Source organism: Hemicordylus capensis, chromosome 2 (genome assembly GCF_027244095.1).
Source record: "Hemicordylus capensis ecotype Gifberg chromosome 2, rHemCap1.1.pri, whole genome shotgun sequence".
Classification (NCBI taxonomy): Eukaryota; Metazoa; Chordata; class Lepidosauria; order Squamata; family Cordylidae; genus Hemicordylus; species Hemicordylus capensis.
The window spans coordinates 233,232,145-233,349,451 of record NC_069658.1 but is presented as its reverse complement, the minus strand read 5'-3'; the positions used below and the strand labels follow the sequence as shown (position 1 = coordinate 233,349,451).

The window sequence follows — 117,307 nt, the reverse complement described above, 5'->3', positions numbered from 1 at the left end:
ATTACATTTATTTAATTAAGTAAATATTGACTTCCCGCTTACCTATCTGCGCAGTTCATATCAACTATATATTACAATTCAAAACACAGATACTCCACATTACTACTCGATTTTACCCAACCCAACCTGCTGTTATTACTATATTTCAAACCCTGTTGAAAAGTCCATATTAGAAAAATAGTTCTTTAAGTAAAGTAAAAATGGATCCCAGTCTTCTTTGGAATATTCCAAATTTTCATCCCTTATAAGTGCTGTAAGCTTTGCCATCTCAGCATATTCCAAAATTTTTATCAACCAATCTTCTTTTGAGAGCATTTTAGTGTCTTTCCATTTCTGCGCATATACTATCCTAGCCGCCGTGGTTAATCTTAAATTTTTTCTGTTAAAACTCTCCTTGGGTTATTCCCAGTCAGTCATATGTTCTCAGGATAAGATGCAGAGTCCAAGCTTGGACACAGAGTCCTGGTCCCCCTTTGATTTGCCTCCTCTGCTCACCTCATCTACACATTGCCGTCCCAATCTGACACCAGGCTCCCAACGGCATCCACTATTGGCCCTCTTTTCAGAGGCCCTCTTTCCTCCCGTATTCTTTGGGATATGCTGGAAACAGAAGCAGAGTTCTTGAAGACTTTAATCCCTTCATAGTTAACATTTAAACGCTTCAGTGGCTCCCTGCAGGCCGCCAATCTGCCTTTCACAGGTATATTATTACAAAGAGCATGATAAGCAAGGAAAACAACTGAACACGCTGACCTTCTCCACTTAAAGTTCAGGAGCAAGAAGCTCCTGAGAGCCTCCAACAAAATCAGCAGTGCTTCACTTCTGTGACAGACAGCAATACAATAGATTTTGCACAGCACACCCTGGAAACAGAGTCAGGAACCAGTTTCCACAATGGAGGGGAGAAGGGAATGGGGTCCCCCAGGGATCTGTACTGGAACCACCAGTGCTTTTTAATTTAATCCTGAATTATCTGGATGACACTAAACGATTTAGGGCGGTAGAACTCTTGTATCCGAACAGAGAGGTTCTTTTCTGAGTCAGTAGCCAAACACTTCACCAGCCGAGAAGGATGTAAAAGGCTTTATTTTGCTCTATAGTAGCAAAGGTCTTGGATAGCTCACGCTCAAGTCCAAGACCCCGTTCATTTACAAGCATGACATATGTATAACCTAGAAGATGATACGTAGGTACTGCCCCTTTTCCTTTGTCTGGACTTTCTGTAAATTTCCAGCTAACTTCTGTGCATGTACTTTAAAGTGAATACCTCATCACCTTCTTATCTAGTCTCTCCTGGCCCTCCTTGGCACAGAAAAGCAACTCCTTATAAGGAACTGCCTAGGCCCCCCTTACACAGACAGAATATATCAAAGGTAACATGTCTTTGGTCTGGTTCAGGCCTACACCAGAATCCAAAAGAGATTGTGAGGAGCTTCAAAAGGATCTCCAAACTGAGGGAGTGGAGTGGGCAACAAAATGGCAAATGCAGTTGAATTTAAGCAAATGCAAAAGGATGCACATTGGGGCAAAAAACCCTACTGAGTGACCAGGAGAAGGATCTTGGAGTTGTGGTGGACAGACAGCTCACTGCAAGTGCCAACTCAGTGTGCATCAGCTGTGAAAGGCACATTGCATGCTAGGGATCCTTGGGAAAGGGGCTGAAAATAAAACTGCTAATATTATGCCCAGGGGTGTCGGGGGCTTGTCCAGGGCTGGAGGACAAAGTCCTCTGGTGGCTCCTCAGATATCACCATCGCATATTAGATGCAGCAGCAGTCTGCCCCACCTCCACCCCTTCAGCCCACCTCCACCCCCTCAGCAGGAGAGGGGGGGAAGGGGAAATGGCAATGGGGAGGCTCGACCTTGTGGGTTCCTTTTGAAGGGGATGGGAAAGGCCAGGGAGGGACAGAAAAGGTTGGCCCCCAGCTCACACCATGGAAAGGTTTAAAGAGCTCACCAAAGCGAAGTGGGTCGAGAGGAGAGCTGGGAAAGTGCGTGTGAGAGACTGTGGAGCAAAGACAGTGCCCAAGTATCCCAGCAGCAGCAACTGGGCAGAAATGAGAAGTCCGCTTTGGAAAGTGGCACTGAGGAGATGTAAGAAACAAGAGAGAGAAAGGGGAGGAGTGTTTACTTTGTGTTGACTTTTCTCTCCCTCCCCCCACCCTGCCCATTAGAGGAAGAAGGCGGGCTGCGGTGCTGGGCTTGAGTTTTCTTCTGCCAGCCCAGAACACTGAGCAAAAAGGTTGGTCAACAGTGGGGGGACGGGAGGCTTGAAAAAGTGCAGGCTCTGAGCAGGTGCTTGGGGTTCTGGTGACCCCCTGCAACCTATACATCAGCACCGCCTTCTTCATCAGTTTTAATGGCAGGCTATACCGCTCCCCTTCCCCAAACACCTTTACGAACTCTCTGTTTGTTTACACATATTATATTATATTATATTATATTATATTATATTATATTATATTTCTCATAAACGTACCCGTTGCTAATTCCATGCATGGCAGCTCTTACAAGAGTTCGGAGAGCTGCCGGATAGGGACGGGGACGGGAGGGGGAAAAGAAAATGGTGATGGTAGGGAGTTAACGGCAGCAGAAAACGACAGCACCAGTGAAGGGCGGGCCAGAGAGAAGGCAAGGGCAGCGGGTGGGTGGGGAGGAAGTGGTGGTGGGTGGGGAAATGACGACTCCAGCGGGTGCGGGCTGCCGTCCGGGAGAACTAGAGGTGTAGATGCTCTCAGCTCAGCCCAGCTAATATAAAATATAGAATAGAATAGAATAGAATAGAATAGAATAGAATAGAATAGAATAGAATAGAATAGAATAGAATATTCAATAAATTATTGAATAATATAATCCAATGAAGAATTAAATTCTTCATCAGATTTTCAGGCAGCTTGTCATTTAGTGAGACTCATATCTTATTGAGATGCGGCCAACCCAAGTCCAGATTTTCCCACTGGATCAGGGTTTCCCAGGCTAGGAAATCATATCCCCTTTCTAAATGCAATGGATCCTCTGACCACCTCCTCTGCAACAAGCCCAGCACCCCTATTACTGCTGTATCCCACTGCCTAGATGGCTCTTAAGTTGCATTTCAGAAAACAAAAGCTTGCATTGTGGTGAAGTCTGTATGCGCCCATGAGCCATGCAGCCTGGTCTCAGCTAACAACAAAGCTAGACTAGCACCAAAGTAGCATGTTGGAAACAGCAACCTGGAGTTCCTCTCCTCGCCTAACAATCCCCTTTAGCTGGCTGGTTGGTTTGTTCCTAGGGAATAATTTGCAAATTTTACATCAGGGAGTTATCCAGACATGGCTTTATGCCACGGGGTATCCGAGGAGCGAATCTACTTCGCAACAGATTCAAGGCAGCTTAATTCAGGGGATTATATGGACCATTCACATAACCGTTGGCTCCTCCCTGCATTCCCACTCCTTGCTCTGGGTTTTTTCCCCAACCAATGACATCTCAGAAGGAGGCGAGGGACACTTCCCTTCATTATAATTTGACTGCTCCGTCTGCCCTCTGCAGGGGTGGTGGGCCAATTAAGATGGTCCGCCCCCAGAGGCTTATGGATCTGCTTGGATTCCAGACGGCCCTCGGGGAGTTTCCAGTGTCCAGAGCTGGTGACCCTGTCAAGGCCTTGGTTGATCTCTGGAATGGGGAGATGGCCCGGGCTGTTGACACGGTTGCTCCTAAACGCCCTCTCCGGCTTGGTGGAGCCCATTCTGCTCCTTGGTTTTCCTCGGAGCTTAGGGCAATGAAGCAACTCAGGCAACGGCTGGAATGACGCTGGAGGAAGAGTCATCACGAATCCGACCGAACACGGGCTAGAGCCCATTTTAGGGACTACTCCGTGGCGGTGGGGGCGGCGAAGAAATGCTTTTTCTCCGCCTCCATTGCGTCTGCTCAGTGCAGACAAACAGAGCTGTTTCCTGTGGTGAAAACCTTGCTCCACACATCCCCCCAGACAATGGAGGAGGAGTCATCTACAGCTCTTTGTGATCGGTTTGCCTGTCGCTTTGCAGATAAAGTCGCTTGCATCCATGCTGACCTGGACTCCAGAGTTTTGGCAATTCCAGCAGACGTGCCTCTGGTACCATCTGGTCCCGTTGTGTTGGATTCTTTTCACTTGGTGCGGCCTGAGGATGTGGACAAGATCCTGGGCAGTGTGCGGGCGACTTCGTGCGCTCTTGACCCTTGCCCTTCATGGCTAATAAAAGCTGCCAGGGAGGGGACAGGCGGATGGTTGGAGGTGATCATTAATGCTTCATTAAGGGAGGGCGGGATGCCATCGTGCCTCAAGGAGGCGGTGGTAAGACCACTATTAAAAAAGCCCTCCCTTGATCCCTCCAACTTGGACAACTATAGACCTGTATCTAACCTTCCCTTTTGGGGCAAAGTGATAGAGCGTGTGGTGGCGTCCCAGCTGCAGAGGGTCTTGGATGATACGGATTCCACCCCGGGTATGGGACTGAGACTGCCTTGGTCACTCTAGTGGATGACCTACGCCGGGAACCAGACAGGGGAAGTGTGTCCCTGTTGGTTCTGCTGGACCTCTCAGCAGCGTTCGATACCATCGACCATGGTATCCTTCTGGACCGCCTCTTGAGTATGGGAATCGGAGGCACTGCGTTGCAGTGGTTCCAGTCCTTTCTTGGAGGGAGGGTCCAGAAGGTGGTGCTGGGGGACTACTGCTTGGCCCAGTGGCCGTTGGCCTGTGGGGTCCCGCAGGGATCTGTCTTGTCCCCCATGCTGTTTAACATCTACATGAAGCCGCTGGGAGAGGTCACCCGGGGATTTGGACTGAGTTGTCAGCAAGTTGCAGATGATACTCAGCTCTATCTCTTCTTGTCATCTGATCCTAGGGAGGCGGTGCATGTCCTGAATCGGGGGCTGGAGGCCGTGATGGGTTGGATGTGGGCTAACAAACTGAAATTGAATCCGGATAAGACGGAGGTACTGTTGGTCAGTAGGAGAGCCAGTCGGGATGAGGAGATTTTACCGGTTCTGGATGGGGTTGCACTCCCCTTGAAGGAGCAAGTACGCAGCTTGGGGGTACTACTGGACCCGGCTCTGCTTTTAGAAGCTCAGGTAGAGGCGGTGGCCAGGGGTGCCTTTGCACGGCTTCGGCTGGTGCGCCAGCTGCATCCCTTTCTCGAGAAGGCAGATCTGGCCGCGGTTACCCACGCCTTAGTCACGTCGCGGCTGGATTACTGTAACACGCTCTACGTGGGGCTGCCCTTGAAGAATATCCAGAAACTGCAGCTAGTGCAAAACGCGGCAGCGAGGGTTTTATCCGGAGCTGCCCGTTGGGAACATATCACCCCCATTTTGAAAGAGCTGCACTGGCTGCCGGTTCGTTTCCGGGTCCAATTCAAGGTGCTGGTTTTGACCTTTAAAGCCCTACACGGTTTGGGCCCGGGGTATTTGAGGGACTGCCTGCTCCCAAGGGTTGCTGCCCGCTTGATGAGGACATCTGAGGGGGCCCTGCTCCAGGTGCCGACAATGAGGGAGGCCCGGCTGTCGTGCACTCGGCACAGGGCCTTCTCTGTTGCTGCTCCTAGACTCTGGAATGCTCTCCCAGTGGCCATTGGTTCCTCAGACTCCATCACGGCTTTTAGAAAGCTTTTAAAGACTTGGCTTTTTACCCAGGCTTTTACATAATCGTTTTTACTGCTGCTTCTATGTGTTTTTATCTGTTGTCTTGTTTTTATGCTTGTTTTATATGTTTTTAGCTTGATGTTTTTATTCCTTGATGTTTTTATTGCTTTTTATTGTGTGTTTTAATTTTTGTAAACCGCCTTGGGGTTTTCTTTTAACGAAAGGCGGTATAGAAATGTAAAAATAAATAAATAAATAAATAAATATAAATTATTACTTATTAAAAATTAGTTTGACAGTCAGCCCGGCATTCTGCAAAATTGACTAGACAAAACAATAGAACGCTTAACTGGAGCCTGGAAGAGCTGACCTGGCAACCCTGCTGTAGTTTTTGCAAACCAGCCTTCTGAACACCATCACCTTTCAGAGCAGCAGGCATAGAAAGCAGGGTGGATCCCTGCTATCTTCCCTGCTTGGCAGGTTCCTCTGCCCGCAAGGTGTGCCTATGGCAGCCAGGAAGACACAGGAAGAAAGGAGCCAGGCTAAAAAGCTGCACCCTGGAGAACCAGACATTGCTCAAGCCTGCCTGGCGCAGTCAACAGCCTGGTAGACCCCACAGGCAATCCCCTTTTCACAAAGCAGAGATGGGGAGTGGGGACATGAAAGGCATTTTGAAAATCTGCTCAGAGGCTGCCTCTCCTCCGTCCTTCCTACCTGTAGTTTGGTGGCGCTCCTCGACCCCTTTTCCTTGACCGGCCTTAACTGGCCATTCGTTCCTCGGACTCCATCACAGCTTTTAGAAAGCTTTTAAAGACTTGGCTTTTTACCCAGGCTTTTACATAATTGTTTTTTACTGCTGCTTTTATGTGTTTTTATCTGTTGTCTGTTTTTATGCTTGTTTTTAGCCTGATGTTTTTACTGCTTTTTATTGTATGTTTATTCTCGGCTTCAAGCGGCGCCGGGCCAGAAGGCAGGCTCGTCGCCGCTCTGCACTAGTCCTCGGCGGGCGATCCACCGCGCCACCGCTCGGCCCGCTACTAGTACAGGCCATTGCCAACGCCACGGGCGACCCGCCGCCACCTGGCCCGCCACCGGCAAATCGCCGCCGCACGCCCGCCGCCACACTTAGCAGGCGGGGCGGGGGGGCGGAAGCCACTTTTTGCCGCCCCCCACGTGACCCGCCGGAATGGCGCCGGGGGCACATGCCCCCCCCGCCCCCCCCATCGTTACGCCTCTGGGGTAAATCCAGCTGATATGTGGACTCGCACCCTCCATTCTGGAGGAGAGTCAAACCAACAGCCATGTGTGTAAAAGCTCCAAGTGGCTACAGGCCACCTCCAGCCTCAGAGGCGAGATGCCTGTAAATACCAGTTGCAGGGGAGCAACAGCAGGAGAAAGGGCATGCACATACCTCTTGCTTATGGGCTCCTCAGAGGCATCTGGTGGGCCACTGTATGAAACAGGATGCTGGACTAGATAGGCCTTGGGCCTGATCCAGCAGGGCTGTTCTTATGGGAGCACGCGGTGCTTGGCAGTCCTGGAGAACTCTTTAATGAGATTTGCCAGGATTGTGGGAACGCAGCCCAAGGAAACATTACAGAAGAAATGCCTCCATCGTGCTGGCAGGCCCGTACATGGAGGGGCTGGAGCATCAACATCTCCTGAGGGAAATAAGAAAGAGGAATTTCAAAACCTGACATTCGAAGAGGGGTTTTAGGGAGGAATGCCGCAAGTGCCAAGAGAGTCCTAAGCAGTCACGCTTCTTCCTTCCTCCTAGCCTCAGATCACATCCGTGGAGTCTAGCTAAAGAAGGAGGAAAGCAGCACACTCAAGGGTGATAACAGCCTACCCCAGTGCTATAGAATCTCCTCTCTCTTTTCCTGAGACACAAAACGAGAGTCTCAGGAGAGAGAGGGAGGCCAAGGTGGTAATCTTTCATAGAGCCTCCACAAGGCCCCCAACATATTTGGCAGGGTGTAGTAAGAGGGTCCCAAGACTAGACTTTCCTCTGGGCCCTGGCTGGTTACCTATCTGGAGCCCTGCATGAAAATAAGTTGCAGATGACAACACCACGTGCCCCCTCCCCAGAATATCTTTTCTGTTCCCCTTTGATTTGATTTTAACATTCCACCTGAGGAACAGTTCCGCATAACTGGAAAGCCCGCAGGCAGCATTTGCTTGGTTCTAATAAAGGCATTTTATTGACCGTGTGAATTTTGTTATTATTAACAGATTCAGTGATCTGTATTTTGAAGTGGCCTCTGCATAACACCACTGCTGTGGATCATTAGGTGGTGCCATCATTTTCCAATTTAGAGAGGAAAAGGCTTGATTGATTGACTCAGGAGACCCGAGTTCAAATCCCCATTCAGCCATGATACTTGCTGGGTGACTCTGGGTCAGTCACTTCTCTTTCAGCCTAACCTACTTCACAGGGTTGTTGTGAAAGAGAAACTCAAGTATGTAGTGCACCGCTCTGGGCTCCTTGGAATAAGAGTGGGATACAAATGTAATAATAATAATAATAATAATAATAATAATAATAATAATAATAATAGCCTATTCCTAACATGGTTTAGTGGGAGGCAAATGCAACAGATTTCCATGGGCCTGTTTCTAGCCAGGCTAATGAATATAGGACCAATTTGCATGAAGGCAAATGCTCATGGCTGGACTGGTATGGACAATACTTTGCCCAGTTAGACCACCCCACCTGCTCTGCATGTATGTACAGTTTTTGCATATTTATTTATTTAATATATTTCTGTACCGCCCAAAACTTGCGAACATCTCTGGGCAGCTTACAATTAAAATCATTTAAACATTAAATCAATGTAGAGATCATCATATCAGCCACTGTAGAATGATCATGTAGAGATCATTCACACAGTCAAAAACTGTGTTCTACTTGGGTTTGGGAGCTGTGTGTGATCCCAATTTTTGGTTGTGTGGAAGCAAGGTAAGAGGAAAACCAGGGTAGAAGTGATTGTATGGAAGCAAAGTAGGAGGAACAGCTACCCAGGTTTCCCTGGTAGAAAATGGGAGCACACACAACCCCCAAACCCAGGTAGAACACAGTTTTTAATTGTGTGAATGACCTCATTCTGTTTTTTGTGTTCTTCTTGGTCAATGTCATAGTTAAGAATGATCAACGTCTAGAAACGTGAATTTTAAACTGCTACCTGCCCTCCTCTAAAGTAAACAGGAATGGATTAATTAAAGGCCAGTTTTTCAGCAATGCCGTTGGTAGGTGGTTCACGAGTTATCCCACATCTGCCATCTTGAATTGGGGTGGCTGACATCATCATTAAATATACCATTGAGGTTTCCCTGTGTGGCACCACAACTGTACCGAATTTGGTTCAAATTTGTAGGGTCCAGGCATTACAAAGTTGTTAAGGGAGAAGATACACACAGCTGCCATCACAAAATATGCCATTGAGTTGTCCCTATGTAGCACTACAACTGTACTGGATTTGGTCCAAATCTGTCCAGACATTAGCCCAATTCAGACATTATGCTGTATGAGTGTGCAGATCTCTTTACACTCATGTATGTGTTTGTGTGAATGACTGCAACACCTGCATTCATTTTAAAAGTGAATCTGGATATAGGCCCTACAAATGCATGGTAAGATAGAAATGCACCTGCATTCAACAAAACATGTGAATGACTATACCTGTGTACAGATCTGTACCTGTGTACACTTGTACAAGTGTTGAACATAATGTGTGAATGGGCCTATTGTGAAGTTGCTAGGGGCGCATGTGCACACATACATGCACACACACACACAGAGAAATGTGATTCCCTAAGATTACTTTCCTACTGAGGAAAGGAGGTTAAAAAATCAAATTGCTGAAATTCATCAGAAATTGTATGGTTTTATATGGTGCATATTCAGAAGTATCCATGCATTTGAAGTTTTCCAAATATTTTTCTGGTTTCCCCCCCTCTTTTTGGTCAATTTCACTTTAAAAGAAACAAAACATCAAACTTCTGGAGTGGAAACCTCAATTTTAAGCTGCCACCTGCCTTTCTCTTAGTGAACAGGACCTGATACATTCAAGGCCAGTTTACCATTCAGGCATAAGGAAGATGTTTCAGATTAAAGTGCTGAGGAAGAATTGCAAGCAGCTTGTGCATAAACATGACAGAATCAGCGTCTAGAACCACCAACTGCTTAAGTTCAATTGCATTATATGGAATCTGCAATATTCACCAGTCGAACTGGGTAGAGAAACTTGCTAGTGCCACTTGAAAAAGCAGCTGCAGTAACCATTAAAGAATGTCCATGATGGTGTGTTCAGCAGGACATGACTTGTCTGCAGCAGCCCATCCTAGACTGCTGAACGCTCCATGGGTGTTTCCACAGATGAAGAAATAGTGTTTTTTTTAATGTAAATTATTTTCGCTTATCACTTACCCCTTCCTATCCAGATGACGTGCTTCCTAGATGATGTTTCACAGCGCCATCTGCTGGCCATCTGCTGCCAATCCATTATGAGAATCAGCCCTTTTGGGATCACCTTAAAAGTGCTTTTAATGTAGTCTGAAAGGAGTTTTGTTCTCATCATGGAGAGCTAACAGATGACACTGAGAAGTACATGATCTGCACCGAGAGTGGATGAGCAAAAAGAGCTTCCATTTTCAAATGGAAGGTTTCTCCATCTGGAAACACCCCACCACGGGCATTCTATAACTGTCACTGCTGCTCCTGACCGTTGCCTTTCAGACAGCATCAGAGCAACTGAAACAGGCACAAGCTGAAAGGCTGTGCACATTATATTTCTGTTTGTTAATCAACAAGAATTATATGTAAGTATGACTACTTATATAGTCATACTATAGGCAGGGGTGAAGAAATGTTGACTCAGTTGATCAGCCAGACAAAACATTTCGCTCGTCAAGTTCCGTTGGTGCATTGCTCAGCAGGACTGTTTTCACTCGTCAGGCATCATTTTCCACTCATCACAGACTAGTAGACTAGTGGATTGCTGCAGCCCTCTTTATAGGGACAGAGCAACAGAAACCAGAGGGACATGATGGAGGGCTGAACAGGGACAGTTGCAAGGAAGCCCAGAGCCCAGGCCCCGGTGAGCTCTCCAGAGAAGTTTGGATTTCTGAAGCAAACAGGTAATCATGGAAGTGGGGGCTTCATTCCTAAACCCTCCAGACACAAAGCGTGTCCCCTCACCCTGCAAGCAAATATGTCCCCTCCCATTGACTCTGCTAGAAACATCACAGCTCCTCCACCACAGACAGCACCTTCCGGCTGAGTGAGTGGATAACATACAAGTTTGCATGAGGGGGGATATTTTAAAACAAAAGAGAAAAGGAAGTTAAGTGGTCAAGGATGAAGAAAGATGTCCCTGTGGCAAACTCAGTGGTAAAGCAGGAAGCTGGCGAGGTTACTGGCAGCACACTTGATGGCTGTAAACATGCCTGATGATGGTGCCAATGTGTGGATGCATCTTTTGTTCATCTGTCCCACCCCACATGCGAAAAACATGAGCACATGTTGGAATGGGCCAGGTTAGGTGATGCTTTGCCTGGCTGGCCTGCTCCACATGAGAAAGATGTGCACACTCCTATACATGAGTGTGCATGTCTCCACACTAGTGGGCTGCTGCTCAAATGGGGGTGGGCAGGGTTCATGCACTTAAAATAGTATTTGGAGGAATGTGTGAAGGGGAGCCATGTGGAGGAGCCCCCTCCCCATCGAGGAATGTAGCACTGGGGGATGTGTGTGTGCACGTCGGTGTGGCATGGCCATTTGGACTCCATGGAGCAGGCCAGGCAGGCAAAATATGTCACCAGCACCCCATTCTAAATTGTCATTGTGGAAATGATATTGACAGACACAGGGCATGTCAAACAATAGAATTTCAGAACAATGGGCCATGTGTGTAGATCTGGGCCATCTGCTGTCCAGCAAAGGGATTTTGAGACTGGAGAATACAATATATTCAACCACTAAGGTTCTGCTATGCTAGGTATTCAACCACTACGCAATGCTACACAATTAATTTCTATTGAGTCTGTGCCTAGTGCATCCCCCCTAAAATTACTTTCCAGGTTTGCTAATATCTTGATATTAGCAAACCTGGAAATTAATTTTAGGGGGATGCACTAGGTTCTGATTTATATCCTGATTTCCTTTGGCATCTGTTCTCTGCCTTACAAGCCCCCCCCCCCCGCCCCACCCCAGCACCTTTTTGGCATTCATGAAAAGTAGTCTGATGAGATCACCTTGCTGTCCGTGTGCGTGTCCAGTCCGGGCTGTTGCAGGTCGTTCCAGACCATTTGGGGCAGTGAAGTGGTTAATAGTGTAGGGGAAGAATAGCAGTTCAGTCCCCAAACAGCAGAACAAAACCAGTTTGGTGAGAAAGCAGCAAAGCAAGAGGTCTTGAGACAGTTCTTTAGTACTGAAGAACTACACAGATTTATTTAAAGAAAAGGTTACAAACAAATGAGGGAAAGCCTGCAGCTTAATTTCAGCTGTAGCTCATGACTGAAGAGGGAGACCAAAACAAGCAGCCATCTCTGGAGAGACAAAATGGAGACTAACACTGGAAGAACAAAGAGGGGAGGAGTCCAGCACTTTTATCCGTGACCCCCAAACCCCCTCTTCCACCACCATGGTCACTGTGAGACATTGCAGCTGAGAGCTGATGCTTCCAGGGTCCTAGCTCCAACAAACAGAAGGCAATAATAGAAATATTTCAGTCCTGAAATCCTGTTCTTTGGTATCTGCTGCACATCCCACTGTTTGGGGGTTGCAGTTTGAGAGTAAGGGGGCCATTCTGGGACATAGTAAGATGTTTTGCCATGTTGGTCCATTTTTGACAGTGAAGGGGTTAATTTTTTAAAAAACACAAATATTTGTATACCGCTTTTCAACAAAAGTTTCCAAAGCAGTTTACATAGAGAAATATCAAACAAACAAATAAGACAGCTCACTGTCCCAAAAGGGCTCACAATCTAAAAAGAAACATAAGATAGACGCCAGCAACAGTCACTGGAGGTACTGTGCTGGGGGAGGATAGGGCCAGTTACTCTCCCCCTGCTAAATAAAGGGAATCACCATGTTAAAAGGTGCCTCTTTGTCAAGTTAGCAGGGATAACAGTGCACTATTGCAATAAGAGTACAGTAAGAGTGCATTATCCCTGCTAACTTGGCAGAGGCACCTTTTAAAGTGGGGATTCTCTTTATTTAGCAGGGGGAGAGTAACTGGCCCTATCCACCCCCAGCACAGCATCCCTCCAGGGGCTGATGCTGGTGGCTATCTTATGTTTCTTTTGAGATTGTGAGCCCTTTTGGGGACAGGAAGCCATCTTATTTATTTATTTATTTATTTATTTATTTATTTATTTATTTATTCTCTGTGTAAAGAGAAATGTGGAGTCAGCATGGTATAGTGGCTAGAGCGCCAGACTAGGACGGGGAGACCCAGGTTCAAATCCCCATTCAGCCATGAAACTAGCTGGGTGACTCTGGGCCAGTCACTTCTCTCTCAGCCTAACCTACTTCACAGGGTTGTTGTGAGGAGAAACCTAAGTATGTAGTACACCGTTCTGGGCTCCTTGGAGGAAGAGCGGGATATAAAATGTAAAAATAAAAGAAATAAAAATAAATAAACTGCCCTGAGCCATTTTTGGAAGGGCGGTATAGAAATCGAATAAATAAAATTTATTGGGAATATTTCAATGCTAAAATACTGTTCTCCAGTGTCTCCAGCACATTCCACAGTTTGGGGGATGCAGTTAGACAGTTTGTAGGGTGGGGTGGGGGGATTTCAGGCTGCATTGCATCACAATTCCTTTGTGATGCTTAACATTCCTGCTTAACATTCCTGGCTAAGATAGGTGGGGCTCCAGCTACTCTGAACACATCAAGACCCAAGGCCAAGCCCCTGGGTCAGATGCAGCAGGAGACCCCATCACAAGCATTTGAAAGGGCAATCAGGGAGATCAACCTTGAAGGAGAGGAGAGGTACAAATCCTTACACTACCTGGAATATATAATCCTGCAACTCCCTACTTTAGGTCAGATGGGGTATAGTCAGAGTGGAGAATCAACAGGTTTGTAAACCTGACAAAGCTGTTTGATCCAACAGAGGTTTCTTCCTGCCTCCTGAAAGATGATGCCTCTTTCGAACCATGCTTTTAGAAGCACTGGACTTTTAACTTTGGAAACTCTGAACGCTCAATCCAAACCAAACTAGAATAATTCAATGCCTTCTAAGAATGAATGCCAAACGAAAATAATAACCTATAGTATAGCTATAAAGCCTATGCGCGTGATCTATAGGAAACATGCTACAACGTTATTCGAGAACTAGGTGACCCCTTCATGTGCCTACACATGAGTAACATACAGAATAATGCAAAATAAAATCACTTTGAATCAAGAGAAATGAAGGCACCCTGCCATTTCAAAACAAATAATGTACATAATAAAATGGAAATGCAGGGCATATAATACACATCAGTGCAAGGTTAAAATCATAATGGGGGACATGATGAAGGAAGGAAACTTAAGGGGGAAAGAAGACAGAGAATGCCTTTTTCTTCTTCAACCCTGCCGCCTATTAAGATCATCTGGGGAGGTCCGGTTACGGTTGCCAGTGGCTCGGTTGATGGCAACTTGAAACCGGGCCTTTTCTAGGGTTGCCCCAGGACTTTGGAACACAGTTCCTAACACAATTAGAGCCTCCCCTTCCCTGGATGTATTTAAGAAGGACCTAGAAACATACCAGTTTAGTTAGACTTTTAGTTTATAGTTTTAAAGCTTCAAGTTTTAGAGTTTAAATCTGTATTTTAAACTGTTTTAATTATGTTAATGTTTTAATGGTTGCTTTTAGCTTGTGAACTGCCCAGGGACTTCCATATGGGGCAGTATAAAAATGTGTCAAACCAACAAACATCATCACTGGTTATGAATCCATTAGATTAAAAGGGGTGTAGCCAACCAATGTGGCTTGAGTCCCATAGAGTGGGATCCCACAACAGAATCCTTCACTACGGCAGTTAAATGAATGAGAATTCACGTTGTCTGCAACACTACCCTCCAGTAGCAGGGAGTTCCCCAGATTTCACTTATTTGGAGAATTAAGAGTCTGTATTCCAGAAAAGCTACTTGTAACAGAAGTTCAGAGTTCCTGGACATGTGCAGAGTTCCATCTTAAAGGTGGAGTTCACCATGCTGTCTACAAGGTAGCAAGAGCAGGAGAGAGGGCATGCCCTCACCTTTTGCCTTTGGGTTTCTCAGAGGCATCTTGTAGGCCTCTGTGGGAAACAGGATACTGGACTAGATAGGCCTTGGGCCTGATCCAGCAGGACTATGTTCTTAAGGGCAGCTGCTCAAAGGGACAGCATCTACAGAAAAGTGAAGATGCTTGAAACACGGCCGTCTGGCATTTCAGTGGCTCTTATAATTCTGGAATACATTGTCTGGGGGTTCATGCCTCTATTCCTTCACCTGGACGGCATGCAAGTCCTTTGGCCATTTTACTGGCCAAGACATCTCGACATACAGGTGAAACTCGGAAAATTAGAATATCATGCAAAAGTCCATTAATTTCAGTAATGCAAATTAAAAGGTGAAACTGATATATGAGACAGACGCATTACATGCAAAGCGAGATAAGTCAAGCCTTAATTTGTTATAATTGTGATGATCATGGCGTACAGCTCATGAAAACCCCAAATCCACATTCTCAGAAAATTAGAATATTACATGGAATCAAGAAGACAAGGATTGTAGAATAGAACAATATCGGACCTCTGAAAAGTATAAGCATGCATATGTATTCAGTACTTGGTTTGGGCCCCTTTTGCAGCAATTACTGCCTCAATGTGGCGTGGCATGGATGCTATCAGCCTGTGGCACTGATGAGGTATTATGGAAGACCAGGATGCTTCATTAGCAGCCTTCAGCAATTCTGCATTGTTTGGTCTCATGTCTCTCATCCTTCTCTTGGCAATGCCCCATAGATTCTCTATGGGGTCAGGTCAGGCGAGTTTGCTGGCCAATCAAGCACAGTACACTGTATACTTTTCAGAGGTCCGATATTGTTCTATTCTACAATCCTTGTCTTCTTGGTTCCATGTAATATTCTAATTTTCTGGGATTGTGGATTTGGGGTTTTCATGAGCTGTACGCCATGATCATCACAATTATAACAAATTAAGGCTTGACTTATCTCGCTTTGCATGTAATGCGTCTGTCTCATATATCAGTTTCACCTTTTAATTTGCATTACTGAAATTAATGGACTTTAATTAATGGATATTCTAATTTTCCGAGTTTCACCTGTATGCAGGGATGTTAAAATGTAGAGAGGCGCACACACACCCCGCCGCCACCTTGAATAGAAAGAGAACATCTGGAGGCTTCAGGGGCAACTGTGGTGGGGGTGGGGGTGTTCCCACAAGCCTAGGGCAACTGGGGAGCGCTTCTCTTGAGTTCCTCCTAATTGCACTGCAAGCCAAAGGGATGTGATTGGTGGCCTGGAGCTCGGACACAATTCCCTGCCGGACTCAAGGCATGGCTGGTTTCCTAGGTCGACCCCAGCAAGGTCTGCTGTATCTGGAAGAGAGAGAGGAAAGGGAGGAGGGCCCCAGTGACAGAGACAGCCATGCCCCCCCCCAGCAACGCTCCCCAGCAACACCCCCCAAGACTGGCCCCAGCACTGACCACCAGCCCCAGCCTCCAGCTGCAGAGCCCACCCAAGCCCTGAGCAGAGCACCAAGCAGAGAGAGATAAAGGTGGGAGGAAGGGGAGAGGGGGAGGAGGGACACAGCAGCACTCCCCCTTAGCAGTGCCAGCCATGCTCCCCAGCAATGATCCCCAGCAACGCCTCCCAACTAGGGTTGCCAACATTTCATTGCCAGAATGAGGGACACAAGTCCCAGAACTAGGGACAAAGGTTTGTGGGGGCCGGCTGGCTAGGGGGGGCGGGGAGGTGTATGGAGTGGTAATCAAGATCCCAAGTATCATTCTTATTTTAAAAAATTTTTAAAAAGAGCCCGAGTATCATTGATGTATATGTAATTGAATCATATGCTATTGCGTAAATGAGGGACAAATGCTGTCCCTATAGGGCAGGGATTCTCAACCTTGGGTCCACAGATGTTGTTGGACTTCAACTCCCATAATCCCCAACCAAAAGCCATTGAGGCTGAGGATTATGGGAGCTGAAGTCCAATAACAGCTGGGGACCCAAGGTTGAGAATCCCTGCTATAGGGACCAACATTTCATCCCTGAAATGAGAGACGTCCAAGCGTAAAGAGGAACAGTTGGCAACCCTACTCCTAACGCTGGCTCCAACAGCGCCCACTAGCCCCACTCCCCAGCCTCAGAGCCCACCCAAGCTCCGAAAAGAGCCCTCAGCAGAAAGAGGTAAAGCTGGAGGAGGGAAAAGGGGAGAGAGAGAGGAGGGGAGAGAGAGAGGGGAGAAGGGACCCATGCCCCCCAACAGAGGTGTCAGTCACACCCCCAGCAATGGCTTCCAAAACTGGTCCCAGCCTTGCCCCAGCCCTGCCCCCCAGCAGTGCCTCTCAGCAGCAACGCCAGCCAACATTGGTCCCAGCCCCCAACATTCTAACCCGGGGGGGGTGGAGACCATAGATGATTGGCAGCTCACCTTTGCCAGTCTAAGATTTGCCCATTGGCGCGTTCAGCTCCAGAGCCTAACCCTAACAGGCTCTCCTTCCCTCCCTCCACTCTCACCCTCTTAAATTGGCCCACTTCCCACACAGCACTGTTCTCATCCGAATCGACATCCGGTGGCTGTCCAATCTGTACCAACCGGTCGACTGTGAGGGGTACCGCAGGGCCTGTCCCCTCACGGAGGATAGACGGCTGTGCCTGTTTGACCAGCTAGAGAGTCGGGGGGTGACCCCGCTGCCTGCTGAGAAGGACCTAGCCCACGGAGGTCCTGGTGGCAGTCGGGAGGTGAAAGCTAGCTCTTCGCCTCCGAAGGGCCCCCACGATGACCGAAACTGGCAGGAAGAGCGATGCGGATGGAACAAACTCCCACATGGGGATTTTTGCCCCTCTCCCCACTCTTGCTCTCTGCTCATCAAGACCCAAAACCCAGTTCTCAGGATTCGATCTGATTCCTGTGCAGGTAAGCCTCCCCTCAGCCAGCACCCCATAGCCAAAAAAAAGACCAACGCCCCACTCCAACACAGCATTCTAATGCTAAATCTCACTCTAAACCTCAAGTTAAACTCAGCACCCCGTTGCGAAACCTAATCCAGCTCCCCTAGCCTTGCCATGTCCCCCAGAATTTAGGGTAGCCCCCGGATTTTGGCTCCTCCACCCGGCTGCTAAATTCCACCCGGATTTACACTAATTTCAAATGTGCTGCCCAGATTATCTGGATTTTACTCTGGATCCGATCATATGGGAGGGCAGAGAAGGAAGGGAAGGTATACAAATCTGTCAAACAAATAAAATGCAAATTAGTCACGGCATAATTTGCATAATATGCCCTGATTTGGGAAGCTTGAACATAACACTCCTAAGCTCCCCAGAACCCTCAAATCCAGCTCCCCAGAACCTTCCTTAGGTAGGATCAGCTGTTTACCATTAGCAGAGAGCCTGCCTGGCCTGGCCTGGCCTCTGGCTCCCAGCTCTGAAGAACAACAAACTACCGACTCTAACCTGACCCTGACAGTTATGCTGAGTGGTGGGAGCATTGGGGAGGGTGTCTACAATCTCTGTGCTTAGACTTTTCCAGGTGTCCGGAAGGGAGTGGTCAGAAGTGGAGGGCGCAGGTCTCTTCCGGACTCCTCGAGGTTTTTCTTTTCCTGAGAGAACAGCTTCTTGTTGTTCTCTCAGGTTTTGCTTTTCGCCTTGTGGGACTGCACGCAAAAAAAGCAAAAGACACTGGCGGCTGGCGCTCCTGGTTTCCGGGACGGGGTTCGAATCCCTGCTGTGTCCTTGCTTGCTTGCTTCCAGTGCAGCTGGAGTATCCTTCCTCTCCTTTTCAGTGCTCTTCTGCCTACGTACCTGTGTCAGGTAAAGGGTTGAAGGTGGGGGGCCAGCCGGTGTTCTCTGGAGCAGGGCTTCCCTGAGGTTGTGGACTACAGCTCCCATCATCCTCAGCTGCAATGGCCTTTGGCTGGGGATGATGGGAGAAGAAAACTCATTCCGCAAACAGATGAAAAAAATTAGACAGAACACCGCACACTCTTTCCAGTCCTGGTAAAAAAGATAGCATTTAAAATCTGCCCCCCTCCACTTTTTGATTATTGTGTCCAGGAATTTTCCCCAACGAATATGGCAACCTTATTCCTGTGCTATAATTGTGCTATGTTCTTATCAGGTCTATTAATAGTCTAGTGGCTATAGGCCTCAGAGGCAGGATGCGTCTCAATACCAGTTGTAGGGGAGAAACAGCAAGAGAGGGGGCATGCCCTCACCTCTTGCCTGCAGGCTTCCCAGAGGAGGCATCTGGTGGGCCACTGTGGGAAACAGGATGCTAAACTAGATAGACCTTAGATCTGATCCAGCAACAGAGGCGTATCTAGGGGAAATAGCGCCTAGGGCAAACATTGAAATTGCGCCCCCTATCCAAACATCTGACACCCATCTTTCAGATAACTTTACCATAATATCAGCAGAAAAATACAAGTCTGAAGGTCACATACAAGTCACATATCTGAATATTTGTACAGTGACTTATTATATATATGTATATATATATATATAAAAACCTAAAGGGGGGTCTGCAAAAGTTCCCCCTGCCCCCTGCTGGCCTCTAGGGCCTCACAGGGACCATTTAAGCATGTGTGGTGGCCATTTTTTAAAATATTTTTTTTTTCAAAAAATTGCAGCTGAAAACAAAATGGCCACCACGAATGCTCAAATGGCCTCTGTGAGGCCTGGTATGGCCTAGGGCCTCACAGAGGCCACTTGAGCATGTGCAGTGGCCATTTTGTTTTCAGCAGCCTTTTAAAAAAATAATTAATTTTAAGAAATGGCGCCCCCCTTCAAGTGGCGCCCAGGGCATGTGCCCTGCCTGCCCCACCCTAGATACACCCCTGTCCAGCAAGGCTTTTGCGTTCTCAGGCCAAGCTAACATGTTTTCTTGTTTCCGGCTGTGTCTCTGTGCCTAGCTAGCAGGAAAGCAGGTATGCGGAGAATCCTTTACATATAAAACCCATCCCTTCAGCAACAGAGGTGAGATTAACCCTTTGCTTTCTGCCTTGGGAATAATTCTGCCAACTCCCAACAGAATTCAGAGATTGACCAAGGGTGGCAGGAAACTCATTAAGAGAAGGCAGGCAGCAAAGGAGTCCAATCTTCAGAGTGCTGAGGATGGGGTGATGGACTTCTGGGTTCTGCAGGCAGGCTGCTTGGGTAAATTAGCTGTGCTGGGGGCTGTGGGGCTCACTGATTAGAATTCATAAGCGAAGGGAGTAAACGGGGTCCAGGAGTTGTCAGTAAGACCTCTCCATTCACCTCACTGCCTTTGCTTGGGCATTAGGAGCGGGGTGGGGGGGTGGGTGGGTAGTTGTAATGGGACTTACTTCCAGGTAAGTGAATAAAGATTGCACCCTTTGTCCCCCACCCCCCAGAAAAGGTTCTGTGGCTGCCCAAGCAACAGCAGAATCGAATTGCCTCCAAGCATGAGGAGGGATGGAGGATAGCTGATCTTGTGGTAGTAAGCATAGATTGCCTCTTTTCTCAAGCAGGGTCCACCCTACTTTGCATCTGCATGGGAGACTGAATGGGTGAGCACTGTGAGATATTCCCCTTAGGGGGATGGGGCCCGTCTGCATGCTTACATGCAGAAGGTTCCAAGTTCCCTCCCTAGAAGCATCTCCAAGTCAGGGCTGAAAGGGACTCCTGTCTGCAACCTTGGAGAAGCTGCTCCCAGTCTGTGTAGACCAGGCCTTCTCAACTTTGCCCCGCCCAGCTCTTTTTGGATTACAACTTCCATAATCCCCAGCCACTGTGGCCAATAGCCAGGGATTATGGGAGTGTAGCCATCAGACAGGGGTGTAGCTATAATTGATCTGATGGGTTCAAAGAACCCAAAGCCCCCCAGCTCCAGAGGGTCCCTCAGCTCCACACCCTCCTATTTTCTTCATTATCTCCCTCACTTCAAGGGTCCGCAAGGGAGCGGGGAAAACACAACCCCCCTCTCCCCTAGCTACACTCCTGGCTAGATGGACCAATGGTCTGACTGATTCGGTATAAAGCAGCTTCCTAGATTCATTATTACTGCAGATAAACTAAGGTGAGAAATTTTTGAAGAATTGTTCTAAACCTTCCCCCCCCCGCCCATACAATGTTTTTACAGCAGCCAGAATTCTTTCCTCTTATCTAAAAGAAGAAACTGCAATTTAATAGTTTTAACATTTTAAATTTTAATTGTAATGTTTTGATCATTTTATCTGTTTTTATTGTGTTGTAAACCGCCCAGAGACTTGCATTTTGGGCGGTATATTTATTTATTTATTTTTATTTTATTTTTACATTTTATATCCCGCTCTTCCTCCAAGGAGCTCAAAGCAGTGTACTACATACTTAGATTTCTCCTCACAACAACCCTGTCAAGTAGGTTAGGCAGGCTGAGAGAGAAGTGACTGGCCCAGAGTCACCCAGCTAGTATCATGGCTGAATGGAGATTTGAACTCGGGTCTCCCCGGTCCTAGTCCAGCACTCTAGCCATTACACAGCACTATCTTATATGACACACATAAATGTGTTAGCTAAATAAATAAACAAACAAACAAATCCAAAATAGTGCATTGTGATTATTAAGTGCATTTTGATCACTATGTTGGGGCTTCATCAGTTGCCCTGGCTCACAGCCCACACCCAGGGGGCCCAATTCAAAGTACTGGTTTTCATCTTCAAAGTCCTAAACAGCTTGGGACCAAGTTACCTGAAAGGGTGCCTTGTCCCATATGCCCCTATCAGGACCTTAAGATCCTCTACAGAGGACCTGCTCCAAGTGCCTCCACCAAATGAGGTGGGAGGGGTGGCAACTAGAGAGAGGACCTTTTCAGCAATAGCACTCCATTTAACCTTCCCAGTGATGTTTACCCACACCTGGTGCCATCATTATCTTGTTTTAGATGCCAAGTGAAGACCTTTTTGTTCACCCAGGCTTTTAAAATGTTTTAAAATGCTTTTGTCTTATTTTTAGTTGTATGTTATAAGGGTCTTTGTCTTTGTTTGCTTTAATGTGTTTTAATTGTAATTTTTATTTTGCTACTGTTTTGTGAGCTGCCCTGAATTTGATATGTGGCAGCTGGTGCAGCGGAGAAATACTTGACTAACAAGCAGAAGGTTGCCGGTTCAAATCCCCGCTAGTACTATATCGGGCAGCACAGCAGTGATATAGGAAGATGCTGAAAGGCATCATAGGAACATAGGAAACTGCCATATACTGAGTCAGACCATTGGTCTATCTAGCTCAGTATTGTCTTCACAGACTGGCAGTGGCTTCTCCAAGGTTGTAGGCAGGAATCTCTCTCAGCCCTATCTTGGAGAGGATGAGACAGTAAATCTCTTCTGGAAAAGTTTGTATGGTTATGTGCAAAAAGGCAAGTGTATCTCTTCTAAACAGCAATGGGACAAATTATGGAAATAGACGTTGGACGTAACCCCCCACCCCCACCCCCACCCCCAGTTACCTGATGTGCCTTGTAATCCCCCATCCCCGAGTTCCAGTACTGCCTGCATATACTTCATAACCTTGTGGGTTTCCAAATCCTTGTGTGTAAATCTTTGTAGATATATCATGTACAAACAACCACTTTGTATATAATTGTGCTTTGGCAACGTACTGTATGCTTTGGTAGTTTGTTGGTTCAATAAAAAAATCTTGTCCTATTTAAAAATAAAAAAATCTTGTCCTATCTTGGAGAAGCCAGGAAGGGAACTTGGAACCTTCTGCTCTACCCAGAGCAGCTCCATCCCCTGAGAGGAATATATCACAGTGCTCACACATCAAGTCTCCCATTCAGATGCAACCAGGGCAGACCCTGCTTAGCTATGGGGACAAGTCATGCTTGCTACTACAAGACCAGCTCTCTCTTCTCTCATCTCACACAGCGCAGGAGGAGGCAAAAGTAACCCCCTCCTGTATTCTACCAAAGAAAACCACAGGGCTTTGTGGGCGCCAGGAGTCGAACTCGATTTAATGGCACACTTTACCTTTACCCACGGCTTTTGGAAAGTCTTGGTCAGAGGCGGATCTACTATTATATGGCCACATGCAATGAACAAGAAGCGGTGAGGATCCTGTGGGGGGTGGGCTGCCAGGGAGTGCCATATGATGATGATGATGATGATGATGATGATGATGATGATGACGACATTTATAACCCGCTCTTCCTCCAAGAAGCCCAGAGTGGTGTTCTACATCCTTAAGTTTCGCTTTCACAACAACCCTGTGAAGTAGGCTAGGCTGAGAGAGAAGTGAGTGGCCCAGAGTCACCCAGCAAGTATCATGGCTGAATGGGGATTTGAACTCGGGTCTCCCCAGCCCTAGTCCCACACTCCAACCACTACACCACGCTGGCTGATTTGATGCCTCTGCCGCTGACCCACACCCCTATTTTATTTATCTATCTGTTTTTACATTCATATCCTGCTGTTCCTCTAAGGGGCCCAGACCAATGTATATGGTTATGTTTATCCCCATAACAACCCTGTGAGTTAGGTTAGTCTGAAAGAGAAGCGACTGGCTCAGGATCACCCAGTGAGTTTCATGGCTGAATGGGGATTTGAACTCGGGTCTCCCCAGTCCGACACCAAGACTCTGACCACTACACCACACTGGACCTCCCTTCCCTTCTGCTGTGGCCTCTGTGGCCCCACTAGCCGCCACAGCCTGCAAAGGGAAGCCAGACAGCCGTGGCACCTTATGATGATGTCACTGCCTGGTGCCTGTACACCATGTTGCCACCAGCTTGCTTCCTTTTGCTGGTCATGGCAGCTGCAGTGGTTAGTGGACCTGCGGAGACCAGCAGTGTTGGGTGAGCAGGAGTAGTTACAGCAGGGGCACTGGGGTGGTGGCCTGCCAGAAAATCTGGACATGGGCCACCGCCAATGTTGCTACACCACTGGTCTTGGTAGATTCTGACTGGGGCCTCATCTCATCTCACTCAAATCCCTTGCCATTTTAAGATTCCACTGGGAATCTTAAGGATTTCAACATAGGAAGTTGCCATATACTGGGCCAGAGACCACTGGTCCATCTAGCTCAGTATTGACTGCACAGACTGGCAGCAGGTTCTCCGGGATTGGAGGCAGGAGTCTCTCTCTTCTGCATGCAAGCAGGCAGGTGCTCTTCCCAGAGTGGCCCCATCCCCTCGGGGAATATCTTACAGTGCTCACATGTAGTCTCCCGTTCAAATGAAAACCAGGGCAGGCCCTGCTTAGCAAAGGGGGGACAATTCATACTTGCTGCCACAAGACCAGCTCTCCTCACAAGTCTTGTGGAGATGGACCCCTCCTCTGTGCTCACAAGGGTTCAGCTGCATATGTAGGGTTGCCATATTCAAGAAGCTTCCCAATCCCAAATCCGGGTGGCCTAATGTGCATATTATGCAAATTATGCAGAAACTAATTTACATTCTATTTGTTTGTTTGTCTGTCAGTTTTGTATACTTTCCCCTCCTCTGCCCTCCCATGTGATTGGATCCAGAGTAAAATCCAGGCAGCGCATTTGAAAATCCGTGTGGAATTTAACAGCCAGGTGGAGGAGCCAAAATCCGGGGGGGGGGGACATGGCAACCCTATGCATATGGCCCGGGAGCCCAGGATCCATGAGTGCGCTTGGCTAACATTTCATAACTTGGGAGCTGATTCAATATAGCCTTTAACATTTTCAAAATTTGCAAGGATCAGGTTTCTTTTTGGGGGTGGGACTGGCTTGTCTCCCATCAGGGGCATGGGGCAAGGCAACATTTGGTGTCTTGCCTCAGGCACCTGAATGCCTTAGGCTGCCCCAGCATTTTGTCAGTTCTTTGATTTCTCCTTCTCCCTTCCAGATCAGTGATCTTGGCTTGAAGAGCTGAGACTTCTGTTGACAGCTTTTGAATTTCCCACTCGTGTTGCCTCCCCTGTTTACATTAGCTGCACCTCTAGTCTCCGCCCCTGTCTTAGCAGCCTTACAGGGCACCCCATGGAGTCTCTCTGTTCTCCTCTCATAGCTCTTTGGCCCCCTTTAATCTCTCCCATTGTTTTTGCCACAAAGTACTTAGGAACATGAGTACAGCCCAGCTGGATCAGGCCCAAGGCCTATAGTCCAGCATCCTGCTTCACACAGTGGCCCACCAGATGCCTCTGGGAAGCCCACAGTCAAAGGGTGAGGGCATGCCCCCCACTCTTGCTGTTTCTCCCCTACAACTGGTATTGAGAAGCATCATGCCTCTGAGGCCTATAGCCACTAGACTATTAATAGACCTGATAAGAGAGCCAGCGTGGTGTAGTGGTTAGAGTGCTGGACTAGGACCGGAGAGACCGGAGTTCAAATCCCCATTCAGCCATAAAACTAGCTGGATGACTCTGAGCCAGTCACTTCTCTCTCAGCCTAACCTACTTCACAGGGTTGTTGTGAAAGAGAAACTCAAGTATGTAGTACACCGCTCTGGGCTCCTTGGAGGAAGAGTGGGATATAAATGTAAAAATAATAATAATAATAATAATAAGAAGAAGAAGAACATAGCTCAATAATAGCACAGGAATAAGGTTGCGACATTAGTTGGGGAAAATTCCTGGACACAATAATCAAAAAGCGGAGGAGGGCAGATTTTAAACGCTATCTTTTTACCAGGATTGGAAAGAGTGCTTGACCGCAGTGTTCTGTCTAATTCTTTTCATCTGCTGTGTGCAGAATGAGTTTTGTTCTGGGTGGATTTACTGAGCCATAAATAGCCAACATACCAGTCAGCAGCACTTGCCCGTGCCAGAGAAATAGTAAGCATCAAGCATTAACAGCATGTAGCAACAGTGTCTGGAAAGAAGCACCAGGAAAACTGGTATCACTCCCCTAAAATTCATAGGAACATTGGAAGCTGCCTTATACCGAGTCAGACCACTGGTCCATCTAGCTCTGTCTTATAGTGTTCACATGTCGTTTTGGGTGTTGTTGTTTTTTACTTTTTATATTTTCTATCCCGTTCTTCCAAGGAGCCCAGAGCAATGTACTACATACTTACGTTTCTCCTCACAACAACCCTGTGAAGTAGGTTAGGCTGAGAGAGAAGTGACTGGCCCAGAGTTACCCAGCTAGTATCATGGCTGAATGGGGATTTGAACTCAGGTCTCCCCGGTTCTAGTCCAGCACTCTAACTATTACACCACGCTGGCTTCCCATTCCAATGCAAACCAGGGCATACCCTGCTTAGCAAAGGGGACAATTCATGCTTGTTACCACAAGACCAGCCACCTTAAGTGGCGCAGCGGGGAAATGCTTGACTAACAAGAAGGTTGCCGGTTCGATTCCCAGCTGGTATGTTTCCCAGACTATGTTTCCCAGACTATGGGAAACACCTATATCGGGCAGCAGTGATATAGAAAGATGCTGAAAGGCATTGTCTCATACTGCATGGGAGGAGGCAATGGTAAACCCTTCCTGTATTCTACCAAAGAAAACCACAGGGCTCTGTGGGCACCAGGAGTCGAAATTGACTTAATGGCACACTTTTCCTTTACCACAAGACCAGCTCTCCTCCCTGGACATTGATGACACTTTTCCTGTATCCTGGACAGGACATCTGATTTCTGGACTGTCCAGGCCAATCCTAGACATGTGGCAGCTCTACATGGGATGGGAGTCTCCTTCCTCTGTCTTGTCAGCCAACACCTGATAAGTGTTGGCTGCATGGGAAGGCCTCTTCACAGGTATGACAGACACAATTCTGGAATGATTGACAAACATGAACTAAAGCAAGCACTAACAGGTTTTGGGTATCAACTGTCTGACCAGTTCTAGATATCCTTATTCAGAAGTTTGACAGACAAAGAAGAGGATAAGTGGCTTTTGATGACTTTATTCAGTGGTCTGTTGTAATAATCTTAGCTGAAGAGGCTTTTGCAGATCAGCAAGTTGTTCTTATCTTTTCCTTTTGTCCTTTTCCTTAAGGTCCCCAGATGACTCAGGCTAGAACGATTCTAGGTATCCATTTCCAAGGATTTGTTTTGCTGAGGTAGAGATTTTGAAGCAGGCCCTTAGGGGTGAGGCAGCTGCAGAACTCAAGCAGGCACCCCCCCTCCTGCCCCCATCCTGCTGGAAATCCCAGTATAAGGCAGTCATTAGTTGATATGTTCTTCTCCCAGGAACTAGGAAGGAACAGCTATTAGGTCAAACCACTTTATCAGGTATGCAAACATACTGGGTCCTCTCTGAAAGGACTCATCTTATCAAATGTCATGCCTTAATCCATTCTCTCCAGATATACCCAAACTTTCTGTATTCAAGGGAGGAGAGCTGGTCTTGTGGTGACTGATTGTTTGATTAAGTGCCATCATCAAGTCTGTGTCAACTCCTAGCGACCACATAGATAGATTCTTTCCAGGATGATCTGTATTCAACTTGGCCTTTAAGGTCTTGCAGTGGTGCATTCATTGCTGTTGTAATCGAGTCCATCCACCTTGCTGCTGGTCGTTCTCTTCTTCTCTTTCCTTCAGCATTTCCCAGCATTATAGACTTCTCAAGGGAGCTGGATCTTTGCATAATGTGTCCAAAATATGATAGTTTGAGCTTGGTCATTTGTGCCTTGAGTGAAAATTCATTCATTCATTCATTTATTTCTATACTGTTCTTCCAAAAATGGCTCAGAGAAATAACAAATAAATAAGATGGATGGATCCCTGTCCCCAAAGGGCTCACATCTAAAAAAGAAACAAGATAGACACCAGCAACAGTCACTGGATGTACTGTGCTGGGGATGGATAGGGCCAGTTAGTAAGTAAGTAAAACTTTATTTCGGTCGTAGACCAGCAATACAACAATATTACAATAATAATAATGATAATGATAATAATAATAATAATAAGAAGAAGAAGATGATAATATAAAATCAGACTACATTTATACACATTTGGCATATTATATAACAATATTTGGCCACGATATGAATAACATCCGAATTAGGATTAGTGAGCAAATAGTTTAAATAAAAATCCTCTCCACGACCCGGAAAATTAATCAAAAGTGGGGCAATTTGTTGGTGTCTTATGTCTCTGTAATATTCACAATGCAGTAAAATGTGAGCAGTTGTTTCAACGTTACCATATCCACAAGGGCATAATCTTGATGCGTATGGTATACCCTGGAATCTCCCATGGAGCACAGCTGTTGGGAGAGCATTTACACGGGCAAGTGTTAGAGCTCGTCTAAATTTTGGAATTAAGACGCTACTTAAATATGTAGCAGGCTTGAGCTCTGTGCACTGACTACCTATGTAAATGCTACTCAGTAACTTTGCATGTTCCATCTGCAACTCCACGTCATGGATACGTTGCACAATTTCTCTTCTGGCCTGATCGAAAGATAGGGCCAGTTGCTCTCCCTCTGCTAAATAAAGAGAATCACCACGTTAGAAGGTGCCTCTTTGCCAAGTTAGCAGGGAAATCAAAATTCTGGTTTGATTTGTTCTATGATCCATTTGTTTGTTTTCCTGGCTGTCCATGGTATTCTCAAAAGTCTTTTCCAGCACCAAAGTTCAAAAGCGTCGATGCTTTTTCTATCTTGCTTCTTCAAAGTCCAGCTTTCGCATCCATAGAGTGTCATGGGAAAAACCATTCTCCAAACAATTCTTATCTTCGTAGGTGTGGACATGTCACGGCATCTAAATACCCTTTCCAAGGCCTTCATGGCAATCCTACCGAGTGCTAGTCTGGGGCATATTTCTTGACTGCTGGATCCTTTACTGCTGACAGTTGATCCTAAAAGGCAGAAGCTATACACCACTTGAATGTCTTCATTATCAGTTCTGAGGCTGGTTGCTGTACCCGTTGTCATTAGTTCTTCTTCTTTACATTTAGTTGTAGTCCTATTTTTTCACTGTGCTCCTTGACGTTCATTAATAGAGCTTGCAAATCATCCGCATTCTCAGCTATCAGAGTGGGGTCATCAGTGTAGTGCAGGTAGGTAGCAGGTATGAATTGTCCTCTTTGCTAAGCAGGGTATGCCCTGGTTTGCATTTGAATGGAGATATGTGTGAGCACTGTAAGATATTCCCCTCAGGGAATGGGGTCACTCTGGGAAGAGCATCTACATGCTTGCAGGCAGAAGATTCCAAACTTCCTCCCTGGCATCTCCAAGATAGGGCTGAAAGAGATTTCTGCCTGCAACCTTGGAAAAGCTGCTGCCAGTCTGGGTAGACATTACTGAGCTAGATGGAACAGTGGTCTGACTCAGTATACCGCAACTTTCTATGTAAGTCCAGTTCTTTTGCTCAGAACCATTAATGGCCAATCCATGGGTGGTTAGCATCACCTGAAAATCTTTCACACACTTTGTCTCTCATACACCACAATGTTAAGATTTTGCTATAATTAAGGTTAGTTTTGGGACAGATCAAATCAAATCATCATTATTTTGGTCATAGACCAGCATAAGGTACAAGACAAGAGATGAGTTGCAAGCAGTAAAAGGCTTAAAAGACTTAAAAGGCATTGAACAGCATAAAAGGCATCAGGGCTAAAACTACAAAATTATACTATTCTGAAAGTTATAAAACTGTAAAATCGTAAAAGCTGTGCAGACTGAGAAAACTGTATTATTTATAAAACAGTGAGGACTATAAAACTGTAGTAATATGGGACCATAAAACTGTAGGCTGTGAGAGTGCAAGGCTTTCATGTGGTGTGGTGTGCTATAAAGTTGGGCACAGTACTCAATCTTAGTAGGACCTGCTACCTGTCAACATCCAACAGAGTTTTTCGGACAGAAGGTTAAAGAAGATGGGGGGGTGTAATCTCATTGATCCAATGTGGGGAGGCAACAGTGACTGTTGCTGGTGTCTCTTATGTTTCTTTTTAGATTGTGAGTCCTTTGGGGACCGGGATCCATATTATTTATTTGTTACTTCGCTGTGTAAACCACCCTGAGCCATTTTTGGAAGGGTGGTATAGAAATTGAATAAGTGGTGGTGGTGGTTCTGAGTACCCCCTGAAGACCTTCAAGTACCCCTAGGGCTACTAGTACCCACTATTGGGAACCCCTGCAATAGATGTTATGCAGCAACAAACTGATTCCTATTGGTACAGCATATAACAGCTACTTTCAACATTTTCTAATTCTCTAATGTTCACACAGATGCAGAGGCTGCCAAATAGTCCATAAGAACATAAGAACAGCCCTGCTGGATCAGGCCCAAGGCCCATCTAGTCCAGCATCCTGTTTCACACAGTGGGCCACCAGATACCGCTGGAAGCCACAGGCAGGAGTTGAGGGCATACCCTCTCTCCTGCCATTACTCCCCTGCAAATGGTACTCAGAGACATCCTGCTTTTGAGGCTGGAGATGGCCTATAGCCCTCCGACTGGTAGCCATTGATAGACCTCTCCTCCATGAAGTCATCCAAACCCCTCTTAAAGCCATCCAGGCTGTTGACTGTCACCACATCCTGTGGCAGAGTTCCACAAGTGGATCACGCATTGTGTGAAAAAGTACTTCCGTTTGTTGGTCCTAGACCTCTTGGCAATCAATTTCATGGAGTGACCCCTTGTTCTAGTGTTGTGTGAGAGGGAAAGCTGTATCGGAAGGGCGGTATATAAATCTATTAAATAAATAAATAATAATAAATAAAAGAATTTCTCTCTCTCCAATTTCTCCAAACCATGCATGATTTTATAGACCTCTATCATGTCTCCCCGCAGTCTTCTTTTTTCTAAACTAAAAAGCCCCAGGTGTTATAGTCTTGCCTCATAAGAAAGGTGCTCTAGGCCCATGATCATCTTGGTTGCCCTCTTCTGTACCTTCTCCAGTTCAACAATGTCCTTTTTAAGATGTGGTGACCAGAACTGTACGCAGTACTCCAAGTGTGGTTGCACTATAGTTTTGTATAAGGGCATTATAATATTAGCCGTTTTATTTTTCAATCCCCTTTCTAATGATCCCTAGCATGGAATTTGCCTTTTTCACAGCTGCCGCACATTGAGTCGACACTTTCAACGAGCTGTCCACCACAACCCCAAGATCCCTCTCCTGGTCCGTCACTGACAGTTTGGATCCCATCAGCATATACTTGAATTTGGGGTTTTTCGTCCCACTTTACACTTGCTAACATTGAACTGCATTTGCCATTTTGTCGCCCACTCCCCCAGTTTGGAGAGATCCTTTTGGGGCTCCTCACAATCCATTTTGGATTTCACTACCCGGAAGAGTTTGGTATCATTTGCAAATTTGGCCACATCGCTGCTTACCCCTGCTTCTAGATCATTGATGAATAAATTAAAAAGCACCGGTCCCAGTACAGATCCCTGGGGGACCCCACTTCTTACTTCCCTCCATTGTGAATACTCTCCATTTATACCTACCCTCTGTTTCCTGTCTTTCAACCAGTTAGCAATCCACACATGTACCTGTCCCTTTATCCCATGACCGCAAAGTTTCCTCAGGAGTCTTTGATGAGGAACTTTGTCAAAAGCTTTTTGGAAGTCCAGGTATACTATGCCAGGTATACTATGTGCATTGACTCTGGATAGGCTTATGCTGATTCCCCAAATTCTCCATAAATAGTCTGAAAATATGTAGATCCAGTAAGAAGATCTTCAACATTCCGTTAATTCTGAGGTCAATATAGATGGGTTTTGAAAAGCGTATGTTGACACTGAGAAAAAATTGCATTAACACAGGATTCAGTGAAAAGGTATGTGTGTGGGGGTGGGGAATTAACACACACCCGCCCCCACCTGAGTCTTTAAAAGGCCATATTGGAAATAGAACAGTCTTAAAATTCTAAAATATTCTCAAGTATTTCTAACACATCCTACAGTTTTGGAGATCCACTTTGATTTTTAAGGGCCACCCCCTTCTCTTCCATCCTGGATTTTACACCGGTACATCCGGTAACTGGTCCCTGTTTTAAAAGAAGCAAACTTGGCCGGCGGCCGCCTCTTCCACCTTTGCTCCGCCTACTTTTAACCCACCTGAGTGATATTTGCCTGCAACCTCCCCACCGCATTTTTCTATTGGTCGAGTTTCCCCCCACAGCCAATCCGGAGTTTTCTTCGGCCGCTTCCCGCCTCCATCTGGTAGCATTAAGGGTGGTGACCAGACAGAGCGCACGGAGAGCCCCCCAATTCTAGATCGTCTTGCTCCGGCTACAGTGGGAATCCGCCTTCCTCAGGCTTCTCTGGTGAGTACCTGCAGGGGATCAATGCCCCTTGACCCGTTTGCAAAAAGTTGCAGATCTAACCTAAGACTGAGCATGGCAGCAGGGGACAGCTCTGCAGATGTGCGAGGAATCCGAAGCAGGTCAGCTAGATTAATTGCTGTGTGTATTTTTAGAGAGGGTGAAAGGGAGTGGGGGAAAGTTCGAAATCGCGGGGCCAGATTTCTCGATTAATGTCACGTGTGAAGCCCGTTACTCTGAATTTAGGAGTTTGGATGCAGCTCCCCGGAAAAGGGAGAAAGAATATCTTCTAAAGCAGCTGCCTCGTTTACCATAGATAGAAAAAAGGCAGAGGGACTCATCCCGGCGGGGTCTCTTCAGGAAGCTTATATTGGAAGCTGCTTTAAAAACTCTTAGGGCAGTAACGAGAAGTGTCCGAAACCACGGGATACATCCAAAATCCTTAGCTAGCTGTGAGTGGGTATCACTGTGTTCCCCACCCCCGCCGCCCCTCCACACATCCCAGGTGCAGATCCACCCGGCATTTGGGAAGTGCCCCCCCCCACTATCTGAAATCCACCCACCCACCAGACCTAATAGCCCATATCTTTAAGCCCCAAAACATATTTTTCTATCCCGAGAAATTTTTCTTCCCTCCACCAAATGTAACTGAGGATTTGTTTATTCGTTCATTGCTTTTCTGTGTAAACCCCTTTGAGGACTTCTGTTGCAAAGCAGTATATAAGTGCTCACAGCAGTAGCAGATTTGCTCCTTGAGATTTCAGCCTCTCTGCACCCCTTCCCTGGATGAGAAAGAGGGCAGGCGGAGATCAAGGTTTGTGGAACACAGGAAGCTGCCTTCTACGGAGTCCAATCATTGGTCCATCTAGCAGCAGCTTCTCCAAAGTTGCAGGCAGGAGTCTCAGCCCCATCTTGGAGATGCCAGGGAGAAGTTTTCTGCATGCAGGTATGCAGAACCACTTCCCAGAGTGGCCCCATCCCCTGAGGGGAATATCTTAGTGTGCTCACATATGTAGTCCCTCCTTCAAATGCAAACCAGGGCAGACCCTGCTTAGCAAATTCATGCTTGCTACCACACAACCAGCTCTCCTCTCTGCCTCAACTGCTGCTCCATTGCTGGTACTGTTATAATTATTAGAGTTACTACAAATATTCATATGCTGCTTCTAAAAAAAAAAAAAAAAGTTGCAGGATGCCTCTCTGAGTACCAGTTGCAGGGGAGTAAGAGCAGGAGAGAGGCCAGGCCCTCAGCTCCTGCCTGTGGCTTCCAGCGGCATCTGGTGGGCCACTGTGTGAAACAAGCGGCACTGTGTGAAACAAGCGGCTTCCAGCGGCATCTGGTGGGCCACTGTGTGAAACCACTGTCCTCCAAGCATCTTAGGTTTTTTCTTAAGGATAAGTTAGAACAGCACAATGGTATGAGAGTTATATCCAGGGATCTCTACAACACAGCAATGTGCATTTTCCTCCTTTGTGCACACACACTGTGTTGCCTAGAGCCTTTTGTTAAAGGTAAAATGGCTTCATTTGTTTCAGAACTCTGGTTCCATTATAAAGATCCAAATCTTAAATCTATTGTTTCCTTATCAAAGTGCCTGAGGGCATCCTCCCTCTCCAGGCTACTCACATACCTGCAAATCCTAACCCACTCACCTTTGCAAGTGACTCATTCACTTGTAAATCTCCCATGCTTGTCCCTCTCCCCTTAATCTTTCCTGATCTAAACAGGAGTGAAATCCTGTGGCTGTCTGTGCTCTAGGACTGCAAGGAGTTCAATGAGCTCTTGTGAGAACTCTGTCTTCACTCAGTGATATTTCTGGAGAAGAGGATTGCTGCCCCTGTTCTGTATCCAGGCACTAGGCAGGGGAACATAGGAAGCTGCCATATATCAAGTCGAACCATTGGTCCATCTAGCTGAGTATTGTCTACACCAGGCCTACTCAACTTCTACCCCCCCCAGCTGTTTTTGGACTACATCTCCCATAATCCCCAGCCACAGTGGCCAATAGCCAGGGACTATGGGAGTTGTAGGCCAGCATCTGCAGGAGGGCCAAAGTTGAACAGGCCTGATCTATACAGACTGGCAGCGGTTTCTCCAAGGTTGCAGGCAGGAGTCTCTAAGGGAGGGAACTTGGAACCTTCCGCATGCAAGCATACAGATGCTCTTCCCAGAGCGGCCCCATCCCCTCAGGGGAATATCTTATAAAGCTCTCACGTGTCTCCCATTCAAATGAAGACCAGGGCAGACCCTGCTTAGCAAAGGGGACAATTCGTGCTTGCTTCCACAAGACCAGCATGTGTGTCTCCAGATGTTGCTGGACTACATCACTCCCCCCCCCGCCAGCCATAATTTGTTGCCGCTGAGAATGATGGGAATTGTAGTTCAGCCACATCTGGAGAGCCACACGTTGCCTCCCCCTCCCTTGCCTAGGGCTTTGTGGAGAGTTAATATTTTATTTATCTGGACCTGTGCATTTTGTGTCTGGGTGCACATTAAACACACACACACACACATGCAGTTTACAGAGATAAAAGAAAAAATGGGTTCCCTGTCCCCCAAAGGGGTCACAGTTGAAGAAGACACCAGCAACAGACACTAGAGCAGGCATCCCCAAACTGCGGCCCTCCAGATGTTGCTGAACCACAACTCCCAGCATCCCTAGACACAATTTTTTGTGGCTGGGTATGCTGGAAGTTGTAGTTCAGCAACATCTGGAGGGCTGCAGTTTGGGGATGCCTGCACTAGAGAGCTGCTGTGATGGGAAGTTCTCTCCCTGCTAAATATAGGCTATTATTATTTTATTTTTATTATTTTACATTTTATATCCCGCTCTTCCTCCAAGGAGCCCAGAGCAGTGTACTACATACTTAGGTTTCTCCTCACAACAACCCTGTGAAGTAGGTTAGGCTGAGAGAGAAGCGACTGGCCCAGAGTCACCCAGCAAGTCTCATGGCTGAATGGGGATTTGAACTCGGGTCCCCCCGCCCCCCCCCCCCGGTCCTAGTCCAGCACTAACCACTACACCACGCTGGCCCAGTTAGCAGGGCTTGTCATGTTTCATACCAAGGAACTCTGATGCCAAAGAGAACTGCTAATGAACTGCTCTAATAAATACAGAGTTGAGTCTTTGTTCACCAACTTTACATCTTCAGAGGAAGGGAGGCCTTTTCTGTTTCATCCCATGGGTGATGTTTGGAAGTGACTGAAGTTCCCTGCACTGTTCGTAAGCTGACTGCATTGGTATGAAACGCCCCCTTTGGCATTTATTCAATTTATTTTTACATGTATATCCTGCTCTTCCTCCAGGGAGCCCAGAGCAGTATACATGGTTATGTTCATCCTCACATCACCCCTGTGAGGTAGGTTAGGCTGAGAGATCTGTGACTAGTCCAGAGTCACCCAGTGAGCTTCCTGGCTGAATGGGGATTCCCATTCCTAGTCCATCACTCAAGCCACTACACCATGCGGGCATCAATGTAATCCCTTTAACAGGAATTTCCATTGTTGTTGACTACAGCTCCCATAATCCCCAGCCAAAGACCATTGCACCTGGGAATGCTGGGAGTTGCAGTGAACAATATCTGGGAAATCCCTGTTAGAGGATACACTTACTGGCATGCAGTGCATGTGGAAGGGACCTAGGTGTCTTTATTGGCCAACAAGTTGAACCTGAGCCATTGGTGTGATGCAGCTGCTAATGCAACCTAAAATTGCAATTGTTTTGTTAACAGAAATATGGGGTCCAGATCACCAGAAGAGATTGTTCTGCACTGGCCAGTACTGTCTCCAGTTCTGGGGCCCCCATTTTTAAAAGTACCTATATAAACTGGAACAGATTGAGGAGGGCAACTGTGATAGTTAGGGGTCTGGAAACCAAGTCCTATGAAGCGCAGTTGAAGAAACTGGATTTCTTTAGCCTGGATAAGAGAAGATTGGGATATGATAGCCATCTCCTAAGGCAAGGGTTAGGAACATAGGAAGCTGCCATATACCCCCAGCACAGTACCTCCAGTGACTGTTGCTGGTGTCTGTCTTATGTTTCTTTTTAGATTGTGAGCCCTTTGGGGACAGGGAACCATCTTATTTATTGTTATTTCTCTGTGTAAACTGTCCTGAGCCATTTTTGGAAAGGCAGTCTAGAAATCAAATAAATATTATTATTATTATTATTATTATTATATACGGAGTCAGAACATTGGTCCATCTAGGTTAGTATTGTCTACATAGCCTGGCAATGAAATCGGTAGAACTGGAAAAGGTGCAGACGAGGGCAACCAAGATGATCAGGTGCCTGGAGCAGCTTCCTTATGAGGCAAGGCTACAACACCTGGGGCTCTTTACTTTGGAAAAGAGGCAACTAAGGTGAGACATGATCAAGGTGTATAAAATTATGCATGGAGTAGAGAGGGTAGACAGAAATTTTTCTCCCTCTCTCACAACTCTAGAGCCATGGGTCACCCCATGAAACTGCAGGTTGAGAAATTTAGGACCAAGAAGAAGTACTTTTTCACACAGCACATAATTAATCTTTGGAATGCTTTGCCATGGGATGTGGTGAGGGGCCACCAGCTTGGGTGGCTTTGAAAGGGACTTAGACAAATTCATGGTGGACAGGTCTATCAGTGGCTACTATTCTGGTGGCTGTGGGCCACCTCCAGCCTCGGAGGCGCGATGCTTCTGAATACCAGTTGCAGGGGAGCAACAGCAGGAGAGAGGGCATTCATGTGTCTCTTGTCTGTGGGCTCCTCAGAGGCGTCTGGTGGGCCACTGTGTGAAACAGAATGCTGGACTAGATGGGCCTTGGGCCTGACCCAGCAGGGCTGTTCTTATGTTCTGGCTTCTTCAAGGTTACAGGCAAGAGTCTCTCTCAGCCCTATTTTGGAGATGTGAGGGAGGGAATTTGGAACCTTCTGCATGCAAGCAGGCAGGCGCTCTTCCCAGAGCAGCCCCATCCCCTGAGGGGGAATATCTTAACAGTGGTCACACAGGGAGTCTCCCATTCAGTTGCAAACCAGGGCAGACCCTGCTCAGCAAAGGGGAAGATTCATGATTACTACCACAGGACCAGCTGTGTTCCCGCCCAGTTCTTCACATCATTCCTTCGGGCAGTCCTTCCATGAGAGTGAGTGGTTTGGTTGCCTCAGGCACGGGAGAGGCAAAGGAGGTACCCAGTGTCAGGCCCCCACCACTACCAGAGATGCCACCCCATGGGCCTCTCTGCTGCCCACTTCCTCCGTCCTTTTCCACCCCCACTGGGAGATGCTGCTCATTTCCCGCCTTTCACCCTGCTGGGTTTCAGCTCTTCTCTCCCCTCACACAACTGACCTACTGCTACTAGTAGTACAAATAGTTATATACTGCTTTTCAACAAAAGTTCTCAACGTGGTCTGCATAGGAAATGAATAATTAACAAATAAAAGAGTTCTCTGTCTCCAAAGGGGATCGCAAAAGAAACAGAAGTTAGATGGCCACAACAGCCTCTGGAGAGGTGATGGTGCTGGATAGGGACAATTGCTCTTCTCTTGCTAACTGTAAGAGAATCACCTCTTTAGAAGGTGCCTCTAGGCTCAGATGCTTGCTCTTTTCATGCTGGTTAAACACACACAGCTAGCTGGGAAAGGAGAAAAGGGGGATCACGTAAATCAGGGCTGCAATCTTTGGCCCTCCAGCTGTTGCTGGACTACAACTCCCATCTTCCCTTGCTATTGGCCACTGCGGCTGGGCATGATGTGAGCTGTAGTTCAGCCTTCCCCTGAATCTCTCTTCTGCTAACTGAGTAAAAAGGCACCTTTTTAAAAGTGGTGATTCTCTTTATTGAGCAGGGGGAGAGCCACTGGCCCTATCCATCCCCAGCACAGCATCCCTCCAGTGGCTGTTGCTGGTGTCACTCTTATATTTCTTTTTTAGATTGTGAGCCCTTTGGGGACAGGGAGCCATTTTACATATTTATAACTATGTAAACCACTTTGGGAACTTTTTATTTTGAAAAGCGGTATATAAATATTCACTGTATTCGCATTCGTATATGCCACCATCACACACATCTCAGTGTCCGCCTTCTACAAGAATGGGAACCATCCAGGGTTGGGTAGTATTTTTCCCTTTCCCTTTTCTTTTTTTAGTAGCACTTCAAAATTCTAATTTTTCTTTGTGCGGGGGGGGGCGAGGGGAGAAGTGGGGTGGGAGTGTAGCACTCCATTCTATGCCAAACAAATTCAACTTAAATGTTTCCTTCATTTTCTTTCATTTTTGTAGCATCCCTTGAGGGACGTACTTGCCCTGTCCCTTTTCTTGCATAGATCATCCTCCGAGGTGACTTCAGGAGTCTGTTCTACCCCTTGGACCTGACTGAAATGCATTTGAAAGAAGAACCCCTGCAGGGATGTATTTTCGGACTACACCAGATTGAAGTGGATTCTGATGAGTAATGCCTTTTCTCATTGTGGTTTCCTATTCCCCAAGGGGTAGTAAGGGGTAGTGGGTGCTCCCCCACAAACATTTCCTGCTCCCCCATCCACCGGACTAGACCTTTGCAGCAAGGTGTCAGTCATAGTATATTATGGTCCTATAGCTTGAATTAATTGTTTTCAAAGGAATCCGCTGTTTGAACCATTCCTGTTGTCTACTGCAGAAGATGTGGGAGCAGTCCATGCACCAGCCGGGTAGGTAGGAGACTCCCAATGGCGTTCCAGGAGCCAGCCCAGCCCCTTAGCTTCCTTTCTGGCCAGGAACCGGACTGGGTGAGACCATGTGTGCAAAGAGATGCAGGGTCATCGCCAGTGTTCCCTCTAAAGCTTACGCCCACAAGTTTTTTGATGTCTGCCCCGTTAATTTTAGATTCTGCTCAAGCTGAATCAGGAAGGCCCCACGCTGAATACATATGTGCAGACATACTGCCTTGGTACTGCCGTCCCAGAAGGAAACTCATTGTGTGCACAGAAGAAAACAATTAGAGGGAACCCTTGTAGATCTCAGCTGGCCTGGTACTGACCTTATCTCCACACCCCAGTCTTTCCTGCCTAATCCAAAAAGGCAGTAGATGTCGGATCCTACCTGCCTCTCCACACCCCATCACGCCAAGTGGCAAAGCTGGGAGCCTGAGGAGGAAGTCCTCCAGCATCCCACAATGCACTGTGTCAGGAGCGCAGTGCATTGTGGGATTCCCCCACAGCTAATGAAACAAACAACATAAACAAGCTGATTGGTTTATTTCGTTAAGAAAATGAGGATTAATTACTTTATGTCTATAAGGAACATAGGAAGCTGCCATATACTGAGTCAGACCATAGAGCCATCTAGCTCAGTCAGTATTGTCTTCACAGACTGGCAGCGGCTTCTCCAAGGTTGCAGGCAGGAATCGCTCTCAGCCCTATCTTGGAGATGCTGCCAGGGAGGGAACCTGAAACCTTCTGCTCTTTCCCAGAGCGGCTCCATCCCCTGAGGATCTTACAGTGCTCACACTTCTAGTCTCCCATTCAAATGCAACCAGGGTGGACCCTGCTTAGCTAAGGGGATAAGTCATGCTTGCTACCACAAGGCCAGCTAATGCATAGCAAAATTCTTCCACCACCAAACTGGTTTTTCTAGAGTCATCCCTGTATTCTCCTTTCCCATATAATTTTCCTTCCTTGGTCCTTGGTTCTCCTTCTTTGCCAAAACGGTATTTGAATATCATTTACATGGGCTGTTGTAATCAGTGACCTGATAATTTCTTGACCCTTGTCACAAAATAGGGATGCATAACCCATCCACAAGACGCAAGTTTTGGGTGATCTAGAAATATGTTGAATGAATGCATAAATAAATAAATAACACAGAGAAATAATATTTGATTCTAGGGACTGGAAGAAGGCACTGGAAAACTTCTTCGGGAACATGTAAGTATTGGCAAGGGATGGTGAGCAGGGTTGTCTGTGGGACTGGAAACTTTGACCTGCATTGTGGTTCTAATGCCTAGATTCTGGGGCACAGGAGCTTTGTAGTTCGCAACTAACTACAAATGAGTTTGCTCTTTGCCATAAAGCAGGCCTCCTCAGCTTCTGCCCTCCTGCAGATGTTGGCCTACAACGCCCATAATCCCTGAATATTGGCTACTGTGGCTGGGGATTATGGGAGTTATCGTCCAAAAACAGCTGGGGTAAGTTGAGCAGGCCTGCCGTAAAGGGAGATGCTTCAGGAAAATATTTCTTCACAAATTGCCATCAGTCATAAGAACATTAGAACAGCCCTGCTCGATCAGGCCTAAGGCCCATCTAGTCCAGCATCCTGTTTCACACAGTGGGCCACCAGATGCCACTGGAAGCCTACAGGCAGGAGTTGAGGGCATGCGTTCTCTCCTGCTGTTACTCCCCTGCAACTGGTACTCAGAGGCATCCTTCCTTTGAGGCTGGAGGTGGCCTATAGCCCTCCAGCTAGTAGCTGTTGATAGACCTCTCATCCATGAAGTTATCCAAACCCCTCTTAAAGCCATCTAGGTTGTTGGCTGTCACCACATCCTGTGGCAGAGCATTCCACAAGTTGATTATGCATTGTGTGAAAAAGTACCTCCGTTTGCTGGTCCTACATTTCCTGGCAATCAATTTCATGGGATGACCCCTGGTGCTAGTGTTATGGGTGAGGGAGACAAATTTCTCTCTATCCACTTTCTCCACACCATGCATGATTTTATAGACCTCTATCATGTCTCCCAGCAGCCAAAGAAACCCCAGGTGTTGTAGCCTTGTCTCATAAGCAAGGTGCTCTAGGCCGCTGATCATCTTGGTTGCCGCCTTCTGCACCTTTTCCAGTTCAACAATGTCCTTATTTAGATGTGATGACCAGAATTGTACACAGTACGCCAGGTGTGGCCGCACCTTAGTTTTGTATAAGGGCATTAGAATATTAGCCATTTTATTTTCAATCCCCTTCCTAATGATCCCTAGCATGGAATTGGCCTTTTTCACAGCTGCCACACATTGAGTCAACTCTTTCAACAAGCTGTCCACCATGACCCCAAAATCCCTCTCCTGGCCAGTTTCCGACAACTCAGATCCCATCAAGGTATACTTGAAGTTGGGGTATTTCATCCCAATGTGCAAGGAACATAGTAAGCAGCCGTATACTGAGTCAGACCATTGGTCTATCAAGCTCAGTATTGTCTTCACAGACTGGCAGCAGCTTCTCCAAGGCTGCAGGCAGGAATCTCTCAGCCCTATTTTGAAGATGCCAGGGATGGAACTTGGAACCTAGATGCTCTTCCCAGAGCGGCTCCATCCCCTAAGGGAATATTTTACAGTCCCAATGTGCGTCACTTTACACTTGCTAACATTGAATCACATTTGCCATTTTGTCGCCCACTCCCCCAGGTTGGAGAGATCCTTTTGGAGCTGTTCACAATCTGTTTTGGATTTCATGACCTGAAAGAGTTTGGTATCATCTGCAAATTTGGCCACCTCACTGCCTACCCTGCTTCTAGATAATTGAATAATAAATTAAAAAGCACCAGTCCCAGTACAGATCCCTGGGGGACCCCTCTTCTTTCTTCTCTCCATTATGAAATGTTCCCAGTGTTATTTCCAGACTGTGGAGGGGGAATGGGGGGTGGGATATCCCTCCCACCAACGCACCACTTCCCAGCATTCATACAATTATATCTTGCTCTGCCCTAGATTTTAGCCATAGGATCGTCAGGATGACTGTTTCTGCTTAGATCTGAGGTGTATTGTTGTCTCTCTGCCTGATACAGCTTTGCAAAGATAACTAGATAGCAGTATGTTTATAAGAGGATTTACCTATTTTGTTTCTGTAGGGAGGAAGACCTCGATTCTGATCCAGATTTAGATCCAGATATAGCAGAGATGCTGGATTATTGCCCTTTGGATTTTATGGATGACGAAAAGGATGGTGGAATTGATCTGGTATGTTATGTATTAAAAAGGACTATAGCTCAATGGTGCAGCATTTGCTTTATGTGCAGAGGGTCCCTAGGTTCAGTCCCTGGCAGCATCTTCAGCTGGGGCTGGGAAGGACCTCCCTGAAACCCCAGAAAGGAGCTGCCAGTCATAGTAGACAATGCCGAATTAGATGGACCAAGGTGGACATAGGAACATAGGAAGCTGCCATAGACTGAGTCAGACCATTGCCATCTAGCTCAGTATTGTCTTCACAGACTGGCAGCGGCTTCTCCAAGGTTGCAGGCAGGAATCTCTCTCATCCCTTTCTTAGAGATGTCAGGGAGGGAACTTGGAACCTTCTGCTCTTCCCAAAGTGGCGACTCCATCCCCTGAAGGGAGTATCTTACAGTGCTCACACTTCTAGTCTCCCATTCATATTCAACCAGGGTGGACCGTGCTTAGTTAAGGGGACAAGTCATGCTTGCTATTACTGGTCCAGGGACCCAGTATTGTCACATTGACTGGCAGAGGCTCTCTAAGGTTGCATGCTGGTCAGCAACAGAGAAGGCCAGTACCCAAGTAGCCACCAGACGATTCGGTGGCAACCATACCTGAACCTCCATGATGATGTAGATCATGTACAGGTGAAACTCGGAAAATTAGAATATCGTGCAAAAGTCCATTAATTTCAGTAATGCAAATTAAAAGGTGAAATTGATATATGAGACAGACGCATTACATGCAAAGCGAGATAAGTCAAGCCTTAATTTGTTATAATTGTGATGATCATGGCGTACAGCTCATGAAAACCCCAAATCCACAATCCCAGAAAATTAGAATATTACATGGAACCAAGAACAATATCGGACCTCTGAAAAGTATAAGCATGCATATGTATTCAGTACTTGGTTTGGGCCCCTTTTGCAGCAATTACTGCCTCAATGCGGCGTGGCATGGATGCTATCAGCCTGTGGCACTGATGAGGTGTTATGGAAGGCCAGGATGCTTCATTAGCGGCCTTCAGCAATTCTGCATTGTTTGGTCTCATGTCTCTCATCCTTCTCTTGGCAATGCCCCATAGATTCTCTATGGGGTCAGGTCAGGCGTATTTGCTGGCCAATCAAGCACAGTACACTGTATACACAGGCAGCTTCCTGTGTTCCTAGCACAGGTACTCAGGTTTCTAGATCTCAAGTTATGAAAGTTTAATGGGTTTGAATTGTGGGTGTTCCATTGGGGCTCCAGTAAGTGCTCATCCAGAGAGATATGTACCTCTTGGGCTCTTCTGATGTTGGCGCCACTCAGAAAAAGGTCCTGGACAGGCCTTCCTGCGATCCATGCTGACCCCTTCTGGCTGCAGGGCTATTGGTTGGCCAACACAAAGCCTAATGGGGGTAGGAAGCCATCTTGGGAGAGGATGCAACCAGCTATTTTAGGGAGGACCAGGCAGTGCAACGGAGGAGACTGAACTGGCAAGACCAGGAGCCTTGGCCCACTGGGGAGGAGCGAGTCTGAAGAGAGGGAGCCAGGGAGGAGAAGACTGAGAGTGCTGTAAACTCCCAGTCTCGGAGGCAAGATGCCTCTAAATACCAATTGCTGGAGAGCAACAGCAGGAGAGAGGGCATGCCCTCACCTTTTGCCTGCGGGCTTCTCAGAGGCATCTTGTGGGATACTGAAACAGGATGCTGGACTAGATGGGCCTTAGGCCTGTTCTTATGATCTCAGACCCTTGGGGATAGGTGACGGAAAGGGGACCCTATCCTGCTCTGGTAGCTGCCAGTTTCTTCTGGGGCAATAATCAGGTTGCCTCAGCCACCTGGCAATAGGCCAGGTCCTGGACCAATCGGGGGGATCCAGAGTTGAGTTGCAGCAGCAGAATGGAGTTTTGCTTCAGTAGCATCTGTGACCAAACCAAAGAGGGGATGACTTGGCCCCAGCCCTTCCAGGAGCAAGTGTTGTGTCTTCTTAAAGGCCTTGCCTGACTCTGCACTGGGTTGTGTTTCAGACAGAAGATCCTCAAAAGATTTATCTGACTCTGAGGACTTGATGGTCAGGGCTGTGTCTGGTCTTGGCAATGGTATGACTGCTGTTCTTCAGGTTCTTCCAGTCTGGGGGTTCCCAGTGACATGGGGTCACCAGATGTCTGGGTTGATGGTGTCTCTCAATCCAACTCTTCCCAGAATCTCCACCCCATCCCCTATTTAGCAGGCTGCAGGGTCTGGAGTCATTACAAATCCCAAGAGATTGATCAGAGTTCGGAATCTTACAAATAAATTGTAAGCTAGTAATAATCTGAGTCAACTGCTACTCCCCACCCCCAACAAAATATTCTAAAATCTAGTCTAATCCTAATATGTTCTACCTTTCAGTACCGCCATTTCCCGGAAGAAGACACCTGTCCAACCAAGCAGGAGCAAGGCATAATGTTCCTGCCTCGTATATATAAGGGAAACTGGCTTGTCCCAAAGATTGAACTTCCTAGCTTCCCACAGGTGTTAGAAGCAATAGACCGGCTCAACTTGCAAGACGACTCTCAGTAAACACTTGTTGAGAGAGGACAAACTGGGTCAAGAAATCTTGCTGTTGTCACTGACCTCTGTGCCCTCCATTCGGCCTTCTATAAAGCTGCCAAAATGACATTTAATAAAAGGAGTGTGCAAATGCAAATAGTGTGTACGCTTTGTGACTCCAGTGCAGAGGCGGCAACGCCCAATTTCCAAGAACCAGAGGGGCACTGATAGGTGCCCTGTGTGTGTGGTACTTGCTCCCTAAAAGGAAGAGAACATTGAAAACCCCTGATGATCCACCTGTGCTCATTCCAGTGCAATGCAAACTGATGGGAAGGGATGTAGCAGCATGGAAAGCAAAGTGCTTCAGCAGTCCTTTCAACAATACTATTATTATTATTATTTCATTTTATATCCCGCCCTTCCTCCAAGGAGCCCAGAGTGGTGTACTACATACTTGAGTTTCTCCTCACAACAACCCTGTGAAGTAGGTTAGGCTGAGAGAAATGTGACTGGCCCAGAGTCACCCAGCAAGTATCATGGCTGAATGGGGATTTGAACTCCGGTTCTAGTCCAGCACTCTCACCACTACACTACGCTACACCATGCACTTGGAGGGAGCTGCTTAGAACTATATACCTTCTGTGTCCTGTCCTACCTCATGGCATAAAGGGCACACAATGGCATGCCTCATCTGTTCTTCAGAGCCTGCCTTACCTATCTTTGGTGCTGGCATGTGGAGGGGGAGGTGAGGAGGCAACACACACACACATGTTCTGAGGGTGTTGTTTCAGGGAGCACAGGCTCTACCCTCAGGTACTGTCTTGAGGGGCAAAGAGCAGCCCAGCTGGATCAGGCCCAAGGCCTATCTAGTCCAGCATCCTGTTTCACACAGTGGCCCACCAGATGCCTCTAGGAAGCCCACAGGCAACAGTTGAGGGCATGCCCTCTCTCCAACTGTTGCTCCCCTGCAACTGGTACTCAGAGGCATCTTTTCCTACCTTAATTAAGGATCACATGAACTAGCCTAGAAAGTATTTCACAGAAAGGGTTTATTATTGGGATGGGGATGTTTAATAATTTTATTTCTATAGGATGTTGTATTTATAATTCTGTTTATATGATTCAGTGTGGTGTAGTGGTTAGAGTGCTGGACTAGGACCGGGGAGACCCGAGTTCAAATCCCCGTTCAGCCATGATACTAGCTGGGTGACTCTGGGCCAGTCACTTCTCTCTCAGCCTAACCTACTTCACAGGGTTGTTGTGAGGAGAAACTCAAGAATGTAGTACACCACTCTGGGCTCCTTGGAGGAAGAGCGGGATATAAAATGTAAAATAAAATAAATATATGAAGCAATTCTGAGGGGATTCAGAAGGCTGAGGCAGAAAGTTTTCCTAGCAGGATCCTGAGAGCAGCCTGGGTTAAGGCCTATTGACTTTTTAAATTTTTTTACATAATGTATTAAATTTTAACACAAAAGCAGCTTTTGATAGAAGAGCAAAATCCCAAATACCACCCCCCTCTGAGGGGCATAGATATCTGAGCATTCCCTATGCCCAGTTTTTAATGCAACTAAAATGAGTGCCACAGCGAATACAAACTTAGCTTGAAGGACCCTTATTACCCAGTGTAGTGATCAGCCACCCCTTAAAGAGTTAACCGGAAGTGAACCCTGTCCTGACTGACAGGCTGGTGAACTCCATGGCTCAGCCAATCAGCACACCAGGTGGGTGGGACCTAGAGAGCAGATGGGAGGAAGGAGAGTTTCTTTGTTAGAAGAAACTGGATGGGGGTGCAGAAGAACATATGTGGCCAGGGAGGATGGTTACAGGTCTTGGAAGATAGAGCTGCAGGGGCTTGAATTTTCAACCAGGGTTTGGTGAGTTCAAGAAAAGGAAGCCTGGGTTTTGGGAAGTTTAGTCTAAAGGAAAGTTTGTTTAGTCAGATTTTACATTAGACTTTGTTTCTTTGGTGTGTGCTTTGCATATCCCTGATATGGTTCTTATATTGTTTACCTGTAATGTGATTGTTTACCTGTAATGTAATGTGAGCCAGTGTGGTATAGAGGCTAGAGTGCTGGACTAGGACTGGGGAGACCCGAGTTCAAATCCCCATTCATCGATGAATCCCCATTCAGCTGGGTGACTGGGCCAGTCACTCTCTCTCAGCCTAACTTACTTCACAGGGTTGTTGTTTAAGGAGAAACCTAAGTATGTAGTACACTGCTCTGGGCTCCTTGGCGGAAGTGCGGGATATAAAATGTAAAATAAATAAATAAAATAAATAATTAGGGAACGCTAGCCTTCACCCATCCGGCCAGGGTGTTGTAAAAGACTCGGTAAACTTTTCAGCAACTACCGGTTTTCTCACCATGTGTAGGGTTGCACGTGGAGCATTTTTGTATACTTTTCCAATAGCAAAAGAGAAAGTTTTCCCTGGGATTCCACCCCAAGCCTAGGGGAGTTCAAGCTCTGTCATTAGGTGGGTGGTGGCAGCACCCTTTAGAACTTAACAAAAATTACAGGAAGGTTTTAGGAGAAGCCTGAGCCAGAAAGCTTAGCAAGGATGATTCAGCATTTTTCTTTCCCTCTGAGCTTGCTTTGAGACAAAGGCTTTAATTCGCTACACCCAGATTATATATGAGGAAGCCAATAACTAGTATTAAGATCTATGGATCAGCCCAAACAGGAGAGAGTGGTAAAGATCTGATTCCCAACACCATCCTGAAGGGATTTATTTGTGGGATATTTCTGGGAAGACAATCCTAAGTTTTGGACACTTGGTCTAAAGCAGATGATGTTATTATTATTTTACATTTTATATCCCACTCTTCCTCCAAGGAGCCCAGAGTGCTGTACTACATACTTGAGTTTCTCCTCACAACAACCCTGTGAAGTAGGTTAGGCTGAGAGAGAAGTGACTGGCCCAGAGTCACCCAGCTAGTATCATGGCTGAATGGGGATTTGAACTCAGGTCTCCCGGTCCTAGTCCAGCACTCTAACCACTACACCACGCTGGCACTTTTAAAAATGAAACATTATATTAGGCTTAAAAAAAAAAAAGAGGGGGCAGACAGACAAAGGCAAAGTCTGGCTATGTTGAAGCTACAGGAGAGACTGTAAAAGTGTTTACTCATGCATGGGGCAAAAGTCATCAACTTAAATTTGCAGTGTCCACACTTCCTAGAGCACATGTGAAATTGCAAGCACCTTAACTCTCCTCTTATAACAAACGTTTTTGTATAGTTGAGTTTTCTACAGAGTGGCAGTGGCTTCAGACAGAGAAATTTCTTTCCAACTGCCAGGACTTGAACCTGGGGCCATCTGCATGTAAATCTAACTCCCTACCTTTGGCTGCCCCCATTCCCTTGCTTGGGCTTTTGATCTCTCCATACCTGTACTTTGTGTGCACCTGATCCTTTGGAGGAATTACACATAGGGGTGGATGCGTGGGTCTGTGTGGAGGTGGGGGCATCCAAAGTTGGGTCGTGGGTTATTTTTTCTGTTTTTCTTATTATTTAACAATTTTAGTTACTGATTTTCAAACTGTGTTGATTGCTTTGAATTGGTGGTTTTTAAAATTTCTGAAAGTTATGTAAACCGCCTGGAGATGTTTCATATCTGGCGCTTTACAAATCAAATAAATAAATAAATAACCCGTTGCTTTTCCGCTAGAAAAGAGCAGAGCAGGAGGAAACGACTCTGGAAATTCACCTCTCCCTCCATCTTTTAGCTGCCTGTCTAGGAATCTGGAAGCTCTGCTCTCCCTTTAACCCTTAAGAGTGTCTGCCCCAGCAAGCGAAGAGGGAGATTTCGCCTCCTTTTCCTCTTCCCCTTGCTAAAGCCAGCGAGGAAACATTTGGTTTTTGAGGGATCCCTCTAGAGGCTGAAAGAGGGACCGCCCGAGGGGAAAGTGGATCCATCCTGGGGGCTCCCGAGTCCCTCCTGCTGCTGCCGCCGCCGCCGCCACACTTTCCTTCTGACTTGCATTGCCTTCCCTGGAAGCCAGGCCCCCACGGGCACTTTGCATACATTGGATGCTTGGAGCTGCTGCTGCTGCTGCTGCAGGTGAGAAATGCAGGAGGGGAGAGCGGCGGCAGCAAGCGATCCTTGATCCTCTGGGCTGGGGCGACGAGGGGAGAGCGGGCCCCTGCCCACGTGGGGGACACCCACGGCGTGGCCTCCCTCTTCCTGGCCATGCACGCTCAGACACTCGCGCCCCACCACTTCCTCCTTGCCCTCTCCGGGCTAGCACCTGGCACCACCGCCCGCTCCTCAGCCTAGCTATGGACAGGCCAGGGCATGGGCCTGGGGGAGCTTGCTTGGTCGCCTCCGCAGGGAATGGACGGGAGACCTCCGTGGACATGGAGGCGGGGGGGGCTGGGCTCTTATAGCCCCGCCCCTGCTGCCCGAGGCCCCTCCCTGCAAAGGAGAAAGATGAAAGCACGTGGTTGCGGCAGCCCGGGGGCGCTTTCTTGCGGGAGGGCGGGAATGGATTCTTCATGCAGAGGCAAAGACGGGTGGGCGGGCAGGCCACCCTTCCTGAGGGCTCCGGAGCGGCTGCATCCTCGGACTGCTCTGCTCTTCTCCCCGTTTGTTACCTCTTTCCTCCAGGGAGACTGCTAGGTTAGTCCCCGCCCGCCCCTTCTTCGCTAATTCCACTTTTGAAGCCTTCAAAGGAATTGAAAATTATATTCGTTTTTTGGAAACCATTAAGGACCAGAACAATCCGTGTTCCATATCATGGCTTGGTTTCGTTTGTCAGCCCTGTCAAGAAGAAAGCCCTGTCTTTCTTTTCAAATTTCCCTTCTGTTTTCAATCAGTTCTTGCAGTAGGCTTGCCATCTCATGAATGGGGTGGGGGCAGTTACTAATAGTATCTCACCCCACAGCCTTTCTTTGGGGGAGAAATAACTTGCTTGCCACACAGTTAAAAAAAACAAAATCCAGGATGGTGGGGTGGGGGGGGGGTCATCCTTTCAGGGGATTACCAAGCCCCCTCTCCAGTGTGGCCACCCTCCAGCCCTACATTGAATTCTGTTGCCTTCCCCTCCCCTTTGCACACAAAAGGGAAGGGAGGAAGCCTTGCAGAGTAACTTAAGAATACACAGCAGAGTTGGAGATAAAACAATTAGGTTTGTATTTATTTGCAAAAATAACAAAAGAATAATCTCCCGCCTAGGAGAAAACAGAGGTATTTCTTTACAGCTCAAACTGGTTGAAACAGTTGTGAGGATGGGCAAAGGACTGAATTCAAAAGTTCAACCAACCAGTCAGCAAACTAGACTCCTCCCCTTGGCCCAACCACACAAATACACATAGACATAAATACTATATAGAAAAGAGCACAGGGCAACGTATACAATGGAACTCACCTCTACCACCACCCCATTTTATATTTTTTTTTAACATTTATATCCGGCTCTTCCTCTGAGGAGCTCAAAGGTACATGGTTATTTTTATCCTCACAATAACCCTGTGAGGTAGGTTAGGCTGAAATCATGGTTGAAAAAAACAGAAATCATGGTTGAATGGGGATTTGAACTCGAGTCTTTCCGGTCCTAGTCCAGCACTCCTTCTCACTGTCTTTGCTCTCTAATTAGCAAGTCCTAATGCGACTCGCAAGATCTCATTGGTTGATTTCTTGGCAAGGGTTTTATGAGAGTGTCCGCTATCATTTCTTCTGATGCACAGTACTTCACATAAGCCAAGTTCTTTTCTTATAAGTTCCTCACAAAATGATATTTTGTGTAACTATGTTTGGTTCTATTGTGGATTTCTCACTCTGTGTAAGGAAAATACAACTTTGGTTCTTCTCATTCATTATGGCTGGCTTTGCTTCATCTATTTAAAAAGTCTTCAAGAAGCCTATGAAACCACACTTAGTGACACACTTGTACTACAGAAATGTATTCAGCCTCAGAGGAAAGAGCCACAATTGACTGTTTTCTGCTCATCCAAGTAATTATTCCTCCTCCAGAGAAGACGAATACATAGAATTCTCCATAGAAGAATGCATAGCTATCAGTTGATTTTCTGTCTTTTTTGTTTTCAGCCCAGTTTGCAGGTCCGTGGCAGCAATTGCAAATACAGGAGAGCCTTGTTATTCGCGGAATTGCGAATTGACATCTGTTTCCAGTATCCATGGACACTAATGGGTTAAAACTCTGATTCCTATGGGGCCCGAACGTGACCGTGGAGGTCACTTCCAGCCATCATTTTGTCTCTAGGAAGCCAGGAAGAGACAGGAGGAGCCATTTTGTGGTTCATTTCTTGGGGGGGGGGGATGGACCTTTCCTCACAATTTTTGTAGTTTGCGGGGGGGGGAGAATCCATCCTTTGGGGGGCATTCCTGAGCACACGGAGGACCAGTGGAGCATGCCAGAGTAAGTTCTGGCCCACTTGGGAACTGCTGAGGGATTTAAAAAACAGTTTCCCTCCATCCTGGAAACTAACCCCCCTTTCCCCATAGCCCTAATGCCTCGTTAGACCTAATGAACGGAACCCCCGCGAGTAGCGAAATTTTCTTGTATGCTGTTCCTTCGTAAGTATTGTTCAGTTATTTTCACTGAACTCCAGTCCTTTCGTTGGTGATTCCATCCTTCTACAGCACATAGCAAATGGGGCTACAATATCTGGTCTTGAGACGTTAAGTATGTCTCAGTTGCTTTCCAATTCCTATTCTGTATTTTTAATTATCCTCTAGAGGTTCACTGTCCTTTTACACAGGGCATAGTACTGTGCATTAGAAGAAATGATAGTGGACACTCTTATTTTATTTATTTATTTAGCACATTTTTATACCACCCTAACCCAAGGTCTCAGGGTTATTTATACATTTATATCCCGCTTTTTCCTCCGAGGAGCTCAGAGCGGTGTATATGGTTATGTTTATTCTCACAACAACCCTGTGAAGTAGATTAGGCTGAGAGATACATGACTGGCCCAGAGTCACCCAGTGAGTTTCATGGTTGAATGGGGATTCAAACTAGGGTCTTCCCGGTCCTAGTCCAGCACTCTAACCACTATGCTATGCTGGCTTTTATAAAACCCTTGCCAAGAAATCAATTTGGGATCTTGCAAGAAGCATTAGGACTTGTGGATTAGTGAACAAAGACAATGGGAAGGGAGGGAGGAAATGCTTCTTAGTAGGGTGCCCCCACAACCCACTGGGTAGACCCCTCCCTCATTACAGGATGACTGAAGGATCAACTCCCACTAAAGGGACTGGCCCTCCAGGCTGGTAAAGATTGCTGCCACCACCTACTCTCCTTTATGGTAGAGTCCTTTCTCCCCCTCCCCTTGGCTATCCTGGGCTGGGTAGAGTAGGAGACCCAGGCCACCCACCATCCAATTGAAATCAATAAAGGATTCTCACAGGGCAGGAGCAATTGGTGACCCCTAGGCTCCAAGGCTTGTTGACATGGTACTAGGGAGCTTCCCTCCCCTTCCTCACAGAGCATTCCAAACCACTCTTCTAAAGTAGAGCTTTTTAATTCCTTTTATGACGCACTTGATTTGCTGAGAAAAACAGAAGAGTTGGCAATAGGAGAAACAAATCAGTTTGCGAAGGCTATTGCCCAGTTGGAAGTAGTCCAGAACAATTTCCTAAGGAAGAAAGTCTCTAAGAACAGTTCCTGGTGAAATCTTGTTATTTACACTACATGGGTGGGAATCAATGAACTAAACTTCTCCCTGCCTCCGGTGGGGAGATTTAGTTCTTGGAGCAGAGAAAATAATAGAGATCAGCTCCTCGAATGGGATGCCAGTAGAAATGCTGTTGCGGTACAGCCATAAAAGTTCTAATTCTGGTACCACCATTATAAGAAATATAGAAGTTTCTCTGGTTAGTATTATCTGGTTAATATTACCAGTGTCTACTGAGGAAGGCTTTTACATCTTTTCATTTTCAGTCCTTGCCTTCAGCATATCTTGAAGGGAGATTTAGTAAACTCCCAGTAGAACAAAGAGCCAGCGTGGTGTAGTGTTTAGAGTTTTGGACTAGGACCGGGGAGACCTGAGTTCAAATCCCCATTCAGCCATGATACTAGCTGGGTGACTCTAGGCCAGTCACTTCTCTCTCAGCCTAATCTACTTCACAGGGTTGTTGTGAGGAGAAACTCAAGTATGTAGTACACTGCTCTGGGCTCCTTGGAGGAAGAGCGGGATATAAATGTAAAAATAATAATAACACAGCCTTCGTCCTTGTAGCTCTGGGCAAGTGCAGGACATCATCCACTACATCCTCTATTGCCCTATTTATGATGAGATCAGGGAATAAACATTGATGAGAGATAATCTTAAGGGGTCAGATGCAGAACGTTTGACTTACCTTCTTGAGGATGTGATTCCATACGTCAGCTGTCAAGTCACTATCTTTGCTATGCTTTCTTTTAAACTTAGAAAGAAATGTTTACGTTCTAAAATGTAGCACTGGTTTTAGCTCAACCTAACTGATAAAACTAATTGGTATGTTTATATTTCTTCTTTTATGTTATATTATATATGACCTGTGGTCACAACAATAAACGTATTACTTACTAAATCGGTTTGTAGGATACACAGGCACACTAGAAAGAAAAGGAAAACAACCTAAGGCAATGTCTGTCTGAGAACGTTTCCTACCACTGTGTAGGGATGTGCACGGAACCTGGTGGAGGAGGCTCAAAGGCAGGGGGGGTGCCACTTTAAGGGCAGGGGAGGGTTCACTTAACCCTCCCACCGCTTTTCCCCCTCTGGCGCTCTGGTTTTTCCACGTCCATGGGGTGGCAGCGTACCTCCCTGCTGCCCCATTGTCCAGAACGAAGCAGAAGTATCTGGCGCTCGGGTCACCCGCCGTTCAAACCAGTTCCGTGCACATCCCTACCACTGTGTTTTCTCAGATGGCAGTCCGTCCTTAAAGCATTTCTTACACTGCAGCTTTCTCAGTCCAGGCCTCCCAATGAGGACCTGGGAGAGAGCGTGTGATTCCAGCCTTTTCTGGCTCCTCTCTCTCTCTCTAGCTTCCAACAGACTGAACTACAAAACAGAAAGTAGCTCCAAATTTAACTGAGCTATTGTCCTCTCCTCCACAAAATAGAGGAGAAAACATCTTTCAAATTGGATTGGTCTCAGGTGGGACCTGGCTACCAGTCACAGGGTTCCTGTTGATTTCCAGGCCCCCATCACTTCCCAGCTACCAACTACAGTGAAGTTGAGAAATAAATGTATGTTGATTGGTGGTTCTCTCTGATTCACATAACTTTTTCCCCCTCTTTTTAAAGGTAAATTTAATTGCTTTTTTTTTTTTTTTTTTTTTTGAGAAAACCATAACTTGACAAAGAAAGACTGGCCATATGAGACTTAACTCCAACCATTAGATCTTCTGGGTACATTAGAAGTTTCACTGGAGCTCAAAGGGAAAAAATGGATTTTCAAAGCCCAATAAGAAATGGATCGGAGAAAGGAACAGAAAAAGACCTCCAAAGCATCCAGGCTAGGAGTGGCAAGGAATTCTGGGAAAGAATGGTGCAAAAGATCCATCAAGGAGACCCTACCAGCTCTGATGTTGAACACCAGAGACTCAGGCAGTTTCCGTACCAGGAGGCTGAAAGGCCCCGAGACATTTGCAGCAGACTCTACACCCTTTGCCATCAGTGGCTGAAGCCCGAAAAGCACACCAAAGCTCAGATGCTGGACCTGGTGATCCTGGAGCAGTTCCTGACTGTCCTGCCCCCAGAGATGGAGAGCTGGGTGAGAGAATGTGGAGTGGAGACCAGTTCCCAGGCAGTGGCCCTGGCAGAAGGTTTCCTCCTGAGCCAGGCAGAGGAGAAGAGGCAGGAGGTGAGCAGTAGGGACGTTTTATCCAGGTAGTCCCAGGGGGCTGACTACTTGCACGATAATGCCACCAGTTGCCAAGTAGGATCCTCCTGCAAGCAGAGCCAAAGTCCTTTTCCTCCCATTTGGCAGAAGTTCAGTGCTTACCATCAGCCGAGCTGCTGTACTATCGATGGAAACTGCAGAGAGAGCAAGGAATGCGTGCAGGAGCGACACCAGCTTCTCCTCTCCTGCCTCTTTCCTGGCTGGCATGCTTTACAAGAGAGTCTGGAATGCTCTCCTTTTTACTGCCAGGGCTGGATTCCTGTCCCAATCCACTGGTCCTCATGCACCTCCCTAAGCAAGCCAGGGCTGTGAGTGGTTGCAAGGAAGGAGACCCAAGTGCAAAGTTGTTGGGGACCACTGCCCCCTTGGCCACTGCCTGCCCAGTCCCCCTTCAGCCACTGCTGCTGGGAGGAGAGGGCCTCTGGCTCCACTCTCAGCAGGATCCTCTCCCTCTCAGGAAGTTCATCATCCCCTCCAAGTGTCTTGTGGTGCTGCCCCAAGGAGGGTTTTCTTGGCTTCTTGGGGCTCCTGCTATGGGATGCTCTCCAGAGATGCCAAACTGACGCTTGCTCTCATGTCTCTTTGGCATACAGGAAAAAACACCCCTTTTTATTTCCCCCAGCCCATTTAAAAGCATCAGCTGAGGATATTGTCCTTTAGCCCTCTACCTGAAGGACACTTTATCTTCTATTGCTTTATGTCTTCCTTCTTCTTAGTTTTCTATCATCTTTTTTCTTTTAATATCTTTGTAATGTCTGCCCTGAGGGGATTTGTACCAAAGTTGCATGATGTCAATATAAAACAAATAAATGCATCTATTCCCATTCTGAATCCCTCCTTTCTCCTCTTTTAGGCACTGGGTACGTTAGCCAAAGTGGCCACTGGTCCCCTGCAGGCAGAGAAGGCTCCATCAGACACCAGGCAGAGGCTGCTGTTCAGGGGGATCAAGCAGGAGGAAGAGGGGGATGGAGGAACCACCTCTCTGGGTAAGGATAATTGGGGTGTATTTCATCTTGGCCCTCTCCTGAAATCCTGGATTGCTTTTATGTTCCCTTTAAGCTTTAAACTTTTTGTGTAGAATACACTTTTCTCCAGCCTCATTTCCAGTGAGGAAATTACTGAAATTACTGTTTCCAGTAATTTCAGACTGTCACTCCAAAGTCCAAACCAAAACTTGGAAGTTTTCCAAAAAAACGCATTGTAGAGACAGATTGATTTCACTCCAGTCACCGAAATGCAAAATGCCTAAGAGCATGAAACGCATCTCCTTTCTTTCCCTCCCAGGCAGTGAAATGACCCTGGAGATTCCTTCTAGGCCTTCTCCTCTTGTTGGTGGAGTGGAAGGGGTTGCTGTGCAGTCACTGCAGGATCAGGTAGGAGAAGCATCATTGAAGGAAGCAGCAGGCCACACCTCTCTCTGGGCTGGAAACAATCTTTCTGTTTCCCTTTCCTTGGATCAAAGATATCCCCTTGGAAGACAAAAGTTACCACTGAAGAAACTTTGGAAGATCCTGCAGAGGAACATCCAGCCATTACTTTTCTGACAGTGGGGTTTACTGGGAGTTCAAAGTTTCCCCCCAAAACCAACACAAAAAGTAGATTTTTTTTACCCCGGATATAAATCAGGCTATACTCTGATTTGTAATGAAAAACTTAAATCATGTGAAGTTCTCCCTGATAGCTTTCAGGGTCTTTGGGGGTAAATTTTGCTGATATGTGAATGCTCACCTCCATTTCGGAGGAGATGCGAGCTAAGAGCCGGGTGTGAAAACCTTCCAGGTATAGAAACCGCTTTCTTCATCTTTCAGGGACCCGTGTCCTTTGAGGAGGTGGCTGTGTGTTTCTCCGAGGAGGAGTGGGCTCTGCTGGATCCTGGCCAAAGGGCTCTGCACAGGGAAGTCATGGAGGAGACTTCTGGGCATCTGGACTCGCTGGGTAAGGCTCTCTCTTTCCCTTAGCTGATGACTGTGGAAAACATGAATTGCTGCTATTGCAGGGCCGTGTGTTGTAAGGATGTCGTGGAAGATGTCAGGGGCAGGTCCAGGTCTCTTGGATATTCCCCTTAGTTAAAGGGGAAAAATGAGTCCCAACCTGAGCCATTACTGAAAATGGCAGTAAACCACTCCCACTCTCCTCTTCCTAATTGGCAGAAGTGCCAGCTCACTTCCACCTGTACCTGACAGCCCTGTTTCTGCTGCATTTGGTGGTGTCAGACAAGGTCCCAGAGGGAGCTTCCCTCCAGTTAGGGGTTCACTGGCCTGTAGTGGGGCTGAGAGATGCTTTTGGATTCCTCAGCTTGACTTCCTTCCTGGGACTATTTCAAAGCCAGGTGAGAAAAGATCATCCAATTCCTGGGAATAGACTGAGCCTTCTAGTCCCAGGCAGTCACCCCGGCTCTCCCGCTCCAGGCTCTGTTGCATATTGAAGGATAGGAGTTTAGAGATCTTTGCCACCTCTTCCTGGTCCTTGGTGTGGCTGTGATCAGGACAACAGTTTAGACAGGCTGACTTGGGCTCTCTGAAGATTTGTCTTAGTTAGAACTAGACTTTTATTTCTTTCCATTCCCAAACCTGACCACGTTTTTTGGTCAGAAGAAAGAGAAAGAGGACCTCCATTTGTTGAGGTCTCCAAGGAAGAAGAGAGATCAGCAGGTAGCTGGTTTGCTGTTTGCTGGGAAACATTCTCAGGAGCTTCAGGCAATGAGTTCCCCTGGCAAGCCTGTCTTCATCTCACCCCAGGAGTGGCTCCTCCTAAGGAGCTGGGGTCAGGGGCCCCAAAGGAGGTCCAGCTGCCTTTCCCTTCTTGGACCTCCGTTTACCCCTCTCTCTCCCATCCCGCCCCGCCCCGCCCTGGCATTAATGAGAGCCACATTGCCTGCAGACTGGCAATTGGTCAGGTAGAGCTGTGCAAACTGTTGAATCTTATGAATGGCCAGCCTGCAAGGCAGCACAGCTCTCATAAATGCTGTGGCAGGGCAGGATGGAGCTCTGAGAAGGAGAGGCGGTTCTTTCTCCCTTGGGGGTGCCCTTTAGGATGAGTCGCTCCTGTCTTGCATCCTTGAGACCTGTTGCAGGAGACAGCAAAAGAATCACTGCAGAGATTCTCCTAGTGAGGTAAGGGGGCAGGTTCAAATGAGGGGGGAAATGTATCCAAAGTGAAGGAAATGCCTATGCAGTACCACATCCTTTGGAGCATGTAGCTGGACTTAATACTAATCAACAGAGGCTGCTTAGTGCTTACCACATGGCAGGATTTGCCCCCGCCCCCGCCAAATCTCTGCCATTATACACTGCCATTAATTGGGCTTGTTTCCTCGATTGAGGCTTTGCTCCTCCCTCACCAAAATTTTCTTTTTATTTCTACAGGTAATCAGAGGAAGAACAGGAAAAAGGGGGAAGTGCCAAGAAGAAAAACTGAAGAAACAGAGGAGGAGACAGCAGCGTTTGAAATGACAGGCTTCTGTGCAATTCCAGTTGAAGATGAAGCTAGTAAAATTCCTCTAAGTGGAAACATCTTAACTAATAAACCACACCTTAGTGCACATCACACCATCCATATGAGAGTGAAAGCCTATCAATGCACAACGTGTGGAAACAGCTTCAGTGACCGGTCGAACCTTTATGAACACCAAAGAACCCACTCAGGAGAGAAACCATGCTTGGCGTGTGGTAAGAGCTTCAGTCACGGCAGTGCCCATGCTGTCCACCAGTGTGTCTGCAAACAAGAGTACAGACATGGCGGAAACGGCTTCAGTGCCACAGATAAGCTTGCTTCCCATCAAAGACGTCACACAGGAGAGAAATCCCATACATGCTCAGAGTGTGGAAAGAGCTTCAGTCGGAAGGGCAAGCTTTCTATCCATCAAAGAATCCACACAGGGGAGAAACCGTATACCTGTTCAGTGTGTGGGAAAAGGTTCAGAGATAGTTCAGCCCTTATAAAACATCATGTAATCCACACAGGGGAGAAACCGTATACGTGCTCAGAGTGTGGAAAGAGTTTCAGTCGGAAGGATATTCTTTTTGCCCATCAAAGAATCCACACAGGGGAGAAACCGTATGTGTGCTCAGAGTGTGGAAAGAATTTCAGGTACTACTCAAATCTTGCCTCCCATTGCAAAATCCACACAGGGGAGAAACCATCTAAATGCTAAGAGTACAGAAAGAGCTTCTTTCAGAGGAGAAATCTTAATTTTCACTGCTCAAATGAAGACATTCAGGATTATCTGCTTAATTATGTTTTAATGACTGACAGCCAGAGCCTTGGCTTCTTAGGATTACCCAGACAGCTCTCATGATGGTAATTGTCCCATCTGAAGGAAGGCGGGTGCACACGAGCTCCCTATGGAAGGAGAGCAGCCCTGGGATTTGGGCAGCAGGAGGAAGAGGCAACTGGTGTGGGGGGGGGTGCCAGCCAGGCCTGCCGGCAACCAACTGGAGGGAGGAGGCGGACCTGGGGGAGTGATGGGGGTGCGGGCACTGCCGTGAGCAGGGAAGCCACTCATGTTCTCTCCCCAAACTACACCCCTGAGCTACTATTAGGGGTAACCTTTTCCCCTCTTTTCACTACTACATCTTTTTTGTAGTCTAATTAGGGGCAGGTGACACATACCTGAACGACTTAGGTCTGGGTTACCTGAGCGAGTGCCTTTCTCCACAAGACCTCTACAAGATCCCCACCACTCATTAAGATCATCAAGAGGGGTCCGACTTCAGGTGCCACCAATTCATATGGTGGCGACCTGGCATCGGGGCCTCCTCTGTTGTCACTCGCTCCTAGGTTGTGGAACGTGTTCCTTCTGGATATAAGAGAATTATCTTCTTTGGGGACCTTTAGGAGCGCCTTAAAGACAGACACACACCCCTTATTTTTTTAGCCTGGCGCTTAATGATATCTCGTTTTAGTTTTAAATGTATGAATTTTAATCTGGTTTAAATGTTGTTGTTTTTTAATTTTAATTGTTTTGTTATATGTTTTTGATTTGAATGTCAACCGCCCTGAAGGGCACTTGGTGTAAGTCAGATGGATGAATGAATGCATTAATGACATACACTAGAGCAGGGGTGCACAACTCACACGTCCCAGTAGGCCAGGAAAGGGAAAAAAAGATTATGTATGGGGGGGCCCGAAATCAATTTTCAGTGCACTGAATATTGCAGTAACATTAATTTAAAAGATACATATTAAAGCAGTTACTAGTTAGTTGTAGGTCATTCCCTCCGTGCAGGGACCCACAGTTTTAACCAAGGATAGTGGCCAGAAAATAAGCCCTGCCCTTGCTCAGTTAGTGGGCACAAAATTTGGGGGCTCCTGCTGTTGCTGGTTACTTGGACCATCAAAAATGACCTTGCGGGCCAGATCTGACCCCCGGGCCTTATGTTGTACAGGGCTGCACTAGAGTGAGTGGCAGAAGAATTATTTTGCTCTTTCCTTAGTCACCTGTGCACCAGGGCATAAAGCAGATGTATCTTGTGCACAGACTTTACACATTCCTTATGCCTGGGCAAGCCCTAAGACCTCCCTGGTTTGTGCTGACAACCTGTTCAAAGACTATACAGAGAAGTACTGTGCAATTATTGACTGTGACAGAGTATGTAAATGCAGGGACAGAGATAAAGATAGGAGAGAAAATGATGTGACCAGCATCAAATATCTGCCCCGCCATCCACCCTACCAGCTTTGTCAGGTTCTCATTGATCTCATTCAAACAATGGCAGTGATTAGTTTTAGTGATGCTAGGCTAGCCAATATTCTAGTTTTGTTCTACTACTACATGGCCTTCATGTCTCAAAACAAAAGCCTATTAAATAGGGACGAGCCCGAAGCATTTTGGCACCTCTTTGGAGAGGCGCCAAAATGCTTCGGCTCCCTGGCGCTGAAACGTTTCGGCGCAGGGTTCCCTTAAGAGGAGGCAGGCAGGAGGCAACGCTCCTCTGCCCATCCTCCAAGCCCCCACCAGCCCGCTGCAGTGCTATTGCTACGGAAATACTTCCGTGCATCAGCAGCTTGTGCGCACGGCCCTCTAAAATGCTGCACCGTTGCGATGGGATGGGTCAGGTCCCTGGCATCCCTCGCATGGCATCGGCACATGCATCTATGCCATTTACATGCCGGGGACGTATCCCATTGCTGCGGCATTTTAGAGGGGCAAGTGGCACAAGCTGCTGCTTGCACGAAAGTCTTTCCGTAAAAATAATGCCACGGCAGGCCGGCAGGGGCTTGGAGGATTGGCAGGTAGGACCTGCCTGCTTCTTAAGGGAACCTCGTGCCGCCCTTGGATTGTTGCACCGAAGCAATTCGGTGCACATCCCTAATATTAAATATTTTACAACGTTAAGCTGAGTATTGGACTAGATGAACTCTTATAGACTCTGAATTTCTGAGTTCATATTACCTAACAATGCAGTGCTATACATGGCTATTCAGAAGTCTGAGTTTATTTTTATTTATGGACTGCCTGATAAGTGTGTCTTTCAGCAGTGTACATGATTCAAAATTCAACCACCACAAAAAAGGAGAAATTTAAACAACTTTTACAGAACCAAAACAATTTTAAAAATTAAATATTTTAATTAAAAAGCCTGAGAAAGCATGTGTATCTTAAGGAGACTTTTTAAAGATGGAGAAGCTCTTATTGCAATACACTCTCATGGAGTGTATTGCAAAGGACTAGGGCAGCTATAGAGAAGGCCCAGTCACCCCCAAATAAGCTGGTGACCACTGCAGCTGGACCACCCCCAGGGCTTTGGTACAATGGAACTTACTCCCAGCCTGGAAAATTTATATACGATTGCAGTCAAATTCAAAATGGTTATTTTGTTAATTTTTGTATTGTCTGATAATTATATTGAATTAAAAGTTGTATTGTCTGATAATGCCTGGAAAAAAATGTTCATTGTCTCTTCTTGCTGAGTAATGTTTAAGACGCATAGTAAGCATTCTTTTATTTTGACAACTCAAGTTGTGTGTTTAGAAGCATCTGTTCCCCATCAGTTACTTGGTTAAACTATCCTTGAACCTGTGAAATGGAAGAAAGAAAGGAAACTGTAAAATACTCTTCATTCTTAAAATGTTATGGTAACATATACTGTGTGTGTGATAAGAACATAAGAACAGCCCTGCTGGATCAGGCCAAAGGCCTACCCAGTCCAGCATCCCATTTCACACAGTGCCTCACCATATGCCTCTGAGAAGCCCACAGATAAGAGGTGAAGGCATGACCTCTTTCTTTCTGTTGCTGCCCTGCAACTGTTATTCAGAGGTGTAGTAATCAGCCTCCCCTCCCTCTAAAGCAGGCCTGCTCAACTTCGGCCCTCCTGCAGATGTTGGCTTACAATTCCCATAATACCTATTGGTCACTGTGGCTGGGGATTATGGGAGCTGTAGTCCAAAAACAGCTGGGGGGCCTAAGTTGAGCAGGCCTGCTCTAAAGAGTTAACAGGGAGTGAAACCTTGTCTCGACTGACAGGCTGGTGATCTCTGGGGCAGCCAATCAGTACACCAGGTGGGTGGGACCTAGTGGTTGCTGGGTATTCTGGGAACAAGAAGGGTGGTCTTTGTGGGAAAGAAGCGTGTGCAGAAAAGCTTAGTAAAGGGCAATGGAGTTTTGCACCATCATGGTTGAAGCCAGCATGGAGGTTTCTCTCATGGAATAACTGCAGGTCCTTAAAAGAAAGGATTGCAGGAAGCTTGATTTTCATCAGGAATTGGGTGAGCAAGAGAAAGGGAATTCAGCATAGGGAACAGTTTGTTTGGTCAGACTGTGCATTAAGAACTTATATTTCTTTATATGTGTGCTTTTGCATATTCCTGATACTGTTCTATTATTGTTTACCTGCAACATAATTGAAATAAACTAGTCTACACTCAACACACCTAGGGCATTGCAAAAGCCTCTGTAAGCATTTAAGCACGCATAAAAACAACCTATTTTTGTAACGAACTAAGTATTTTTATCTGTTTCTAAAAGCTGAGACAGCCTCAGACAGAACCAGTTTAGTAATTGAAAAAGTCTCTCTAACTCTGAGCCAGCGTGGTGTAGTTGTTAGAGTGCTGGACTAGGACCGGGAAGACCCGAGTTCAAATCCCCATTCAGCCATGAGACTAGCTGGGTGACTCTGGGCCAGTCACTTCTCTCTCAGCCTAACCTACTTCACAGGGTTGTTGTGAGGAGAAACTTAAGTATGTAGTACACTGCTCTGTGCTCCTTGAAGGAAAAGTGGGATATAAAATGTAAAAAACAAAAAACCATTTAAGCATTCTTAAATGCAACCTATTATTGAAGCTTGAGACAACCTATTTTTGTAGCCTTTTGAATAAAAGGTTTTTTTCCCAGTTTTTTTTTTTTTTTTACTTTTTACAAGCCTCTCAGGGGGTTTTTATCTCCGCAGGAGAAGGGGAATTTCTCTGGTGCAAACACGTCCTCAGGAGCTCAGCAGCTGTCAGTTATTCTCATCCCATGTAAGCTTACATGTGTGGAAGGGGGTTGTTTTGTATTTGCCCAATACCCAGTTACAGACGGACCTTGGGTTACAGCACCCAATCCACTGGTCTGGTTTTTTGCAAATTGTAGGGTGCTTGGTGGCAGCATTTTGCATCTACTAGTAATACAGAATAGTTTTATGAGAGGCCCACTCAGGCAGCTCAGCAGGAATGACTTGGCATTTTATTTCACGTGAGCTAGCTCAGACAAAGGCTTTAATCTGCTACAAGAGGCATCTTGTGTCTGAGGTTGGAGGTGGCCAATAGCCACTAGACTAATTGCCATTGATAAACCTGTCTTCCATGAATTTTTCTAAGCCCCTTTAAAAGCCATCTAAGCTAGTGGCCATCACCACATCCTGTGGTTGAGAATTCTATATATTAATTATGTTCTGTGTGAAAAAATGCTTTCTTTTGTCAGTCCTAAATTTCCTGGCCTTCAGTTGCATAGGATGACCCTGGTTCTAGTGTGAGAGAGGAAGAAAAAATTCTCTCTCTCCTCCATGCATAGTTTTATTCACCTCTATAATTTTCTCCCATAGTTGCCTCTTTTCCAAACTAAAAAGCCCCAGATGCTGTAGCATCTTGGTGGCCCTCTTCTACATGCTTTCCAGTACTATAATGACCTTCTTAACATTTGATGACCAGCACTCCAGATGTGGCACACAGTACTCCAAATGTGGCTGCACCAGAGATTTGTATATTGGCATTATATTATTAGCATTCATATTTTCTATCCCACTCCTAATGATCCTTAGCATAGAATTTGCCTTTTCTACAGCTAAGGCCCTCCAGCACGGGCGGGGGGACCCAGGGAGGGAGAGGAGGAGATGGGCGGCGGAAGACCAGAACCCAGTGGAAGAGCACCCAGGGCACAGGAAGGGACCCAGGAAGGCCAGCCGTGGCCCTCCTCAAGGACACAGGGGCAGGCGAGTGACTAGGGCTCCAGCGGTGAGAGCCAGGAAGAAGCCGGAGAAGGGAAGGAGCTGGGGAGGACGCGGGCTGGGAGGGAGGGAGGATGGAGCAGCGCCAGACAGATGCGAGGAGGAGCTAGAGGTGGTGGTGGTGGTCCAGGCAGGAAAGGAGGGCAGCAAAGAGAGAGGAGGAGCAGGAGGAAAGTAAGTGAGAATAGGAACAGCCAAGGAAATGCTAGGAGGAGTGCCCAGAGGACTGCTGCAAAGCAATTCAGTTTAATTGCACACTCCTCCTAGCAGGGCAGTGGCGGGTAGACACAAAGAGGCAGGGCGGCTGCGGGGTGGCGGCAGGAGCCCCCCCCCCCGGATATTTGGACACACACCCGGACTCAGGAGGCCATGGACCGGCACCCCAAGGTCTGGGGGTAAGAGCACCTCTGCATAAAGAGGCTGTTCACACACTCAACCAAGACTGGGCTAAGGTAGCCAATCCTGGCCTTGCCTGCGTGTGAACTGCCAGGAGTTGCGCGGCTTCAAGCAGTGGTGCGGCAGCAAACGCATTGCGGGAGCCCACTGCTTAGAGTTAAGGGCGCAAGGGCAACCCAGGCTAAGTGCTCTTGTGTCGATGCTGCTCGGGGTCAGTGCCCGGGTGGTCCCCACAATGCCCTGCACACTCAGGCTGTGCATTATGGGATTTCTGAACCTTCTTCCCCCTCTGCCCGCCAAGCCCTTCTCAGATCGTGAGAAAGAGATCATTGAGAAGCAAGTCTCAGAGGGTTGTGGTAGAAGGTTGTTTTCCTCATGAGGATCCTGAAAGGACCGATTGACTTTTTTAAAAAAAATGTTGAATGGCATTACATTCCTAATGCATTGTAACAAAACATGCAAAAGCAGCTTTTGAGAGAAGAAAAATATCCCAAATACTACCCCCCTCTGAGGGATATAGGTATTTGAGCATTTCCTGTGCCCAGTTATTTCAATGTACCTAAAATGAGTGCTACAGCAAATACAAGCTTAACTAGAAGCCCCCTTATTACCCAGGTTATATATGAGGTAGCCCATACTAGTAAAGAAAAGACAGAACAACTTCATCAAAGTCTATTGAAAAGCCTAAACGGGAGATAGCAGCAAAAATATGATCTCAACACCAGCCTGAAAGGGTTTATTGGTGGGATATTTCTGGAAGACAATCTTTAGTTTTGGACACTTGGTCTAAAGTAGATGTTGTACTTTTAAAAGATGAAGCCTCCTCGTATTTGTGTTTAAAGAAGAGAGGGAAACATGACGTCCTCAGCCCATTGTTGAGCGGAAGGGCAAAGACACTTTGCATAAGTTGAAGCTACACGAGAGACTGTACAAGTCTTCACTGCATGGGGCAGAAGTGATCAATTCAACTTGCAATGTCCACGCTTCCTAGAGCACAGGTGAAATTGTAAACACCTTAACTCTCCTCTTAAAGCAAAGGGGTTGTTTGTTTGTTGGATAGTTAAGGTTTCTACAGTGAATGGCAGTGGCATCAGACAGAGAGAGGTCTTTCCCAGCTACCAGGACTTGAACCTGGGACCATCTGCATGCAAAACAGATGCCCCTCCACACAGAGCTTTAGTCTTCCCCCTGGCTACTGGGGCTTCTCCCCTGAACCACCACAAAGGAAATGAGAATCCAGGGAGAGGAGAAGCAAGAGGGGATTCCTTCCCTTCACAGGCACAGACCAAAGCTTTCCCCAGCTGGAGGAAAGCCCCACACACCCACATGCAACATCTCCCCCTCTGTTCCCCCCTAACATGCCCTTCTCCACAAGAGGAGAACTGTGTCTACGCCAGCCTCTTTCTGGCCTCCAACCCAGCCAACAGGACCTTTTCTCACTTCACACATGTACACTGGGCTCAATGCCTAGAGGAACAGGCTGTTGGTCTGGCAGGAAGTGGGGAGAAAAGATTCTCAGTCCTCATCCCAGCACTGGGTAGGATGATCTCCTGGGGGGGGCAGCCTCGGAGATCACCTCCCCCCCGCCCCATTGGCTGCCCCCACTTTCTTGCTTGGGAGATTGGGACTCTGACCTCCCCATACATGTACTTTGCACACACCTGATCCTTTGGGGGGATGTACATGCAGTAGGGGTGGATGTGTGTGTCTGCGTGGAAGTGGGGGCATAATTTTTTTTTGGAAGTTATTTAACGATTTTCATTATACTTTAACATTAAGTTTAGATACTGTTTTTAAAATTGCTTTTAATTGCTGTTTTAAAATTTTCTGAATTTTATGTAAACCACCTTGAGATGTTTCATAGCAGGTGGTTCATAAATCAAATAATTCATCAAATAAATAACCACTCCTTCTACACCAGAAGGGAGCAGAGCAGGAAAGGACTCTGGAAATTCACAGCTCCTTTCATCTTAGCCACCTAATGGTGCAGCCAGAAAGTAACTTGCCTAAGGAGAAGAGGTAGAGCATCCCCGCCGGTATGTTTCCCAGACAGCAGCAATACAGGAAGATACCAAAAGGCATCATCTCCCACACTGCGAAGGAAGAGGCAATGGTAAACACCTCCTGTATTCTACCAAATACAACCACGGGGCTCTATGGGTGCCAAGAGTCCATATGTTAATAATTAATAATAATAATAATTAATAATAATATGGACTCCACGCTACAATTTGCCTTTTCCATCTTTTATTTATTTATTTGATACATGAATATACCGCCCAAAACGTAAGCTCTCTGGGCGGTTTACAGGACAATAAAAGATTAAAACATTTCAACAATTAAAACTAAAAAGTTAAAATGATGAAAGGTGCATGTCTAAATGTTAGGTGCACGTCTAAGAAATCTGGAAGCTCAGCTCTCCCTTTAACCCTTAGAGCAGAGATAGGCAAACTCTGCACTCCAGGCGTTGTTGAACTATAACTCCCATCATCACCACCAGCCGCCTCTCTAGGAATCTGGAAGCTCTGATCGCCCTTTAACCCTTAGTGTGACTACCCAGCTGCCAGCAAGCAAAGAGGAAGCAAATCGCTCCTCCTTTTCCTGCCCTTCCCCTGGTTAAATCCAGCAAAAAGACAGAAGAGGGGGGGAATTTGCTTAGGGGGACTCTTGCCGAAAGACAGACCGAAGGTGTCTATATCCTGGGGCTCCCCAATCCCTTCCGCTTGGCAGCCAGGCCCCCAGGGCGCTTTCTTTGCACAAACTGGAGGGAGCTGCTGATGCTGCAGGTGAGAAATGCAGGGCGGGCGGACAGGCAGGGAGCCCTCTACACAGCCGAGCCCTGCAAACACAGAGAGAGCAAGCAGGACGCAAAGCAGGATGAGATTGTCCTCCCCCCTCCCCGCCCCGAACCTGGGGAAAACAACAAATTTCTGCTGTGACCTTTTCCCACCACATAGCCCAGCCGACGAATAGGTGCAGCGGGCCCCTCCTGCTGGCTCCTGGTCTCGCTGTAGGGCCCAGGCACCCCCATGCCGCCGCAGATGTGTGCTTCCTTCGGGTTGTGCAGCCTCCCAGTCGTCAGGGGAGGGATGGAATGTGCAGTTCCTCCCCCAGCAACTCTCATCGAGCTCCGCGATTGTTCTGCTCTGTCTGAACACCTAGACCACATGATCATGTTGCTGAGAGGCTACTCTTAAAGCAAAAGCGGACATTTTTTCCCGTTTGCTTGCTTGCTTCGGGAGCATTTCCGCACTGGGTTGTTACCACGGGCAGGGGCGTAACAAGGCTGAAGTGGGCCCAGAGACAACATTTTAAAATGGGCCCCTCGCTGATACACACATGCACTTCACAATATATAGCCTTGTGACTTGCCTCTGGGGGGCCCCTCGAGGCGTGGGGGCCCCCAGGCAGCCGCCTCCCCTTGCCTAATAGTAGTTACGCCCCGACCACGAGTCTCCTTGGGAAGAGAGTGAGGGTATTCTCATGATCACTGGAAAGCAGGCTACGGGAGTTTAACCCGCTTTCCAGTCATCCTGGGAACCACCGGGCTCGCCTGCGAAAATGGGTTCCAAAATGGGTAACCCGCTAAAATTCCCCTCCTGTTAAACAAGGTTGGTGAAGCGAGTGCTCTGCTAACCCTGTTTATTTCATCGTGTATTGCTGCAGTGCAGCTCCGTGCCACGGCAACACACAAGGAGACCCCCGACGGGAGGCTGCAAGCAGCTTCCTGGGCTCGGGGGTCTCTCCAGGATGCCCTGCTCTTGTGCAGGGCATCCTGGAATTTCCAGGGGCCACACGGCCCCTGATCCCCGCAGCCCCTGCCGGCTCCGTGATGGAGCCAGCCACCCAAAGCGGCAGGCTCTTCACAATGATCGTGTAAAGCGCCTCAGTGTGTGCGTTCACGCACCTGTCAAACCTACCCCAAAGTCCATTTGAGACCTTTGGACCCATGCCACACACAAATCGGGCTTCGTCTTCCAAATTCTAGCTTATCTCGCTGTATTTCCAGGTTTTTAAAATGCTGGTTTTAAGTGAGTTTTTTCTGAAAACACCAGATTACATTCTAGTTAAGTCTTTTAGATTGTGAGCCCTTTGGGGACAGGGGACCATTTTATTTAAGCATTTGTTTTTCTTTGTAAACCGCTTTGTGAACTTTGGTTGAAGAGCGGTATATAAATATTCGTAGTAGTAGTCATAGTAGTAACAAAAGTAAAACCTCTGTGTTTGCTCAAGTTTATTTGTTTATATATATATTTATTTATTTTTACATTTATATCCCGCTCTTCCTCCAAAGAACCCAGAGTGGTGTACTACATACTTAGGATTCTCCTCACAACAACCCTGTGAAGTAGGTTAGGCTGAGAGAGAGAAGTGACTGGCCCAGAGTCACCCAGCAAGTCTCATGGCTGAATGGGGATTTGAACTTGGGTCTCCCGGTCCTAGTCCAGCACTCTAACCACTACACCACGCTGGCTTACTTGTTGAATTTTTTGAACAATATTAGTCTGCTTGCTTAAGATTGTCAGTGGTTAAAACATCACACACATGCTGGAAAAAAGGGAAGAAATCTGTTAGTGTATACAAATGCTCCCGCTCTAGGACACAAGGTTTAGAAGGCAACATTATGTTCCTAGCCAAGGAGTGCTCTCCCCCGCCCCCCACGGCTAGAAAGAAAGCACAGAGGCATGTGATGTGAACCTGCACCCAAAAAAAAACCTGAGAGCAGAAGGGAGAGGCTGCTTCCCTCATGCTGTGAGTGTAATTCGAAGTGGCTTCGCTCAACATTTACCCTGAGAGCTGGAAGCTGTGTGTGGCTTTCTGTTGAGTATAGAGCCCCATAGAATGGAGTCGATGCTGCCTGAGATGGGGCTTGGACCAAACACTGGGAGAGCCAGCCACAAGCTAGAATTTGTGCAGGTAGTTAATTTGCATTAACCCAAATGTAGGTAGACACATTTGGGTTAATTTTGGTGCATGCCGTGGGGTGTAAGGGGGAGTTAAAGCCCACAGCTAATCTGAAACTGGGAGAATCCTCTCTGCTGTGTGAAACCTGCAAGGACTCCTTCCTGCTATGTGAACCCTGCAATTATATTGGGGGAGGGAGGGATGCACACAAGGAGTAGATTCTCTAGTGTTACTGTATTTCTCTTTTAAAATCCCTTAAAAATCACTATTTAAACTGCTTAAATTCATATTCCACACATCATGGTACAATAAGTGTTGTTGTTTTTAAAAAGTAATTTAATTGGTTTTAATTGTTTTTGAATTGTTTTTATATTGTTTTTAGCACTGTGTTTTGAATTGTGTGCTTTTATGTCTTTTAAAAAGTTGTACACCGCCCAGAGCCTCTGGATGGGGTGGTTTATAAATGTAATAATATTTATTAGGATTATTCCCCCAGCTTCAAACTGAGCTGGAGGAATAATCCTGCTTGCTGTGTAACTTGTAAAGTGTGCCGTCCAGTCAGTTTCGACTCTTGGTGACCACAGAGCCCTGTGGTTTTCTTTGGTAGAATATAGGAGGGGTTTACCATTGCCTCCTCCCACACAGTATGAGATGATGCATTTCAGCATCTTCCTATATTGCTGCTGCCCAATATAGTACCAGCAGGGATTTGAACTGGCAACCTTCTGCTTGTTAGTCAAGCATTTCCCTGCTGCGTCACTTATACCTGCAATAACTTGTGCTTGCTATGAAATGTGCAATTGTATGGGGGAAGGGGATGCACACAAGTAGTAGATTCTTTGGTGTTGCATTGTTTCATTTCATTCTTTAAAAATAATTGGCTGCACTGCTTAAATTCAAATTCAGCACACATAGGGCTACCATAATGTGCAGCTGAGCTACCTAATGGCACAGCAGGGAAGTAACTTGCCGAGGGAGCAAGAGGTTGCTGGTTCAAATCCCTGCTGATATCTTTCCCAGACTATTGGAAACACTTATATTTGGCAGCAGCAATATAGCAAGATGCTGAAAGGCATCATTTCATATTGTGCAGGAGGAGGCAATGGTAAACCCCTCCTGTATTCTACCAAAGACAACCACATGGCTCTGTGATCGCCAGAAATCGACACCAAATCGACAGCACAACTTTACCTTTAATGTGCAGCTATGATATGCATTCTGAGTACATTTTTTCTGCCCAGACATGCTGGAGTTGTATTGTGTGGTGCGGTGGTTTGAATCCCCAAAGGTGATTTGGAAGTGGGGGAGTCCTCTTTGCTATGCAGCTTGCAATGAATCGTGCCTGCTGTGAAACTTGGAATTAATGGGGGGGGGCACACAAGGAGTGGATTCTCTGGTGTTCCGTTATTTGATGGTCTGTGTCTGTCTTTATACACTTACTTCAAAAGACGGCTTTGCAAATCAGATTGCAAGTAACTTATTTTACAAGCTGCCTGTCTCTCTTGCCCTTGAAAATGCTTATATTTTGTACTAGTGGGCCCGGGCACAGAGCATCTGTGCTTCTAGTGTGGCCGGGCCCACCGCCGCCTGCGCTGCGGCCGGGCCCGCCGCCTTACCTCCACGGCCAGGCCCGAGGGTGCCGCCGCCGCCGCCGGGCCCGAGGGTGCCGCCGCCGCCGGGCCGGAGAGTGCTGCTGCCGCCGCCGGGCCCATCACCACGGCTGGGCCCAAGAGTGCCGCCGGGCCCGGCCAGGCCCGCCGCCTCGCCTCCGCGGCCGGGCCCTGCCAGGCCCGCCGCCTCGACTCCGTGGCCGGGCCCGCCTGGCTCCCCGGCCATGGCCGCCGCCGTTCTCCTGGGTGCGCCAGGACCAATCAGGCGCCCCCGCAGCCCAGCCAATCAGCTGGGCTGCCGGGACACATTTCTCCTGGGCACACCCAGGAGAAATATATATATATAGATTCCTAAATGCTTAGGAACATAGAGGGGAACACTAAGGGGGCACATCAGAATTGGATCCTTTAGAAACAGAGAGGGTGGGAGTGAAGAAAGGAATATGTGGGATGGGAAAATGTTAAGTTGCATGTTGAAATGTTTCTGCGAATGCATATCTGCATGAATATACTTGTTACATCCTCACAATCTTCTTTGTTCAGTAGCTGTTTGGGCCCTCAGGAACCCACACGTTATTCTGGAATGGCTGGGCAAAGACTTAAAGGACTACTGCATTCTTCTGCCATGGTAAGAGTGGGCAGGGGGAGTTTTTTTTCCTGCAAAGCACAAGGTTAAAAACTGAGACTCTCTGAAGGCTTACTAGACTTGTTCTAATAGGCTTGAGATGGTCCTGCAAAAGACTCAAAGTGGCGTACACTGTTACATATAATGTCTATTAGAGTGAAATGTTAAGGAGGCCCTGCACATGCTGATTCACACTCAGCCCTGCACCCCTCTAGGGACAGCCCAGAGTAGGAGACCACACACCATCCAACTGGAATCAAAGAAGGATTCGCGCAGGACAGGTGTAATTGGTGACCACTAGGCTCCAAGGTTCATTGACGTGGTACTAGGGAACTTGCCTCCTCTTTCTCACAGAGCATTTACAAACCACTGCTATAAAGAAGAAAGAGGTTTTAGCTGGAAGCATTTGAAGAGCCCCTGGTGGCGCAGTGGTAAAACTGCTGCCCTGTAACCAGAAGGTTACAAGTTCGATCCTGACCAGGGGCTCAAGGTTGACTCAGCCTTCCATCCTTCCGAGGTCAGTAAAATGAGTACCCAGAATGTTGGGGGCAATATGCTAAATCACTGTAAACCGCTTAGAGAGCTCCGGCTATAGAGCGGTATATAAATGTAAGTGCTATTGCTATTGCCGAGAGAAAAAATAAGTGCTGGTAATCGGGGGGGGGGGGGAATCAATTTGTATTATGCACGGGCACACTAGAAACAAAATCTGTTTGCTCAGATGGCAGTCCTTCCTTAAAGCATTTCTTTCACGGAAGTTACACTGGAATCACCTTTGTCAGTCCAAGCCTCCCAATGTGAATCTGGGGGAGAGAGGGTGATTCCAGCCTTTTCTGGCTCCTATCTCTCTCTTTCTAGCTTCCAGCAGACTAAACTACAAAACAGAAAGTAGCTCCAAACCTCACTGTTGACCCCTCCTCCTCCCAAAAGAGGGGGAAATATCTTTCAACTTGGACTGGTCTCAGGTTGGGCCTGGCTACCAGTCACAGGGCTCCTGTAGATTTCCAGGACCAGGTACCCCCTAGCTACCCACTACAGTGAAGTTGTAAAACAAATATGTGCTCATTGGTGGTCCTCTCTGATTCACAGGATTCCCCCCCCACCCCATCTTAAGGAGAAACAAAGTTTTGCAGGTAAACTGATTGATTGTTTGGAGAAAACAATAACTTTACAAAGACTCTTTGGCCATGTGAGACTAATGGTTGGACAAATGGATCTTCTCTATCTTCCAATCAAGAAGTGAGGTCAAGTTTGGGAACTGAAAGAAACAAGTCTAGTTCCAAGAAGAACAAATAACTGGAGAGCCCAAGTCAAAATGGATAGATTGCTCTCCTGACCACAGCCACACCAAGGGCCAGGTGGCAAAGGATCTTTAAAGTCCTATCCTCCCATATGCAGCAAGGCTTGGAGTGGGAGAACCAGGGTGAGTGCCTGGGACTGGGAGATTCAGTCTGTTCCTAGGAGTTGGATGCTCTTTCCTCACCAGGCTTTGAATAGTCCCAGGAAGGAAGTCAAGAAGAGGAAGTCACAAGTATCTCTCACAGCCACACTACAGGCCAGGGAAGCCCTAACTGGAGGGAAGCTCCTTCTTGGACCATTTCTGACACCAACAAATGCTGTAAAAACAGGGTTGTCAGGTCAGGGCTGAGTGACAACCGGAGCTTGCCCTTCCCATAGGAGAGATCATCCCCCCACCATCTGGACCTCTGGCCTGCCATAAGACTCCACTTGGTGAACCCAAGATGAGCAGCACCAACAGAAGGGGAGGGCTGAGATCCAGTACCAATGAGGGAGTGCCTGCCTGGATATTCAGAGTCACTTCTCATTGGTCTACTCTGGATTAGGGGGGAGCAGGCCCTACCTAGTACGGATCTAACCAGTTTCAGGAAGAGGTGGGGCTTCCTGTATTCCTTAGAAGCTGCTCTTTATGAGTTAGGCATTTACTGGTGCAACTGGGGAAGTGTGAATTTCATCAGAGCCAGCTCTAGCCCCCCTGATCCTCGTTTTCAGCTCCAGTCTTTTTCTTGGCCCTGTTCTTCCTGCCCACTATCTTATCTCTCTAGCTTCTGACTGATCTTCAAGCCAGGCTCACTGGATTCCTCCCAAAACGCCTCCCAGTAGGACAGGAAAGAGAGAAGTGCATCATGCTACCATGGTGGAGAGGGAGAGGCGGTTAGGAGAATGCAGTAGCCTGTAATGGCAAGTTGCAGAAAGACTGGGTGGCCCTTTGTTACCAAGGCCAGTGCTGGTGAAATTCAGTTGCTTTGGATCCGGGGGAGGGAGGGAGGGAGGAAGGGAACGGATTAGGAAGTGGAGACCTGCAAGGGGAGATGAGGACAATAAGAAATAAAACCAGCAGTACCAACTCCATCTTCCCTGTATCTGATGAGAGATGGGATGGGGGGAGTGTTAAGTCGCAGGGGAAATGTGGATACAGGATGCAGAAAGAGGAATGGGTCACTCAGAGTCCAAGGGTGTGTCAAGGTCTTCCTGTGAGTAGAGACAAGAGATGCATGTTGGTGTAATTTCCTGCTGTGAGTGAATAGTGGGTGGGGAATCCTAGCAAGCATTTCTGACTGCCAGGGATATTCCCACAGCTCAGTTCAGGGCTAGGTAACCTTGGCTCTCCAGCCAATAAATTGCAGCTGGGGATCTTGGGAGTTGTAGTCCAGTAAGAGCTGGAGAGCCATGGTTGCCTAACCCTGGCTTTGTTCGATCCAGCACAGAAGTTATCCAGCTTAGCCATGGAAGGCTGAGGAGAGCTGGTCCTGTGGGAGCAAGCATGGGTCGTTCCCTTTGCTAAGCAGGGTCTGTACTGGTTTGCATTTGAATGGGAGACTACATGTGAGTACTGTAAAATATTCTCCTAAGGAGATGAGGCCGCTCTGGGAAGAGCATCTGCATGCTTGGATGCAGAAGGTTCCAAGTTCCCTCCCTGGCACCTCCACGATAGGGCTGAGAGAGACTCCTGCCTGCAACCCTGGAGAAGCCGCTACCATGTAGGCAATTCAGAAATAGATGGATCAGTGGTCCGACTTGGTGTAAGGCAGCTTCCATATGAAACATGCCTTCCGTTGGAGCATAAGGACTGAGATTCCTCCCCCTGGCTTGGAAAGAAAGGCTCCTGGTGCAGAGAAAAGGCTCTGATTTCCAGGCAGCTGTCACTTTGGTACAGAACATAAGTACAGCCCTACTGGATCAGGCCTAAGGCCTATTTAGTCTAGCATCCTGTTTCCCACAGTGGCCACCACATGCCTCTGAGGAGCCCACAGGCAGGAGTTGAAAGGGGCATGCCCTCTCTCCTGCTGTTGCTCCCCTGCAACTGGTATTCAGAGACATCCTGCCTCTGAGGCTGGAGGTGGCCTATAGCCACCAGACTAGAAACCATTGATAGAACTGTCCTCCATGAATTTGTCTAAGCCCCCTTTTAAAGCCATCCAAATTAGTGGCCAGCACCACATCCCATGGCAAAGAATTCCATAGATTAATTATGCGCTGTGTGGAAAAAGTACTTCCTCTTGTTGGTCCTAAATTTCTTGGCAATCAGTTTCCTGGGATGACCCCTGGCTCTAGTGTTGTGAGAAAGGAAGAAAAAGTTGTCTCTGTCCACTCCATGCATAATTGTGTACACCTTGATCATGTCTCCCCTTAGTCGCCTCTTTTCCAAACTAAAGAGCCTCAGATGCTGCAGCCTAGCCTCATAAGGAAGGTGCACCCTGAGCAGCTTTCTTGACCTCTTCTGCACTGAAGTTCTGCCCCCACCCCATTGTGATCCTATGTTTCCAGCTCTCAGGGTTTGTTTAGAAACCTGCCTAATTTTAGGGCATCCCAGCTGCATACAGTAAACATTACTCGCTCAGAAGCCAGTGGGGTACATCTTCAGCTCTTGCAATCAGGATAGGATATAGCGGAGCCTACAACCTGGGCAAAAAGGCCCCTTTCAAAGTGGTGATTCTCTTGTATTTATTAATTTTTACATTTTATATCCCACTCTTCCTCCAAGGAGCCCAGAGCAGTGTACTACATACTTGAGTTTCTCCTCACAACAACCCTGTCAAGTAGGTTAGGCTGAGAGAGAAGTGTCTGGCCCAGAGTCACCCAGCTAGTCTCATGGCTGAATGGGGATTTGAACTCAGTTCTCCCCGGTCCTAGTCCAGCACTCTAACCACTACACCACGCTGGCTCCAGCATGGGGAGAGCACCCATCTTTATCCAACCCCAGCACAGCATCACTCCAGTGACTGTTGCTGGTGTCTCATTTGTGTTCTCTCTTAGGCCATTTGGGGATAGAGAACCTCTTTAATATTATTATTATTATTATTATTAATACTAACGGTATTAAGGCAGAACAGTTTGACCAAGGTCTATTGAAAAGCCTAAACAGGAGAGAGCAGCAAAGATGTGATCCCAACTCCATCCTGAAGGGATTTATTGGGATATTTCTGGGAAGACAATCCCTAGTTTTGGACACTTGGTCTAAAGCAGATGTTGCACTTCATTACCTCATTATATTAGTGTTTTAAAGAAGAAGAGGAGGAAACATGACACCCCCAGCCCACTGCTGAGCTGAAGGGCAAAGACCAAGTCTTTGAAGCTTTTGAAGCTACACAAGAGAGTATACTTTACCGCATGTTGCAGAAGCCATCAACTTAACTTGCAATGTCCACACATCTTAGAGCACAGGATAAATTGTAAGCACTTTATATATTTGAGATTTCTACAGTGAATGGCAGTGGCTTTAGACAGAGAATCCTGCAGAGAATCTACACAGCCGAGCCCTGCAAACACAGAGCAAGCAGGAGAGAAAACAGATGCCCTTCCACACAGAGCTTTAGGCTGCCCCATGGTTACTGGGGCTTTCCCCCCCCATCAGCCAAATGAACCATCACAAAGAAAACAAGAATCCTGGGAGTGGAGAAGCAAGAAGGGATTCTTCCCCTTCACAGGCACAGACCAAAGTTTTCCCTGCTGGAGGAGAGCCCCACACCCACAGGCAACATCTCCCCCTCTGCTCCTGTCTAACATGCCCTCCTCCACAATAACTGTGCCTACGCCAGCCTCTTTCTGGCCTCCAACCCAGCCAGCCCAACCTTCTCTTACTCCACACATGTACACTGGGCTCAATGCAACCAGATATGGAGGAAAGTGAATCTGCCTCTGCCCAGAGGAACAGGCTGTTGGTGCGGCAGGAAGGAGGAAGGAAAGACTGTCCCTCATCCCAGTAGGATGATCTCCTGGGAGGGCCAGCCTTGGAGATCATCACACAATCACAGCACCCTTGCTGCCCATGCACCACCTCACCATTAACAGCCATCCCCTGCTTTTGGCTGCCCCCATTTTCTTGCTTGGGCCTCTGATCTCCCCATCCATGTACTTTGTGCACACTTGATACTCTGGAGGAAAATACATGCAGTAGGGGTGCATGTGTCCATCTGTGTGAAGATGGGGGCATAATTTTGTTTTTGTTAGTTATTTAACGGTTTTCATTATTATCTAACAATCAGTTTAGTTACTGTTTTTTAAATTGCTTTTAATGGCAGTCTGTTTTAAAATTCTCTTAATTTTATGTAAGCCGCCTTGATATGTTTCGTATCAGGTGGTTTATCCATCAAATCCTACACCTAATAAATAAATAATAGCTCCTTTTCCAAAAGAAGGAAGCAGAGCAGGAAACGACTCTGAAAATTCACAGCTCCTTCCATCTGTTAGGCGCCTATCTAGGAAATCTGCCCAGCTCTCCCTTTAACCCTTAAAGGAGGGCTGCGAAAACCTTGACCTCCACCAGCTGTTTAGTAAACTACAACTCCCATCATCTCCAGCTGCCTCTCTAGGAATCTGCAAGCTCAGCTCTAACCCTTCGAGTGGCTGCCCAGCAAGCAAAGAGGAAGCAACTCGCTCCTCCTTTTCCTCTTCCCCTTGCTAAATCAACTAGGAAGCAGAAGGGGGGGGGCATTTGCTTAGGGGCGGGGGACGCCTCCTGAAAGTCGGACCGAGGGTGGCTATATCCTGGGGCTCCCCAATCCCTTCCGCTGGGCAGCCAGGCCCCCAGGGCGCTTTCTTTGCACAAACTGGAGGGAGCTGCTGATGCTGCAGGTGAGAAATGCAGGGCGGGCAGGAAGGCAGCCCTCTACACAGCCGAGCCCTGCAAACACGGAGAGAGCAAGCAGGAGGCAATGCAGGATGCGACTGTTGTTTTCCCCAAACCTGGGGGAAACAACAAATTTCTGCTATGGCCTGCGTTTTCCCCGCCACACAGCCCAGCTGATGAATAGGTGCAGCGGGCACCTCCCACTGGCTCCTGATCTCGCTGTAGAGCCCAGGCACCGCCACGCCGCCGGAGATGTGCGTTTCCTTCGGGTTGTGCAGCCTCTCAGCCCGCTCCGAAGGGTGCCGGGAGGATGGAAGGCGCAGTTCCTCCCCCAGCACTCTCCTTGAGCTCCGCGATGGCTCTGCTCCGAACACCTAGACCACCTGATCATGTTGCTGAGAGGCGGAGGCTGCCCTTCTTAAAGCAAAAGCGCATGTCCCCCGCCCCCCATTTACTTATGAACATAAGAACCCTTAGGTTTTAAGATCCCACTCACTCCATGCATAATTTTATACACCCCGATCATGTGTCCCCTTAGTAGCCTCTTTTCCAGAGTAAAAAGCCCCAGATGCTGTAGCCTTGCCTCATAAGGAAGGCAGGGGCAGGAGAGCTGGTCTTGTGGTAGCAAGCATGAATTGTCCCCTTAGCTAAGCAGGGTGTGCCCTGGTTGCATATGAAAGGGAGACTAGAAGTGTGAGCACTGGAAGATATTCCCCTCAGGGGATGGAGCCTCTCTCTGGGAAGAGCAGAAGGTTCTAAGATCCCTCCCTGGCTTCTCCAAGATAGGGCTGAGAGAGATTCCTGCCTGCAACCTTGGGGAAGCCGCTGCCAGTCTGTGAAGACAATACTGCGCTAGATAGACTAATGGCCTGACTCAGTATATGCTTACTATGTTCCTATGAAGAGGCAGGAAGAGCAGGAACATTTTATCCAGGTAGTACCAGGAGGGTGACAACTTGTGGGATCCTCTCCCTCCCGGGAAGTCCAGCATTCCCTCCAAGTGTCTTGTCTGCTCTCATGTCCCTTTGACACCTGGGGGTGGAGGAACACTTTTTAATTTACCCAGGCTGTTTTTAAACATGATCTACTATATTGTTCTTTAGCCAGCGTCCTGATGGGTATTTTATCTTTATTGTTTTATGTCTTTCTTATTCTATTCTTGTTTTTTTGTGGGGGGTTTTATATTTTTGGAATGCCTGCCCTGAGGATATTTCTACCAAATGCATCTATTCCCTTTCTTCATCCCTCTTCCCTTTCTCCTGTTCCAGGCACTGGATATGTTAGCCAAAATGGCCACTGATCCCCTCCAGGAAGAGAAGGCTTCATCAGATGCCAGGCAGAGGCTGCTCTTCAGGGAGATCATGCAGGAGGAGGAGGGAGATAGAGGAACCACCTTACTGAGTAAGGATGAACGGGGTGTATTTCATCTCTGCCTCCCTCTCCTGAAATCCCTGGGTTGCTTTTAGGTTCCCTTTAACACTGTGTAGGAGACGCTTTTCTCCAGCCTCACTTCTGTTTTCAGTAACTTCAGACTGTCACTCCAAACCAGAACTTCAAAGCCAAAAAACACTATAGAGACAGATTGATATCACTCCAGTCACTGAAATGCAAAATGCCTAACAGCATAAAACTAATCTCCTTTCTTTCCTTCCCAGGCAGTGAAATGACCCTGGAGATACCTTCTAGGCCTTCTCCTCTTGGTAGTGGAGTGGAAGGAGTTGCTCTGCAGTCAGTGGATCAGGTAGGAGACGCATCATTGGAGGAAGAGGAAGGCCTCACTTCCCTCAGGGCTTTTCTTCTGGCCTACCTGGGAGACAAAAAAGCTCTGGATCATGCAGAGGAACATCCAGCCATAGCCAGGCAGAAACAATGCTTTCTTCATCTTTCAGGATCCTTTGACCTTTGAGGAGGTGGCTGTGTGTTTCTCCGAGGAGGAGTGGGCTCTGCTGGATCCTGGCCAAAGGGCTCTGCACAGGGAAGTCATGGAGGAGACTTCTGGGCATCTGGCCTGGTTGGGTAAGGCTCCCTCTTTCCCTTGGAGGATGGATGTGGAAGGCAGAAATTGCTGCTATTGCCGGTCCATATCAGTACATTGTGAGGATGTCATGGAAGATGTCAGGGGCAGGTCCAGGTTCCTTGGATATTCCCCTTAGAAAAATGAGTCCCAACCTGAGCCTCTAAGGCTTCAATACTGAAGATGGCAGTAAAACACTCCCACCCTTTTCTTCCTAATTGGCAGAAGTGTCAGCTCACTTCAGCCCTGGCCTGACAACTCTGTTTTTACAGCATTTGGTGGTGTCAGACATGGTCCAAGAAGGAGCTTCCCTGGCCTGTAGAGAGATACGTGTGGCTTCCTCTTCTTGACTTTCTTCCTGGGACTGTTCAAAGCCTGGTGAGGAAAGAACATCCAACTCTTGGGAACAGATTGAATCTTCCAGCCCCAGGCGCTCCCCCTGGCTCCCCCACTCCAAGCCCTGCTGCTTATGGGAGGATGGGACTTTAAAGATCCTTTGCCACCTGGCCCTTGGTGTGGCTATGGTCAGGAGGACAATTTAGACAGGCTGACTTGGGCTCTCTGATGAGTTGTTCTTGTTGGAACTAGACTTGTTCTTTTAAGTTCCCAAACTCGACCTCACTTCTTGGTAGGAAGACAGAGAAGATCAAATTGTTGAGATCCCCAAGGGAGAAGAGAGATCAGCTGGTAGGTGCTTTGCTGTGGGAAACATTCTCAGGATCTTCAAGCAATGAGTTCCCCTGGCAAATCTTTCTTCTGTCTTAATCTCACCCCCAGAGTGGCTCGTCCTAATGAGCTGGGGTCAGGGGCACCAAAAGAGGCCCAGATGCCTCTCCTTCTTGGAGCTTGGTTTGCTCCTCTCTCTCCCATTCCACCCCACCCCGGCGTTAATGAGAGCCACACTGCCTGTGGGCTGGCCATTGGTCAGGTAGAGCTGGGCAGACTGCTGAATCATTGACTGGCCCTTGCAGCTCTACCTGATGAATGGCCAGCCTGCAGGCAGCATGGCTCTCATGAATGCTGGGGTGGGGTGGGACTCTGGGAAGGAAAGGCTGCTCTGTCTCCTTTGGAGATGCCCACCCCAGCTCTTTAGGATGAGTTGCTCCTGTCTCGCATCCTTGAGACCTGTCAGGGGAAACAGCAAAGGAATAACTGCAGTGATTCCCCCAGTGAGGTAAGGGGGCAGGTAAAAGGATCGGCAAATCGTATGCAAACTGAGGGAAATGCCTCTGCAATACAACATCCTTTGGAGCATGTAGCTGGACTTAATACTAATCAACAGAGGCTGCTTCGCACATGGCAGGATTTGCCCCGCCCCTAAATCTTTTCCATGGTTTTAACCAGAATGCCATTATCTGGGCTTGTTTCTTGGATTGAGGCTTTGTTCCTGCCTCACCAAAATTCATTTTATTCCTGCAGGGAAGCAGAGAAAGAACAGAAAAAAGGGGGAAGTGCCAAGAAGGAAAACTGAAGAAAAAGAGGAGAGGAAGAAGACATCAGCTTCTGAAATGACAGACTCCCATGCAATTCCAGTTGAAGATGAGGCTAGTAAAATCCCTCTAAGTGGAAATGTCTTAACTAATGAACCACAGCTTGGTGCACAACAGAGCATCCATACAAGAGTGAAAGCTTATCAATGCACTATATGTGGAAAAGGCTTCAACAATTGGTTGAGCTTTTGTGAACACCAAATTGCCCACACAGAGAAACCATATACATGCTCCGAGTGTGGAAAGAGCTTCCAGCGGAAGGACTATCTTTCTGACCATAGAAGAATCCACACAGGGGAGAAGCCATATACGTGCTCAGAGTGTGGAAAGTGTTTCATTCGGAAGGTCAATCTTTCTTACCATCAAATAATCCACACAGGGCAGAAACCGTATACGTGCTCAGAGTGTGGAAAGTGCTTCTTTCGGAAGAGCAGTCTTTATAACCATAAAAGAATCCACATAGCGGAGAAACCGTATATGTGCTCAGAGTGTGGAAAGAACTTTTTTCGGAAGGACCATCTTTCTGCCCATCAAAGCATCCACACAGGGGAGAAACTGTATACATACTCAGAGTGTGGAAAGAGCTTTAGCTGCAACTCAAACCTTACCTCCCATTTGTCACAAGAGAGCTTGTTTGGGGGCTCCCCTAGGAGCACCCCCCTATACCTGGTTTGGAACTGCAAGCCTATAGTTACCACTGTTGGCAGTTCAGATTCTATGGGACCGTGAGATCTCCATTTTGATTTGCCTGAAGCTGACTCATAAGGCATGTCACTTTGGTGTACAGCCTGGCAGAGGGAACTCTCAGGTCAGGTTAAAGCCCAGGACCACAGGAGGACCACCCTGCACTCGCCCCCAACCCTTGATTAAATCACGTCTACTCCAGCTCCCTGCCTGAAATTAATCAAGCTCTATTCTTTTCAAGAATCAGCCAAGTATTCTCCCTATGTTGGCACATTGGATGGGGTCAACCAATCATGTCAGGAAGGAGTGATAAGAAAGTAACAGGTCATCTCCTTTGCTAACAAGCATGTTAATGGCTGGATCAGGGCGTGGGAAGCTAGCTTGTTAACATAACTAATTTAATCCCCGGTATTCTAAAAAACCATGAGATAAACCCTGATGCGCCCATTACATTTTGCCCCACACAAGTCGCTTGGACTTATTTACCCTTTGTACTGAAAGGAAGTACACTTTGCTAATTTGAATAGGACAATGATGTGGCTTGTGCCTTGTCCCTTTTGTCCTCCTTTTCAAGGTATGATCAGCATGATGCCCCCAGGCAAGATTTTTCCTATCAGTAATCGAGACAGAATCGATCAGTGTGTCTCTCATGTCTCTCCCGCTGATTCACCACCTGCTTATCACTACGTCTTGGCAGCTCCATCTTGCCTTGCCCTGACTCTCACTCCATTCCCACTCATTGCTTACAAATGAGTAAACCCTTCTTCCTAGCCCAATCTGCATAGCTCTCACAACTCTAGGCTGTGAGATCCTGGTCTTTGGGGATCAGATCTCCTTTGGATTTTGTCTGGTTCTCAAACAAACCCCTTTCTGGTGGCTGGATTCCTGCTCCTGCATCTTGCTTCCTGCCTATTTTATAGGAGAGAAATCCCTCAGGACTGACCGAGCTATAAGGGTCCAAACACACCATCGGACGGACCGAGGTAGTAGCTAACATCTGCTCTCAAAATCTCTCCCTCTCTCTACCTTTCTTGCTCCTTCTGAAATCCAAAGCTGTTCTCTCCAAGACTGTTTCTCTCTGACCAGCCTTGAGTGAACTTAATTCGGAAACTCAAGCCTAATCGCCTCCTTGTGAGACATAACTTAGCCTTATTGTTTGTTAGTTTTGTTAGTTAAATATTGCTGCCTATTAACTAATTTTTATTCTTGTACTCCTAAATGATGTCCCTCAGGGCTCCGTATTGTCTCTGATGTTGTTTAACATCTACATGAAACCGCTGGGAGAGATCATCAGGAGATTTGGTGCAGGGTGCTATCAGTATGCTGATGACACTCAAATCTATTTCTCCATGTCAAAATCATCAGGAGAAGGCATAACCTCCCTAAATACCTTGGTGGCAGTGATGGGCTGGATGAGAGGTAAACTGAGACTGAATCCAGATAAGACAGAAGTACTTATTATGCGGGGTCGGAACTCGGGAGATGATTTTGATCTGCCTGTTCTGGAGGAGGTCACACTTCCCTGGAAGGAACAGTTAAGCAGTCTGGGGGTGCTTCTGGACACAAACCTCTCCCTGGTGTCCCAGGTTGAGGCAGTGGCCAGTGGTGCCTTTTATCAGCTCCAGCTGATACGCCAGCTGCGTCCATTTCTTCAAGATAAATGACCTTGGGACAGTAGTACATCTGCTGGTCAACTTCAGACTTGACTACTGTAATGTGCTCTACAGGTGAAACTCGGAAAATTAGAATATCGTGCAAAAGTCCATTAATTTGATTGCTGGCGCCACTGAATCTTCCGACAGGGAGGGGGAGACCCCCCCTTCGGGGCGAGCTGAATCAGCAGCCATAGAGGCCCGAAAATTAATCGCTGCGGGAGAAGGGCCGCAGGCGACTGGCGCGAGCATACCAGTCCTCACCACCTCAGGAATAGTACTGCCCTGACTGGAACAGCCCAGGGCAGGAAGAGGTAGCTAACACCCTGACTAGACCAGCTCAGGATAAAATTTAGAGGAGGACAGATTTAGAAGCAGACGAAAGGAGTAAAACAGCCAGAGCAAACGAACTAAGCACCTGCCGGAGCGAGACACGGCAAAGACTGAAGCCTGAGGGGATTGCCCCTCCCTCCTGCTGCAGGAGGAAAAAGCTCTCTGATTGGCCCTGTCTCGGAGCAGGAGGTCGTGACAACCCATGATGCTCTCGGATGCCATCCTCTTCTGAGGGAGAATAAGACAGTGTCTTATATTAATTTTAGCCCCCCAAAATGCACTAGGGCAATTAGTGGTACATCAGAAATTACTGCTAGGTCTTACTTTCGGGGTAGGTCTTACTTTTGGGGAAACAGGGTAGACGTATTACATGCAAAGCGAGATAAGTCAAGCCTTAATTTGTTATAATTGTGATGATCATGGCGTACAGCTCATGAAAACCCCAAATCCACAATCCCAGAAAATTAGAATATTACATGGAACCAAGAAGACAAGGATTGTAGAATAGAACAATATCGGACCTCTGAAAAGTATAAGCATGCATATGTATTCAGTACTTGTTTTGGCCCCCTTTTGCAGCAATTACTGCCTCAATGCGGCATGGCATGGATGCTATCAGCCTGTGGCACTGATGAGGTGTTATGGAAGACCAGGATGCTTCAATAGCGGCCTTCAGCTCTTCTGCATTGTTTGGTTTCATGTCTCTCATCCTTCTCTTGGCAATGCCCCATAGATTCTCTATGGGGTTCAGGTCAGGCGAGTTTGCTGGCCAATCAAGCACAGTACACTGTATACTTTTCAGAGGTCTGATATTGTTCTATTCTTCAATCCTTGTCTTCTTGGTTCCATGTAATATTCTAATTTTCTGGGATTGTGGATTTGGGGTTTTCATGAGCTATACGCCATGATCATCACAATTATAACAAATTAAGGCTTGACTTATCTCGCTTTGCATGTAATGCATCTATCTCATATATCAGTTTCACCTTTTAATTTGCATTACTGAAATTAATGGATTTTTGCACGATATTCTAATTTTCCGAGTTTCACCTGTATGTGGGGCTGCCTTTGTATGTAGTCCGGAAACTGCAGTTAGTCCAGAATGCGGCAGCCAGGTTGTTCTGTAGGTGATCTCGGAGAGACCATATCACTCCTATCTTAAAAGATCTACACTGACTGCCGATACGTTTCCAGGCAGAGTACAAGGTTTTAGTTATAACTTAATAAAGCCCTAAACAGCTTGGGCCCTGAGATCATCTGGAGAGGTTTGTCTGCAGTTGCCATCAGCTCGTCTGGTAGCTACTTGGGGATGGGGCTTTTCCATTTCTGCCTCAAGGCTTTGGAACACAATTCCTGCTGAAATAAGAGCCTCCCTATCTCTTAAAACTTTTAAAAGGGCTGTCAAGACTCATTTGTTCACCCAGGCTTTTAATTAGATATGTTTTAATTGTGTCTTAGTTTTAGCTTTTTACATTTTAATTGTTGAAATATGTTTTTATTGTTTTCTAAACTGCCCAGAGATCTTGCGTTTTGGGTGGTATAAAAATATGCTAAATAAAATAATAATAAATGAAATCCTCAAACCTGATTCTATTTTTGAACTTTTAACCTCTTTGTTCAGTTCCTCCTGCAACGAAAGCTTTGCACAGTTCTTTTCTGAGGTGGGCTGTTCCTTCCAAGGTTGCTAATTTCCCGCCCCCCAAGCTAAAACACAGCAAGGGGTTTTCACCAGTTCCCCGGGAGCAGTACCATTGGCACATTACACATTACAGAGTCATTACATGGGGGAAAGCAACGAAATGCCAAGAGTACATAACGAGTTCATCCTTCTTTCAGAGGATGACTCTTACGTTTCACTTTAAATTAAAAAAAAAAAATTCTCACAGAGGAGAAACCATATATTAGCACAGGAAACAGAGCTTCATGGAAAAAGCTGTCAGGAACCAAACGCACCCAAGAGATGGAAATCTCTTCCAATAAGGAGGAGTTGATCTCTGCACCATTTTCTGGTACCAGGCATGATCTTGCAATGAACGCTGCTCTTGAGTGACAACCGGAGCTTGCCTTTCCCATAGGAGATATCACCCCACCACACACGCACCCTTGCCTATTGGAACTCTGGCCTCGCTGAAGATGCCGCCGCTGCCGGAGGAGCAGCAGCCACAGAAGAGGAGGGCTGAGATCCAGTACCAGTGAGGGAGTGCCTGTCTGGATATCCAAGGCCTTGCTTCTGATTGGTCTCCTCTGGAGCAGGGGGAATCAGGCCCTGATGCAGATCCAACCAGTTTCAGGAAGAGGTAGGGCTTCCTCTTCACCTTCTTCAGAGCCAGCTTTAGCCTTTAATTTCAATCCCCTGATTTCCCCCCTTTCCCATTCCAGGCTTTTACCCTGCTCCTACCCACTATCTTCTCTCTGGCCTCTGATTGTGATCTTCAAGCCAAGCGCCCAACACCTGGTCTGCCTGCTTCCCACATTACCTTTGGGCCAAAGAATGGGCAAACCCTTAATGAAGATCAAGGAATCAACACAGCAGAGAGAAGAGATAAACAAGGTGGAATTGTGGGAAGATTCAGCCTGCCTCAGGAGACGCTTTCCAACCTATTGCAGAACCTGCAAGGTGCTGAATGTAGAAAACTGCCTACACAAGTCAGACTGTTGGTCCCTTGAGCTCTGTTCTGACTGGCAGCGACTCTGCAGGGTTTCAGGTGCGGTTCTTTCTCTTTCCCAGCCCTACCTCGAAATGCTGCCAGGTAAATGCGGCCTGAACAGCTTGGGAAAGACTGAAAAGAGATAGGAACTGAGGGAAACTGGAGACTGAAAAGAGGACATTTCCCCTCAACTCTGCCATCAGGTCATTTCTTGTGAAGCCTGGTGGGGTGGCGTCTGATCAATTAAATGAGGGCCTGGGGGACATATTTAAAGGAGACACTCTCCCCTGGGGGGTTGGTGGCTCTGTTCCCTCTAAATCCCACACTTGTGTGCCCACTCACTTCAGCTCTCACTAGCCCTTCACTCTGAGCTTATAGAAAGCATGAAACTACAGTTTCATCACCAAACCAAACTAAAGTTTTTGGCCCCCACCATACTTTGAACTTTGGTTTTGTAGTGAGTTTTTTATTTATTTATTAGATTTATATACCATCCTTCCAAAAATGGCTCAGGGTGGTTTTTGCTGCTGAAACATCAGGTTTGGAGGCACCATCATGTCTGAATTCCACCACCACCATCCGCTGCCATTGTAACCTGGGTTCAGTGCCATATTTACTTATTTAATTTACTATATTTATATCCTGCCCTTCTGGTACACGACTGCTCAGGATGTCTCACATCATCAACAAAACACATGCAATGTAAAGTAAAACAAGTTAAAATAGGAGGATAAAACTACATTTAAAATAAAACATTTAACAGCCGGCTTTTAAAGATGTGTTGTGGGTCTGCTCCTCCCTAACACGCCCTCCTCCCCAAGAGATGCGCCTACGCCAGCCTCTTCCTGGCCTCCATCCCAGCCAGCCAGAGCTTCTCTCACTCCACACGTGTACACTGGGCTCAGTGCAACCAGATGGGGAGGGAAGCGAGTTTGCTTTGCTGCTGCCCAGAGGAACAGGCTGTTGGTCGGGCAGGAAGAGGGGAAGAAAGCCGCCCCCCCCCCACTCCTAGTACTGAGTAGGATGATCTCCTGGGAGGGCCAGACCCCCCATCCGCCACCTCCCCATTAGCAGCTCATCCCTGCCTTGGGCTGCCCGCATTTCCGTGCTTGAGGCTCTGAACTCATCAGACATCCTACAGGGACTTTGCGCGCTCCTGATCCTTTAGAGGAATGTTCAGATAGGGGTGAAGGTGTGCGTCGGCGTGGAGGTGGTGGTTTAATTGCTTTTAATTGCTGCCTGTTTTAAAAATCTCTGAATGTACATAAGCCGTCTAGATATGTGTCATATCTGTTGGTTTTAAAATCAAATCAATAAATAATAACCGCTCCTTTTCCACTAGAAAGGAGCAGAGCAAGAAACGACTTTGAAAACTCACAGCTCCTTGCACCTCTCTAGAAAATGTGGAAGCTCTGCTCTCCCTTTTAGGGCTGAGCAAACCCGATCCTCCAGCTGCTGGTGAACTACAACTCCCATCATGCCCAGCCGCCGCTCTAGGAATCCGGAAAATCTGCTCTCCCTGCCAGGAAAGCCAAGCGGGAAATCGCTACGCCTCGGAGCGAGCAGGAATTAACAGCAGAAGGAGGCCTCGAGACTCTTGCAGAAAGAAGTACTTCGAGAGACTCTTGCAGCAAGAAGGACCCAGTAGGGGAGAGAGGCATATCCTGGGGCTCCCCTCCGCAGGCCCTCCCACCCCAAGACCCCACCCCTGTCTTGCACTTCCTTCCCTGGGAGCCGCCCAGGATCCCACATGTGCTTTGCAGACCTCGGATGCTTGGAGGGAGCTGCTGATGCTGCAGGTGAGAGATGCAGGCGGAGGGGCCGGTGGGGAGCGGGATCCTCCTCCACCTGTCTCTGGGCTAGCCTGGGGCGTGGCGGGGGAGGGGGGGGCCTGTCGACCCCTTGGACACTGGCGGCCTCCCTCTGCCTGGCCGCAGGATGCACGCTCGCAAGCGCTCTTCCGCAGATACCCCTAACCCCCAATGCAAGGAGGAGCGTGGGCCTAGGAGTGGGGTGGGGAGGGTGGTGATGAGGCCCGTCCTCCTCTGCTGTTGCCGGACACAGGGCCCTCCAGTTCTTCCACCCATGAAGACCCAGCTCCCTCCCTCCCTTCCTCCTACCCGCTGCCAACTTCACTTCCCCCTCGCCAAAGAGACAAATGATGAAGCTGCTCAGCTGAAGCAGCATGGAGGCCTTTTCTCTGGTGGCGGCGGGAGGGGTTCTTGCAGAGGCCAGGACTGGGGGGCCTCTTCCCTGGGGACTCCAGAGTGGCTGGATCTGTCTTCCAACTCCTCTGCTCTTCTCCCCCGTTCCTTACCCCTTTCCTCTGGGGATCGGGCTAGGTCAGGGCTCTGTCCCCACCCCAGCTCTTCCCACTTTGATAATCTTTGAATGCCTTCGAAGGAATTAAAAATGATCTTCATTTTTGAAGCCGTTAAGCACCCGGGGGACGTCCTTCTATTCCTTGGCTTGGTTTGTTGTTCTTCTTGTTTGTCAGCCCTATTAAGTCAGATGGGGACTCTTTCTTTCCTTTCAAATTTCCCTTCTGTTTTCAATCAGTTCTTGCAGGAGCTTGCCATCGCATGAATGGGGTGGGTGGGAGCCACTGTGCACTAATATCACACCCCACAACCTTCCTTTGAGGGAGGGACAACTTTGCTGCCACACTTGGAGACCCCTAGGCTCCAAGGCTTGTTGATGTGGTGCTAGGGAACTCCCCTTCCCTTCCCCACACAGCATCCCAAACCACTCTTACAAAGGAGTTTTTTAAACTACTGGATTGCTGAGAGAACATAAGAGTTGGTAATGGAAAAACAAACACTTTTGTAGGATTCACAGGCACACTAGAAACAAAAGAAGAACAGCCTAAGGCAATGTCTGTCCAAGAACTTTTCCTACCCCTGTTTCTTCTCAGATGGCTGTCCTTCCTTAAATTATCTCTCTCTATATATATAATTCACTAAGGTTGTAGGTGGCAAGGCCTGCACACACAGTGCTTTACCAATCGCAGGTAACAGAAGAGAAGCACTGTGGTGATTGGACAATGGGGATTCCATATGCAGATAGGGAAGAGGAGTGGGTAGAGGGCAAGTGAATGAGCGGTGGGGAGGGGGTGGGAGGGCAGCAGGGTGGCTGACACTGAGCAATCAAGCAGGGGCTGTGGTGGGGGCCAAGGAGAGCAACAAAGCCCTAGCACACACATGCGGGTTCAGCTGGTTCCTTATACTGCAGGTTTCTAGGCCCTGTTACCCCCCCAGCTACCAACTGCAGTAAAGTTGTGTCATAAAATGTGTTTTGATTGGTGCTTCTCTCTGATTCACAGGATTCTCTCCCCCACCGCCCCTCCTATTTCTCAATTAGAAGCAAAGTTTGGCAGGTAAATTAAGTGCTTATTTGGAGAGAGAAATAACTTCACAAGAAAGACTCTTTGGTCATTTGGGACTAACTGCTTGACCAGGAGGATCTTATGGTTACATTGGAAGTTAGATTTGAGATGAAAGAAAAAATGGATTTGCAAAGTACAGTAAGAAATAAAGAAAAAGACCCCCACAGTATCCCGGCTGGGAGTGGCAAAGAATTCTGGGAAAGGATGGTGCAAAAGATCCTGAAAAGAGAGCCTACCAGCACCAATATCGAATGCCAGAGTCTCAGGCAGTTCCCCTACCAGAAGGCTGAAGGACCCCGAGACATTTGCAGCACACTCCACACCAGTTGCCATCAGTGGCTGAAGCCCGAAAAGCACACCAAAGCTCAGATGCTGGACCTGGTGATCCTGGAGCAGTTCCTGACTGTCCTGTCCCCGGAGATGGAGAGCTGGGTCAGAGAATGCGGAGCGGAGACCAGTTCCCAGGCAGTGGCCCTGGCAGAAGGTTTCCTCCTGAGCCAGGCAGAGGAGAAGAGGCAGGAGGAGGAGCAGGTGAGAAGCAGGGCCGTTTTATCCAGGTAGTTTCTGGGTGCTGAGACCCCTTAGGATTATGCCACCTTTTGCCAAGTAGGGTCCTCCTGCCAGCAGAGCCAGAGTCCTTTTCTTCCTCTCCAGCAGAAGTTCATTGCTTACTGTCAGCCAAGCTCCTGTACTAGCAGTGGATCCACAGAATGAGGAAATACCGCATGCAGGAGCGACACCAGCTTCTTCCCTCCTGCCTTTTCGCTGGCTGGGAGGTTTTACAAGAGTTCTGGGATGTCCTCCTATAGTCCTCTTTACTGCCAGGGCTGGTTTCGTATCCCAATCCACTGGTCCTCATGCACATTCCCTAAGCAAGCCAGGCCTGCAAGTGGTTAGGGACATGCATGGAACCAGGCGCAGGTGGCTGATGGGGGGTGGGGGTGTCAGTTTAAGGGCGAGGGAGGGTGCACTTACCCCTCTCTCTGCTTTTCCCACACCAGCGCCCGGTATTTTACACGGACTATGTGGCAGCAGCATACTTCCCTCCTGCCCCGAAGTAGCTGGTGCGCGTGCGAGCGCAACATGCGTGTGTGCGCCAGGTACTTCCGGCCAAAGAGCAAAGGGGAATAGCAAAGGGGGCGGCAGGGAAGTAGGACGTGTAAAATATGGGGCCCCGGCGGGGGAGGAAGCAGAGGGAGGGGGTTAGTGCACCCTCCCTTGCCCTTAAAGAGACACACACACACACCTTCAAACCCCCCAGTGTTTGAACCAGTACGGAGGCCTGTAAAAGGGCCTCTGAACAGGTTCATGCACAGCCTTACGAGTGAGTTGCAAGGCTTCCAGGGCAGGCTGCCTGCCCAGCCCAGCTTCAGCCTCGGCTGCCGGGAGGAGAGGGCCTCCAGCTCTCCTCCCAACGGGATCTTCTCCCTCCCAGGAAGTCGAGCATCTCCGCCGAGTATCTTGTGCTGCCCCCAGGAGGGTCTTCTCGGCTGTGAGGCTCCTGCTATGGGATTCATTTCCCAGAGATGCCAGACTGACGCCCATCTCATGTCTCTTTAGTCCTCGGAGAAAACACCCCATTTTATTTCCTCTGGCCGTTTAAAAACATCAACTGAGGATGTTGTACTTCATCCAGCTGCCTGATGGGCACTTTATCTTCTCTTATGTCAGGGCCGCTAAACTTCAGCCCTCCTGACGGTGTTGGCCTACCACCCCCATAATCCCTGGCTATTGGCCACTGTGGCTGGGGATTATGGGAGGTATAGTCCAAAAACAGCTGGGGGGAGAGTCTAAGTTGAGCAGGCCTGCTTTAGGGCTTTATTGTTCTTAGTTTTCTTGTCCTCTTTTTGTTTTTAATATCTTTGTAATGTCCGCCCTGAGGGGATTTCTTCCAGAGTTGCGCGACGTGTCCATATAATATAAATCAATGCTCCATTCCCTTTCTTCATCCCTCTTCCCTTTCTCCTCTTCCAGGCACTGGGTATGTTAGCCAACATGGCCACTGATCCCCTGCAGGCAGAGAAGGCTCTGTCAGACACCAGGCAGAGGCTGCTCGTCAGGGGGATCGTGCGGGAGGAGAAGGAGGATGGAGGAACCACCTCACTGGGTAAGGATGGTTGGGGTCTATTTCATCTCGGCCCACTCCTGAGATCCCTGGATTGCTTTTACACTCCCCTTAAGTCTCTGTGCAAGAGATGCTTTTCTCTAGGCTCTCTACCGTTTTCAGTAACTTCACGCTGAGACTCCAAAAAACATTGTCGAGACAGATTGATTTCGCTCCAGTCCTTGGAATGCAAAATGACTAAAAGCATAAAACACATTTCCATTTCTTACCTCACAGGCTGTGAAATGTCCCTCAACATTCTCTCTAGTCCTTCTCCTCTTAGTGGTGGAGAGGAAGGTGTTGCTGTGCAGTCACTGGATCAGGTATGAGAAGCAACATGGGAGGAAGAGGCAGGCCTCACCGGTCTCTGGGTGGGAAAAACTTTCTCTGTTTCCCTTTCCTCTTTTGATCAAAGATGAGAGACTATGCTCTTGCAGATCTGCTCCCAAAACATTGAAGCATTCAGTGTTACATTGCCCGCTTTATATTGCTGAAAGAGATTTATTTTTATCCCAGTACCTGAAAGGTCTCAAAAGCCACTCGGAGGAGACGATTCTTACATGTCTATTAGAAGATAGGGACCCAACAATATCCTTGGTGGTGGCCAAATTCTGTTATACATTTATCAAATTAGAGAGGCTAGAGAACAGCAATCAGCTACTGCCAAAGGTTCTTGATTTTATGTATCTAATAACATGTTAGTTTTTGTTTTCGTCTTTTCTCTCTTTATTGAGTATATTTTGTTTTTATTGCTGTTTGATCTAAGATCGTAAATAAACAACTACTACTAATACTACTGTTTGATCAATGATGCTTCCTTGGAAGACAAACGTTGCCACTAAAGAGACCTTGAACGCAACTTTGAAAGCTCCTTTAGAGGAACATTCAGCCATAATTGACAATATCCAGGTAGAGAAACTGCTTTCTTCATCTTTCAGGGACCCGTGTCCTTTGAGGAGGTGGCTGTGTGTTTCTCCGAGGAGGAGTGGTCTCTGCTGGATCCAGACCAAAGGGCTCTGCACAGGGAAGTCATGGAGGAGACTTCTGGGCATCTGGCCTGGCTGGGTAAGGCTCCCTCTTTCCCTTGGCGGATGGACGTGGAAGGCAGGAATTGCTGCTATTGCCAGTCCGTATCAGTCTGTTGTGAGGATGTCATGGAGGATGTCAGCAGCTGGTCCACGTTTCTTGGAGATTCCCCTTGGTTTAAGAGAAGAATGAGTCCCAACCTGAGCCTGAAAGGGGTCATTCCTAGAGATGGCAGTAAAACACTCCCACCCTCCTCTTCCTAATGGCCAGAAGTGTCAGTTCACTTCAGCCCTTAATTGACAGCCCTATTTTTGCTGCATTTGGTGGTGTCTGACATAGTCCCAGAGGGAGCTTCCCTGGCCTGTGGTTCCGTTTGAGGTTGAACTGGATTCTAAGCTGGTGCCCTCATTCATGTATCAGGTTCCATTGAACTGGATCCAAGTGTTTCGTCCCTAGGGACTAATGGGAATTCGAACCAGCCCATTATTCGCTATGAGTAATGCCTAGGGATACCAAATTGGGTTAGTTGGTATGTCATGATGAGTGCTACCTATCATCAAACCCGTAAAACTCTCAGGCATTTGTGCTATTTTTAATGAATCTTTTAAAAATCCCATGGTCATCAGCAGGTCAACCCTTGACCCATTGACCATGGACAAATAAAAATAAAAATCATTAAAAATAACCCTATTGTCTAATTGCTTTACGGGTTGTGTAGTAGGTAGCACCCATCATGACATACCACACAACCCCTTTTTGGTGACCTAGGCGCTACCCATAGGGAATAATGGGCTGGTTTGAATTCTCATTATTCCCTAACCCTTTTGACTGAAGGTTGAATCACATTAGAATAGCCCTGCTGGATCAGGCACAAGGCCTCTCTAGTCCACCATCTTTTGTCACACAGCGGCACACCAGATGACCCTGGCTGAGTGTACCTGCAGAATGCACAGAACCCGACACATGTCATGGAGCAAATCTCTCACTGCCAATCCATAGCAGACGGAGATTTCGCCACGACACCAGTGACCAGACCCAACCTCATGTCTCGGGAAGGAAGGACAGGCACACCTGGCAAGGAAACCACGTTCCTCGGCCTTTATCTGAGATCCGGCAAAAGAAAACAGAATTGGAGCGTGCGTGTGTGTGTGTGTGTGTGCGCATGCATGCATGAATGTGCTTTGATTGAAAAAAGTAAGCCCCATGAGAGAAGTCTTCTTTCTACTTTGTGTGTATGTGGTAAGTTGGTCTCAGGTAGGGCTGGGCTCAGCGAATTGCAGTGACACATGCCAGGGAACCAGTCTAGACTCGTCCTGGGCCTGTGTGTGTATGTGTGTGTGCGCTCCATGTGTGTTTGTTTGGCCGTGCTGCAGGAGAGCGAACAACCAGGGTTGGCCAGGGTGAGCTGGTATTGCAGCAGGTGGGGGTGACCATGAGTCACTCGCCCCCCACATCCAGCTCGGGGTAGCCCAGCAGGGGGAAATTGGCCTTCAGCAAGACCGGCTGCTCCACCTAGTCAGCATCCGAATGTGAGCGATGGGGTCTCACCACATCCCCGGCCCTGGAGAACACCCTCTCACTCTGGACACGGGTTGGGGAGCAAGAGAGGAGCCGCCCGGCAATGGTTACCAAGTCCAGCCAGACTTATTTATTTATTTTATTCATAGATCTGATTCATATACCGCCCTTCTCAAAATGGTGCTCAAACCAGACCGGTCTTTTTTTTTTTTTTTTTTTGTGCACCTCGGGAAACAACACCTCCCACACACCGGTTTGGTTCAGGGGGTTCTCGAGTTTATATTTATATATCTATATAGACTCAAGGACCCCCTGAACCGAACTGGTGGGGTGTGTTTGTGTGTATCCCCCCCCAGCGAAATAGAACTCCAGGGGCTTCTCTGGGGGCAGGGGTTCCAGAAGTCCCCCCCGGCCTCCATTATCTGCCAAATCACTCGGTTCAGGGGGTCTTCAGCCTTTTCCAGGCCTCACGCCCATGGCAGTGGCCATTTTACAGCCCGCCACGCTTGCCCAATGGGCCTCTGACTGGCTGGGTCATGCGTGGCAGCCACCAAAATAGCCACCACCACAGGGGTGAGGCCTGATTGAGCTGAAGAGTACATGAACCGGGCGATATGTAAACTCTCAAACCCCCCAGTACCACTGGCTGCATTGGAGCTACCAGGGACACCATGCTGCTGGACTGGGAAGTGGTGCTGATGCTGGGCATACGCTGTGCACTCCAAGGAGGCACTCCAGCCCCCTCCTCCTGGTTTTTACCCACCCTCCTATCACTCCCCGACTAACCTCTCTCACCTGAATGGCCCCCCATTTGGGCAGCGTGTCAGGACTGACCTCATTGACATTGTTGGTTGGGTCATACAGGCAGGCCAAAACATGCTCTGCCGATTGACAAAATGTGGTGCTGAGCTACTCCATAACTCCAGCCCTCAGCCGACCTGCCATTGGACATTGGGGTGTGCATAAAACTGAGTTGCACAATTCGGTTCGGGTCCAGACCCGAGTTGAACTGGCCATGTTGGGTTTTGTGAAGCTCTTAACAGGTTTGGGTTCAGGGTGTTCACGAACTTAGAAAAAACATTGTTCACCCCTCCCCGAAATAAAACTCACCGCTGTCGCTCTGAGGGCTTTTTCTGAGGCTGTGGGGGAGGGGTGTCTCCAGAAGTTCCAGCTTCCCCGTCCCCAGTGGCCTCCATTATTTGCCAAATCGCCTGGCTCAGGTGGTCTTCAGCCTATTCTGGGCCTCAACCCCATGGTGTTGGCCAATTTTGAGGCCACCGCACATGTCCAATGGGCCTCTGCATGACCAGGTCATGTGTGGCGGCCGCCAAAATGGCCACCGCCATGGGGGTGAGACCTGAAACAGGGTGAAGATGGCCCGAACTGGGTGTTTTAGCAAATAATGGGTCCCGGAGAGGTGGGGGTGACTCCTGGAGAGCTTCTCAGAAAAGCCCCCCAAGCAGGAGCGGTGATTTTATTTTTTATATATATAAATATCTATCTATCTATCTATCTATCTATAACCCCCTGAATAGGCTGGGGGTGGCTTGATACCGAATGGGGTGGGTGGGTGTTGGTCCGATATCAAGCCATCGAACCAGACAGGTTAATTTCCAAACCTGTTTGCCCATCCCTAATTGTACATGCCTCCCACTGGTCAGAGTAGTCTCGAACTCACCCATCATCATCTTCAGAGATGCCAAGCCAGTCTTGTGGTAGTAAGCCTGAATTGTCCCTCTAGCTAAGCAGGGTCTACCCTGGTTGCATTTGAATGGGAGACTTGATTTGTGAGCACTGTCAGATCTTCGCCTTAAGGGATGAGGCCATTCTGGGAAGAGCAGAAGGTTCCAAGTTCCCTCCCTGGCATCTCCAAGATAGGGCCAAAAGAGACTCCTGCCTGCAATCTTGGAGAAGACGCTGCCAGTCTGGTAGACAGTATCGAGCAAGATGGACCAAGGGTCTGACTCGGTATATGGCAGCTTCCTCTGTTCCTATGATTTTCCCAGAGTGGTCCGATCCACAGGTTCGATGTCAAACAGGTACACTTCCGAACCTGTCCGCACATCCCTAATTGTACATGCCTCCCAGTGGTCAGAGTGGTCGCGAGCTCACCCATCGTCATCTCCAGGCGAAGAGAAGCGGGCAAAGTCTGGCTCAGTGCTGCCGTCTCGGCACAAAAGCTGCTTCCTGCAAGGGAGAACGGCTGGAGATTGGAACAAGTTTAATACGAAGCTGCCTTTGACTGAGTCAGGCCACTGGTCCTGCTAGCTCAGGATTGTCTACCTAGACGGGCAGTGGCTTCTCCAAGGTGGCAGGCAGAAGCCCTCTCTGGAGATACCAGGGAAAGAACTTGGAACCTTCTTCACGCAAGCATGCAGAGGCTCTTCCCAGAGCGGCCCCATCCCAGTGAGGTAAGGGAGCAGGTTAAAAGGACTGGAAAATGGTATTCCGCCTGAGGGAAATGCCTCTGCAATACCACATCCTGTGGATCGTGTAGTGGGCTTAGTTCTAATCAACAGACGCTGCTTAGCACATGGCGGGATTTGCCCCTCCACTTCATCTTTTCCCTGGTTTGAACTGCAATGCTGTTAATTGGGTTGAGGCTGTGTTCCTCCCTCACCAAAATTCTCTTTTTATGCCTGCAGGTAATCGGAGGACGAACCGAAAAAAGGGGAAAGTGCACAGAAGAAGAACTAGAGAAAAAGAGAAGAAGAATTCAGCAGCTTCTGAAGGGACAGACTTCCATGCAGTTCCAGTCGAAGATAAGACTAGTAACCGCACTCTGAGTGGAAGCATCTTAACTAATAAATCACACCTTGGTGCACATGACAGCATCGATACAAGAGTGAAAGCATATCAATGTACAGTGTGTGGGAACAGCTTCCGGAATTGGTTGAACTTGTATGAACATCAAAAAAGCCATACAGGAGAGAAACTGCCCTTAGAGTGTGGAAAGAGATTCAGTCGTGACACTGCCCTTGCTGTCCCCCAGTGTGTCTGCAAAGGAAATACATGCTCTAAATACAGTAAGAGCTTCAATGGCAGAGCTGAGCTTCCTTCCCATCAAAGTTGCCACACAGGAGAGAAACCCTATACATGCTCAGAGTGTGGAAAGAGCTTCAGTTGGAAGTCACACCTTTCTGTCCATCAAAGAATCCACACAGGGGAAAAACCATATATGTGCTCAGAGTGTGGAAAGAGCTTCGGACGGAAGAACAGCCTTTCTGCCCATCAAAGAATCCACACAGGTGAAAAACCATATACGTGCTCAGAGTGTGGAAAGAGCTTCAGAAAGAAGGACCATCTCTCTGCCCATCATAGAATCCACACAGGGGAGAAACCATATACATGCTCAGAGTGTGGGAAGAGCTTCAGTGAGAAGGGCAAACTTTCTGCCCATCAGAGAATCCACACAGGGAAGAAACCATATACGTGCTCAGAGTGTGGAAAGTGCTTCAGTCAGAACAGCAGTCTCTCTGCCCATCAGAAAATCCACACAGGGGAGAAACTATATACCTGCTCAGAGTGTGGAAAGAGATTCAGTCATATGTACAAGCTGTCTATCCATCAAAGAATGCACACAGGGGAGAAACCATATACGTGCTCAGAGTGTGGAAAGCGCTTCAGTCAGAACAGCAGTCTCTCTGCCCATCAAATAATCCACACAGGGGAGAAACCATATACGTGCTCAGAGTGTGGAAAGAACTTCGGATGGAAGGTCAGTCTTTATGCCCATCAAATAATCCACACAGGGGAGAAACCATATACGTGCTCAGAGTGTGGAAAGCGCTTCAGTAAGAAGAGCAATCTCTCTGTCCATCAAAGACTACACACAGGGGAGAAACCATATATGTGCTCAGAGTGTGGAAAGAGCTTCAGATGGAAGGCCAGACTTGCTGCCCATCAAACAATCCACATATGGGAGAAAGACTCGACTTGAATCCGACAGATTGCAACATAGAGCTCATTTAAAGACCTATGCGCAGGCGATACGTGCGGCAAAGAGCTATTCTTTTCTGACCGTATTGCATCCACAAGTTCACGTCCGGCAGAGTTGTTCAGGGTTGTGAGAGGGCTAGTATGTGCCCCTCCTCCCTTGAATCAGAATTTGGAACCATCTATTACCCGCTGTGATGTGTTTAAAGAATTATTTGTGGGGGGAAATCTATTGTATTCAGGCCAACTTGGATTTCATCTCTCCACTTACTTCAGTATCTGATGTGGAGGTATCCAGTGACTCCTCTAATGTGGTTAGGGTGGATCAGTTCCAGTTTGTGACTCCTGAGGATGTGGACAAGCTGATGAGAACGGTGAGGCCCACCACCTGTCCTCTTGACCCTTGCCCAACATGGCTTGTTCGATTTGGCGGGGAGGTTGTTGTAGAAGGCCTGGTAGAGATCATAAATGCATCTCTGAGGGAAGGTAGGATGCCTCCTAGTCTTAAGGAGGCAATTATTAGACCGCTTCTAAAGAAGCCTACCTTGGATCCCTCGGAGGTGAGTAACTACAGGCCTGTCTCCAACCTTCTGTGGCTAGGCAAGGTAATTGAGAGGGTGGTGGCCTCCCAGCTCCAGACAGTCTTGGAGGAAATGGATTATCTAGACCGATTTCAGACTGGCTTCCGGGCTGGCTATGGGGTGGAGACTGCCTTAGTCGGCCTGATGGATGATCTCCAACTAGCAATTGACGGAGGAAGTGTGACTCTGTTGGTCCTTTTGGACCTCTCGGTGGCTTTCGATACTATCGACCATAGTATCCTTCTGGAGCGTCTGAGGCGGTTCGGGGTGGGAGGCACTGCTTTGCAGTGGTTCTGCTCCTTCCTCACGGGCAGGTTGCAGATGGTATCCCTTGGAGACTGCTGTTCTTCAAAATCTGAACTTTTGTATCGTGTCCCTCAGGGCTCCGTATTGTCTCCGATGTTGTTTAACATCTACATGAAACCGCTGGGAGAGATCATCAGGAGATTTGGTGCAGGGTGCCATCAGTATGCTGATGACACCCAAATCTATTTCTCCATGTCAGCATCATCGGGAGAGGGCATAACCTCCCTAAATGCCTGCCTGGAGTCGGTAATGGGCTGGATGAGGGATAACAAACTGAAACTGAATCCAGATAAAACGGAGGTACTCATTGTGCGGAGTCAGAACTCGAGAGATGATTTTGATCTGCCTGTTCTGAATGGGGTCACACTTCCCCAGAAGGAACAGGTATGCAGTCTAGGGGTGCTTCTGGATCCAAGTCTCTCCTTGGTGTCCCAGGTTGAGACGGTGGCCAGAAGTGCCTTCTATCAGCTTCGGCTGATACGCCAGCTGCGTCCGTTTCTTGAGTTAGATGGCCTCAAAACAGTGGTACATCTGCTGGTAACCTCCAGACTTGATCACTGCAATGCGCTCTATGTAGGGCTGCCCTTGTACGTAGTCCGGAAAGTACAGTTGGTCCAGAATGCGGCAGCCAGGCTGGTCTCTGGGCCATCTAGGAGAGACCATATTACTCCCGTATTGAAGGAGTTACACTGGCTGCCAATATGTTTCCGGGCAAAATACAAGGTGTTGATCATAACCTATAAAGCCCTAAACAACTTGGGCCCTGTGTATTTAAGAGAACATTTTCTTCGTTATGAACCCCACTGTCCTTTGTGATCATCAGGAGAGGTCCGTCTGCATTTGCCACCAGCTCGTCTGGTAGCTACTCAGGGACGGGCCTTCTCAGTTGCTGCCCCGAGGCTTTGGAATACGCTCCCTAGTGAAATAAGAGCCTCCCCATCTCTGACATCTTTTAAAAAGTCCCTAAAGATGCATTTCTTCACCCAGGCTTTTAACTGATATTGTTGGATTGTTTTAATAAATTTGTTTTAAATTTTTAAATTGTGTTTTAAATTTCTTGCTTCTAATTTTTTGTTTTTGTTTTTAATTAATGTTTTACTTTTTCATCTTGTTGTAAACCACCCAGAGATGTATGTTTTGGGTGGTGTAAAAATATGATTAATAAATATGGTTTATAAAATAATAATACATGCTGAGATTGTGGAAAGAGCTTCAGCTTAAAGGGTACTCTTTCTATCCATCAAAGACTACACACAGTGGAGAAGCCATATATCTGCTCAGAGTGTGGAAAGAGCTTCAGTGAGAAGGGCAATCGTTCTGCCCATCAAAGAATCCACACGGGGGAAACCGTATATGTGCTCCAGAGTGTGGGAATTGCTTCAGTTGGAATGGTAATCTTTCTGTCCATCAGAGAATCCACACAGGAGAGTGTAGTGAGCAGCCTACCAGCACTGATGGAGTTAACAGGAAAAGAACCCATGACCTTCATCAACAGACGGGCAACCCTAGGGCCTGACCAATCAACCAGGCAGGCAGGACTAGAGGGTAAGGATGTTCACAAGGATGTGCAGATGTCCCATTCGGAGGTCCAGTGTTTGGACCGGTTTGGCAGCCGGGGTTACCTTTTAAGGAGTAGAGACGGTATCCGTTAACCCCACTTCCCTGCCACATTTTCCCCACTGGCACTGCCACCAAAACCACTGGTGCAGGACTACCAGGAGGTGTGCAGTTACCCTGTGCCAGCGGTTTCGGTGGCAGTGCTGGTGGGGGAAATGCGGCAGGAGGGGGGTAACGGCACCCTCCCTACTCCTTAAAGGCAAGCCCCCTGCTGCCAAACCGTCTGTCCGACAGTTCGTGCACATCCCTACGAGAAGGCTGAGCTCCTGCGGCTGCTGGGTAAAGAAAATGGAGTTGCCCAAGTGAGAGCGGGAGGCTGACTACATTCCATCTCAGTGAATCTGGAGAAATGTGTGAGACAGATTTGCAGGGGCTTGGATCTCGCCAGGGCTTTGGGGAGATTCAAGAGGCAGAAAGCCAAGCTGTGGCTTTCGGAAGTTAGTGCAGGAGGAAGTATTGTTAATAAGACTTGCATGAGAGGTTATTTTACTTTGTGAGTGTTGCTGTGCATTTCCTAAATATCTGTTCCTTGGAACTGAATAACTAAGAACACGCCACCTGCGAAATGATCTGGGCGTCTTGAATATTCTTGTAATCAAGCTAAGCGTTTCTAAATGCAACCCAAAGTCGAAACCTGAGACCTCCTGGTCTGTAGCAACTTATCAAAAGGGTTTTCTCTGTTTTTAGAAACCCTCACAGTGTGTTTGATTAAATGTGGGGGGAGGGGAAGCCTCTCCTGCCATCCATCTCCAAAGAGGGACACTAAGCCAGCTATGGTTAGCTCACCATGTGCAGGCATACGGGTGGGGAGGAGCAGTTGTTTTTATCATTGCCGGTTAGCAAGGGGAAGTCAAGTTTGAAACTGGGATTTTTAATCACTCCAATTCCAGTTAAAATTTATTAGGGAGTGATTTGGTGGCAGTAGTTTAAACTACCAGGGTCTATTATTTACCTTTTAGTCTTAAAAGTTAAGGATTAAACTCCTTTGTGCAATCTGAGTCGGCTTCTCAAATTGCAGGGAGGGGTGACTCAGCTGATAAAGCCTCCCTCCTGAGTAGCTGGCCAAGACTGGCCAGTGGGTGGATTCTTTACAGAGAGAAACCCTATGCTTGCTCAGTATATGGAAAGAGCTTCAGTTAGAAGGGTTGAATTTGAAGGGCTGAATAGAAGGTGAAGTGCCGGGTGTGGGTTCGAGTCCCCATCGGGTGCGGGTTCGAGTCCCCACCGACATGGGAACAACGCAGAGTAAGAAAGGGGAGGGATGTACCACCTTGGAATGAGTTTTAAAGAACTGGCAGACCCTGACGGGGGAATCCCCTCAGGAGAAAAAGATGATTAATTTTTGCAAAAGTATTTGGCTTTGTTACCAATTAGAAACCGGGACCGTATGGGCCCCCTGTGGATCGATCAATTATCAAACCATACTGCAGTTATTATTGTTTTGTACCCGGGAAGGAAAATTTGAGGAACATCAATATGCGCAAGTGTTTATGGAGCTCTGGTCTAGGGATGAAATCCTTAAAAGTTGTGGGTTGAAGAAGACCCAGGCTGCTCCTCTTGTCTTCGTAGGGGTGGCAAATCCGAAAGCCAAATCCCCGCCCTATGTACACCCTTGCAATCAAACGGATCCCCTTCCCAACCCCAGTGCACCACCCGCCATACCGGCCTCCCAGACACCCTCACCTCCCCCAGTCCCGCAGGTAACAAGAGGGATGGGGACGAGCATAAGTTGTGGGCTGCACGGCTTAGGGGACATGGGACACAGGGAGGGGGAGGGCATAGGTTCTGGTTGTTCACAGAGGGAACAAGAGGAAGAGGGCAGAAGCCAGTCCAGTGGCTTCAGTGCGGAGCGCATGCCCAGAACAGACCGAGGGAGACACGACCGCCGACGCCAGGTGGCCATGCTGGCCGGCTCTCCTGCCGCGGGCGAGGTGGCAGCTGCCGTGGCGGGGCGACTGGCCCCGATGGCGGCGGCTGCCGCGGTGGGAGTCCGGATGAGGCGGCGGTGGCTGTGGTGGCCCGGCTGGCGGCAACTGCGGTGGCGGGGCAACTGGCCTTGATGGTGGTGGCAGTGGCCGCAGGGAGATTGGGCCCGCTGGCGGCAGCCGCCATGGCGGGAGACTGGGCCCGCTGGCAGCGTTGGCTGTGGCGGGAGGACTGGGCCCACTGGCGGTGGCGGCCACCGTGAGAAGCCCGGAGGCGGCGGCCGCGGAACCAGACCGGCCATGTAAAGGGTTAGGGAGCCCTGAGGTGGCGGGGGGCTTGGCCCGGCCGGGGAGGGGGCAACTGGCCTCGGCCGAAGGAGGCGGTGGGCCCAGGTGGGAGGAGGCGGCGGTTGAGGGCGCAGACTAGCGGCCGTTAAATTAACGGGTTGAAAAATACTTGTATATATATAATTCACTAAGGTTGTAGGTGGCAAGGCCTGCACACACAGTGCTTTACCAATCAGAGGTAACAGAAGAGAAGCACCCTGGTGATTGGACTATGAGGACTCCATATGCAGCTAGGAAGAGGAGTGGGTGGAGGGGTGTGGGTGGGAGGGCGGCAGGGTGGCTGACACTGAGCAATCAAGCAGGGGCTGTGGTGGGGGCCAAGGAGAGCAACAAAGTCCCAGGACACACATGCGGGTTCAGCTGGTTCCTTATACTGCAGGTTTCTCAATCCAGCCCACCTGCAGGTTTCCAGACCCTGTTACCCCCTAGCTGCCAACTGCAGTCAAGTTGGGACTTAAAATGTGTTTTGATTGGTGCTTCTCTCTGATTCACAGGATTCTCTCCCCCACCGCCCCTCCTATTTCTCAATTAGAAGCAAAGTTTGGCAGGTAAATTAAGTGCTTATTTGGAGAGAGAAATAACTTGACAAGAAAGACTCCTTGGTCATTTGGGACTAACTGCTGGACCAGGAGGATCTTATGGTTGCATTGGAAGTTAGATTTGAGATCAAAGAAAAAATGGATTTGCAAAGTACAGTAAGAAATGAAGAAAAAGACCCCTGCAGCATCCTGGCTGGGAGTGGCAAGGAATTCTGGGAAAGAATGGTGCAAATTATCCTGAAAAGAGAGCCTACAAGCACCGATATCGAATGCCAGAGTCTCAGGCAGTTCCCCGACCAGGAGGCTGAAGGACCACGAGACCTTTGCAGCACACTCCACACCAGTTGCCATCAGTGGCTGAAGCCAGAAAAGCACACCAAAGCTCAGATGCTGGACCTGGTGATCCTGGAGCTGTTCCTGACTGTCCTGCCCCCGGAGATGGAGAGCTGGGTCAGAGAGTGCGGAGCGGGGACCGGTTCCCAGGCAGTGGCCCTGGCAGAAGGTTTCCTCCTAAGCCAGGCAGAAAAGAAGAGGCAGGAGGAACAGCAGGTGAGAAGCAGGGCCGTTTTATCCAGGTAGTTTCAGGGGTCTGAGAACTTGTGGGATAATGTCACCAGTTGCCAAGTAGGATTCTCTTGCAAGCAGAACCAGAGTCCTTTTCTTCCCATCCAGCAGATGTTCAGTGATTGCAATCAGCCAAGCTGCTTTACTAGCAATGCAAGCCACACAGAGAACAACGAATGCGTGCGGGAGCAATACCAGCTTCTCCTCCCCTGCCTCCTTCCTGGCTGGCAGGTTTTACGAGTGGTTTGGGAAGCCCTCCTCTTCTATTCCTTTTCACTGCCAGGGCTGGATGACTGTCCCAATCTCCTGGTCCTCATGCACCTCCCTAAGCAAGCCATTACTGTGAGTGGGTTTCAGGGCTTCCGGGGAAGGAGACCCAAGTCCAAAGTGATTTGGAACCGCAGCACAGGCCACCTTCACCCTCTGCTGCTAGGAGGAGAGGGCCTCTGGCTCCACTCACTGCAGGATCCACTCCCTCCTGGGAAGTTCAGCATCGTTTTCTTTTTGTTCTTAGTATCTATATAATGTCTGCCCTGAGGGTATTTGTACCAAGGTTGCATTATCACATATAATACCAATAAATGCATCCATTCCCTTTCTTCATCCCTTTCTCCTCTTTCAGGCACTGGGTATGTTAGCCAAAGTGGCCGCTGATCCCCTGCAGGCAGAGAAGGCACCGTCAGACACCAGGCAAAAGCTGGTGTCTTACGTCAGACACCAGGCAAAAGCATGTTTGTTTGGCTGTGCTGCAGGAGAACTAACAACAAAAGCTTTCCCTTGGCTGATGGATGTGACAAGAAGGAATTGCAGCTATTGCTGCTCTGTGTCAGTGTGTTGTGAGGATATCATGGAGGATGTCAGCAACTGGTCCAGGTTCCTTGGATATTCCTCTTGGCTAGAGAGAAAAATTAGTCCCACAACCTGAGCCGAAAAGGGGTCATTCCTAGAGATGGCAGTAAAACACTCCCACCCTCCTCTTCCTAATTGGCAGAAATGTGAGCTCACGTCAGCCCTGACCTGATGGCCCTGTTTTTACTGCATTTGGTGGTGACCAACATGGTCCCAGAGGGAGCTTCTCTCCAGTTAGGGCTTCCCTGGCCTGTAGTGTGGCTGTGAGAGATACTTAAGAACATAAGAGCCCAGCTGGATCAGGCCCATGACCCATTTAGTCCAGCATCCTGTTTCACACAGTGGCCTACTAGAGGCCACTGGGAGTCTGCAGGCAAGAGTTATGCCCTTTCCTGCTGTTACTCCCCTGCAACTGGTACTCAGAGGCATCATGCCTTTGAGGCTGGCGGTGGCCTATAGTCCTCTGACTAGTAGCCATTGATAGACCTCTTCTCCATGAAGTTATCCAAACCCCTCTTAAATCCATCCAGGTTGTTGGTTGTCGACACATCTTGTGGCAGAGAATTCCACAAGTTGATTATTAGTTGTGAGAAAAAGTACCTCCGTTTGCTGGTCCTAAACTTCCTGGCAATCAATACTTGTAGCTTCCTTTACTTGTCTTTCTTCCTGGGACTACCGTGTTTCCCCGAAAATAAGACAGTGTCTTATATTAATTTTAGCCCCAAAAAATGCACTAGGGCAATTAGCGGTACATCAGAAATTACTGCTAGGTCTTACTTTCGGGGTAGGTCTTACTTTCGGGGAAACAGGGTATTTCCAATCCTAGTGAGGACTATTTCAAAGCCTTTGCCACTCCTTCTTGGCTCTTTGTATGGCTGTGGTCAGGAGAACAGTTTAGACAGGCTGAGTTGGGCTCTCTGAAAATTTGTTCTAGGTGGAACTGCAAAGCCTCCTTGTCTGTTTGTTTCAGTTCTGAAACTTGAGCTCGTTTCTTGGTCAGGAGATAAAGAAGATCCATTTATTGAGGTCTCTGAGGAGGAAGAGAGATCAGCAGGTAGCTACTTTGGTGTGTGTAGGAGTGTGTGCAGGACCAGCTTTCCCTGTTTGGTTTGAGGTTGAACCAGACTCTAACCCGGTGCCCTGATTCATGTACCAGTTCCATCGAACTGGCCTCTGTTTCAGCTGGAGCTCGAACCAGACTCGAACTGGTTCCAAGTGGTTCATCTATTGGGAATAACTAGAATCCGTACTGGCCCATTATTCCCTATGGGTAGTGCCTAGGGATACCAGAATGGATTAGGTAGTATGTCATGATGGGTGCTACCTATCAACCAACCTGCAAAGCTATCAGATGTTTGGGATATTTTTAATCAATTTAAAATATTTCCTGGGTCATTAGTAAGTCAGCCTTTGACTTATTGACCTTGGGGGCATTCCCATTTAAAATAGCCCAATTGGCCGATTACTTAGCAGGTTGTGTGGTAGGTAGCACCCATCATGACATACCACCCAATCGGTATTCTCTCTCTCTTTTTTTCATCTGTGTGCGGAATGAGTATTGTTCTGTGCAGCAGTATCAAGGCAGTATGTGCACACATGAATTCAGAATGGAGCCTCCGTGATTCAACCTGAGTGAGATCTAAAATTAACTGAGTGGACATTAAAAAATGTGTGAGTGTATGCGCACACATGTGCCTTAGAGGGAACACTGAACCCAATTCCTTTTTGGTGTTACTTTGCGCTATCCATAGGGAATAATGGGTCTGTTTGAATTCCCATTATTCCCTATGGCAGAACCAGAAGCACTGCCTGCACACAGTCACAACATTTTAAAACAAGGGATTCTCCCACCCACAGAATGCAGTGCAAAGCATACCAAAAAAGAACCTCTGACCCAGATTGTGCCATTGCTAGCCCCACCGTGCCAGGTGCCCTGCCCCATGCCCGCTGACACGTCATTGTCACAAGTTTCTCTATAAACACACATACACACACACTTCCTCCATAGCAACAGCCTTTTGACAGAAGATTGAATGACACTAGAACAGCCCTGCCGGATCAGGTCCAAGGCCTATCTCGTCCAGCATCCTTTTTAACATCATGGGCCACCAGGTGACCCTGACTGTGAGTGTATATGCAGAATGCATATAGCCAGGCTGAGACCACCACACCACAGTCCACAGCTTGCTGTGCCACTGCCAGGACAGACACATGTCATGGAGCAAATCTCTCACTGCAAATCCACAGCAGACAGAGATTTTGCCACAACACCAGTGACCAGACTGAACCTCAAGTCTCAGGAAGGCAGGGCAGGCAAGCCTGGCAAGGCAACCACGTTCTTCTGTCTTTGTCCATCTGAGATCCGGCAAAAGCAAGGAGAATTGGGGTGTGTGTGTGTGTGTGTGTGTGTGCGCACACATGCGTGTTGAGATTGAAAAAAATAAGCCACATGAGAGAAGACTTTTCTTCTTTTTGTGTATGCCGTAAGTTGGCCTTAGGTAGGGCTGGGCTCTGGCTGACAGCCTGCTGGCTGACACATGCGAGGGAACCAGTCTAGACTCATCATGGGCCAATGTGTGCAGAGGCGTATCTAGGGAAAATAACTCCTAGGGCAAGCACTGAAATTGCGCCCCCTGTCCAAACATCTGACACCCATCTTTCAGATAACTTTACCATAATATCAGCTCAAAAATACAAGTCAAGCTCGTTAATCTTTTAATATTTCAAAAACTATTTAGCAGTGGACGTAGCCAGACCAAAAAAGGCTGGAAAACTAAAATTTCAGTATGCTGGGGCTCATGAAATACCCAAATACTATGTGGAGGTGTACTTGGAAAACTAAACAGAAGTGCCTGTCTAATTCCCTACTATGCATTGTAGCATCACTATTACATAAGTTTTAAAAATCAATGGAGAATTGGACTTTTCCCAGATACTCTGAAAATAATTAAAGGATATGCAGAGTAAACTGTCACTGCTTGGAATATATTCTAGTCTTTCAGAAAGACAGTTAAAATGAGAGAAAGAGAGCAAGAAACTCCCTGTGGGCCTTAATACTAAGGATTTCACACTGATTCAAAGACATACTCATCATTAATAGCCATATCACGTTTAACTCACTTATCACAAGAAGCAAAGTAAGAGCAAATGAATACAATCCTAGCTCATAAGCTTCAGCTCAGTATTCACAAGCCCTGATTCTCTGTACATAGTGCCAATCTGAATATGTGTACAGTGTCTTATATTATATTAATTTAAAAAGAAGAAGAAGAAGAAGTTTACCTGTAGCCCCTTTGGGAGGCTTCCTAAAGGCTGTGGGGGGGAGGGTCTGCAAAAATTCCCCTCCCCCACTGGCCTCTAGGGCCTCGCAGGGACCATTTGAGCATGTGTGGTGGCCATTTTTAAAAATAATCTTTTTTTTTTAAATGGCTGCTGAAAACAAAATGGCCACCATGCATGTTCAAATGGTCTCTGCAAGGCCTGGCATGACCTAGGGCCTCACAGAGGCCATTTGAGCATGCACGGTGGCCATTTTGTTTTCGGCAGCCATTTAAAATTTTTTTTAATTTTACAAAATGGCGCCCCCCCTTCAAGTGGCGCCCGGGGCACTTGCCCTGCCTGCCCTATCCTAGATACGCCCCTGTATGTGTATGCCACGCATGTTTGTTTGGCTGTGCTGCAGGAGAACTAACAACAAAACAACCAACAACTGTCCAAAGCAAGCAGCACAAAAGCTATCCAGCAAACAAACAAAACCCATCCTCACAAGACTGGCGATGCCCACACAAGCCACCCATCAAGCCAAAACAAAGCCACCTGTTCTCCACAATGGACTCCATTGGGTGCTGGCCTGGGGCTGTAGACCATCATCATGGGCTGGTGGAGAGTGTGCATGTCTGCATGTGTCAGCAGCACTAACGGGCTATTCGGGGTTGGCCAGGGTGAGCTGGTATTGCAGTGGGCGGGGGTGACCACAAGTCACTCACCCCCCCACATCCAGCTCGGGGTAGCCCAGCAGGGGGAAATTGGCCTTCAGGAAGACCGGCTGCTCCAGCAAGTCAGCATCCAAATGTGAGCGATGGGGTCTCACCATATCCCTGGCCTTGGAGAACACCCTCTCACTCTGGACACGGGTTGGGGAGCAAGAGAGGAGCCATCCGGTGATGGTTACCAAGTCCGGCCAGACTTGACGACACATTGCCCCAAACTAAACGAGATCCGTCCTGGGGTTCACCACCACCGGTTCCTGCAGGTACTGCAGAACGCTTTGCTCCGCACCGCTGTAGTCAGCGCTTCCCGTACCCCTGGCTAGGTGCCAAGGCACCCCCCCATTTCAACCACGTCAGAATGAACATGTGGTGCCACCAGCTGCATTGGAGTTACCAGGGACACCACGCTGCTGGACCGGGAAGTGGTGCTGATGCTGGGTATACACTGCGCATTCAGAGGAGGCACTCCAGCCCTCTCCTCCTGGTTTTTACCCAGCCTCCTCTCCTCTCCCTGAAGAACCCCTTTCACCAGGAAGGCCCTCCACTCCGTCAGCGCATCAGGAGTGACCGCATTGCCCTTCATGGTTGGGTCACACAGGCAGGCCAAAACATTCTCTGCCGATTGACCCAACCTGCTGGGGTGGAGCCATTCCAGAACTCCAGCCCTCAGCTGACCTGCCAGCATGGCAGGAAAAAGGTAAACAGACCAAAGGTAAACAAACGGCCTTGAAATTGTTTTTAATGAAAGGTGGTATACAAATGTAACAATAAATAAAAATAAATAATAAAATACAAAATGGCAGCCGCCATGTTCAAACTATCGAACTGGTTCAAAGCAGTGCTATACGAACCGGGTCTGGTTTGATCTTGGACCGGCTCAGTGGGCTGGTTTCGTGGGCCGGTTCAGTTCAAACTTTATTTATTTATTCGATTTATATACTGCCCTTCCAAAAATGGCTTAGGGCAGTTTACATCAAAATAAAACTGTTGAATCAATTAACCATTGAAAACAAAACTATAAAAACAGCATACAATGAATTAACAATTAAAACATTTAAACAGTTAAAAAGCCTGGAGAACCAGGCTGAAGGTTTACAGCAGTTAAAAACAATTTACTACAAATTAAAAACCCGGAAGGCCAGGCCAAACAGATAGGTTTTGAGGGCTCTCCTGAAGGCCAGCAATGAGTTCAGGTTACGGATTTCTTCTGGGAGTATGTTCCATAGCCTAGGAGCAACTACAGAGAAGGCCCGCCTCTGAGTCGCCACCAGACAAACTGGCGGTAATTGGAGACGGACCTCCTCAGATGACCTTAACGTGCGGTGGGGATCGTTTAGTGTAGAAGAAAACGCTCTCTAAGATAACTCAGACCTAAGCCTTTCAGGGCTTTAAAGGTAATAACCAGCACTTTGTTTTATTTATTTATTTATTTATTTATTTAACACACTTCTATACCACTCAAAACGCACGTCTCTGAGCAGTTTACAACAAGCAAACAAAATAAAACATTATTTAAAATAAATGACAACAAAAAGACTTAAAACAGTAGCTAAAACAAAATAAATGACATAGTAAAAGTTAAAACATTACAACCATTTAAATTTTTAAAAACATTTTAAAATGATACAACTGTTAAAACAGTATTTAATTAAAGGCCTGGGGGAATAGGTGTGTCTTTAAAGACTTTTTAAAAGTTGTCAGAGATGGGGAGGCTCTTATGTCAGCAGGGAGCTTGTTCCAAAGCTCTGGGACAGCAGTGAAGGCCTGTCCCTGAGTAACCACCAAACGAGCCGGTGGCAACTACAGACGGACCTCTCCTGATGATCTCAATGGGCAGTGGGTATCTATAATGAAGAATACATCCTCTTAAATACCCAGGGCCCAAGCTGTTTAGGGCTTTATAGGTTATAAACAGCACCTTGTATTTTGCCTGGAAACCTATTGGCAGCCAGTGTAGCTCTTTCAGTATGGGAGTAATATGGTCTCTCCTAGATGACCCAGAGACCAACCTCGCTGCTGCACTCTGAACCAGCTGTAGTTTCCGGACTACACACAAGAGCAGCCCCACATAGAGCACATTGCAGTAATCCAGTCTTGAGGTTACCAGCTGATGTACCACTGAGGTCATTTATCTCAAGAAACGGACACAGCTGGCGTATCAGCCGAAGCTGATAGAAGGTACTTCTGGCCACTGCCTCAACTTGGGAGACCAGGCTGAGGCTTGAATCCAGAAGCACCGCCAGACTGCCTACCTATTCCTTCCGGTATTTTTGGAATTCCAAGCACCAGTACTGTGACAACAAAACATAGGCCTTTGGTATCAGTGTTAAAGTGAATGCAGCGCAGATCAATCTCATCTCTTGAGTTTCGACCCCGCACAATGAGTACCTCCATCTTATCTGGATTCAGTCTCAGTTTGTTATCCTCATCCAGCCCAGTACCGCCTCCAGGCAGGCATTTAGGGAGGTTATGCCCCCTCCCGAAGATGTTGACATGGAGAAGTAGATTTGGGTGTCATCAGCATACTGATAGCACCCCGCACCAAATCTCCTGAAGATCTCTCCCAGTGGTTTCATGTAGATGTTAAACTACATTGGAGACAATACGGAGCCTTGAGGGACACTATACAAAAGTTCACATTCGATATGGTCTGACACCTCAACAGGGATCCTGGTAAGGGAGATATTGTTCTTATAGACCACAGCCACTCCACCTCCCGCCCACGGTCCCTCACCAGCTCCTCAACAGAGGACCCTGGAGAGAGAAGTTGACCAGACCGGGCCACCAGCCTCCCACAACCAGGTCTCTGTAATACATACCAGGTCGGCGCCTTCATTCAGAATCAAATCAAAAATGGTTTCTGATTTGTTCTGGACAGACCTGGCATTACAGAGGAGCCATCTGGGAGTTTCCAAGGGTGGTCGGCACTGCTCCCCAAGGTCAAAGAGCTGACAGGACAGCCGGAAGGGGAAACAGCTTCCCCTTCCCCTGTAATGGCCCACTGACCTGCCAACGTTACTACTTCTGTTCCCCACCACCACCGGAATTGCCACCCCACAGTCAGTAGACACGCTCTCTGTCTCGCCATCTCCAGGTAAGTCCAGATACATTCTAAAAGAATCTCACCCAGGACTAATTAAAACAGAAGCCCTGCTATTAAATGCAGCCCCACATACAAATACTTGGGCCAGGAGGCCTGGCCTTCGCTGTCCCCCGAAGTAGCTCCTTCAAAGGGGTGACCCTGCTGGTGGCGGGCCCACCGCCACTGGCAGCACCCTATATAGCCCTGATCAGGCAGCTCTAGGCAGATGGAGTCCAGGAAACTGCCAAGTTACTCCCTGTGGGCCCCAGTCCTGCAAAGCCTCACCAGAGTCCAGCAGCCTGTCCTGGGGAGCAGATAGTAAACGGGGGGCGGGGGCAGAAGCAGACAGGCAGGCACCCAGTCCTTCACCCAGGGGTATGTCTGGGGGCAGATGTTCCTCCTCCTCTTCTCTCCTACAGGCTTCAGGAGTGTAACCAGAAACATATTGCTAGCCAGTGTAACTGTTTTAAAATAGGCATAATATGTTCTCTCCAGGTTGCCCCAGAGACCAGTCTGGCTGCCTCATTTTGAACTAACTGAAATTTCTGAACTATATACAAAGGCAGCCTCACGTAGAGCGCATTGCAGTAGTCAAGCCTGGAGGTTACCAGCTGATGCACCACTGTTTTGAGGTCATCCTCTTCAAGGAATAGGCACAGCTGTCGAATCAGCCGGAGCTCATAGAAAACACTCCTGGCCATGGTCTCCATCTGAGATCCCAGGGTGAGGCCTGAGTCCAGGAGTACCCCCAAGCTGAGCACCTGCTCCTTCCGTGGGAGTGTAACCTCACCCAGCACAGGAAGATCTAACTCATCCCTCAGATTCTGAGCCCCTACAATGAGCACCTCCCGTCTTGCTTGGATTCAGCTTCTTTATCCCTCATCCAACCTGTTACTGCCTGTTGGCAGGCATTAGAGAATGAGTGCCATTTCCTGATGATGAAGATTAAAAGGAGAAGTGGATTTGGGTGTCATCAGTATACTGATAACACGCAGCATCAAACCTCCTGATGATCTCACCCAGTTCGAGTTGAATCCGGTTCAAATTGAGCCAGTCCTGCATACACTAGCTGTGTGGTGGGAAACTTTCTCAGGAGCTTCAGGCAATGAGTTCCCCTGGCAAATCTTTCTTCTGTCTTAATCTCACTCCAGGAGTGTCTTGTCCTAATGAGCTGGGGTCAGGGGCACCAAAAGAGGCCCAGCTAACTCTCCTTCTTGGAGCTCGATTTGCTCCTCTCTCTCCCATCCAGCTCCACCCCGGCATTAATGAAAGCCACACTGCCTGCGGGCTGGCCATTGCTCAAGTATTTTTATTTATTCATTTACTTATTTTTACATAAATATCCCGCTTTTCCTCTGAGGAGCTCGGAGCAGTGTACATGGTTATGTTTCATAGAGCTGTGCAGACTGTTCTCTTATTATTCCTTCAGGTAATCAGAGGAAGAACAGAAAAAAGGGGGAAGTATTGAGAAGAAAAACGGAAGAAAAAGAGAAGACGGCAGCTTCTGAAGGGACAGGCTTCCAGGCAATTCCAGTTGAAGATGCTGTTAACATCCCTCTAAGCAGAAACATTTTAACTAATAAATCAAACCTTAGTGCACATCACAGAATCCATACAAGTGTGAAAGCATATCAATGCACAATGTGTGGAAACTGCTTCAGTGATCAGTTGAACTTTTATGAACACCAAAGAATCCACACAGGAGAGAAACCATGCTCGGAGTGTAGAAAGAGCTTCAGTCACGACAATGCCCTTGCTGTCCACCAGTGTGTCTGCAAAGGAGAGAAACCAGATACAGTATTCAAGTATGGAAAGAGCTTCATTAGTAGATATAAGCTTCCTTCCCATCAGAGTCGCCACACAGGAGAGAAACCCTATACATGCTTAGAGTGTGGAAAGAGCTTCAGTAGGAAGGACAGTCTTTCTGCCCATCAAAGACTACACACAGGGGAGAAACCCTGTATGTTCTCAGAGTGTGGAAAGAGCTTCATTTGGAAGGGACAACTTTCTGCCCATCAGAGTATCCACACAGGGGAGAAACCGTATACTTGCTCAGAGTGTGGAAAGAGCTTCAACCATAAGACACACCTTTCAATTCATCAAAGAATCCACACAGGGGAGAAACCGTATACATGCTCAGAGTGTGGAAAGAGCTTCCGTCAGAAGGACAGTCTTTCTGCCCATCAAAGTATCCACACAAGGGAGAAACCAAATACATGCTCAGAGTGTGGAAGGAGCTTTAGTCGGAAGGATAATCTTTCTGCCCATCAAAGTATCCATCCACACAGGGGAGAAACCATATAATTGCTCAAAATGTGGAAAGAGCTTCAGCAGGAAGAAATATCTTTCTGTCCATCAAAGAATCCACACATCAGAGAAACCATATAAGGGGCGGTGGGGTGGGATGTTACTGAAATGACTAAGAGGGTCCAGAGTGCTAAAGACTAAGAGAATCACAATCCATATGACAGCGATAATTTAAGAAGGCCTGGTACATTTCCCCCCTCAGTCATTAAGGAGAGTGCTCCAAGTGTGGAAAGAGTTTCAGCTGGAAGGGCTAACTTTCTGTGCTTCAAAGAATCCATACGGCAGACAAACCGCTTCCTTCCCCTTCACCCCTGACATCCAGTCGTTCCTTGTTACTCTTCCCTGGCTACATTCCCTCTAAACTTCACGTTTGTGTGCCCGCTCACTTCCATCCTCCTGGCCACACAGTTAATTTTCACTGCCAGGCACAGCCACCTCCTCCCCTAGAGAAAAGGGCTAAAAACTCCCTTTCCTCCCTTCCTGTGCTGCTGAGAGATATCGGGGAGGCAGAGGAAGTAAGGATCCAGCTGGGAGTGGGGGTGGGAGGGGAGAAAGCAGTTGCTCGGCGGGAAGAGTCTAGTGCAGGACTGTTCCTTTGGCCCTCCTGCAGATATTGGCCTATATCTCCCATAATCCCTGGCTATTGGCCTCTATGACTGGGGATTGTGGGAGCTGTAGTCCAAAAACAGCTGGGGGGCCAGAGTTGAGCAGGCCTGGTCTAGTGAGTTCCTTCTGGATCCCTCACAAGTCACCTCCTGTTAGCACAGGAAAGAGGCAAGTGCATCATGCTATCATGGGGGTGAGGAGGAGGGTAGCCGGTAGCAGCTGGTGGCCAAAAGACTGGGTGGCCCCTTGTAACGGAGGTCTTAGGAGGGCTCGTCCTAAGTCTCCTCTCCTGAGACACCTCACTAGATCAGCATTCAGAGCTGGAGGTGGGAGGAAGAGGAAGTGGTCTGGGGTGGGGGAGCAAGGGAGGTGGCCAGCGGGGGAGAGGGGAGAGAGAGGCGGCGGCAGTGAGGTGGTAATGGCAACCCGGTGGGGTGTTATGCTGCCGGCTTGGCAGGCGCAGGTGGTGGGGTGAGGGAAGGAATGCAGCAGCAGTGGGGAGAACTAGCCCCAGAGATTGGGGAGGAAAGGAATGCTGCTGCCGGCTGCTGCTTCAGTGGGGAACAGGAGAAAGGCTGTGCTGCACACACAGAATACTGCTGCCGGGTGTGGGGGGGGGCACGCCTGAAGGGGAGGAGATCCTCTGCTGTATGCCTTCCCTCCCCACTTGCTGAAGCGGTACAGGGTCACTTGTATTCTACTCAGTAAATCCTGAAGAGTGTGTGTGTGATTGGAATCGGACATTTGTCCCAAGGGGGAATCCTGTAGAGAGTATGGGGGAGGAGTCAAGAGGGAAAGGGAAGGGGGAAATGGGGTTGTTGCAGCTGCTGAATAAACCTTTAGCTAAGTCTCTGCCTAAGATTTCCTTGTGCATGAGAGAAGCAGCTATAAATTAACAGGCTGTTTCCCGCTGCCACCATGCTTCCTGCCCACCCTAAGAGTTTCTTCCTTCCATGTGTTTCTTTGTGCTATGCTTCAGTTCTCCCCGCCTGTTTGCTGGGGCTAGTTCCTGCCTGCTCCTGGGCTCTATTCACCAAGGAGAGTGCCAGGATTGTCCATGCAAAATGTGATACCAGAAGGTCAGTGGGGAGTGCTTTATTCAGAATTCCTTCTAAAAATATCCTCCCCACCCCGAAGTTATAACCTTTCCCTCAGGGGCGTAACTATAATAGGGCAAGGGGAGACAGTTGTCTGGGGGCCCACTGCCTTTGGGGGTCCCCCAGAGGCAAGTCACATGACTGACTCCCCCAGCCGTGCCCTCGCCTGGGCTTCCTTCAGTTGTATTTATCCTCCGAAATTGATGTGAGTGTTAAGACCTGGAGCTACCAGAACAGCATGTCTTTCTTTACTACCATTAAATGACTTGCATCGTCCACAATTCACAAAACCTTTAAAAAAATAATTTAGGATGATGTTCTATTGTGGCACGTAGGATAGATAGATAGATTAGATTTATTTTACTATGCTTTTTGTTACCACTCTTCAGCCTCATTTAAGACAGGCGCCTGTCTCGGAAATCCGGAAGCTCTGCTCTCCCTTTCACCCTTAGAGCAGAGATGGGCAAACCTGGTCCTCTGTAGCAGCAATTTACCCTGCCTAGTGCATCATCACAGGGACAATGAAAACTGACAGCCTAGTGCATCCGAAATATAGACCCATTAGAAAAGCCTGCCTGGTTTGGGCAAACTGACAGGGGCAGGGAAAACTGACAGCCTTGTGCATCAGAAATGCAGACCCCTTTAAAAAGCACTTCAGGGTGGTACTATCTAACAGGGATAGGGGTAGTGGGATCTGCTGGGGCTGGGTCCCATCCCAGGAGTGGAAGCATGGTCCCTGGAAACTGATTGGAGCCTTGTTGAGGACTAGAACTCAGTACAGCCTTGTGCGTTCGAGATGAGGACCCCTTTAAAAAGTCCGCCTGGTTGGTACAATCTGACAGGGACAGGGATAGTGGGATCTTGTGGGTCCCAGCCCAGGAGTGCAAGCATGGTCCGTGGAAACAGACTTGATCCCAGCGGAGGCCTAGAACTCAGGACAGCCTAATGCATCAGAGATGCAGACGCATGAGAAGAGCCTACCTGGTTGGTGCAATCTGAGAGGGACAGGGAAAAGTGACAGCCTAGTGCATCAGAGATGCAGACCCATCAGAAAAGCCTTCCTGGTTGAAATCTGTGGGGTAGGTGGAACCACACCTTTAATAGCTAAACTTGTGTCCCCAAAAAATATGTTGGGGCCAGTACAATCTGTACTCGTGTCCAGGACTGGAACTCAGGACCTGTTTGTGAAAACAGCAGTGACCCTGTTGCAACCCCACGCAATGAGAGCTTCTGACCTGCTCATAGAGGATGTGGCAGATGCAGCTAGCAAAATTGCACAATTGATTAGGCCTGCCCATGCTCCCAAAGCACAAGATGATTTTAATATTTTGAAGATAACGAATTACCTTGTACCAAAAAAAATTGCAAATATCTGGTACATAATTTTTAAAAATGTAGTTTAATTTCTCATTTAATAACCAAACCTCTAACAGCTGAATCTGTATCCAGGATAAGACATCTTAACAT

General features: G+C 47.8%; 6 protein-coding genes and 1 long non-coding RNA gene across 20 annotated transcripts; 6 read left to right on the top strand and 1 right to left on the bottom strand.

Moving 5' to 3' along the window:
• The first annotated feature begins 13,514 nt into the window (after window positions 1-13,514).
• On the top strand, window positions 13,515-44,491 carry LOC128343386 (uncharacterized). The gene is made up of 7 exons (XM_053292371.1): window positions 13,515-13,600; window positions 31,810-31,954; window positions 38,252-38,376; window positions 38,546-38,614; window positions 39,791-39,829; window positions 41,740-41,848; window positions 44,194-44,491. Exons 1-7 carry the CDS (start codon window positions 13,530-13,532, stop codon window positions 44,362-44,364), a joined length of 729 nt encoding a protein of 242 aa, XP_053148346.1. The 5' UTR covers window positions 13,515-13,529; the 3' UTR covers window positions 44,365-44,491.
• Window positions 44,492-46,095: 1,604 nt separating this feature from the next.
• LOC128343370 (zinc finger protein with KRAB and SCAN domains 7-like) lies at window positions 46,096-59,288 on the top strand. Of its 9 annotated transcripts, none has more exons than XM_053292345.1 (7): window positions 46,107-46,211; window positions 48,065-48,399; window positions 53,633-54,062; window positions 55,045-55,177; window positions 55,476-55,564; window positions 56,000-56,126; window positions 57,557-59,288. In XM_053292345.1, exons 3-7 carry the CDS (start codon window positions 53,736-53,738, stop codon window positions 58,342-58,344), a joined length of 1,464 nt encoding a protein of 487 aa, XP_053148320.1. In that variant the 5' UTR covers window positions 46,107-46,211; window positions 48,065-48,399; window positions 53,633-53,735; the 3' UTR covers window positions 58,345-59,288. The 9 variants fall into 9 exon arrangements, with proteins under 9 accessions (XP_053148314.1, XP_053148320.1, XP_053148311.1 ...); XM_053292336.1 differs by having other exon boundaries at window positions 53,633-54,152; XM_053292337.1 differs by having other exon boundaries at window positions 53,594-54,152.
• Window positions 59,289-60,612: 1,324 nt separating this feature from the next.
• On the bottom strand, window positions 60,613-70,757 carry LOC128343388 (myosin heavy chain IB-like). Of its 5 annotated transcripts, XM_053292373.1 has the most exons (4): window positions 66,953-67,189; window positions 66,696-66,851; window positions 66,019-66,105; window positions 60,613-61,209 (listed from the first exon to the last, which is right to left on the bottom strand). In XM_053292373.1, exons 1-4 carry the CDS (start codon window positions 67,185-67,187, stop codon window positions 61,193-61,195), a joined length of 495 nt encoding a protein of 164 aa, XP_053148348.1. In that variant the 5' UTR covers window positions 67,188-67,189; the 3' UTR covers window positions 60,613-61,192. The 5 variants fall into 5 exon arrangements, 3 of the variants coding, with proteins under 3 accessions (XP_053148348.1, XP_053148349.1, XP_053148347.1); XR_008315495.1 differs by lacking the exons at window positions 66,019-66,105; window positions 66,696-66,851 and having other exon boundaries at window positions 66,953-67,190; XM_053292374.1 differs by lacking the exons at window positions 66,019-66,105; window positions 66,696-66,851; window positions 66,953-67,189 and adding an exon at window positions 70,534-70,757.
• Window positions 66,755-73,848, top strand: LOC128343391 (uncharacterized). Its single transcript, XR_008315497.1, has 3 exons — window positions 66,755-66,798; window positions 71,071-71,155; window positions 72,242-73,848. It is a non-coding gene; the product is annotated as an uncharacterized LOC128343391 (long non-coding RNA).
• A 3,266-nt stretch (window positions 73,849-77,114) lies between these two features.
• Window positions 77,115-85,001, top strand: LOC128343377 (zinc finger protein with KRAB and SCAN domains 1-like). Its single transcript, XM_053292359.1, has 5 exons — window positions 77,115-77,245; window positions 78,509-78,641; window positions 78,896-78,981; window positions 79,130-79,256; window positions 80,674-85,001. Exons 1-5 carry the CDS (start codon window positions 77,237-77,239, stop codon window positions 81,471-81,473), a joined length of 1,155 nt encoding a protein of 384 aa, XP_053148334.1. The 5' UTR covers window positions 77,115-77,236; the 3' UTR covers window positions 81,474-85,001.
• A 2,607-nt stretch (window positions 85,002-87,608) lies between these two features.
• On the top strand, window positions 87,609-98,034 carry LOC128342025 (zinc finger protein 260-like). The gene is made up of 6 exons (XM_053288837.1): window positions 87,609-87,860; window positions 89,384-89,977; window positions 91,421-91,553; window positions 91,788-91,873; window positions 92,489-92,615; window positions 96,740-98,034. The coding sequence occupies exons 2-6, from the start codon at window positions 89,528-89,530 to the stop codon at window positions 98,032-98,034; spliced, it is 2,091 nt and encodes a 696-aa protein (XP_053144812.1). The 5' UTR covers window positions 87,609-87,860; window positions 89,384-89,527.
• Window positions 98,035-101,692: 3,658 nt separating this feature from the next.
• On the top strand, window positions 101,693-115,142 carry LOC128342027 (gastrula zinc finger protein XlCGF49.1-like). Of its 2 annotated transcripts, XM_053288839.1 has the most exons (3): window positions 101,693-101,779; window positions 103,302-103,895; window positions 113,260-115,142. In XM_053288839.1, the coding sequence occupies exon 3, from the start codon at window positions 113,472-113,474 to the stop codon at window positions 114,132-114,134; it is 663 nt and encodes a 220-aa protein (XP_053144814.1). In that variant the 5' UTR covers window positions 101,693-101,779; window positions 103,302-103,895; window positions 113,260-113,471; the 3' UTR covers window positions 114,135-115,142. The 2 variants fall into 2 exon arrangements, with proteins under 2 accessions (XP_053144814.1, XP_053144813.1); XM_053288838.1 differs by lacking the exon at window positions 101,693-101,779 and having other exon boundaries at window positions 103,088-103,895.
• The last annotated feature ends 2,165 nt before the right edge of the window (window positions 115,143-117,307 follow it).

Excerpts from the sequence above, each read along its gene's own strand:
- LOC128343386 (XM_053292371.1), top strand. The coding sequence starts at position 13,530 with ATGCAGCAGGAGACCCCATCACAAGCATTTGAAAGGGCAATCAGGGAG. Across the intron at positions 38,377-38,545 it reads ATTGAAGTGGATTCTGATGA|GAATCCGCTGTTTGAACCAT; the intron begins GTAATGCCTTTT and ends TTGTTTTCAAAG. Across the intron at positions 38,615-39,790 it reads GCAGTCCATGCACCAGCCGG|GGACTGGAAGAAGGCACTGG; the intron begins GTAGGTAGGAGA and ends ATTTGATTCTAG.
- LOC128343370 (XM_053292339.1), top strand. The coding sequence starts at position 53,736 with ATGGATTTTCAAAGCCCAATAAGAAATGGATCGGAGAAAGGAACAGAA. Across the intron at positions 55,178-55,475 it reads TGGAGGAACCACCTCTCTGG|GCAGTGAAATGACCCTGGAG; the intron begins GTAAGGATAATT and ends TTTCCCTCCCAG. Across the intron at positions 56,127-57,556 it reads TGGGCATCTGGACTCGCTGG|GTAATCAGAGGAAGAACAGG; the intron begins GTAAGGCTCTCT and ends TTATTTCTACAG.
- LOC128343388 (XM_053292372.1), bottom strand. The coding sequence starts at position 67,187 with ATGATCATGTGGTCTAGGTGTTCAGACAGAGCAGAACAATCGCGGAGC. Across the intron at positions 66,852-66,952 it reads GGGCTATGTGGTGGGAAAAG|GGCTCGGCTGTGTAGAGGGC; the intron begins GTCACAGCAGAA and ends CTGTGTTTGCAG.
- LOC128343377 (XM_053292359.1), top strand. Across the intron at positions 78,642-78,895 it reads TAGAGGAACCACCTTACTGA|GCAGTGAAATGACCCTGGAG; the intron begins GTAAGGATGAAC and ends TTTCCTTCCCAG. Across the intron at positions 79,257-80,673 it reads TGGGCATCTGGCCTGGTTGG|GGAAGCAGAGAAAGAACAGA; the intron begins GTAAGGCTCCCT and ends TTATTCCTGCAG.
- LOC128342025 (XM_053288837.1), top strand. The coding sequence starts at position 89,528 with ATGGTTACATTGGAAGTTAGATTTGAGATGAAAGAAAAAATGGATTTG. Across the intron at positions 89,978-91,420 it reads AGAGGCAGGAGGAGGAGCAG|GCACTGGGTATGTTAGCCAA; the intron begins GTGAGAAGCAGG and ends CTCCTCTTCCAG. Across the intron at positions 91,554-91,787 it reads TGGAGGAACCACCTCACTGG|GCTGTGAAATGTCCCTCAAC; the intron begins GTAAGGATGGTT and ends CTTACCTCACAG.
- LOC128342027 (XM_053288839.1), top strand. The coding sequence starts at position 113,472 with ATGTGTGGAAACTGCTTCAGTGATCAGTTGAACTTTTATGAACACCAA.